This window comes from Grampus griseus, assembly GCF_964374135.1.
Source record: "Grampus griseus genome assembly, chromosome: 4".
NCBI classification, from domain to species: domain Eukaryota; kingdom Metazoa; phylum Chordata; class Mammalia; order Artiodactyla; family Delphinidae; genus Grampus; species Grampus griseus.
The window spans coordinates 83,711,206-83,855,384 of record NC_138997.1 but is presented as its reverse complement, the minus strand read 5'-3'; positions in this window follow the sequence as shown (position 1 = coordinate 83,855,384).

The following is a 144,179-nucleotide window of genomic DNA, read 5'->3' as shown; positions in this document are numbered from 1 at the left end:
GCAGTTACAGATTTTCCCTTCCATCTTAAGGTCCTAAAAGAGTTTCAAACCATCTACTTAGGCATTTATTTACTAGCTACGTAGAAAACATAATCATATATTGATTATATATATATGTATATATATATATTAAACCCAATGTACACCATACAGGCACCCAAGTTTTTAATTCAACAGCTGCAATTTTCACTAAATATATGCTATATAAATTAGAAATTTATTCTTTACCTGTAACTAATAAAAGAAAGCTATTTTAAAATATTACTTTTATATCTACAGTTAATACACTGAATAGTATACATCATTTTACTTAACCTTAAAACTTGTATTCACATGTAAAAGACAATTGTTTTGACTCCACAACTCACATACTATAGAAGTAACTTTATTTCTAGGCTTTCAATTTCTTTATTCATAGAGTGGGAAAATAAGTGATATAAATCTCATGTAGTTAATTCTATGATATATTTTTTGCACATTTAACTCCTAAAAATTAACAGTTCCCTTACAGTCAGTGTAAGAAAAAATTTTACCAGCTATCCAGATATTATATAGCCTCACTCATTGCCATTATTCAAATTTAACTCACCTTAGAAGTATTAAACTGACATTTCTATTCAAAGAAGATTTTCACATGATTGGTCCTTCCTTCCAAAAGCAAAAGGTAGAACTCATTCCCCCAGCATTCTCTGCAGTTTGGATGCAGGCATGTAACCTAGGACCCTCAATTAAGAACATCTAAGCTTCATAATTTTGGAATTGAGTGACATGAAGAAGCATGTTAGTTGAGGAAGCAAGGATGCACAGTATTGATCATTTATGTGAGGATTAACATATCTGTCTTAGCAGCAATAGCAGTAATAGAGTTTGTATCTATTCCCAGCAACAGGGTTATATGTGTCATCTCCCCCAACTCAATGGTCCAAAGCCTGGGAGCAATGGAGAGTTCAGTAGATTTGTTCAGTTTCTGTAGTTCTCATGATTGGTTTTAAGGTTCTCCTGGAGAGCCTGTTAGTTACTTAATGTTCTCAGATCAATTCTCTTTCTGCTTAAAATAGGTAGGAACCAGGAACCTTGAATAATATACTTCTTATTAGATTGTCATCTCACTTATGATTTTTGAACCATGTAATTGAATATGAATCCTCGCTTGTCTTAAAAATTATTACATGTTGTAAAGCTATTAGACACTCAGAAAATTATACGTCATATGTCACACAATGAAATAAATAGCAACAGAATGGCCAAATAGTTCAGAATACTCAATTCCCTAAGGTAGAAAAATGTTTCTTGTGAGCAACTTACAAGTCATAGAATATCACTCAAATGCTAAATATCTCTGGGTCATAAACTTCTGACTTCTTTCCCAAAGAAATTGTTAAACATCTAAGAATATTAAATTCAGCTAGTGAAAAATCTTTTTGAATAAATTTAACCAATATGAATTGAAATAATATCCTGGTATTCTTCAATCTGCCTTGAATTTTCCCAGGTACAAACTATCAAATCCAGGTTATTCTTAAAAATGTGAAGATACACACAAGAAAGTTTTTTGCAATTTTATGGTTTGCAAATGAAAGAGCTGCATGACGCAGGCTGTCTCTGAGGAGAAATACACCTGGAAGACCAAAGTCAAGAGGAGAGACAAAAATAAATCCTCTAAGATAATTGGAAGCCTCTCAATCCAACCAGAACAAACATTAAACATAATCCAGCTCCTAGCCAGGTCAATATTAAACTTCATACTAAAGTCTGTTTACCTCAGTTCCTATTACCCAGTACAACATTTTTGGTTTCAACAAAAACTTACAAGGCTTTCCGAAAGACAAGCTAAAACACAGTCTGAAGAGGAAAAGCAAGATTCAGAACCAGACTCAGCTATGACACGGAAGTTGTAATTTTTAGACAGGAAATTTAAAATATCTCTGATTCATATGTTAAGGGCTCTAATGAAAGAATTAGACCACATGCAAGAACAGATGGGTAATATAAGCAGAGAGATGGAAACTCTAGGAAGGAATCAAAAGAAAATATAAGAACTCAAAAAAATTTTTAACAGAAATAGTGCCTTTGATGGACATTCTTAAGAAGGTAAAAGAGAAAAGACAAACATGACCAATTTTAGAATTAAAATGAAAGAGAGGTCATTGCTACTGATCACATGGCAATAAAGAAAAACAAAGACCAAAATGAACAACTCTATGCCCACAGATTTGATAAACTCCTTGCTCACGAATTTGATATGGAATGGACAAGTACCTTGAAAGCCACAAACTACCAAAACTCACACAAGGAAAAATAATCATCTGAATAGGCCTATAGTTAATAAAGAAATTGAATCAATAATCAATAATATTACAAGACCATTTATTTTTCTAAAATGAAACCCAGATATCAAGAAGTTTGTCTATAAAATATCAGACAACCCTAAGGCTTTGTGAGGAAATAAAAGACAATTAGTTATTTCTATGCCTAGATTATAACATATGTATTTTTTATTTTCTGGTTGTATTATTTTTCTGAGTTATACTTCAAAATAGAATATTGGCAGTTAACTTTTAAAAAGCAATTTCTTGCAGTTTGACCATTTGGTTACTAATTAAAAAGAGGACTGAGCCACTATTTGTATGTTAAAATGTTCAAAATGAAAAGTAACGAGAGGTGATAGAAAAACAGAATCTTTTGAGTGGTGATTTATGGGTTCTTAGTGTATTAGTTTCTTATTACTACAATAACAAAATAACAAATTACTAAAAACTCTATTAGTGGTTTAAAACGACACAAATTTATGATCTTACATTTCTGGAAATCAGAAGTCCAACATTGTCTCACTGGCTAAATCAACATGCCAGCACACTGCATTCCTTTCTGTGGGCTCCAGGAGAAAATCCATGTCCGTGGTTACTCAGGTGTAGGCGGAATTCAGTTAGTTCCATGCAACTGTTCTGAGGTCTCCATTTACTTGTTTGCTGTAATCTGGGGGCTGAATCTGGCAACTAGAGGCATCTTTCTCATCCCTGCTCATGGCTCCCTACTACTGGGAACTAGCAACAGGGTATGAAATCCTTCACATGCTGCCATCTGTCTTGCCTTCTTCTTCCATTGTCGTACCTCTCCTACCCACTCTTTTTGCTTTCTCCTGAAATTTTAAGGACCCATGTGACTACTACACTGAACCCACCTGGATAATCAAGGATACTCTCCATATTTTAAGGTCAACTAATTAACAACATTAATTCCATATACAACTATGATTCCCTTTTGTCGTATAATGTTAACATATTCACAGGTTTAACATCAGGAATTAGAACATGGACATCTTTGGGGAGCCATTATTCTGCCTACCCGTTAAGCTTTCAAACAGGATATCAGGTCTTATTTCACCTTTCACAGAGACTGTTTTTGATTGGGAGAATTAAGCCAGTGAATATAAGGTAGGATAAACTCATGCTGGGAAATACACTCAAACTTAGTGGCCTTTGAAATTTAATGGTGCATACCCTCATGGAAGACTTCTGCTGTCATGTTTAAACTTATTACCTCCTTTACTTGTTTATTGAAGGAACTGTCTTGATAGTGTGTGAAGTAGGAAACAATTTAATTCTTTCCTACTTCAGCTTTTAGATGAGTGATGTTGAAACTCTTTCTCCTGTGCCTGGACGATACATCAAATAGAGCCATAGCCTTTAAAATCATATTCAAGCACTAACAATTTTATTTGTGGTATTGTAATGCCTATTCCAAGCAAATTTCAAATTTGCAATCACATTCCCATCAAGGTTTCTTTATCTTTAGAATGCAGACACATTTCTCACCTATTGTGACAAATTTTAAGGTTCAATGTTCAATTACTAACAATCTGTAATATTTCATACTTGATGCTAAGACATAGAACTTGTATAAGATAGATCGAATGTGTGTAGCAAGGTAAATACTATAAGCCTATTTAGTGTAATGATTATAAGAGCACTGGAGTCCCATAATCTGGGTCATAATCCTGGCACTTTCTTCAGAGTTCTGTGTCCTGGGGCAACTCTCTGAATATGTCTATGCCTCAATTTCCTCAACTGATGTAGCCCAAGCCATAAAGTTATTGAGTATTATTGAAGGAATACATAACAAGGCAGGGAAGAGTGCCTCAATAAAATATGCCCTAATTGCCTGTGGGATTTCTGTTGGTATGCTTGTTTTAATTTATTCACTTACATTTTTTTATATGCTCAAGTAAAGGTATAGAGGTTTGGTATTAAGTTATATACTGACGAAGGACTAATGCCAGCCTGGATATATAAAACATAGCAGAGCTACAATCTTTTACATCAATATAATTTAAAAATTAGGAAATAGACTTCTGCATAGAAGAAATTTTTTGACTACTAAATTAAAAAAATTATCATTGTAGTAAATGTTAACTTACTTTTGGTCTATAATCTTTAAAATTGCATGTAACATGGTAATATTAGTCATACTACTTTTCATTCCAACCCTTAAAATAATTAAAAACATACTAAGGCAAGTAATGAAATATTAATGGAACTAATAAACAACTATTTCCTATCCTTTCCTTTTAAAGTTACTTTAAAGAAAGTTTGTCCCAAATAAAAGGATTATACTAAAATCAGTGAGCTCAAAGAAAGAAAGAATAATGTAAAATAGTCAACATTTGTTTAATGCGCCAGTTTATTGCTCTTAGTATGAAACTTTCCTGAAAACTTCTTTTTTAACATTGAAACTAAGGGAAACATATAAAATAATAAAATATGTATATTTTATAAACTCCTTACTTCTTTCATTTAAACTTTATTTAAGCTTTTTTTGTTGTTGTTTTTAGTGGGAAGTTCAATTCTGACTAAGTAATAATAATATTACAAGCCCACCAGGCAAGGAGCCTGGGACAGGAAAGTAAGTGCAAGCTAAGCACTTTAATTTTGCAAGTAGAGGGGTGTAAAATCCTAGACTATGATAAACCAAAAATAAATGAGGGAATTGGTATGAACTTAAAGAAGTTAAGTTCTTGGCTAAACCTCCCTGGGAGTTTCAGGGTTTCGTTTATTAAATCAGTAAATCTAGGGAAATAAAACTTGGTTTTACTCAGATATTATAGAAACTAATTCTTTCTTGAAAGCTTTCAAAAACACTGATTATAAGCCTGGTGTTAAAATTCCACAAATATCTATGTGCTTCATATTTGTATTAAGACCAGCCCTTATAAGTAAACAGAATAAAGAATAGTCAGATGTATTATGAATCTAGTAGTTTCAGGGGTGACAATGAAATAAGAGGTAAAAGTTATTGAGTGCTTTATTATATATATGCAGATATTGTGAACATCACAAGCAGTTCACAAATGTCATTTTAATTTCTCACACAGTGTCTTAGAAAGATAATGTAGCTTGCCTTATATTATAAAGATCAAGGTACGATTCAAACTCACTTCCTTCTGATACCACAGTTTGTGCTCTTTAACCAGTAGTTTAGAAAGGATCCTCATCTAGATTTATCTTCTCCTCTCTGATGAAGTCACAAAAGACTTACTATGCTGTCGTTTAAGATCTTAGTGGATAATAAATATAATAAAGGCCCTGTAAAAGATATATAGATTATATAGATAGATAGGTAGTTATTAGATAGATATATAGAGAGATAGAAATAGGAATGGAAAAGATGGAGAAGCCAAGAAAAATAACAAATCTTTCATGAGCTCCTGATATGAGAAAAGCACTGTCTAGTAGTTTAATGTAAGTCATTGACTTATTCATAAAATAACTTGAGGAGTACCTCATGGTTTCCCCTTTACCAACGAGCAAACTGATCTCAACTCAAAAATAGGAAGCAAAGGTCCCGTTGTACAAATTCTAGCTTCTTAGGAAGCAAAGGTGAAATTTAATCCCAGGTTTATCTGATTCAAAAAATCTCTTTAGCATAAAAAACTTACAAATAAAACATATTGTTCTATATTCATATTTAAGAACACACAGACCAAGTAGGATTAAATTTTACTAATTATTTATATGTCAAAGATTGAGTTACCTCTAAGCTTATGCACTCTTGCATTTTCTTATCTAAACCAAAACTGCTGTTCTCCAAACAGACTTCTGCTCCCTTGTTTCCAAGAAGAATAGAAGTGGTATTTTAAACCTCTTTTTCTATGCTGGCAAAATTGGAGTTGCAACTGAATTTGGAATGTCACATGGGGCTGGGCCATGGATGGACAATATACTTCCTATGTATGACCATTAAAAATCTCCTTGGAGTAGAGCAATCTTGCCTGAGAGACTGCTTAAATATACACATCCTATATTATGTTGGCTATCCATGTGTTCAGTGGAAAATAAAAACAAAAATTTCATGTTTTACTTTGGGGAGTTATTTTTAAATTGTTTATAGAGTTGGAAATTAAACTCTCTGGGTGATCTTTTTTATTATCTTCCTAGGAAAAAAATAATTGGCTGTATCCCAGTAAATTCACTTCATTAGTTTTAATTTAAAAAAGAAGCTTTTTAAAATTCATAATGGCGTAACTTGGAATAAGAGCTCTAACTCTATTTAATTGATTATTCATTTAATAAATATTTATTTCCTGATAATCTTAAGAAATACAATGATGTTTGGATCACTTTTGTATAGCTGAAATTAAGTCATAGATGTGTACAATATTGCCTAAAGAAAATCTATGCAAAAAAAGGCTCTAGGACTATAACATTGAATGTAAGGAGATTGAGCCTGCAAAGAATTAGAAATAGTAGCTAGAGAGATATAGGGTGAAAGAGGAAAGTGCTGTCTCATGAGATTCTAGAGTCCAGAAAGTTTCATTTAAAAAAAAAAAAAAAGGGCTTCCCTGGTGGCACAGTGGTTGAGAGTCCACCTGCCGATGAAGGGGACATGCGTTCGTTCCCCAGTCCAGGAAGATCCCACATGCCGTGGAGCAGCTGGGCCCGTGAGCCATGGCCGCTGACCCTGCGCTCCACAATGGGAGAGGCCACAACAGGGAGAGGCCCACGTACCGCTAAAAAAAAAAAAAAAAAAAAAAAACAAGAGTGAGGTAAATAATAAAGGACATTGAAAAAATGTCTTTTGGATATCAAAAAAATAAAGGCTACACTTGAATAAGTGAGGATGATTTTGGTGAAGTGATGAAAGCAAATCCAGATCTCAGTGAATTGAGGAGATGGTTTTCCACAAAAGCGAGAACAAGGAAGTGTCAAAAATAGTAAGATAGAAAAGATGTGAAAGTCATTCTACACCATAACTGAGATTAATGTTTCTATTCTTAAATTAATGGAGTACATGTATTATTCTTATTAACAAATAAGATTATTCTATAACAAAAATCAAATGTAATTCATTTAGTTTTTACTTTCTTGCAAAATTTATCTATGCCAATAAAAGTATAGTACATACAAATAACTCAATTTCGTTTCTTTTTATGGCTGAGTAATATTCCATTGTATATATGTGCCACATCTACTTTATCCATTCAGCCTATGATGGACACTTAGGTTGCTTCCATGTCCTGGCTATTGTAAATAGAGCTGCAATTAACATTTTGGTACATGACTCTTTTTGAATTATGGTTTTCTCAGGGTATATGCCCAGTAGTGGGATTACTGGGTCATATGGTAGTTCTATTTGTAGTTTTTTAAGGAACCTCCATACTGTTCTCCACAGTGGCAATATCAATTTACATATCCACCAACAGTGCAAGAGTGTTCCTTTTCTCCACACCCTCTCCAGCATTTATTGTTTCTAGATTTTTTGATGATGGCCATTCTGACTGGTGTGAGATGATATCTCATTGTAGTTTTGATTTGCATTTCTCTAATGATTAATGATGTTGAGCATTCTTTCATGTGTTTGTTGGCAATCTGTATATCTTCTTTGGAGAAGTGTCTATTTAGGTCTTCTGCCCATTTTTGGATTTTTTTTTGTTATTGAGCTGCATGAGCTGCTTGTAAGTTTTGGAGATTAATCCTTTGTCAGTTGCTTCATTTGCAAATATTTTCTTCCATTCTGAGGGTTGTCTTTTGGTCTTGTTTATGGTTTCCTTTGCTGTGCAAAAGCTTTTAAGTTTCATTAGGTCCCATTTGTTTTTGTTTTTATTTCCATTTCTCTAGGAGGTGGGTCAAAAAGGATCTTGCTGTGATTTATGTCATAGAGTGTTCTCCTTATGTTTTTCTCTAAGAGTTTGATAGTTTCTGGCCTTACATTTAGGTTTTTAATCCATTCTGAGTTTATTTTTGTGTACGGTGTTAGGGAGTGTTCTAATTTCATACTTTTACATGTACCTGTCCTGTTTTCCCAGCACCACTTATTGAAGAGGCTGTCTTTTCTCCACTGTATATTCTTGCCTCCTTTATCAAAGATAAGGTGACCATATGTGCGTGGGCTTATCTCTGGGCTATCCTGTTCCATTGATCTATATTTCTGTTTTTGTGCCAGTACCATACTGTCTTGATTGCTGTAGCTTTGTAGTATAGTCTGAAGTCAGGGAGTCTGATTCCTCCAGCTCCATTTTTCGTTCTCAAGATTGCTTTGGCTATTCAGGGTCTTTTGTGTTTCCATACAAATTGTGAATTTTTTTGTTCTAGTTCTGTGAAAAAATGCCACTGTATTTTTAGTAGTTTGATAGGGATTGCATTGAATCTGTAGATTGCTTAGGGTAGTAGAGTCATTTTCACAATGTTGATTCTTCCAATCCAAGAACATGGTATATCTCTCCATCTATTAGTATCATCTTTAATGTCTTTCATCACTGTCTTATAATTTGCTGCATACAGGTCTTCTGTCTCCTTAGGTAGGTTTATTCCTAGCTATTTTATTCTTTTTCTTGCAATGGTAAATGGGAGTGTTTTCCTAATTTCACTTTCAGATTTTTCATCATTATTTGTAGTGAGGTGGATGGACCTAGAGTCTGTCATACAGAGTGAAGTAAGTGAAAAAAAGAAAAACAAATACCGTATGCTAACACATATATATGGAATCTAAGAAAAAAAAAAAGGTAATGAAAAACCTAGGGGTAAGATGGGAATAAAGACACAGAACTACTAGAGAATGGACTTGAGGATATGGGGAGGGGGAAGGGTAAGCTGTGACCAAGTGAGAGAGTGGCATGGACATATATACACTACCAAATGTAAAATAGATAGCTAGTGGGAAGAAGCCACACAGCACAGGGAGATCAGCTCGGTGGTTTGACCACCTAGAGGGGTGGGATAAGGAGGGTGGTAGGGAGGGAGATGCAAGAGGGAAGAGATGTGGGAACATATGTATATGTATAACTGATTCACTTTGTTATAAAGCAGAAACTAACACACCATTGTAAAGCAATTATACTCCAATAAAGATGTTTAAAAAGAAAAGTATAGTACATACAAATAAGTAAATAAGGAAACGTAATATATACAATTTTCCAAACAAATGAGATTGTTTCCAAAAAAAACTTCTATTTGCTAATAGAATTCACTGATGCAGGAGACTCTTGAGTCAAATACCATGTCTGAATTTTGAAAAAGCCCTGTATAACTTTATGACCAATTATGCTACCTGTAGCTATCTAGATAAACTAAAGATAATTAAGTCTTCATGCTTCAGGATCTAAACTGAGAGCCAGCATGACTCTATTGCAATTGAATTCATTAGTTAAATGCTCTATTACTCAATTATCACATAAAATTATCAAAAAGATCAAATATGGGTAGGCCTAGGGACAAAAATATCCATTGAGACATTTTTGGTACCTTTTCAATGTGTTATCTGAAGACAAAGCATCCGTACGCTAAATTTCTATTTGAATTGATTTTTACTCTCCAAGCAAGAAGAATAAATATTGCATAAAATAATTCTCAATAGTGCAGGAAACCAAATTATACATTTTGCCTAAAACTGTCTATTGAGGTTAACAGAAATGGCAGTATTGTTTCAGAAAAGCAACTATTAAAGCTAGATAAAAGGAGCTGAAGAGGCATGAACAGTGGCTAAATCTATTTTCTTTTTCAAGTAAGATTTAATTACTCAGTTCACACTTCTTCAACAGCACATACTAAGTTATAAGAAGTTCACAATTGCCCTTCCTCAATGAAAGCTATCAGAGATGAAAATAATGCAGTGAAAAAAAATGTTATAAATGCATGTAAATACTCCTACAACTATTGAACATGGGGGAGATTTAGAAGTAAAGTTATATAATTTTCAATAGTAAATTACTTAATAATCTGTTAAGTAATACAGATTTCTTGTATATAGGTTTTAAGTTGGTAGATCATCTATTAGTTCTGTGATATAAAAAAAACTATATATTATAAAAATCTGCATATTAGGTCTTTATTTGTTTGAGAAATCCTACCAACACTATATATTGTCAGTCTATCCTCACTTCATTGTAGTCTAACCATCTGTAGATGATCCACATTTAAAATATTGTAAATCTTCATCCTATTAGGTTTTTCCTAAAGCAATTGTTTAATCCAAAGAAATAATAAAAGTATACCATTCTGTACAGTGTAAACTATAAAAATATTTCCATGGTAAAAATGATCCTCTGTTTATTATTAATAAATTATATATACTTATTTATAAAATACATAATTATACATATAATCTTTACATGCACTATCTAATTTAATTTTTCTCAATCTTGTGAAACAGAGACTATAATTATCTCAGGATGAGAAAGACACATATATATATCTTGAATCTTTCATCCTGAACTCTAAAAGTAAATTACCTTTCTGTTTTATTCATGCTTTCTGTGTCTACTTCTTTGACAAGAAGAATATGAATATATATTTTTGGTTCCTGTTCGACTAAGTATGTTGAGGTCAAGTGTACAAGTTGTGTACTGAAGAAAGCATAGCCTGATATTAAGTAAACAGGATAAAATTTCCCTTTAAAGATGTGTTTTACTTTGAACTTGATTTAGTATTTTTGTATGTCTTTATACAACAATTTAAAATTGTCTCCATTTTCTACTTATATGTATACTTATTTCAAACTAAGTTATCTTTATTGAGAGAAACAGATATAGACCCGTGATGCTGCTTTTCCCTATTTGATAAGAATTCCACATGTACTACTACTATTGTCTCCATTTTCTACTTATATATATACTTACTTCAAACTAAGTTATCTTTATTGAGAGAAACAGATATAGACCCATGATGCTGCTTTTCCCTATTTGATAAGAATTCCACATGTACTACTACTAATGACCTTAATATAAAGAACTATACTGCTGATAACCATAGTGATGATAGCTAGCATGTATGGAATATCTATTCTGTGACAGAAACTATGGTAGCTCTTTACATGCATTATCTCATTTAATTTTTCTAAAACCTATGAGACAGACTCTATAATTTTCTCCACTTTAGAGAGAAGGAAACTGAACTTTAGGGAGGCTTAGTTATTTTCCAAGTTGATATATATATCAAGTTCAAAACTCTGATTTGAATTCAGATCTGTGTTTTAGTAAAATGAATGTGCTTAATTACTCTTATATCAGGATATAAGAGCATTTTAAATTTGAATTCATTCTCCATTTAAAAACTCTTAGCACGACAAAATCCATTAGCCCCATTAGAAATGTAAGCTGTCAGAACCAACTTCACTTTTGTATTAGAATGTTTAGTGATGAGGTCATTGGTGTGACGTGTGTGTGTGTGTGTGTGTGTGTGTGTGTGTGTTCTAGCATTCTTGATTAATATGCTGGTACCTTTGCAGAACTTTGTTCACACAATTTTGCTCAACAAAATCAATATTTGCAGCCATACAAACTAATTAACCATCAAATGTCTATTCATTTGCTAAGCGATGAACAGATGCAAATGACATTTTTATCTAAGAGAATACACATCAGCAAGCATGTTTTTGTGATAGGCATGTGAAAGGTGAAAAATGAGACTCCGTAATGCTTGAAGATGGTCTCACCCTCCACCTGGAGAAGTACTTTCACCTGCTCTGTATTTGAAAAACAAGGGCTCAAACCTAGATTTATAAGAAAGTGCCATAACTTTAAGTAGAGTAATGGCCTACACAGTCTTTGAATACGAAAAACTGAAAAGTAATTTTACTATACATTAAAAGAAACCTGTCTCCTTCAATACCCTGAAACTGGTATTGGTAGTAGAGAAAGAAAAATTTTAAAACAGAGACTTGTTAATTAATCTATGCAAGATGATGAATCCTAAAAATCTGGAAGAATATTAATCCATGAATCAGTTCTTAAGTCTTCTCCAACTGAAAAGAGATCTACGCTGGCCATGTTATAATTCAGTAAACCAAATATGGTTTAGCTGTCGCAATGCCATCATACAAGAAGAAAATTCAGTCTGTCATTATTGCAACTGGCTCCTTGCTTCTACCCTTAACCCTCCCTCTAATAATCCATTCTTAGCTCAGCAGTTATGGTGATCCTTTTTCAAAATGCGACTTAGCCAATGGCATTTCTCTATTCAAATGCCTCCAATGGCTGCCCATTTTCTTCAGAGTAAAAGCCAGAGAATTTATAATGTTTAATAGGACCTAAGTTAGTTGTACTTCTTCCAGACTAATCTCTTGTGCACTATTTTCTAGCAACAGTTGCTTCCCTCAATGTTCCTTAAAAATGTCAAGCATTCTTCCACCTCAGGGACTCACAATGGCTCTTTCTCTACCTAAAATATTTTCCCTTAACACATGCATATCTTCCCCTCTTGCATCCTCTCCTTCAAGTCTTTGCTCAAATGACACTTTCTTAGTGAGGATCCTTTGACTGATCTATTGAAAACTTTAATGCCCATTACTCAAAATCTTCTCTTAGTTTGTCTGATTTTTTTCTAAAGTACTTACGATTATCTTATATCATTTAATTTTTTGTCTGTCAACTACTATCAGAATGCAAATTTAACAAGAAAAGATTTTGTTCACTGAAATAAATATATACTTAAATCAGTGCCTGGCACATAGGAAGCTTAATAATATTTGTGTAATAAATGAAGAATGATTGATTGACTGATTGATTGAATTAGTAACCTTTAGTACATTCAACTTGCTAAAGTTGATCGATAGATGTAGATTAGGCAGAATGTCCTAATCAAGGAAATATTTAAGGAAAATGAAGTATGATCCAAATGCTGGAATTTTCAGGGGCTCCCCATTTCTCTCTACATCAGATTTTATTCTTAATATCATAAGAAAGCCAGACTATAATATCCCTTAGTCCAACAAATGCAGGTAGCCTATCAGAGCCAATTTCAATTATGTGTTACAAAGATTAAGATAATGAAATTTTAAAATATTATTATATGAGATGATTGTAGATGTGGTTAAAACTAAGAAGGAAACAGAAAATGAAATGATGGAAAGTACAGACAAGCACAGTAGACTGTTATGAAATTTATTACACATACCTTAGACTGCCTGCTATTGCCACACAGGTCACTGATATTCTTTTCATTGATTTTTCTTTTTAAATCCTTTTTTCTCTGTTCCTCAAATTAGATAATTTCTATTGATCTGTCTTCAAATTTACTGATCCTTTTTCTGCAATCACCAAAATACTATTAGGGTCATCCAGTAATTTTTTTAAAATTTAAGACACTATTTTTTTTCTTCTTTCCATTTTTTAAAAATTGAAGTATAGTTGATGTACAATGTTATATACGTTACAGGTGTACAATATAGTGATTCACAACTTTTAAAGGTTATATATAGTTACTATAAAATATAGCCCCTGTGTTGTACAATATATCTTTGTAGCTTTAAAAAAAATTTTTTTTATTGGGGTATAGTTGATTTACAATATTGTATTAGTTTCAGGTGTACAGCAAAGTGAATCTGTTATTCTTATACATATATCCACTCTTTTTTAGATCCTTTTCCCATATAGGACATTATAGAGTATTGAGTAGAGCTCCCTGTGCTATACACTAGGTCCTTATTAGTTATCTATTTTATATATACTAGTGTGTATATGTCAATCCCAATCTTCCAGTTTATCTCTCTCACCCTTACCCCTAAGACACTGTAATTTTCAATTTTAGAATTTCAATTTAATTTTTTTTCTTGTAGTTTCTATTTTTCTAGTAAGACTTCCCATCTAGTTACTTATTATAGCTGTCTTTTTCTTTAAATTTTTGAGCTTTTATAATAGCTGTTTTAAAGTGCCAGTCTGCTAATTCCAACATGAGTCACCTTGGGGTCTGTTCCTATTGACTGCTTTTTTCTTAACTATATACCACATTTTCTTGTCCTACACATGCCTAGTGACTTTTCATTTATTGAGGACATTTTCCCTGGTTCTATTATGTTCTCTAAAGATGCTTGCTTATTGTTGTAGCAGGCAGACAAATTAGTACATGATCATCAAGAATCTGTGGAGGCTTGATTTTAATATTGGACAGTGCAGATTTGTGTAAAGCATGAGTTGTTTATCAAACTCATCAAACTCAGCAGAACTCAAACGGCAAACTGTTTCTATTGCAATAGGCATCAGCTAAAATATATGCCCAACTCTTTTAGCTTTCTGGTGTCATTTTTAGCAGGAATCCCAAACATATGAAGTTTAGAGTCAGGCAAATATTTGAGGGAAATCTACTCACAGATTTTAGGTCTCCCTCCTTTCCTGGACACCCACTCACCCCCAACCAATGTTCATTTACTCTGACAGCCCTAAACGCTCTCCTTGGACATCTTAAGTCAATAAAACTGTACCTTTCTGCTTATATTTCATGCGGCCTCACGTCACACTGACAGGGGTGTGACTTTAGGGAAATGTAATATAATTGTGAACGTCACCCAGTGAGTGTGGTTTTCTTCTTTCAAAGGTTGACTCTCTTTTAATATCTGCTTGCTATTGCCATTCCTCAGGGTCTTTGAAGAGTTTCTTTATATTTTGTACAGTGTTTGCAATTGTTATTTCCATGAGTATTAGAACCAACACCAGCTATTTTGTCATTTCTAGAATGCTCTTGCTAGTTTGTTAAAATAAATCATGCCTAGTTGATTTATCATAAATTATGTTCATTGTCTCAGGTAGAAATCTTAGAATATTGAAGACAGTTGTTTATCTAGTCATAGATATGAGTAGACGTTTACCTGTATGGTAACCAATTCCTATATTAAAGGGAAGATTTACAATGAATTTTTCTTATTTATTAATTGCCTAATGAACTACTCTATGTCATATGCTGTACTTTATGTTGGGTATACACTGGTATTCAAAACAATTATGGGACAAAACTTTATATTTCATCATCTTTTGTTCTCTACATTTATGATAGGTCATTCAACAATTGATTATAGTTTATCTTTTGAAAACCAATGGATTAATAAGCTACATGTTGTTAAAAAACAAAATTCATCTGAGTAAATTTGAAAATCTAATTGGCTTTATTCAGCAATCAATGAATCAGGCAGCATCCTTTCTAGCAACTTGGGTGCTCTGAGGGCTTATACACAGTGGAGGGTTTTGTAGGGAGAAGGGTGGGGCAAGGGAGCTATTAGCAAAAGAAAAGAAAGGATTATTTTTAGGCCAGGACACCCTCTTTTCCCTGGAAAGAGAACAGCAAATGTTTTATAGTGCAGATTGCCTCTTCTTCCTAGAGGTGGGCTGGTGGTGGGGGGAGAATAGAGAGGGCCCACGTGACTTATTACCTCATTGGTACTGACCAGAAAATTTCTGGATGATTAAGATTACATTTCTGAGGAAGGTTGAAACTATAGTTAGGTTAGGTATTAAATCTAGGTTTTGTATCATGGACTTTAGCACCATTTGGGGCCTGTGGTTTTTCTCTTTAATGATGTTTTATGCTACTAGTATTTAATCAAAATTATGTTTTTATTATTTAAATTAATGATTTCATTGTTTATTTCTTATCAGGAAGGATTTAAACGAGGGTTGCATCTGAGAAGCACAAAGATATAGAGTATGCCAAAAATATATAAATGATATTAGAGTCAGCTAAAGATTTTAATTAAAATAGGGAGAGATTTGCATATAGATTTTTTTTATCACCCAGTAGTTTTCCACAAAGAAGAACAAATGTACTAGAAAGTGATTTCTCCAATCATATGTTAATCATTTTGCATGTAACTTTTTATTCATTGGTGGTATGGGAATGTAATGGCATGAAACTCAGAATTGGATTTCAGAATATCTAGAACCAAAAACCCAAAGGAGCAGAAGGAAATTCACCTTAATAGCATGCAGCTATATATAGCATCTGGATATTATTGTTGTAAATACTATATATGTTTACAAATATGCCTATATAAAAGATACATTCTTTTTGATAATTTTAAATGTTTAAAAGGCTGTGATGAACACAATCCAAAAGCCCTGCTACTGTACTCTGAGTGGGGAAAGTCCTGTAGTAAGGGGCAATTAACTTTCTCTAAAGTATGCTTCAGAAGAACAATTTCCTTTTGATGTTTCAAGTGCACAGAAACCTTCCTACACACAAATGCAGGAATCTCATTTGTAATGGCCAAATATCCATTTAAAAATGAAAAAGCTAATCATGAAAGTCTGGCCATTTATCAATTCCCTGATTAATTTACTGAACTCTATACCACTCTCTTCAATATATTTTAGGGCAAAAGTTTTACAGCTGGGTTTCCTGAATGGCCTATTTTACTTGCCAAAGGAAGTAAACATGGGAGGTATTTTGTCTCCTTGAAAAGGTTATGAAACTATTTTGTAAAAACTTTCCCTTGGGGGCTTTCCAAAAACAACTGAGCCAGTTCTATGTCAAAACACAATGAACACAACGTATAAGAAAACCAGACTTTTCGAACCAGCAGCTGGACTACCTGCAGCTCTCCTTAACAATTGGGCCAATTCTGCCTGGGAACAGAATGAACACGAGATATCAAAAGATCAAAATTGTTTGAACCAGCAGCTGTTCTACCTGCAGCAGTTAATCTTTCCTGGCAATCTGTTAGAGACACGATTCCTCAGGATAACAGGACTAGGAAATTTTTGCTGACTCTGCACCTCTGGGACATGCTCAGTAACAGTTCTTCCAGCAAGCGTTTGGAATGTGTCAGCTGTACACTTACACAGCATAGAAACATAGCACCTTTTATTTCAATTTCGATGTAAAGAAGTGAATATTAATGGTCATTCTCACTCAAGGAATACAAACCCATTTATTGTTTACATCTTAATTTCACCAACAGGATATTTGAGATATTTTAAAGTGTGCTAGCAGTAATATTAACTAAACTAAAACTGATATTTAAAATAATGCATGCAACAATGTGGTCTATAATTTATTTAAAAATCAAAGGCTATATATAGAAAGACACATGGGTAAGCTCAGTGTGTCAGCCACTGTTCTAAGTGACATACAAATATTATTTCAACTAATCAAACACTAGAAGTGAGAACCGTAAAGATCAAGGACCTGAGACACTGAGAAGTTATGTAATTTATCCATGACTACATAATTCACAACCAACAGAGCTGGGATTCAAACACATGCCATCTGAACACAGGGGGCATGTTCTTGATAACAATACCATGTTGCAGGGAGATGAACATTCACTGGAAACATTTCCTTCAAAGAAATATAAACAACTATGCCTGAATACTTGGAATTTTATTTTGTTTAAAATGTATAATCTAGATCTTTACATATTAACTATGGTATTGAATTTATTTCTGTATTATATTGTGTCAAATATAAAAACCATTTACAGTATGTTTAAAATATTAACAATTTGGAACCATTCTCAAACCATATTAAGTGCTCAAGAAGTTGATCACAATTAATGTACAATTAAAAAGGACAATTTGACTATTACTGTTCTCCATTTTTCAGATTCAAGCTGTTATGATGTGTGCATAATAGGTACAGGCAATCTAGTAATAGTCTAAATTGTTTAATTTGTGAAATAATTTTTTTTTATTGGGGTATAGTTGTTTTACAGTGTTGTGTCCATTTCTACTGTACAGAGAAGTGGAGTTCCTTGTGCTATACAGCAGGTTCTTATTAGTTATCTATTTTATACATATCAGTGTATATATGTCAATCCCAATCTCCCAGTTCATCCCACTCCCACCTTTGTGTCCATATGCTTGTTCTCTACAACTATGTCTCTATTTCTGCCTTGCAAACCAGTTCATCTGAACCATTCTTCTAGATTCCACATATATGCATTAATATACAATATTTGTTTTCCTCTTTCTGACTTACTTCACTCTGTATAACAGTCTCTAGGTCCATCCACATCTCTACAAATGACCCAATTTCATTCCTTTTTATGGCTGAGTAATTAATATTCATTGCATGTATGTACCCATCTTCTTTATCCATTCATCTGTCGATGGACATTTAGGTTGCTTCCATGTCCTGGCTATTGTAAATAGTGCTGCAGTGAACATTGGGGTGCATGTATCTTTTTGAATTATGGTTTTCTCTGGGTATATGCCCAGTAGTGGATTGCTGGGTCATATGGTAATTCTATTTTTAGTTATTTAAGGAACCTCCATACTAATCTCCATAGTGGCTGTATCAATTTACATTCCCACCAACAGTGCAAGAGGGTTCCCTTTTCTCCACACCCTGTCCAGCATTTATTGTTTGTAGATTTTCTGATGATGCCCATTGTAACCAGTGTGAGGTGATACTTTATTTTAGTTTTGATTTGCATTCCTCTAATAGTTAGTGATGATAAGCAGGCTTTCATATGCCTCTTGGTCATCTGCATGTCTTCTTTGGATAAATGTCTATTTAGGTCTTCTGCCCATTTTTGGATTGGGTTATTTGTTTTTTTGATATTCAGCTGCATGAGCTATTTATATATTTTGGAGATTAAGCCTTTGTCACTTTCTTCGTTTGCAAATATTTTCTCCCATTGTCTTTTCATCTTGTTTAGAGTTTCCTTTGGTATGCAAAAGCTTTTAAGTTTCATTAGGTCCCATTTGTTTATTTTTGTTTTATTTCCATTACTTTAAGAGGTGGGTCATAAAAGATCTTGCTGTGATTTATGTTTATGTCAAAGAGTGTTCTTCCTATGTTTCCTATAAGAGTTTTATAGTGTCTGGTCTTACATTTAGGTTTTTAATCCATTTTGAGTTTATTTTTGTGTATGCTGTTAGGGAGTGTTCTAATTTCATTCTTTTACATGTAGCTGTCCAGTTTTCCCAGCACCACTTATTGAAGAGGCTGTCTTTTCTCCATTGTATATCCTTGCCTCCTTTATCATATATTAGTTGACCATAGGTGTGTGGGTTTATCTCTGGGCCTTCCATCCTGTTCCATTGATCCATATATCTGTTTTTGTGCCATTACCATATTGTCATGATCACTGAGCTTTGTAATATAGCCTGAAGTGAGGGAGTCTGATTCCTCTGGCTCCGTTTTTTTTCTCAAGATTGCTTTGGCTGTTCAGGGTCTTTTTTTTCTCCATGCAAATTTTAACACTTTTTTCTTCTAGTTCTGTAAACAATGCTATTGGTAATTTCATAGGGATTGCATTGAATCTGTAGCTTGCTTTGGGTAGTATAGTGATTTTCGCAATATTGACTCTTCCAATCCAAGAACATGGTATATCTCTCCATGTGTTTGTGTCATCTTTGATTTCTTTCATCAGTGTCTTATAGTTTTCTGAGTACAGGTCTTTTACCTCCTTAGGTAGGTTTACTCCTAGATATTTTATTCTTTTGTTGCAATGGTGAATGGGATTGTTTCCTTAATTTCTCTTTCTGATCTTCTGTTGTTAGTGTATAGGAATGAAAGAGATTTCTGTGCACTAATTTTATATCCTGCAACTTTACCAAATCCATTGATTAGCTCTAGTAGTTTTCTGGTGGCATCTTTAGGATTCTCTATGTATAGTATTATGTCATCTGCAAACAGTGACACTTTTACTTCTTCTTTTCCAATTTGTATTCCTTTTATGTCTGTTTCTTCTCTGATTGCTGTGGCTAGGACTTCTAAAACTATGTTGAATAAGAGTGGTGAGAGTGGACATCCTTGTCTTGTTCCTGATCTTAAAGAAAATGCTTTCTATTTTTCACCATTGAGTATGATGCTTGCTGTGGGTTGGTCATGTATGGCCTTTATTATGTTGAGGTAGGTTCCCTCTATGCCCACTTTCTGGAGAGTTTTTATCACAAATGGGTGTGGAATTTGGTCAAAAGCTTTTTCTGCATCTATTGAGATGATCATATGATTTTTATTCTTCAATTTGTTAATATGGTGTATCACAATGATTGATTTGTGTATATTGAAGAATCTTTGCATCCCTGTGATAAATCCCACTTGATCATAGTGTATGATCCTTTTAATGTGTTGTTGGATTCTGTTTGCTAGTATATTCTTGAGAATTTTTGCATCCATATTCATCAGTGATATTGGTCTGTAATTTTCTTTTTTTGTAGTATCTTTGTCTGGTTTTGTATCAGGGTGATAGTGGTGTCGTAGAATGAGCTTGGGCATGTTCCTTCCTCAGCAATTTCTTAGAAGAGTTTGAGAAGGATGGGTATTAGCTCATCTGTAAATGTTTGATAGAATTCACCTGTGAAGCCATCTGGTCCTGGACTTTTGTTTGTTGGAAGGTTTTTAATCACAGTTTCAAATTCATTACTTGTGATTGGTCTGTTCATATTTTCTATTTCTTCCTGATTCAGTCTTAGAAGGTTATACCTTTCTAAGAATTTGTCCATTTCTTCCAGGTTGTCCATTTTATTGGCATATAGTTGCTTATAATAGTCTCTTATAATGCTTTGTATTTCTGCGGTGCCCATTGTAACTTCTCCTTTTTCATTTCTAATTTTATTGACTTGAATCCTCTCCCTCTTTTTCTCAATGAGTCTCAATAATGGGTTATCAATTTTGTTTATCTTCTCAAAGAACCAGCTTTTAGTTTTATTGATATTTGCTATTGTTTTCTTTATTTCTATTTCATTTATTTCTGCTCCAATCTTTATGATTTCTTTCCTTCTGCTAACTTTGGGTTTTGTTGTTCTTCTTTCTCTAGTTCCTTTAGGTGTAAGGTTAGATTGTTTATTTGAGATTTTTGTTGTTTCCTGAGGTAGGATTATATTGCTATCAACTTCCCTCTTAGAACTGCTTTTCCTCCATCTCATAGGTTTTAGATTGTCGTGGTTTTGTTGTCATATGTCTCTAGGTATTTTTTGATTTCCTCTTTGATTTCTTCAGTGATTTCTTGGTTATTTAGTAACGTGTTGTTTAGTCTCCATGTGTTTTTTTTTTTATGTTTTTTTCCCTGGAATTGATTTCTAATCTCATAACATTGTGGTCGGAAAAGATGCTTGATAAGATTTCAGTTATCTTAAATCTACCATGGCTTGATTTGTGACCCAAGATGTGATCTATCCTGGAGAATGTTCCATGTGCACTTGAGAAGAAAGTGTAATCTGCTGTTTTCAGGGAATGTCCTGTAAATATCAATTAAATCAATTTGGTCTATTGAGTCATTTAAAGCTTGTGTTTCCTTATTAATTTTCTGTCTGGATGGTCTGTCCATTGGTGTAAGTGAGGTTTTAAAGTCCCCCACTATTATTGTGTTATTGTCGATTTTCTCTTTTATAGCTGCTAGCATTTGCCTTATATATTGAGGTGCTCCTATGTTGGGTGTATAAATATTTACAATTGCTATATCTTCTTCTTGGATTGATCCCTTGATCATAATGTAGTGTCCTTCCTGGTCTCTTGTAACATTCTTTATTTTAACGTCTATTTTATCTGACATGAGTATTGCTATTCCAGCTTTCTTTTGATTTCCATTTGCATGGAATATCTTTTTCCATCCCCTCACTTTCAGTCTGTATGTGTCCCTAGTTCAGAAGTGGGTCTCTTGTAGACAGCATATATATGGGTCTTGTTTTTGTATTCATTCAGCCAGTCTGTGTCTTTTGGTTGGAGCGTTTAATCCATTTACATTTAAGGTCATTATTGATATGTATATACTTATTACTATTTTTTTAAATTTTGGTGTTTGTGTTTGTAGGTCCTTTTCTTCTCTAGTGTTTCCCACTCAGAGAAGTTCCCTTAGCATTTGTTGTAAAGCTGGTTTGGTGGTGCTGAATTCTCTTAGTTTTGCTTGTTTTTAAAGCTTTCAATTTCTCCATCGAATCTGAATGAGATCCTTGCTGGGTAGAATATTCTTGGTTGTAGGTGCTTCCCTTTCATCACTTTAAATGTATCATACCACTCCCTTCTGGCTTGCAGAGTTTCTGCTGAGAAATCAGCTGTTAATCTTATGTGAGTTCCCTTGCATGTTATTTGTCATTTTTCCCTTGTTGCTTTTAATAACTTTTCTTTGTCTTTAATTTTTGTCAATTTGATTACTATGTGTCTTGGCCTGTTTCTCCTTGGGTTTCGCCTGCCTAGGACTCTCTGCCCTTCCTGGACTTGGGTGGCTATTTCCTTTCCCATGTTAGGGAAGTTTTCGACTATAATCTCTTCAAATGTTTTCTTGGGTCCTTTCACTCTCTCTTATCCTCCTGGAACCCCTATAATGCAAATGTTGGTGCATTTAATGTTGCCCCAGAAGTCTCTTAGGCTGTCTTCATTTCTTTTCATTCTTTTATCTTTATTCTGTTCCATGGACGTGATTTCCACCATTCTGTCTTCCAGGTCACTTATCCACTTTTCTGCCTCAGTTTTTCTGCTATTGATTCCTTCTAGCATATTTTTCATTTCAGTTACTGTACTGTTCATCTCTGTTTGTTTCTTCTTTAATTCTTCTAGGTCTTTGTTGAACATTTCTTGCGTCTTCTTGATCTTTGCCTCCATTCTTTTTCCGAGGTTCTGGATAATCTTCACTATCGTTATTCTGAATTCTTTTTCTGGAACGTTGCCTAACAACTCCACTTCATTTAGTTGTTTTTCTCAGGTTTTATGTTGTTCCTTCAACTGTGACATAGCCCTCTGCCTTTTCATTTTGTCTATCTTCCTGTGATTGTGGGTTTTTTTCCACAGGTGGCAGAATTGTAGTCCTTCTTGCTTTTGCCATCTGCCCTCTTGAATTACAATTTTTTAATCAACTCATTTTACCACAGTCAGATTCTATGTAGCACTTTGTGTAGAAATATATGAGAGTAATATTTTTTATTGTTTATTGTTTATTATTGACCCACTCACTAAAAGTGACCTAATGGAACCCATCTATTTCCGTACATTCTAAAGATCTCAGACTCTAAGGACAAAGCTGGGTTTGAACTTGAGCTTTGGCAGAATTCAGCTGTGTAACCCAGGACATGAAGCTACTGCTCTTGAATTCTAATTTGGATTATGGGGATAATGATAATATTCATCTCATACAATTATATATGAGTATATATTAAACGTCATAATATACAAAAATACCTTTGTGTCAGGGACAAACACAACATATTCAGCCACTAGTGTGACCAACCACCCCAATTTGGCCAAGTTCACCCTAGTTTTGCCAGTGAAATCCCTCAGTCCCAAACCAGGACAGTTGGTCACCCTACACCAGTCACACAAATATACCTTACATATATGTATCTTCATACTTTTGGGAACACAACTAAATTTTTTAAACTATAGATAGGAAGATAGATAAATAGACAGACAATTTAGCAATATACTGTGCCTTAATTATGTAAAATTTAGCTGCCCTAGAAGTTCAACAGAATAATTTCAAAGATCATGGAGAAAAAAGACTCTTAAAGAGCAAAGCAGGTGCCTCAAATTTCATGAGCACAGTTCTTTGGTTTACTCATATAAGAAGCAATCAGTCTCAAATTCTACAATTATCCCCCAAACAATTCTATCATCAAGTCTTGTTATTGGCTCTGCAGACTAATGGCAGAATAGAAGAAAAATCATAGGATGAAGAAAAAAGGCTGCTGTGGACAGTCACACTCAAGATTGAATGTCTGGGTCCTCCTAAATGGCAGTATTCTTCTAACAATAGTACAGAAAGTTCAAGGCTCTCATAGAAATTATCACAATTGAGGATGAAACAGTAGGTGGACTTCATTCACACAGTTCAAATTATGAGCTGGAAACTGAGAAGAATACAGAAATACAAGCAAATCCAGTACCATTTATTGACGGAACAAGGATAGGAAAGACAGGCTGTCTGTCTTGCCTCAAGGCACAGCAAAAGAAAGTGCAGAGAGTTTACAACATGGAGTATTATATTGACCTTTTCCTGTAGTGTTATTACAGAGGATGTATTTATTTATCTAACAAGCTTTTACTGAGTGCCTGTCATATTCTAGGAATACAATATTGAACGAGAGAGATGACGTCCCTATTCATTCTACACGAAAAGGACAAAAATATTTATGAACAAAATAATATTGAATAGTGAAAAGTGCTATAGAAGAAATAAGGTAATTCGATAAAGAAAGACTCAGAGGGCACTCAGGGTGGGTCCCTCTAGAGACATGTCCCTTGAGTTGAGATCTGAATGATGAGAAGCAAGACAGACAATTTTGTAATATACGGTACATATACGAGATGGAAATAGCCCAAAGAGCTTCCCAGTCCAGAGAAAGGCAAGGCCTAGGTTTGGCCTGTGGAAGAGGAGAAGAGAAGAGACCACTGTGTAGTGGAGTAGTCTCTTGGGGGTGTAGTGTTGAGAGTGACAGAAGTCTGAGATGAGTTTTGGTCAAGCAGATGGAGATAAGACCTTGTAGATTATGAGGCCACGATAAGGTTGCTCTATGAAGTCAGGGGAGGGTGTTAAGCAGAGGATTAACTGGATCTGATCTACAAATGTATTAGTTTCCTAGAGCTACTGCAATAAAGTACCACAAACTGCGTACCTTAAAATGACAGAAATTTATTATCTCACAGTTTTAGAGGTTAGAGGTCCGAATCAAGGTGTTGGCCACGAAGCACTCACTCCAAAGCCTTTAATGGAGGATGGTTCCTTGCTTCTTCCAAACATTTCTGGATATCCTCAGACATTTCTCGGCTTATGACAGTACAACTCCAATCTCTGCTTCAATCTTCTCATGACGTTCTCCCTCTGTGTCATCTTCACAGGGCCAGCTGCTATAAGAACACCAGTCATCTTGACTGATTATATCTGCAATGACCCTATGTCCAAATAAGGTCACATTCTGAGGTACTGGAGGTTAGGACTTTGACATATCATTTTGGGAGGACACAATTTAACCTATAATGACATAGATAAGAGATCACTTCTGCCCCTCTATGGCAAAAGGAGTTTAAAGGGGCGAGAGTGATAGGGGACCAGTTAGGAAGTCATTGCCATAGTTCAGTTAAGGGTAAATTTGTGTCTTGCTCTAAGTTATTAGCAGTGAAGATTGATAGATGATATTGTTGGCAGTTGGGGGGTGGGAATGGACCAGACTTGCTTGTGCATTAAATGTGAAGAATGAGCAAAGAAAGCATCATTTATAATTTTATAAATTTTATAAATTTATAAAAAAATTTATAAATTTATAAAATTTTATAAATTTTATAAAGCATCATTATATATTTTGGCATTTTTAATGTTAACAACAAAAGAGATGAATGGTGGTTTAACCAAAATGGGAAATATTGGCAAAATAACAAAGAAGAAATCTGGGAAGTGTGTGTGTGTGTGTGTGTGTGTGTGTGTGTGTGTGTGTGTGTGTGTGTGTGTGTGTGTGTGTGTGTGTGTGTGTGTGTGTTAATATGTTAAGTCTGATACATATTAGATCCTCAAGTGAAAGTACTTGATATAACAGTCTGAAGCTCAAGAAGGAGTTATATAAATGGGTGTTTCAGTTACATATTAATGTAATAATACATTAATGTAATACAATTAATTAATATTAATCCAGGTAATAGCCTGGATGAGAAACCACAAAGGACGCTACGGCTGAGCCTGGAGGTATCTCAGCAATCTAAAAAGAGGGTTTATATAGAATTATTTCTGAGTCAGGTCAAGATAAATGAAGTTCTTCAGCAATATAGCTGTTAAAGAGAGATAAAAAGATGAAATCTAAGTAGAATGGAGGTTCCAGGGTTCTATGAAATAATGCTACGTAGTGGTGGTATTAGTGGTAGAGTGTGTGTGCATGTGTGTGTGTGTTGGGGAAGTTGTCTTGAAGATTCTTTCCAATATAAAGGTCTTTTCTACAGAGACATGAATACACACTTGGTATTAAATGCTAGGAATAAGTAAAAGTCTGTGTAAGGGGCTATTTATCTCTATGGGTAATTGGGGTGGCAGAAGTTAAAGAAACTCTCCTGTAATACATTTACTCTGTTTATTGGGAGGGGGGTTCCTCTGGGGAAAATCACATGACATAGTCTAATCTCCTCATAAATACACTAATAAATGACCTTCCTGGTTGTAGACGAATGATATTTGCTAAGAGAAAGATTGTTACCTACGTAATTCTCTTGTTTTTGGTAAATAAACTCAGAGTTTATGGATTTATGGAAAATTACACATAGGCTGATGCATAAAATGGAAAGGTTTCATAAATTAAATGATCCAAGATGTGTCAGGTAATATTTCACATTCTTCACTTAGAGACTCAACCATTCTGTGCCAGAGTGCATATCTAATGTAGCAAAGGAAGGATCTGGGGAGACAACCTCGATATGCCTGTCCTCTCCTTGTGTTTCTTGTGCCTTTTGATAGCTTGCATATTTGAAGTTATTAGTAATACCAGTTACTGTATAATATTTCTGATTCTTGTGAATCTTATTTGCCAAATTTATCTTTTTTGTTAGGTAAGTAATTACTCTCATTCCAATCCTCTCCTGCCTCCTACAAGACAGTTCCCTTAGAGTTTCCTTCACAGAGGCTAAGAAACTGTGGAGTAGAAATGATCCTAGGGACACTGAGCTGTGTGTCACAGGGCCCCCTAACTTTTAAGTTATGGATGCTGTGGCTTGGGGTCAGAAAACAAGGGTTACAAAATAATTAGTTTGAATATTTGAGATCATATGTCTTAAAGAAAAGTTTCAATTCTATTTCTACACTATTTTATACTATTTATTAGTGTAGAAAATCTGTAATACATATTGGAAGGAGTCCAAGGTAGAAATTACTAATACTGTCAACCTCTTGGTGTTTAAGAAGTAAAACTGAGTTATTAGAAAAATTTAAATGTTTTACATTATTCATTCTCTGGAGGTCCCAGATAGTTCAGATTTCATTGTCCATACATTGAAGACAACTGCTAAGAGACAGCACTTTATATCAATTATTTGAAAATTAGTATCTGAAATACTTGATATAGAGAGGTGGTATTTTCAAGTCACAAGCATTGATTTGAACTAGTATTTTTATTTATTTCAAAAGTTCTTCCCTTTTTTCCTTTCTTTAACTTTTCCCATCCCCCACCTGCCATTTCGACCATGTAGAGCTATTTGGGAAAATTGGTCTCAGCAGAACACCAGAGAACACAAGCATCAAATATCGCCTTTGGACTATGTAATTAAAAAAAAAATCTTGTTTTATCGATAACTCAAATATTATTTTAAGCATTTAGTCCATGTAATAATAACAAAATAAATGCTCACTTCAGTGTTTTCAAAATCATTCCAGACCTCACCCTCGGCTATTCTTCTCCTTGGGGTGAATAAACTTGAGGGTCTGTATTTGGTGACCCACTGAAATCTGCAGAGGTCTGATATGTTCTAAAACTGCATGAATCCTGGCTTTTTCCTCCTCTTCTCTGCCATCTTCCACAAAGGGTAAAGCCCATCTTATCTCTGCTGGCACAGGACAAATCGGTTATTGCTTCTGTGGCCTCTTATCACTTCTGAAAGATTTCTGGAGGCTTGCCTCTAACTTGACAAATGGATGTGCCCTCTCCAGCCACAGGGCAAGCTGCTGCTCTTCCAGTCCATTCTACAGAAAGTGCTTTAGGGCTCTCTCTCAATGCCCCTGGCACTGAGCAAAGCCAGTTCTCTTCTACTATTGCTCCGTGTTGGCAAAGGACACCTCTGTTGAGCTACTCTCTACTGGGGTTCTGTGAAAGGATTAGGACAGAAGTCATCTCTACACATTCATTTCCTAAAATATACACTCTAGATCAAAGTCCCTTCCCAGATATTTCCAACACTATTAAATTCTATTATTTCTTCTGATGACACTTCCAGCCCAGTCAAAAAATCTTCCAGCCTGGTCACAAAACCAAGTCTAAGATAGAAAATCTAACCTGTAAATCAGGAAATGTTTCTCCAAAATCTACTCTTTGTTTTTAAATAACTTTGACATTTAGCATGTAAATATACTCTAGGAGATAAAAAATCTTTTTTTCAAATTATTATGATTTTTAGAAATTTTGAAACACTATTTTAGAATTCAAGAGGTGATAATTCACTCCTTTATGCTCTGGTGTTCCACTGAGGCCACATTTCCTAAACAGTTTCAGGAAGTAGAAATGGCAAATGAGGGGGTGGTTACAATTAAGGAAGGAAAAAAAGGGGAAAGAATTATTGGAATGAGTAGTTATATTAGTTTAAATGAAGCTTATTTCCCTGCTGCAGGGTCAATCCTGGGAAAAGAGCAATGGTGGCATCATTTTTGAGTCTACAAATCCCTACATAAAAACAAGTAGAGGAAATAGTAGAATTTTAAAAAAAGAAAAAAAAAAGCAACTCATGAACCACTCTTAAAACTAAACCAGGTGAAAATGTATCTTTATGAACTCAAAAATACAAGTCACAGTAAAAAACACCTGCATGGTATCAGCTTCTGTGCAGGAGAAAGCAAGGGTAGCAACAAGGTATCTGATGGACCTGAGAAACAAGAGCTTCAAAATAATTAGCAGGTACTCAGTAGAGACCCTGGTGAGACAACGTCAGAACAGCAGCTGAAATGGAGAGATGCTGTGCCTAATCCAGAAGGGTGAGTGCAAAGGGTCCATGGGAAGACCTGTAAAGGATTAGAGTAGCCATCTATAAACTCTTGAACCTGAACATACAGAACTTCTTTCCAGGATAGGCCCCACATTGAGGAGAAAGTGCTAAGAGTTGAACTCAAAATTTAGTAGAAGACTGATATTAGAAAGTAAAAATCCACATAAAAGTGAAGGAGATGATAGAGCCAGGAAATCTTAAAAATCAAGTTACCATGTATTTGTTCACTACACAAGCTTAAGAGGAATGTCTCTGAAGGTAGAAAAAGTACCTGAACCACACTTTCTTCTAAAAGTTTAGGAAAACCAATTCAAATATAATTCAATAATAGAAAAGTATCAGCACAGGGAATTATAGCTATTATAATAAATTGTAATGTGGTATAAACTATAAAAATACTGAATCACTATGCTGTACACCTGAAACTAATATAATATTATAAATCAACTATACTTCAATTTCAAAAAAGATTATTATAGATTGAATTATTTCCCCTTAAATTTCATAGGTGAAGTACTGAGTTGGCCAAAAAGTGCCTTCAGTTTTTAAGTAAAAATAAAAAACACATTTTTCATTTTCTCCAGGAACTTAATTGAATAACATATTCACCCTTTTGTTCCACTACCTTCTGCCATTTTTCAGGCAGCTTCATAATTCCATCTTCCCAAAACTTTCAGTCTTTTTAAGCAAAGAACTGTTCCAGGTACATTTTATAGTCTTCCAGGGAATTGAAATTTTTTCCATTAAGAGAATTTTGTAAAGACCTAAATAAATGGAAATCTGAAGGTGCAGTGTCTAGTGAATACGGTGGATGAATCAGAACTTCCCAGCCAAGCTGTAGCAGTTTTTTGCCTGGTCATCTGAGAAACATGCAGTCTTGCATTATCCTGATGGAAGATTATGCGTTTTCTGTTGACAAATTCTGGATGCTTTTTGTTGAGTGCTGCTTTCAGTTGGTCTAATTGGGAGCAGTACTTGTTGGAAATAATCATTTGGTTTTCTGGAAGGAGCTCATGATAGAGGACTCCCTTCCAGTCCCACCATATACACAACATCACCTTCTTTAGATGAAGACCGGCCTTTGGTGTGGTTGGTGTTGGTTCATTTTTCTTGCCCCACAATCTCTTCTGTTCCACATTATTGTACAGTATTCACTTTTCATTGCCCGTCACAATTTGTTTTAAAAACGGACATTTTCATTACATTTAAGTAGAGAATCATGTGTGGAAATATGGTCAAGAGGGTTTTTTCGCTTAACTTATGTGGAACCCAAACATCAAAGCGATTCACATAACCAAGCTGGTGCAAATGATTTTCACTGCTTCATTTGGATATTTTGAGTATGTCAGCTATCTCCCATGTGGTGTAATGTTGATCGTTCTCAGTTAATGTCTTGATTTGATCGCTATCAACTTCAACTGCTCTACCCAACCATGGAGCATTGTCCAGAGAGAAATCTCCAGCACAAAACTTGGCAAACTACTTTTGACACGTTCAGTCAGTCACAGCACTTTCTCCATATGCTGCACAAATCTTTTTTTGCATTTCGGTTGTGTTCTTACCTTTCTTGAAATAATAAAGCATAGCATGCCAAAAATGTTGCTTTTTTTCTTCCATCTTCAACATTAAAATGGCTACACAAAAATTCACCAATTTTGATGTCTTTTTTAAATGCACTCTGATATGACAGCTGTCACATATAATCTAACAAAATTGTTTTGAATGAAGTTAAAGACAACTAAGTGATACTATAGCCATCTTATGGAAAAAAACGATGAATGTTTTATCCATTATGTCATTTAGGACAAGAGTTCTCAGAATGGAAAAAAAATAAACGTAGATTTAAAACAAAATGTTAAATTTTAAAAGCTAGGCCTAAATTTAAATTGGAAGTATCAGTATGATCAGGCTGGGAAACAATGACAAACTCGGAAGCTTAATAGGAATCTCTAGAGCTGAGATTGTAGTTTGAAATTCCATTACCCATGAAGAGAAACCAGCACCCCTTGAAGAAATGCTGATCCAAGTCTGGGGCAGAAAATGTATATGATAACCGGGAATATCTTAATCATACCAAATACTGAGGAGGCTATCAAAGTGAAGTAGGGTCATATCAGTCAACTAGGGTAATGTCAAACAAAACAGCAACAATAACAAACCAAAGGTGCCAACTCAAAGAATCTTCCACTAACTTAAAATTATAAGCTTCAAATAGAGCAATAATTCCCATTGTTTGAAACTCATTACATTCATTTGAATTTATGAGTTGAAAATCAATTTAAAAAAAAAGCTTATTGGTCCACTTTGGAGGATGACAGGGAATCCATTCATTATTCTGAAAACCAGTAAACATGAGGAAATTGCAAATACTTAGCCCATTGTACCTATACTAACTGTGCCACTGAATAACCAAATACTAGATGATGTAACGTGTTTATCTCTTTATAAAAAGTATTTTAACTAATAAATAAGAAAAAGGTGATTGATTTGTATCACCATTTTTGCAAACACCTAATGAACTGTTGGATATACCAGGCGTTGAATACCAACAGCATCTCTAAGACAATTAGATATTGTGTACCTTCTACTACTGCAAGAAGACACTTCTGTCTATAGTCTTGACAAAGGGATCAAACAAGACTCTGGTTAAGCCTCTGGATCCAGCTACCCATATGCAGTCAGCAATACCAAAACAGCAATACCGTTGGAACACCAACAGATAAAATATAAGAAAATCAAAGTAGTGAAGAGGGTACTTATAAAAAAATGTCAAAATATACCACCACTTTAAAAAAAATAGGCAAGACTATTATGTCTAGGAATGTATTTTTAGTGATAAAACTGTAAAAAAATTGTAAGAAAGGATTTACCATAAAAGTCAGGATAATGGCTGCTTTTGAGGGAAAAGGAATTTGAAATTGGGATGGGACACATGATGAACTTCTAGCGTGGGTGGCAAAGTTACATTTCTTGACCTAGGTGTAAAACTATATGGGGGTTAGTCTTACAATAACTCATTAAGCAATTCATTTGTTTATGATGATTTATGTATATATGAGTTTTATTTTACAATAAAAATGATTTAAAAATATATATTTTTAGGGTACACAGATTTTATATTGAAAATTTGTACTGTATACCCAATTTCGTTGGGCAGGTTATCTCCATTATGGCCATGACTCTGTTATTTGAAATCATTAACTATGGGAATTGGATGGGAATTAGGAAGAAAGAAAAGAGGTGAAGAAAAGAGCATAGCAGGTATAATACACCAAGCCTGAGTGCCAAGTTGGCTCTTCACATTAGGGAAGAGTAGAAACCCACTATGTGAGTGAGCAGGCTGACTGATGAAGGAGGATTTCTCTGATAATAATATGAAGGATAGTGGAAGTGGAGAAGGATCCTTTTTTTCTTAGCTATTTAAAGCTATTAAAAGTTATCAAAAGTTCCTAAATAAATCTACCAAGTTATAACTTTATAACTCTAGAGCCAAAACTAGTTTGGGAGGAGGGAGTAGAGACATGGAACTTCCAGATAGCAATAAATATACATAGACCCCTATGCCGAACTGCACCGTGAATAACTCTAATGCATCTTCTTTTTTTTTTTTTTTCTTTTTTTTGCGGTACGCGGGTCTCTCACTGCTGTGGCTTCTCCCGTTGCGGAGCGCAGGCTCAGCGGCCATGGCTCACGGGTCCAGCCACTCCGCGGCACGTGGGATCTTCCCGGACCAGGGCACGAACCCGTGTCCCCTGCATCGGCAGGCGGACTCTCAACCACTGCGCCACCAGGGAAGCCCTCTAATGCATCTTAGTAAGCTTCACCAAATAGGATGACATCTGCTCACCTTCCCTTTTACTTGGTAAGGTAACTAATGAGTCTAACTCTCTTACAGTTCATTAGGATCCCAGAAAATTTTCTCTCTGCTGAACATCCCACCTATTCTCTCTACCAGTTAGTGGTAACAGAAAAATTGCTCTAACCTTCGGGTCTTCTTTGGGAGGAAAGGAAAAAGGAAGAATAAGTGAGGAAACCACATATATTCACAAAAAAAAACCTAAATAAATGAGTGGATATATGAACGAATGAAAATCATACTTAGGGAAAGACATTACTTATTATAACTTAATAATGTAATTAGTACTTATTTTGTTCCCAAATGGAACTGCAGAAGAGCTGACTAAGCTTGGATTCCTGTCGCTTGAACACATGCTCTGGAGGCATCTGGTGCCACAAGGACTAAATCTGGCTCTGCAGGGATTCACTGCATATGAGGAAAGATCCTTCGGTAAGAGGCAGGTTTCTCAGACCTAAGCAATTCCGTAATAACAGTCAGTAGAAACACTGCTGCACACAACCCAGGAATGCCTTCTCATTAAAGAAAGAAGTTTTGTTTGTTTTTTTTAGTTTAGTTTTTTTTGTTTAGTTTTTTTTCTTTTAATGTTTTGTTTAGTTTTTTTTGTTTAGTTTTTTTTCTTTTAATGTTCAGACTTTACACACAATTCATTATTGACGGGGTAGTGGAGTATAATTGGATATAATGGATAGGCAAGTAAGACATGGAATATGAGTGCAGTCACCCTAAATTTCTGAAATTCGTGAGAAGTCAGCAAATTCTCAAATGTCTCAGTTTTTACTCTGAAAGAGTATATATATGGATTGTTGCCCCCTAAGAATGTATAGTAACCAGGTCAGTTTAGGTTCATAGGTGATGAATTTCTGACAGCTGGCAAAGGCCAACTAGCATTCCAATAAGGTAAATACAAATGTTTCTCCACCTTCACTCAGTACCAGTTGTTTTATACTATGGTGGGTGTGTGTATGTGTTTACAAAACTACAACTAGATTTCTGGGAACAGAACTGTTAATTAAACTTGAGATAATTAGCCTGAGGGCTTAGAATATATATTTTCCTAATTTGGAAAACATAAGCTCAGTGCTGGTATATTCTTGCCCATCTTCTTAACTTGTTCAATTCTTTCAAAATAAAGCTAACGAAGAATCTGATGTTAAATTAATACAACTTCTGAGACCCAGAAATTACCACAGCCATTCCAATAAAAGCTCAGCTTCTAAAAAATCCAAACCCCACACTGGCATTGAGAACCCTCCTACTGACTTTGTCCAAAATGAAAAAAAAAAGAATAGTGGGGAGGATAGATTTTGGAAAAATATGTAGCAATGATTTTGGATTTTAGACTTTTAAGTTTAAAATAATAAAATTTGACTTTAAAATTTCTTTCTTTCTGACTGTTTCTGAATTTAATTCTTTCAAGAGAATTTAAACCTTTAATGTTCAATTTATCTTTGGAATTCGAAAATACAATAAGGTTTTATTAAAATTGGGGGCATCTCAATGTGACTGACATTTTATTATTGGAGTAGCTAGTGTTTAAATAATAGAATTCTCTTATGATTTTATTTCCTCTTATTACAGAATCTCTAACAGTTTTTATTAAACAATGTGGCTGAGCAAAATTTGTAATAGGAAACTGAATGCTAAATGAATTTTTGGGCTTGTGAACAGAATGACCCCGAAAGAAACTTACTAAAGAAAAATCTGACCCATATCAGAGACTTCTGAGAGTATAAGCTTAAACTACTCTGCTGACGAAGGGTCCAAGGAAGAGAACCAAAGGAGCAGTCATTGGTACTTAGAGAATTGTCTCATGAGGTTAGAGACTTTTATCATCCTGATAGGTAGTAACCATAACTACTATACTGGTCAGTCACTGACTTGTGATTATATCCAGTAGGTTAAGAGGGGAAAAAAGAGCTGGGAATGACTCTTGCCCCCCTCTTTCCCCTTAACCTTCCTAAGAAGTGGCATGGCTCAGGAACTGGGAGATAAGGTAAATTGATGCTCAGTATCTACTGTTCACTCCTCCTAATGGGCCTTCCTCTAATGCAGAGACTTGGGTTAAATACCACCTTTCCTAGATACCTTTATCTTCATCAGTAATAAAGTTAACAGTTTACTCTTTCACTACTGGTTCCTGTAATACCCAATTGCTTCATAACCTGAAAGATATGAATACTATTTTCTGGACTTCATCACAACCCATTACATTAAAAAATGGAAAACACGGATTTTAGAAAATTGGGAAAACATAGGGAAGCAGACTTTGCTTTTTATTTTGAATTACTTAGTTTTTTCTCACTAATTAATAGAATACCTTAAAATTTTACAGACAGTAATCTTTTGTCTGGCAAATATTAACTAAATTTCATCAAACTAGTATCCCCACTACTCCCGTCCATCCTTTATATCATTGAAAGTGATCTTTCTAAAATTTAATTATATTAATCCTCTGCCTGAATTCCTTCCTTTTAGGTCGGATAAAGTTGAAATTCATTACTCAAATAAGGTTCCCATTTGTCTGGCCATTGCTAACCATTTCAAACCTACATCTTACTTCAGTTCCCCCGGTTACTCTGTCATCACCCTTGCACCCTTGCACTGCTTAAACCCTTTCTCCACACGATGTATCAGCAATGTGAATATGATCACTTCCATGTCCTGCTCAACACCCTGTAAAATCCTCTCATCATCTAGCACATAAAATGCAAGCGCATCAAAATAGCTTTCAAGGTCATCCATGATCTGACTACTGCTTAGCTCCGCAGCCCCATTTTCTGTCATGACTGACTTCACACTTCATGCTCAAACAGTGTGAAACTGTATAGAGTCCCCAGAGATACAATATAATCCCTAACCTCTGTGTCTTTGCTCATACAGGGTTTTGTTTTTGAAATGTCATCCCTTTCTTTTTTATGGCTTTCTGCTAGTTTTTAAGACTTTAACCCAGATGTCCCTCCCTCCCAAACTCTAAGAGAAGTGAGAAGGCACTTACTGCATGCTGCTGAATATTCTGTGCACACATCTATGATAGCACTTTCCACATCATTTATAATTATCTGACTGTCTGTATTTCCCCCCCCTAGATTTAAGCTCCTTGAGGGCAATTACTTAATTGTATGATTACTTCCCTAATGCCTGAAGAGTAGAAGGAACTCAGTAATTATATATTCGATTGAACAGTGAATAAATGAAATCATATTTTTTATGGCTGGTAGTCACAGAGAATTACTGAAAAATCCTTAAATATGTCTTGCAATTTCATAGACTCAAAGTGTACATTAAATGTAGCATTTTTGGAAGACAATATATTTCATATTTAACACATAAAAACACCTTTCTCAGCAAATTCCACTTTTAGAGAAAAATTCTAAAAATATAATAATATAGTAATATACTATTATAACATAAATATTTATATCATACCCTAAAGTATCCTATAGATATTTGTATCATACCCCAGAAAGATAGTTCTTTGCAATGTTTGTGATGGCAAGAAAATTATAAACCACTATGCTGGTTAATTTTATGTGTCAACTTGACTAGACTATGGTACCCAGTTTTTGGTCAAACCTCAGTCTAGATGTTGCTGTGAAGGTATTTTTTAGATGTAATTAACATTTAAATCAGTAGACTTCGAACAAGTAGATTACCCTAAATAATGTGGGTGGGTCTCACATTCAGCTGAAGGCCTTAAGAGAAAAGGCCTGGAAAAAGAAGAAATTATGTTCCAAACTACCATCACCGAAGACTGCACTGAAATATCACCTCCTCCGTGGGTCTTCAGCCTGAAGAACTGCCCTGCAGCTTTCAGATGTACCAGCCCCCACAAGCACATGAAGAAATTTCTTAAAATAAATAAAGTGCTTTCCTTTCCTTTCTCTCTATCTCTCTGTCTTTGTATCACTCTCTCAATAGATAGATAGATAGATGGATGATAGAGATATGGAAATACACATAGATATAGATACATAGATATGTAAACATACACACACCCTATTGGTTTTGTTTCTCTGGAGAAACCCTACTAATAAAGCCACCTAAAAGAAAATAAACAAATAAATGTTTGGATAAATTATCATATATGCATACACCATCAATATCTTTGCTCCCCTCTCTCTTGTTGATATACTTGCTTGATTAAAGCAATAACCTAGTTAAAGCCAAGAGTAAACATATTGCAGGCCAGTATCTCCAGAACTGAAAGCATCTAAGGACAAAAAAACAAAAAACCAAAATAAAACAGTGCTGACTACTCTCACTTTAATGTCAGTATCAAAAACATCAAGTGGTCCTTAATAGTGCCTGGAAAAATCATATTTCCCTTGCTCATTCTTCCACTTTTCTAAATGACTATTCCATACCTTTTCCTTTCTCTTTATTTCTCCAGTAGTGCCATTCTCTTATTATTAGCTCCGACCTTAGTTCAAATTTTACAAAGAACATATTGAGTCAGAGGAGATTTTACAAAACCTCCCACCCACACATCCATACACATCCACACATCTGTGGATCTGCAACAACAATAAATACTGATGATCATGTAGGAAAGTTTGCAGTTCTAAACCAGATACTGACAATTGCCTAAAGTATTATTTACATATTCTAAAATATATTATTTGATATTGAATGAGTAAATATCTGTAAACTGCTTAGAAGTATGTGTACATGTAGTAAGTCCTATATGTTTATTACCTACTGAATATTCCACTTCCATTTCATGAACACACCTAAAGGAGAATTCATGAATTTCCCCTATATATCTTATTTCTCACTTTGTTAAATCCATTACATTCTTCCACTTCTTTAAATCAAAATCCCAAATTCATTTTGTACTTCTCTCTCTCCTGCTTATATCTGTTCATGCAACAAAACTTTATACCTTTTCTTTTGCATTAATTCATGCTGTCTTTATACCTTTCTGTAATAAAACAATTCACTGGGCTGCAATGACTCCACTTTTAAAGTTTCTCCATAATGTATACTGTGGCAATATTATTCTTCCCAAAATATTTTTTGTCTTCCTACTTGCCTGTTTAATAACTCAAAATGGATTACTGTAGTCTACTGAATAAGTTCCAATCATTTCGTCTTGACATCATCAGTACATGATTAAACATAGATACTCATTTCTTTTCCTCCTTCCACTCCCCCATATAAACCACCTAAGATTAACCATACAGGTATTCTGAAAATTTTGAAAACACATCATTATTCATAGACTATCTTATTTTCATCAATCTTGTTATTACATAGATTTATATTAGACAAAAATGTGTCATGTTCTAGATTTAAGCTGCTCAAAGACTATATAATATTTCCACATATGTGACATTACATTTTGCAGATGATAATAAATACCTTGTTTTTCTGAACCCTAGTGTGAGAATCTAATGTCTAAAAAAGTTATGAAGTGTCCTTTTTAGATTCTCACAATAAAAATTTAAAGTGGGAAGGGCTCTGTGGAAGGGTATGGTAAAATTCTTATCATTTGTGAGAGCCAGACATGTTATTAGGATGGGGAGAAAGAACTAGGACAACATTTCAGAGTCTGTAAAAGAAACAGAAACATGATAACACTTTTTGAAAGTTACAATAATTTAACTAAATTGATATTGAAATATAAGTCAAGTTTTAAATTTTTTTTAGTAGGACATTATAGTCATATCAAAATTTTTAAAAATTAAAATAAAAATAGAACCAAAGTGTTTTAGGTAGAGTTAGAGAGAGGCTGCCTATAATCCCAAATTGGAGAAACAGTAAGACTCTAGCAAACAACGTGATTCAGTATTAAGGACACTACCACTCAGATTCCTCCGTGTGTATATGTCAGCCCCTCTTCCCTCTCAAAGCCTACATTAATATGACCTAGTCTAATTAATCACACTAAGACATAAGGTATTGTGTTTATTTCCCATGAAAAAATAAGCCATTAGAATAACTCCCTGAATGATTTGTACTTTAACTACAAAATGTAACACTGAAGTACTTTGTCTTTCACAAACATTTTTTATTTACATTCTGATACATATAAATTCTCTTGAGTGCTAATAATAAGGGATCTATGGTATAATTAGCTTGAAAATGCCTATGATATATCTTATGAATATTTTGACCATCTTATTTACATTTAAAATGAATGTGTTTGTCAATTACTGAGGAATATCAGAATGCTCCTAAATACTAATTTTATGCATTAGATTTGTTTACGGAGTCAAGTACATAAAACATAAAGGTATATTTGTTTTCTGTTAAAAAATGAATTATAAAGTTAAAATATTATCCTGGCTATAAAAGTATAGAACATACCACATTTGGGACTTTCCTGGTAGTGCAGTGGTTAAGAATCCGCCTGCCAATGCAGGGGACATGGGTTCAAGCCCTGGTCCAGGAAGATCCCACATGCCGCAGAGCAACTAAGCCCATGCACCACAACTACTGAGCCTGCGCTCTAGAGCCCCTGAGCCACAACTACTGAGGCCACGTGCCACAACTACTGAAGCCCATGCGCCTAGAGCCCATGCTCTGCAACAAGAGAAGCCACCGCAATGAAAAGCCTGCGTACCACAACGAAGAGTGGCCCCCGCTGTCTGCAACTAGAGAAAGCCCGTGGGCAGCAATGAACACCTAACGCAGCCAAAAATAAATAAATTAATTAATTTTAAAAAAGAGAAAAAAAGAGAACATACCACATTCACACACACAGACTTCTTGAAGTAGAGTCACTCATTTAGGATTTGCACAAGTTAGGGTGTGTGAAACAAACTTTACAGAAACATAGTCCATTGAATTTTAAGTATCATTTCTGGCAATTATGTATGCTTCCTGTTATATTCCCTAGCTATATTTATATACATTATAGAAGAACTAATTAAAGACTTTTATGTTAAGACTTAATTGATATAGTTCTTAGATAACCTTAAGTTAATCTTTCCATTTTCCTATTATCATTTTCCTCATTTTAGAACTATCTTATTTACCAATTTAAGACTGAGATGTTACCTTTGTAGATTTTCCCACAGAGTCTTCTGTATTTCCTCCCATCATTTTCATCCCTGTATTAGTCAGATCAGGCTGCCATAATAATATACCAGAGATTGGGTGGATTAAACAGCAGAAATTAATTTTCTTACAGTTATGGAGGCTAGAAGTCCAAGATCAAAGTGCCAGCAGTGTTGCTTTCTGGTGAGATCTCTCTTTCCAGACTTGCAGACAGCCACCTTCTCCCTGTGACTTTTCCTCTGTGCCTCTGGAAAGAGAGATCTTTGGTGTCTCTTCCTGTAAGTGCACCAGTCCTATAAGACTAGAGCCCCAAACCTTAAGGTTTAATTTAATCTTATTTACCTCATTAAAGTCCCTATCTCAAAATACAGTCACATTGGGAGTTAATGCTTTATTGGTTGAATTTTGGAGGCACACATTTCAGTCCATAAAAATCCCCAGTGCTAATTTGTTTTGCATTTTCATTACTCTTTGTCTCAAAGTTTCATAGAGCTTCAATCTAATGTTTTTAGATTAAAAAATCATATCAAAGTATATAAAAAAATAATAAACCACATTGCCCTAAGTTCAGTAGGTATTTGGAGTATATCTACTTCCAAGAGTAAAAGACAAAACTTATGAAGTTTCTTTATGCTTTACAACTTCAATAAATGTTATCAAATCAGTGATATCAACCTGTTCATAAAGGTTTCCTAAAATATCATAAAAGTGATGGTTCTTCCTCATCAAATTATATCCTGAAATTCTGAAATAACTCTCGCACTATATTTCCTGTTTCCTAACGATAGATAGTCCAAGCAAATATTTAGTGCACATAAAATATACTGACTCAATGGAAAGAAAATATTTATTCACAGATTTGTGTTTGACAGTCCTCAAGGAACTGAGAAAATTAAATTTTGTATTTTAACTTGTCATGTAAAGGATTTCAAAACCTTTGGACAAAATGTGATATGTACACACATATATTTGTGAAATATATGTACATATACACACACAAAAAATAAATGTATTCCAAGTAATTATATGACCTTGGAGAAAGTTTAAAATTTGCTATAAGTAAATTTTCTCATTTACAAAAATTAATTTGTATCACATTTGCGATTTTATAGTGATTTACTTGATCTTTGGTCATCTTGCCTTTTTTAAGACTTGCAAATGATTTCCATAGATTAAGACTTTTTGCTTGTATCTCTAGTACTTTTGAAGGTATAGAGAATATCTTATCCAATCAATTGTTAATTCACAGTATTCCAAGGTATTCTTTAAAATATATGTATCTATTTTTCAGGGTTGGGAATAAATAGGATCTTTTGAGTACTCTTCATTTAATATGAGGAACTTAACAAGGGTTGTTTCCTCAGACCAATTCACTTATCCTCCCACGCACATCTTGATCAATTTAAAAAATTTCATCCAATAATTTTTGTCTGCTTTTTTATTGTTAATCTAAAATCTGATTAATTTTATCATATAATTAATTATTTATTTATTTAAAAAAACATCTTTATTGGAGTATAATTGCTTCACAATACCGTGTTAGTTTCTGTTGCACAACATAGCGAATCAGCCATATGCATACACATGTCCCCATATACCCTCCCTCTTTAGCCTCCCTCCCATCCTCCATATCCCACTCCTCTAGGTCATCGCAAAGCACTGCAACAATGTCCCTGTGCTATGCTGCTGCTTCCCACCAGCCAACTATTTTACATTCGGTAGTGTATATACATCGATGCTACTCTCACTTTGCCCCAGCTTCAACCCCCCACCCCATGTTATCAAGCCCATTCTCTATGTCTACCTCTTTATTCCTGCCCTGAAACTAGGTTCATCAGTACCTTTTTTTTTTTTTAAGATTCCATATATATGCGTTAGCATACAGTATTTGTTTTTCTCTTGCTGACTTATTTCACTCTGTATGACAGACTCTAGGTCCATCCACCTCACTACAAATAACTCAATTTCATTTCTTTTTATGGCGGAGTAATATTCCGTTGTATATATGTGCCACATCTTCTTTATCCATTCATCTGTCAGTGGACATGAGGGTTGGTTCCATGTCCTGGCTATTGCAAATAGTGCTGCAAAGAACATTGTGGTACATGTCTCTTTTTGAATTATGGTTTTCTCAGGGTATATGCCCAGTAGTGGGATTGCTGGGTCATATGGTAGTTCTATTTTCAGTTTTTTAAGGAACCTCCATACTGTTTTCCATAGTGGTTTTATCAATTTACATTTCCACCAACAGTGTAGGAGGGTTCCCTTTTCACCACACCTTTTCCAACATTTATTGTTTCTAGCTTTTTTGATAATGGCCATTCTGACCAGCGTGAGGTGATACCTCATTGTAGTTTTGGTTTGCATTTCTCTAATGATTAGTGATGTGGAGCATCTCTTCATGTGCCTCTTGGCCATCTGTATGTCTTCTTCAGTGAAATGTCTGCTTAGGTCTTCCACCCATTTTTTAACTGGATTGTTTGTTTTTTTGATATTGAGCTCCATGAGCTGTTTGTATATTTTGGAGATTAATCCTTTGTCTGCTGTTTCATTTTCAAATATTTTTTCCCATTCTGAGTGTGTCTTTTTGTCTTGTTTATGGTTTCCTTTGCTGTGCATAAGCTTTTAAGTTTAAGTAAGTCCCATTTGTTTACTTTTGTTTTTATTTGTTACTCGATGAAGTGGGTCAAAAAAGATCTTTCTGTGGTTTATGTCAAGAATGATTTTCCTATGTTTTCCTCTAAGAGTTTTATAGTGTCTGGTCTTACATTTAAGTCTTTAATCCATTTGGAGTTTATTTTTCTGTAGGGTGTTAGGTAATGTTCTAATTTCATTCTTTTACATGTAGCTGTCCAGTTTTCCCAGCACCACTTATTGAAGAGGCTGTCTATTCTTCATTTTATGTTCTTCCCTCCTTTGTCATAAATTAGGTGCCAGTATGTGTGTCGGTTTATCTCTGGGCATTCTATCCTGTACCATTGATCTGTATTTCTGTTTTTGTTCCAGTACGATACTGTCTTGATTACTGTAGCTTTGTGGTATAGTTTGAAGTCAGGGAGCCTGATTCCTCAAAGTCTGTTTTTCTTTCTCAAGGTTGCTTTGGCTATTCGGGGTCTTTTGTGTTTCCATGCAAATTGTAAGACTTTTTGTTCTAATTCTGTGAAGAATGCCATTGATAGTTTGATAGGGATTGCATTGAATCTGTAGATTGCTTTGGGCAGTATAGTCATTTAGCATTTTAGCATTGCTGTGCTTTGTTTCAAATAAGCTTTATTTTTTAAAACAATTTTATCTTGATTTTTTAATTATGTATGTGCAAAATGTATGTGCATATCAAACCATCACATTGTACACTTTAAATATATACAATTATATATATATTTATATAAATATATACAATTATATTTGTCATTTATTCCTCAGTGAAGTTGGGGGAGGGAAGGAAAGTAGATTATAAACATTGGTCCATCCAAATAAATTTCTTTTAAAGAAATGTTCTTACAATTAATATAATTTAGTATTTATATTGCTATATAACAAATTACTATAAATTTATCAGCATAAAACAACACAAATTTATTATGTCATTGTTTCTTTGGGTCAGGAATCTGAGCACAGCTTAAGTGTGTCCTCCACTCAGGGTCTCACAGGGTACAATCAAGGTTTACATTCTCATCTGGAGTCTTGGCTGGGGGAGAATCCAATTCAAGGCTCATTCATATTGTTGGCAGAATTCATTTCCTTACAGTTGTGTGAGTAAGGATCCTGCCTGTTTGATGACTGTCGCCTGGAGCTTGCTTCAGGTCCTAGAGGCTTCCCACAGTTCCTAGAGGCTGCCCGCTGTTTCTAGAACGTGCCCATAGTTCCTTGCCACATGGGCTTTCCCTACATGGCCTCTTATTTCACCAAGCCTGCACAGAGAGTCTGATTTGAGTTGTAATTATATTTGCAAAAGTTCTTCACCTTTCCTGCACTCTATTGTCTAAAAGCAACTCAGAGGTCTTACCACACTCAGGGGGAAGAGATTATACCGGGCATGAACACCCAGGGACAGGTAGCATGGGGCCCTCTCTAAAGTCTGCCTACTGCACCAAGTGATAATAATAATTGTGTTTTGTGTGGTTAGGATCATCGACTTTGGGGTAGAACAGACTTGGGTAAGAGTCCTGGCTCTGTTGATTGTTAGCTTTGTGAAGTTGACGTCACTTCACTTCTATAAATGTCAATTCCTTCATACATAAAGTATGAATAATAAGATCTACTTCATGAGGATGACTACATGAGAGGATAATTCTGCAGCACTTACTATCATACCTACTACTTAGAAGTATTTTGAACTTTTTATTATTGCTATAATTATTAAATATGTGCTTTATGAGTAATCACAATTTATTTTTAGAATAAATAGAATAAACAGGTTTATACTAGCTGTTTAATGCTATCTATTCTTACTAAGATCCTAGTTCTAAGCCCAAACCTATAGAAGGGAATTTGATTATATTAATACTAGTCCTATAAACAAATTATTACAATGGAACATGCGAGAATTCTTGTGTACTTTTTCAGCTTTTGGGTTATTTTAAAATTAGCTCCAAAGTAGATGATTCTGTCTGTCAACACATTTGTTTTCCTACAAAGTTCTCCAGGCACTGTTTGAGGTTTTCCTAATGTTTTGTCTTTTTTCCTCAAATACGTTTCCTTCTTTCCACTTGGCTTCAGATTTCTACTCTATCTGGCAGCAGCTTAAATATTTAAAAAGCTTAAGCTACAGACTTTCTTTCAAAAGTACCATAAAATTGAAAAGTGAAACTGAAAGTGTAGTGATAACATCAAGAACAAATATGTTGACTTGGTGAATTCTGAAGAGCACAAAGAAATTTTAGAAAACTGTGGTTTTCCTGTCCCTGTTCCCAAATTATAACAGGCCTATTTCTTCTCATAACACTTCACAATTCTATTTTTAAATGATACAAAAAACTCAATGGCGATAATTTCAGAAGCTACCAATTCTACTTGATTATAAAATTCAACTAGAAATTCAGAATTCACATCCTTTCCCTCCAAGGGTCCAGAGTAAGGAAGTGAAGGGAGAAGGGGAACTGTCATTTACTGAGAGTCAGCTGTGGATGAGCCACTTGCTTTAACTTTTGTAAATGCTGCCCTTTAATGCCTTCACTTAATGAAATATAGTAGTTGTAGGGAAAGGGGGAAGTTCTAAAACATGATCAATTTCACAAGTTTGTAATCATAAAGTTTTAATCTTAAATTGATATTTGTCTAAAAACTTTAATATTTTCCACTGCCTATCAAATCTAACCACAATTTAAAAAAATATTTTATTGTCGATAAGGTGGACTTTGACACATACACATACACATGCACAAATACACGATACAAGCACATGCACACACCACACCCGTAAGGAAATTTTGAAGTGTTTTGTCAAAAAAAAGAAAGGAGAGGAGAGATATTGGCTGTAAGTTAGAAAGTCTGAGGAAAACAAAAAAAATTACAATAGGTACCTTGAAGAGCTTTTTTTAAATATGACTGTGAAGTTTGTTCGATTGTCCTGGAGGAACACAAACGTGTGGTGCACAGATCTTCCAACCTAGTAGATGGGCAGGTCTAACACTGAAGTTCAGTGTTAAAACACTGTTGTAATACACCTAATTTACATTCTTTAGTATCAGCTTTATTGGTAATAAATATTCTACTTTGATTTTATCTGCCATAACCTTTTTTTTTCTTAACAGATTTTGAACTTAAGTGAAGTAAACAGAGATACCAATCACTGATTTTCCTCAGACCCAAACAGAATGATGAGTTTAGGATGATGAGTTTTTAATATTAATTAATATTAAGTCTAATCAGTTATCTGTGATATATTGCATTTTGCCTTTTATGCTTATTTGTGTGCTTCTGCTTGTTATAAAACTGCAGTTTCCTGTGTGCAGTGATCATTGCTCTCCTATCATCATTGTGCCTTCCCCTTGGAAAGGAAATAAATAAGCCTACTAAGCTGGAATACTACTCTGCCTTTATAAGCAAATATTACTGTTGTTGAATATTTGTTATGGTCAGCAAGCCTATCAGAGGTCACAACATAATTGACAACTGACACACATTTTTAAAACTACATTATTATGAACTCTTTGTTCTGATTTTTTGTAGGTTTTTCGTAGGTTCAAAAAGAAGCCACAACCATTGGGACAAATAATTAAAGCCAACTTAAACACATATTTATAAATAATAATACCTTAATATTTGTAGAACAGAATATAATTTTGGAAGTTTTCCAATACTTTTTCAAATTCTAGCCTCTCAACTTCTTGGAGATATATGAATATATTATTAAAAACTTTGTTGGCCAATCTATAGAATTTTATACCATTATATCTTCAGTATTTGACCTAGATAGATTGCACTTGTTACTTTATTTTATTATATAATTTTTTACAGGGAAAAACTCATTTAATAGGTTAGTGAAATAAATATATTGCCAAAACCTGATTTTTGCTGTGCTCTAAACCAATGTAATTACTCAAGTGAATCCATCAAGTGTATATCATAAAAATGAGTGGTGCCTTTGAATATAATACAAATGTAGTAGCTTGCCATTTCCAGCTCTCTTGAACTAATGAGGCATCTCACAAAACTGATCGAGTCTCAAGAGACCTGTGAAGAGGGTCAGGATCTCTGTGATCATTGTTTGGCAAAGAAAAAGCTTTAGGGGTTTGTACTTTTTTATCAACTACACTTTAGATCTGCTTAGTTTCTTTACTCTCAGATGTTCTCTCCTCTCTGAAGCTTCTTATGTTTTTCCTGGAGAAATAAATGAGACCTAAGGGGTGAGTCTCAGCAATTATATCTCCATGACCCTATTTTCCCAGGCAGTGTTGATCTCACAGCAGTTCCATTTTTCTCATTTTTCCCACAGATGTATCTTACACCAACACCTTTCCTTAGGAGACAAACTGTAAATTGCTGTAAGCACAGATTTTAAGAAACTGAGAACTCTTAAAGTCTGAAATTAGCTGTTATTTTCAAGTATAATTAATTTTATGTTAAAAGCTAAAGGGGATTATTTATAAAATACTTGATAAAATGTGTGTAGAACTATTCAAATGCATGTTATCCTTTTGCTCATGTTCCAAAGATGTATAACATCTGAACAGCTTAGCAAAACACAACTTTTTAAAAGAGAAATCAGTGAACAGATCTTCTCCCCTTAACCCTTGCTTTCTTTCCTACCATAAAAAATCTTGGAAAATTACAGAGTCTCAAAGATCCCTTCCTCTTCCTTTGTTTTCTATTTTTTCTCAGGTGAAGCAGCAGAGTTGAACTAAGGAACAGAGTTTATGCTTTCTCTCCCCAATGTCCATGTAGGACATCCTCTTAATCCCTCTTAGAGCTTCAGAGTCCTAGTGTTTTTCTATATGAAGGTAACATAACTGGACACCATATATGAAAAAATTCTCACTATAAGGATATTTTTGAAATTCATTTCAGTTTTTTTCATTGTCAGTAATGTTTTCTTTACCACATGCCCCCTTCTTCAGAACCACCCCAATGCCCTATTCCCTTTACAGCAAAACATCCTGAAAATTTGTTCTACTGTTGCTGTTTCTAATTCCTCACATCATTTTCCCTGTGCACTACCCTAATTAGGTTTCAACTGCCCTCATAAGATGAAACTGTTCTTGTTAAGGACTGCTGCAACATCCACACTGCAATCCAATGTCATTTTTATGCACTGTCACACTCAGAGTTGCAACAGGAAGCAGATTACATAATACAATTAGCGTAATTCAAGGAAGGTTGAATACAGGGTTTATTTACAAAATGTAGGAAGACTCTAGAAATACCACAGAGATAAAATAGCACCCAAGGTCGACTAACAGCAGAGCTGTAATTGGCCCTAATCTTGGAATGATGATGGAAGAATGCATTTGCTAATCAGGAAGAAAAAAGTCATGAAGAGGGGGCCCCCTGGAGAGGAGCTATGTCTTCCAGTAGAGGAACATAGCCAGAACAAAGCAAGCCTCCAAGAAATGAGGTAAGGAATAAACATCCTGACTTTACTCTCTTCGCCCTCTCCAGATGTCATGCTGGAGATCCCAGTTAACTGAGTTGACAGAATTCACAGATCAAGGAAACTCTTGATTATTCTGCACATCTCAGCCTTTTGGGACAGAACGCAGGCACATGAAGGACAGAGAGTGGATCTGGAAGGTTAAAGAGAAAACATACTTATATCCACTGCCTCGTCTTACTCTACCTCTCAGGAGTGTTCTGCACAGTTGACCACTCCCTATTTCCTAAACGCCTTCTTCACTTGTCTTCCATGCCGACACATCCTTCTCGGTTTCCTCTTAAGTAACAACCACTTTTCTTCTCCATCTCCTCTTCAACTCAAATTTTAAGTGTTGTATTATTCCAAGGTAAATCTTAGGCCTTCTCTTTCCACATAACCTTATTTTATGAGAGCTTTAAGTACTAAAATTACTGGTACCTTGTAGTTTATAACTCCAACATGGAACTTTTCATTAGGATTCAAACTAATATAATAAACCTACTTCTTGACATCTGCGCTGGCTAGATGTTTAAGAGGAAACCTCAGATTTAATATTAAAAAAATAGAACAATCCCCCTCTTCTTCTCCCACCCCTACCTAAATTGTTATTTTCTTAATCTTACTCATCTCTCTAAATAGAGTCACCATCCACCTACTTGTTCAAACCAAAAATGTAGAATCATTCTTATTTTCTTATATTTCCTTAAGTATTGCAACCAATCCACTTGTAAGTCCTATAGGCCCTACCACAAAAAGATGTTCCTTGGATATCCTTTTCTCTCTATACATCACCATTTTTCATGTAGATTTCAGCAATAGCTTCATAACAGATCTTTTTGCTTGCTCTCTTTACCCTGCTACAGTTTCTGCATGGAATTCCAAACAAGCCCAGAGTGATCTTTGAAAAATATAAATCAGATAATGTCACATCTCTGCTTAGAATCTTCCAAAACTTTCTCTTTGCAAATGCACTCAAATTTAAATGTTTCATCATGGTAAAAACTTCTACATGACTTTCTGCCGACTGAGCTCTTTGACCTAATCTACTCTTCTCTCAGTGGTTCTTTATTCTCTTGTTTCATGGGCCTTCAAACTATTTTTTAGCAAGAGATTTTGCCCTCACTGTTTCCTCACTTGAATGATCTGGCCTGTCATCCCTGCAGGTCTCACTCTATTATTCTTTCATTCATGTCTCTGCTCAAATGTACCTCCTCATTAAGACCTATTCTGACCACCCAACCTAAGTTATCACCCAAATCATATTGTTTTATTGTATGTCTAACATTTATCACCTTTCTTATCTCTCTACTTTTTGCTTTTTTCTGTTTTTCCTCACTAAAATATGTTGCATGAGATCCGTGATCTTATCTCACTTGTTCACAACTCTAACCCGAGCATCTAGAACAAAGTGTGGCTCATGGTAGATGTTGATTTTGCTTGATGTAGAATGAATGAATTTAGTTTCAGTGTTCAATTATAGTCTGAAGGAAAGGAGAAAACGAGTGGTACTTTGAAAAAGAAAACCATAGGACTTAGGAGTATTTTCTTCCAAACAGGAAATAACAATTAAATGATCTGAAGGAGAGTTAGAAGGAAGAGGACAGGAAGTGAGAAATATGTCCTAGATCCCTGTCTGGGCAGAAACTCTGAAGCCAGCAGAAGCTAGAAATAACCAGATACAATTGGGGATTGTTTATCAGTTACAGGGACAAAAAATTGGAAATTTTCATACATTTTAGAAACATGCAGAGTCCTTTGTTGCATCCCAGATGTCATGAGGCAAAGGAGGAATTCCCAGTAGGGCAAATGAGGACTATTAAATGTGACACATGATAGATCTTACAGCACTGAATCCAAATAATGTCAAAAATCATACAAGGTGAGCTCATTAAGAACTGGAGCCAACAGAAAGGAAACCATGAATTTGATTAGTTACAGACTTCAGTAGTGGATGTCAGTACCTTGCCCAAAAGAAGATAGGGATTAGTCATCATTAGATGCTCAAAGGCAGGAGAAGACAAGTCCCTCCTTATCAGAGTAAGGCACTGACACAACCACATAACCTTGAGACTCCTTTTACCTACTGCCACAAGAATCCCTGATTCTTAGCAGCAAAGAACATTCTACTTTCTTAGGTGCAGTAATCCTGGGTTCAGTTTTTCAACCAAATTTATCAGACATAGTAAATTCTTCCTGCAATAAATTTACTTAGCTTTAAAAAATTAAACAAGTAACTACATAGATTATAAGAATGGCATATAAACAAGTCCAGCATCTGAACATCTTGAAATCATTCTATCCTTGAGATGTGCATGGTCACAGTGATGATGGTTAGGTGTGTTCAACCTCAGCTTAGGGAATTTATCATATCTAGGCTTCTTTCAGCTTTTACTCCTAATTAGTAGATTCAGGAATACATGGATAGCTCTCATTCTCTGGTTTAGGTGCATCCCATCAATACCACTTAGTCATTACTTATTAGCCAATATTGCTATTGAAGTACAGATGTTTGCTCTAGTACTCAGCTGTTGGCCAGATTCTCATTTACCTTGTATCCTGTATCCTCCTGTACTTTTCTTAAGTCAATATTACAAGATATATTTGACCAGAGGTCTTTTGGCATTTCAGAAGGTAGATGAAAGAAAAAAGAATCATCTGTTGACCCCCCTACTTCCCCAAGTTCACCCAATCGTTATCATCTCTATCAGTCAATGAGTTAGAAAAAAGTAAAATATGTTTATTGTGATCATATATGCTTACTTTTTAAAATATTTGGTTACCAGTTAAATTATTCTCCCATCTCCCCTTTATCCCACTTATACATTTTATAGGTATTAGTAGAGGCATACCACACTCCAAAACTACATTCATATTTTCTTATACTTTTCTTTACTCTGTATCACTAAAAGTCACAGTCTTGTTTTTTTAAAAAATCACTTTTATCGTTTCCTGAATGACAGGAAGGATTAGGATAACATAATTTCCTCAATATATATATTCTTATAAAATAATAAACTTACACGCACATGTGTACAAGCTTAAAGTTACAATAAAAAAAGAAGTGATCAGACGATATGTCTAAAATCAGCACTAAAAAAAAATAACTCTTACACCAGAGGCTGCAAACAAGTGAGATGAGTTCTGAGAGCCAGGTAATTGGAGATGAAATTTTAATTTTCTTTATTATTTTGAAAAATCATTATACACGGTTAAAGTGTACACTATGAAAATATGTATGAATTCTTTGCATTCTTTGGAAAAGTAGTAATGTAATTGTGAATCAAATTGTAAATTAAATGAGGAATGGCCATATACTTCCTAAGAAAAAAACTGGTTAGGAACACATCATCTACTCATATTTATTCATAGTCATGTATAAACCTCAAAGAAGGAAGGAAAAAAGGAAAGAAGAAAGAAAAGCAAGAAAATCACCTATGGGATAACTTCCTTTATCACCCAATTCAGAATACCAATGGATCAACAGGTATAAAATGTACCCTCTCCGTTTATAGACCAAATGTGTCTGTTCCTCCAAAATTCACATGTTGAAGCTTTACCCCCAATGTGATATTTGCAGGTAACACCTTGAGGGGGTTTATAGGATTAGAGGATGGCACAAGGGTGAAGCCTCCATGACAAGATTACTGGTGAGATTTCTTCTTATAAAAAGAAGAAAAGAGACCAGAGCTCTCTTTTTCTGCTCACACACAAAGAAGAGATCACGTGAGCACAAAGTGAGATGGTGGCTATCTACAAGTCAAGAGGCCTCAGTGTGAAACCTGCCTTGCCGTCACTTTGATCTCCGACTTCCCAGCTTCCAGAACTGTGAGAAAGGAATTTCTATCTTTTAAGCCACCCAGTCCATGGTATACTCTTACGGCACCCTGCGCTGACTCAGCCACCCCCTGAGATGACTGTGTGGTGAGTTGCAATGGTTGCAGGTTATGAACCTGAGCAAGGTTTTGTTTTATCTCTTTAAAACTTGAGGCTGCTTCCCTGTGTGAAAGTAGATGGGATGGAAGATGAGATAATAATAATAATGTTTTCTATAAATAATTTTTATTATACATACTATATAATAAATCACAAAATACAAGTGTCTGGAACGTCATGGACTCGTCCTTTACCTCCCACTAAACTTTCTCCTTGAAAATGCTAAACCAATTTTCCCATTACTTTTTTTTTAATTGTTTTTTCTGAAATAATTATGGCTCATTTCATTTCCTTGGTATATCCATACCATTGCCTAACCACTCAGCTAATCGTTACAATAAATATTTTCAGGGTTTCCCTGGTGGCACAGTGGTTGAGAGTCCACCTGCCAATGCAGGGGACACAGGTTCGTGCCCCGGTCCAGGAGGATCCCACATGCCACAGAGCGGCTAGGCCTGTGAGCCATGGCCGCTGGGCCTTTGCGTCCGGAGCCTGTGCTCCACAATGGGAGAGGCCGCAACAGTGAGAGGCCAGTGTACCGCAAAAAAAAAAAAAAAAAAAATTCACCTCAAGTCAGAATAGAAAAGAAGTTTATAGAGATACTCATTTTAAAAGTGTGATTTTCATTCTCAAAAGATTAAGCAAAATCTTTCCCTGATATCTATAAACACATTAGCATTTATCAACCAAATTCGTAGAGAGGCACTATAAGTATGAGATCAGCTAGAAAGGTGAGGTGTGAAATTGGGGATATGAGGTTTGTTTCTGGGGTTTGCCGCTTTCTTGAGTGTGAATATGTCTGCCCCTAATTTGGGCAGAGTTGCTTGAAAAACCAAAAATTGCTCTGGTGACTATTTTAATGTATCATAAGCCCCCCAAATGACGTTCCAAACAGAAATGCATTTTTACATTTCTGCTGTAGCATTTTTCCTGAGTTTTCTGACGTGCTTTGTTATTCCCACTATCTCTGATGTGTTATATCTTATTATTAAGAATTATTTCACTTTTACTATTATATTATAGTAGTACTTATTTGCCTATACAAATATCTCAATATCTAGGCACATTTTATTCTTTAGAAAGGTTATCATCATCATGCAAACAATAAATTTCATTCTAGCCCTAACATCAGCTTTATTCCATGAACGCATAGTTTCTTTACTCCTCTAAAGAGGACAATATGTCATGAATAATGAAGTGTAATTCCCATTTGGGTCATAGTTTCAGATATAAAGAGATGTGAAGAGACAAAAAGTGAGACTAAAAATGGGAAGTCCTTGTGTATCTTTTCATCTTCTAGCCTGTCAAAAACATGGAAGTTTGTACTGAACACAATGTCTATAATTATAGTGCGGGTTGCCAAGAAGAGTTACTGTGTCTGTTAAAAAGAAAATTACAGCTACTTTGCAATTCAAATCTGTGTTCAGTTACCTTGTGAAATCCAAATGAATGCTAATCTGACCTTATGTTTCCAAAAGGCACTATACTTTTTCATACTTTTTTAAAAAACTGTATTACTGAGGATGACAAACACTCTCACATCTTCAAAACGATTACACATAAAACAAGCACTTCAACTACCACACCCTGGACACACTAAGGAATTTCAGCAACCATAAAATTCATCTCTGAAGCACTTAACATTTTCATATGCCTCAGGTACGCCTGCTTACTCTACAGTTCAAACTCGGATTTATGTACCAGTGAGGGTCTAGACAGGAAACAGATGGCACACTCAAACTGGGTAATTCAAGATAGTTTAATAAGGTGGCCTTCACAAGGGTGAATTGGGAAAACTACCAAGGGACAATACAGTTTCCTGGGCTGGCAAGAGCTGGAGCCTTACTACCTCTAGGTCTAAATGGGCAAGAATAAGAAGAGGTTATCAGAACAAAAACGGTGAGAGTTGTTTGGAGGGGGTCACCTCCAAACCGGGGTGGGGCCTTCAATAAAGAGACACACTTAATTCCCTGTGACCTCGTAGAGAGAGAATCAAGACTATACATACTCTCACTTCCCTCACTTTTGACTCCTCCTCTTCAACTGATGCCCCACTTAGATCAAATCCACTAGGAAGCCAAAGGGCAAAGGTGCAGACTGACACAGTCTATAGATGCCAGGTTTCTGTGGCACAGAGTAGAATTGAGGATAAAGAATGGAACTAGAGGAGGAAAAGTAAAATACTCAGAGCAATACATAGTCAATTTAAAACAACTTTCAATTAATGATTGCAAAACCAAATTTTCTATAGTATCATAATTCCAACTTTTGTAAAGAGTTAATTTCCAAATTGCCCTGAATCATTTATGAGATATTTTTCTATGCTGTTTAAAAATATAATTTGCAAATGTTGCCTCATCTAATACGCCAAACAGCTGAAAGGCAGGTCTTTTTAGCACACAGTGGCTCAGAGAATTGAAACATGTTGCTCTAAGCCACATAACCAAGAAAGGAATAAAAAATGAATGAAACGGTGAATGCTATAAAATGAATGTTTGTCATATTTCTCCTACCACATACCAGACAATGCTTTAAGAATATTAAATGTATGAACCTATTTATTCCAGGCAACATTATATGAATTACACCTTATTATTATTATTCTGCCTATTTCATAGATTAGTAAACTTCATCAGAGAGCAAGTATCCTGTCCAAGGTCACACTACTGGGGTCAGGATGCATCCTTAAGCATTTGGTGTTAAATCTGTTCATCAGATCAAGATTTTCATCAGGATTATATTTGCTGAGAGACTTAAGCAAGAAGTAAACATCACAGAAATAAATATTGTGCTTGGATTCAAATGTTGGCTGTAAAATAAGTAGAAAATAGATGTCAGTGTGATGTGAATGGAATCTTTCTAACTTGAATGTATATTAAATTTTATATATCCTTTCAAGGGATCATTTAGAGATAATGTCAATAATATAGAGTTTTGTCACAAGATTATGATCTCCCACTGTTACATAACCATGAACATGAAGCCAAGTTGTTTATTTTCAATGCAGGAAAAATCAATCCAAGAATTATGTTCTATAACAGTGATTTTAGTTCTATTATACAAAATGATGCATGTTGATTTAATAATTTTGCCTGATGGATGCTTGAGAGGCAAAATGACAGATGTTCCCTGCACCATTGTGAGCCAGAGTCTTCTGTCAGGCTTAAAAAATATAACTGTTGTATGTTTTGCCTAATCAGAAACAGTCATCCATAAAAGTGATGAGGTTGTACCCCTGTTATAATCTGCACCTTTATGAATGAGATGATTTATGACCTGTTAGTTAAGGGTGCTGTGGTTTTTAACTTTAATCAGGGAATAGTGGTCAACCATGCAGCTATAAAGTCTAAGAGAGGAGTATATATATATATATAGTACTTAAAAATTTGAACTGACAGCAAAACAACTACAGAAAGGTCTATTGCACTTGGTAATGATCATGATTCAACTTTCATTTTAACTCCACATGGAACTGTAGTAATTGTTTACTTGGGTACCAAATAGAAAACCTTTCAAAGTTTCACTTAGCCTAGAGTGTATACAAAAACACCTAACTCCCAGAAAGGCATAATAATACATATCTGTGAGAATATATTAAATGAACCCTTATATTTTAATATTTGTGATTGTTTTCAAAGTGTTTTCTGTATACTTATTCATTATTCATTTCATGCTTACAACCACCTGGAGAGTTAGACAGCTCTATACTAGTTAGCTGAGTAAATTGAGGAATGAAAAGAGAAAAATCAATAAGAGTTAGGTGTTCTGATTCTTACTCCATGTGATTGCATCCAATTATACCACAAAACCTTTCTTTCTTGAAAAATTATCTGCTTTTTAATAATATGTAGCTTGCCATAGTTTACACTTTTCTAAACAACAAAGACCTATGTAATCAAAGAGACTGATTTTAAATGCATTTCAAACTTAAGGTACAAAACTCATTTATTTAGTCACTGCAGGTCATTTTCAAATACTTGGATAGCAATATTTTATAAAACTAAATACATTCTTGATTAGGTAGTTAAGAATTAATAATCAAGTTACAAAACTTTTGTTTATAAAGTGAGTTTTAAAATATCACTCTTAGATTTGAGGTTAATAGCATCAGGGCTTAAGCAACGCCCAATAGTGATATGCCTCTTCCCCACAGAACTTCTAAATGACTGAGAAATTGAAAAAAAGAATGGGCCTACCTCAATTTACCCTCAGAATTCCCACAAAGATTTCCATAACTGCATTCACCAAATAGGAGTGTTCTTAAATGTCCAGTTATCTAGGACCCAATTTCTAGTCTATACAACAAAGTTGTTGGCCAAAGCCCAAACATTAAGCTGGAAGTGCAAATCTAATTCTTCCTTCAGTACCAGATTCACTGTCCTCAGATAGCACTGATGCAGCTGATGTTGTAGAATATGGTTTATATATTTAAGAGAGTTGTACTCCTGACACCAAATCTCAGAATTAGATAGATGCACTCATCCAATTTTATAGCAATACAAGAAAGGACAGGCCATGCCAGATGGGAATTATCCCTTTTACATCATAGAGTTGGGTGAACAGAGGAAAATGGGTACAGAGGATTCACTGCAAGACAAAAGAAAGGGAAAAACTAGCCTACAAATGGCTTTGTTTCTCCTGCCACACTCACTTAAAACAGAATTCATGTCACCTCCTTTTAGGCAGAATAAGTAAAGAGGGCATAAAGAGTCAGAATGTTTATGCTATTGAAGTACCCTTGGAAGGAAGAAAATATGTTTTTACATTATCCATCACTATTCTAGCCATCTACACTTTTGTTAATATTTTCTCTGCCAGAAAGCTGTTACTCATACTTCTTCAACCTAGCACAGGAAATATGATTTGCTGCATAAAAAAACATTTCAAACCTTAGTGGCTTAAATCAAAAATTATTTGCTATTTCTTACTATTCTCAAAGTTGACTGGGCAAATCCAATCCCCAAAGAATTAGGTGAGGTCACCCAAGCTGGACAGGCTTGGCTGAAAGTTCTAAGGAGACCGCTTTCACGTATCTGGAGCCTTAGTGCCAGTGGCTGACTAAGGTGCCGCTATTCTCCTCCACTTGGTCTCTTTCTAACAGCATGTGCCTTAGCCTCTGGGGCCTTTCAACACAATCTCTCTTTCCAGAAGAAGGCCTGATTTTTCTTTACAACTAGATTGAAAGAGCAAGAGTAGAAGCTTACAGGTCTTTTAAGGGCTGAACCCAAAGCTACTTGCAAGATGTCACTTCTGTCACATTCTACTGATAAATGCAAGTCACAAGAAAGGGAAATACACTCTACCTATCCGTGGAAGATATGCAAAGAGAAGGCATAAATTATTGACCACCAATACGCAGACTAGTTATTGTAAACCCCAAAGGAATTTCCCCATGATCACAAGTGACACCTAATGCACTTTCCTTCCCAGCCCTAAGATATCTATTCTTACAAGCAATACATTGCCTCTGATTTTTCTGCATCCAGGCTTCCCTTCCCTGACTCCTTTGCTTTATCCAGTATTCTAAATTAATTCTATTTGCTCTCTGGAGCTGGAAAGTGGATGCCAGACCACTCTTTGAGAGCAATTCTTTATCTCCTTTCCCTCATCCATTGAGATGGATACGGCACTCCGTCTTAAATTTTGACAGCTTCAGCCGAAACTAACTTACTCAACAGATTCTTTTAGAGAAACAAAAAATATTTTATTTAAACCTACCATATAATCTTTTAAGGTAATAATTACAAATGAATAAGTTTTGTGTTTTTAGGAACAAATTTATTGGGAACTAGATTGAAAGTCTACAATTTAAATATTTTTCAGTTCTTAAGATGGTGCTGTGATCACTGTTACCTCCTTAGGATATACAGTTCATTTCTGAATTATTTTATTAACAGATTCAAGTTGGCAGTCATTAAGTAAACATAGTTCTGGTGCTTAGAACTTAGTCAAGACTAACTTGAAAGCAATCCCACTGTGTGCCACCCAGAGGGACAGGCTTCAGGAAAAGGTTGACATCCATACTGTATGTGTGTGACAGGTATTATTTTAAAATCTGTCTTCATAACTTTGAAGTTCACAATTATTTTAAACAAAATTAAGAGAGATCAGCCCCAAAACAGCAGTGCCCCTGGAGGCAAAACAACAAAAACAGTGAAGAAAACCACAAACAAATATTGAAGGCTCCTATAGTCACATTTTCTTTGATTATAGAATTAATAATAGACTGTGTGGTGAATCTGATACACAGCTTGACAGTAATGCTGCTCTTGCTGCTTCCAGTAAAGTCAAGAATCCAGCATGTTCTAACGGGAAGGAAATGAAGTGATTAATTTTGAGTTCTGCTGCCTGGTCCTCTGATACCTGTCCCAGATTCTTGGGGCTAAATCATTTCTTTTCTGTCTTTAAGTATTTTAAATAGCTGTCTCTAATCTCAAACTTGGAACTCCATATCACTGTTCTCCTTGTCAACATCAGTGACCTATACAAAGCAAACACTCAAGAGATCGTATCCTCTGTTTTATTACTCTCTGTATTAGTTTACTGGGGCTGCCAAACAACAAAGTACCACAAACTGGGGGGCTAAAACAATAGAAATTTATTGTTTCACAATTCTGGAGACTAGAAGGCTGAAATCAAGGTGTCGGCAGGGTTGTTTCCTTCTGAAAGCTGTAAGGAAAAACTAGGTCCAAGACTATCTCCTAGTTTTTGGCAGTCTATGATGTTCCTTAGCTTATAGAATGCATTGTTTCTCCCTGTGTCTTCACACTGTCTTCTCTCTATGCATATCTATCTCTGTGTTTCAATTTTCCCTTTTCATAAGTATACCCAGTCACATTGGATCAGGGCCCACCCTAATGACCCCATCTTAACTTGATCATCTGCAAAAACCTCACTTCCAAACAAGTTCATATTCATGTACTAAGGGTTAGGACTTCAACATCTTTGGTGGAGACACAATTCAACCCATAACCATCATGAGTTTGGAGAAAGTCCAAACTCCTAGGTGTAGCAGAAGAGAGCTGCTATAATCTGCTCTCTGCTTTTCCCTTTAGGCTCATCTTTAGCATACTCCACATCTCAATATACACTCCAGATTATTGAACAGGTAACACTGTAATTTCCCTGGTTATACATCACATCCTATGCCAATGTCTTTAGTTTTTTGGCTGTTTACAGGCCAGTAAAAAAAAAAAAAAAAAAAAATGGTTTCCATGTGTCACCCTAACTGTGATCTCTCCAAGTCTCTGTATTGAAATAGCCTATTTAATTTTTGAACTGGACACAATATTCTCCTTGGCAGTCTTTCCACTTGACTTGAAACTCTCCTGATATTTCCCACTAATAACCCACACACTCACATCCTGTTTTGTATGCTTGTTCTAAGTGAGATCATTTTGTACATGTGCCTGAACCTCTGGCCCATGAGAAGTAAGAATTTTTAGTTAAGAATTTTAGAAAAGATCTTGATCTAAGCTGTAAGATAGAAGGCTCAGGAACTCGCAGCTGCCAGAGATTTTCCTCTACAGAGCAGGAGTGGGAAGACTGTAGTCCATGAGCCTATTTGTGCATGTGCTGTGAACTAGAATGGTGTGTGTGTTTGAATTGTTGAAAATCTAAGAACATTGTTGAAAATCAAAAGAAAAAACTACTTCATGTCAAGTAAAAATTATATGAAATTAGAATGGCAGTGTCCATAAATAAAGTTTCATTAGAACACAGCTACATTTATTTGTTTATTTAGTTTCCATGGTTGCTTTCATGCTACAGCAGACTTGAGTAGTTGCAACAGAGACTTTATGGTCCACAAAGCATCAAATATTGCCGATTTAGCTTTCACAGAAATTGTTTGGTGACCCCTTATGTAAAGTAGTAAGACAAACTGGAGAGAGAGAGAATGAGTAAGAGAGAAGGAAGAGCCAGTGAGAAGACCGAGTGAGAGAGAAGGAGAAATGGAGACAAACAAAGCATATATGCAGAGAAAAGTCGAGACATTGAGCTCTGACAGTGTCTAATTCCTATTATTCCTGAGGTTCAACAATATTTTTAATCTTGAATTCCATGAGAAATACCAAATGAAATATAAAAACTGAATTTGTTGATGCTAATTAAAAGTGCCCCTAAAATACATTTGTCTTTCTCCTATAGTTAACTGTAATTTCCTTGAGGTTAGGGACTAACTCATTTAACATATTAGCTAAGTATATTATTTGTCACTAAATAAGCATTCATTGTATGAATAGATACAGAAACAAATATATACTGATAATATTGAACTAAAAGTGGGGATAGGGGTGGGGGAGCCAAAGAGAATGAGACCTCTGCCCCATCCCTAAAAGCACCACTCTCTCAAAATGTACTGTGAAGTGTTCTAGAAGATCACTTAAATGGATCTCTAAATCAACTAGAGCCCTCAACAAACAAACAAAAACAATACAGACAGTAGCTGTCATTGTTGACAAAGTGCAGTGAGTTCCTGGCAATCGAATTGGTGCTGTGATAAGTCCCAGTGGCAGTCTGGTTTTTGCTGTGTCTTTATATGAGGTCTAAGTCTGCCTCAGGCTGTATTTTCTATGACCTCTAAGTCATTACTCATCTACCTACTTCCTATGTTATACTCTCTGTGACTCTGAAGACTGTTATAAATATCCTGACCAAGAGAACGTATAGTATTGCCATCATCATTACAAGTTTGTGAATTCTGAACATGAGGTTGCTGCTATTGACAGTTCCTTTTCTGGGAAAGAACTACAAACTGACCAAGAGTCAAATTATCTCCACTGGCAACAAAAGTTAGGTTTTGAAACCTGGCTTATGCTGTAGCTGTATAAATTTGAGAAAGCTATATAACTCCACTTAGCCTTAAATAATAATACTAAAGTCATAGAATTGATTGTCAATTCAGATAAAACAGCACAGTTCCTGGCACATAGCAATTAAAATTTGACAAATACAGAAGAGTAAAGAGAGTCAGAGTCCTTCAAATTGTTCATCACAAATGTTTCTGAATAGGTTATCACCATATTGCATTATTTTAATCAAAATATGAGTATAAAAGCCATGATGAGGTTAGCATAGTTTTGTTTCTGCATGATTTCTTTTGTCTTTCTAGATCCAGCACTCAAAAAGAGGAATTCAATAATCAGGTAAAAGTGTGATGTTGCAAAATAAGAAATGAAGAGAGTAAAATGTGCCATGAGGAATAGTTTGAGACATTCAAGATAAGTAGCCTATTGAAGAGAAGTGGGTCATGATAGGTCATTTCGAATAACATCAAACAATGTCTTTACATGGCCCTAGGTGGTAGGACAAATAGGTGGAAGTCCAAGATGATAAATCTGAGGTCAATGTATAATATTCAGTGTCATCAGTTGATTGAATATATTCCCTCAGTAGGTAACGAGATCCCTGACAATTTGGGTGTAAATAACCACTTGACCAAGCCATGAGAAGGGATTCAATCAAACATCAGAGAGCTGATTGGACTATTTGGCCTTTAAATTCCATTTTGGCCCTGAAATTTGATGCCTCTATAAAAATCTATATGATTACAAGTTTGCTCTAAGTAGATCATTTTCTAAAGAGGTAGAGACAGAGATAGAGAAAGAGGCAGCCATAAACATAAGTCTCCCATTTATCCCCAAGTATATATGGTTCTCTTTGGTAACCAAGTGTATTTGGTAACAATAATCAGAGACTTCATCAAATGACCACACAAAATCAAATATTTAAATTCAATTCTCTTCTCCAGCAAATTCTGGGAAACTCATGAGGAATTCTGGCATGTTCTACAGTTCAATCCTACTGATCTCTTGTTAACTCATTAGTTTGTCCTCACAGCACAATGCTGCTGCCCCGGAAGTCTGGGGAGCATTTTGTCATCTCAGAACTAGTTTCTTGTCAGTGCTCTTCCTCTTCTTATAGTATTTTATCAAAATTTGAGCTGGACCCCCATATCCTAAACAGGGTAAAGATAATAGTCAATAGTTCATTTCCCAAATGTGGCTTATTTGTGCACTAAGTTCCACTCAAATGGACCTTGGCACTGCCTGCCGTTTCTCTTATACATCTACATCAGTCTCGGGGAAAGATCTGCCCCCTGAGCTGTCTGGCCCATTTCTACTGCCCATTTCCTGTAAACAACTCTTACTTGAACTATAAACACAAACACACTCTGACACAAGCACACAGAACACAATCACATGGAAGGGAGTTCTCCTCCAATTATGCAAGGGCAAAGGTACTTCTAGTAATGACATAACTCTGTTTACATTAAAAATGAAACTTTTAGCACTTAGAACCTCTTTACAGTTCTTCAAAAACATGTGGAACTTTAGCCTAGCCTAGGCCTTTCTCAAAATACACAAATTCTACTGCAAACATTTTCACTTTTAAAAATAGAAAATTTGTAGTAACTTTTAAATGGCTTTTTTCCAACCACCAAAAAATACTGAAAACCCATCAGTTATAGATATAAATCTTTTTTATGACTGTTTTTAATTTCATTTTGGCCCCAAATGTCATTAAAATTGTGTCTGTGACTAAAAATGAAAATGCAGTTGTTACTGTATAAATATAAATTCAGAACACATGCTGTCTACAAGTTCAAAGTCAATGCGACTGAAGCCAATGACTTGTCACATTCAGAGTTAAGATAAAAGTTCATGCAGCACCACATAAATTTCTCAGCAATTTTTCAGTCATTTACTTTCTCACAGTAGCTTTGTGCCTTGTGCTCTTTTCTCCCCATGTACCACCTGTCTCCTCTGCTTCATCTCACCTTCATGCTTTCAACATTTTAAGCTACTATGACAAGAGTTAAAGATCATGGAAGCCATAAAATCTGGCTTGAAACCTTAGCTGACGTTATGTTCTTTGAAGGTCCCCATAAGTAAAAAGTCTTCTAAGACCTTGATGAAGAAATCATTGAAAGACAACCTTCCTGAATCTTTTACAACTTGGAAAAGCAAAGAATAAACTTTTCTTTCTATGAAACAGCTGAAAATTAAAGTTTAAATCCACAAAATGTCCCATCCATTAGGGATCATTACATTAAACTCTGAACGTTTGGAAACTGCTTGCCCTAACAAGAGAAAATAATATCTTTTAAACATTAGCAGGTTATTATAAATGCTTTATAATTGTATTTATGATGCACTGTCATGTCCTTACATCTTAAAACAACAACAATGAAATCTGATTAAGCATACGGAAAGCTAGCTAGTCTGAAATGCTACCAATTTTTATATATTCACTAGTATATACCACACTGTAGATTTTAATTTTATATAAAAAATGTGGTCTAATTATTTATTTATTTATTTAACCTCACTGCCCAGCTTGTGGGATCTTAGTTCCCTGACCAGGGACCAAACCTGTGCTTCCTGCAGTGGAAGCATGGAGTCCTAACCACTGGACTGCCAGGGAAGTCCCTGGTCTAATTTAAAAGTCAGGGAATTCATAGAAGATGTGGCACAACTGGCACCATGTTTTTGCAACATGAAGAGAAAAGAAAATAATCAAATTCACTAAAATAATTTACCTAGCTCCATGAAAATAAATGACCAGTTTAATAAATTTTAAACATCTAAATTTGGCATATCTACCAAATTTAAACATAATATAGATGCAGAGTATTGAAAAATATTCTTGTATGTTACTTTATGTACTTAAGTCATTAAAATGTATCTCTACCCAAATATGACTAGTTTACTAAAGGTGACACTTTCCACTGTTTCTCTAAATAATCTTTGCTTCTTGTCTTCCATAATTCAGCTAATGGACTGAACCATTTTCAAAGAGTTAAGTTCAATATCTAAATTGTCTTTTAATATTCCTGTTTCTCATTTGTATGCATTAAACCAATCAACAAATACTGAGTGTCAAGCAATCATGTTGAAGAAATCAATAAGACAGATGACATTCTTCTTATGGATTTTTTTTTTTAGGTCTAGTATGGAGGATAATATCATCTAAATAATATGTGTGATAAACATTTTTAAAAATGAAGAATGCTATGTGACCAACATATGTGCTATATGAAAAGTCAGGCCTTTCCAAAGATATATCACTTAAGCTGAGACCTAAAGCATAAGAATAGGTGAGTTATGTAAGGACATAAAGGACAAGATTCCAATTATATGGAACAACCAACATGAAAGCATTAAAATTAGAAGAGTATGATGAGCTCAAAAGAAGAAAAAAAAGTCTTTTTGGCTAGAGTGTGGAGAGCAAGGCAAGAAGTGGAAATATACGATTCTAAAGAGAAAGTAGGGAACACGTTTACAAAAGGCCTTGAAGACACTGTGGGATGATGGCTTATTGTGATTACAAGACTATCCTCCCTTCTTCCATGCAGGCAGAACTCCAATTTCATTAAAATATGCACCCTCGATGAGTCTAAGATAGCTAATCCCCTTCCCGATCTAAGAGATAAATCTTATTTGGAATAAACTAACCATGCAATTCTCTTTTCTCTTTCCCGCAATTAGGATTAGGCATAATATTAAACCCTGGCCAATTGAACACGAAGGAAAACCTATTTGGGGAGTTGTTATGGATGGAACTCCCTGCCTTGAAATTCATTTGTTGAAGTCCTAACCTCCAATGGGACTGTATTTGGAGATAGGACCATTACATCAGTAATTAAATGAGGTCATAGGGTGGGGCTGTAATCCAATAGAACTGATGTTTTTATAGGAAGAAGAAGAGACACCAGGGAAGTGTGTGCAGAAAGAAAAGGCCACATGAGGAAGCGACAAGGAGATGGCCATCTGCAAACCAAGGAGAAGGACCTCAGGAGAAACTAAATATGCTGACACCGTGATTTCAGACTTCCAGCGTCCAGAACTGTGAGAAATAAATATCCTTTAAGTCATCCAATCTGTGGTATTTTGTTGTGGCAGCTCTGGAGGACTAACCCTAGAGTCAGGAAAAGGATTACACTGTACCCGTATGTCTATGTCTTCACGTGGCATTCTTCTCTATGTGTGCGTATGTGTCTCTTCTCATCTTTTTATAAGGATGCTAGTTATATTGGGTCAGGACCCACACTAATTCAGTATGACTTCATCTTATCTTGCTTACATCTACAAAGACTCATTTTCCAAATGAAGTCACATTCACAAGTCCCAAGGGTTAAGACTTTAACATATATATTTATGGAATGCAATTCATCCCATAAAATCTACATATAGAGACTGGCAGAACAGAAGGGTGGATCACAGCCTAGAAGATATGGTGGCTTTTTGGAATCGGAAGTTTTTGTGGATTTCTTCCTTTTACAATAATAAACTTCAGCTGCACTTAGATTTGATTTTACCTGAGGCTAAAACAGTCTAATGATGTTAAGGATGTGGGAAATTATTCTCAGAGCATTGTGAAATTACCAAAAGATTTTAAGCAAAGGAGTAGCATAATCAGATATTTATTTTGTAAAAACTGCAAAGTCCATTTGCCCCCAAGTCCTCTAGAAGTTCTTTCTATAGACCTTCTAATTTATAGTTGCCCCTTATTGACTTCCTGATTACTTCACTTACACATAAAATGCCAGTTTTAACAGAACTCTTTACCTTCCCACTACAATCTAGTCAGAATACCAAAATAACCTTCCTAAAATAACACTTAATAATCCACCTTTCCAATCAGAAGGCTTCCATAGCTCCCCATTGCCTTAAAGTTCTCAGTCCTCTTAAATCCTGACCTCAAACTACACTTCCAAAATTAAGTCCAAAAAGAAGTGGGCTTTGTGTTAAAATAAATATTACAGATCATCACTGAGCAGTGGTTTAAACCTGTGTAATTTGAGAAAACTGTGAGAGGAGGTATTAATAATAAGTTATTAGAATAAATTCAGAACAACAACTGTTTAAAACTTAAGCATATCACACATATCTGGTTATTCCTTTCCCAAACTGATTAATAAAGAACAGCAAAAGGGAGAAATGTGTTTTCCAATTCCTGAATTATTATTTTTCATGCAAAAATTGTTGCATGTTACAATTGGCTAAGAACTAAAATTAATTGCCACCCAACATCATCAAGGAAGTTATTGTTTTAGAAGCCATCTTGTGCAGACACCACGTTAAGCATTTTCTACACATTATCTTATTTAAGCATAACAGTAAGTATATAAGACAGGTTACCATTCCCCACATTATGAATTAAGAAGTTTGAATTTGGAGTGAATGATTAAGTAACTTGATCATGCAACTCTAAAATGCCAGAAATGGTGTTCATCTAAGTTTTTAATCATTAGGTTGTAATCCTATGGGTTTTCTTCTTCACCAAGATGACCTTTTCTTAACAAAACCATGTCACTCTTGGTGCCCTCAGTTTCCTCTGATAGTCCAGTGCTAGGAACTGGATTGATTATAAAAATTGCAACTGTTATGGCAGGAATGGTGCATGTGTATGTATGTACGTATTGTGGCTTTGGATAAATAATTTTGCTATTAATATGTTTTAACACTTGATATTCAAATAAATTCAGCAAACATATTTTGTCCTAGGAAGGAGGGAAGAAGAGGACAGTAGAGGAAGGACAGGTGAGATTAAGAGAAGATGATGAGAAAGTTGTTTCTAGTTAATATTTATGAGATATCAGTACTGATAACAAAGATATAAGGAATATTATGGTATAGATATGTATGTCTTGCCCTCTTTGAAGACAGCATCTAAAGTGCAGTATTGTTCAACAAGCATTCCAAAATGTTAGAACTTTAAGATTTGAATTTGAAAACGAAAATTGGAATAATTGAGAAGAAATTTTGTCCCTTCCTGTTTTCAAGTCACTCCCTCTTCCATTAACTAATTAATTTATAAAAAATAAAAGGCTCTCTTTCAAAAATAACAGGGATTTAATTTCCTTGGTTTAATATACTTTTTAGGAAAGTGTGTTTTCAAGGAAGAACAAACAAACAGGCAAAGAACCATTCTAATTTACCTTGAGTCTATGCTGTACTGACTTTTGGAGAGGAAATTATAATCCTGCTATAAATGCTGTACTGAAAGTCGTAGTTTCACAGGGGCTGTAATATAGGAAAGCAACCTGAAGCAAGTGAAGAACTATTTTCTTCCCATCCACGCACTTGATCACAAAGGGCAAATAACATCACAGCTTTTTGTTGTTTTGCTAAGAAGGCAATTTGTCAGTTAAAGGCTAGGTTGAATCCCTAAACATCAAACCATTGAAAATAATCACAAGCAAGGGGTAATGGTTGCAAAGAACATTATAATAAACTCAGAGAAAACTAGAAAAAAAGGTTCTGTCTTCTATGTATACCAAGATGACTAAATTATAAAGTCAATATAGGTTTATAAAGCCTGAAAAATTTTTTCATTAGCTTTTATTGAAGTACTATATAATAAGAGTTTCTCAATGATCCAGGTAGTGCGGATTTCAGATGAGTTACTAATCTGGTACTGTGTGTGTATGGGATAGACATGTAAGGTGTGAATAAACTAGAGCCATGTGCTGAGTTGGCAAACAGTGATAGGGAATTGGTGCTAGTGTTTTGACCATAAGAACACTAACTCCTGGGGTTCCTGCATGCTCTCTCTCTCTTTTTATATTTTGCAAAGCTACATTAATGCCATCAACCCCATAAAATTCAGTAACTTATACATATATCCTGTTTAAATAATAAGCATTATGTAAGCCATTTTTAGAATATACATATATACACATTATTGAATGCCATTAAAATTGCTTAATAGACTTATAACTCATATATAACTATATCACCTCTCAGATTTTCAGAGGGTAACAGTGCGTTTTGAGCAAGGAAGCAAAGGGAAATCAGAGGAAACAAGAACATTCCTTTTGGATAAGGCTTTTCCACACCTTATTGTGCCTAAAAGTCAGGATCAGAGAAATATAACAATCAATGTAGTGCCATGCTTATCAAAATCATCCTAGTTCTATCCATTTTACTTTTCAAGGACTGACCTTTATATCTTTTTCTCCTATTGATAAAATCCCAGTTCTTCTTGCAATAGAAAGGAAAGTTGGGGTCCCCATTTCATATCTATTTGTCCCTATAAACCAGCATACATATAACTTTCTCATGGAGTAGAAAAGAGCCCTGATCTCTCTGGAATACACTGAGTCAGTGATGTTAATACATGAATCAGGAAATGTTGATCTATACCAAGAATGCTGCCGTCACTTCAAGTCTTCTGGGTTGGCTTATGTAATTGGTAGTAATATTTCTTTTCAATCTATTCCATTGGCCTTTCTCATTACACTAAATATACCTTTGTATACCATGTAATTAAACATAGAAGGGTCTGTTTATTTTGATAAAAAGGAAAACAAATGAAACAGTAGCAATTCTTTATCCCCCTAAAATCTCACATCTTGGCCCAAGATAAGAAGTTATCATGATATGAGTGTAATTTTTCAGAGTGGGTATGACTTGATATGACTGATGACAGAAAAAACTAATGACCACCTTGGACTAGAACTCAGCTTTGCTAGCTCTCCTGTTCTCCTGCTTTTTTGTTTTGTCTTTAACTTGTCCTTGTGAAAGAAGTATGGGCTGTTGAAGAAGTCACAAGGGATCAAGTGAATAATCTTCTTAATGACATTAGAAATGATGGGCTTATTTTCACTGGCTTATTTACTCCTAAGTCTCAGTCAAAGGAGTGAGAGCCTAAATTGGTTTAAATGCTCAATTCTTCGTAACAAGCTAAGTTTAGATGTCAAGATATATTGTGATGGTAATGATAGTTGTACAACAATGCAAATGTTCTTAATGCCACTGAACTGTACACTTAAAATGGTTAAAATGGTGACTTTTATGTTAAATATATTTTAAAACAATAAATATCTATATTATTGTGAACTAGTTACGCTATTTCAAGTGGTCTTTGATCTATGGCACATTTTTAATCTAAGATATAATCACTTTGGAAACATTGATCAGGCAACTATTACTTTTGGTGCTACTTCCTAAGAGGAGAAAAACACAACAGTGTTGGAAAAGAAAAATTCCAGAATTTAAATTGATATTTAAATATCAATTGCCTGCTTGACAATTTTTATCTTTCTAAGTAATATCATCTCAAATAGACCCTCAGTATAAATTCTACATGTACCTGGTATACTAGTGTCCTAGTACTGCTCCAACAAAGTACCACAAACTAGGTGCCTTCAACAACAGAAATTTATTGGCTCATAGTTCTGGCATCAAGGTGTTGGTAGGGTTGTTTTTTTCCAGTGTTGTGCTGGTGTGTTGTGCTGGTGTGTTGTGTGTGTGTTGCTGCATGCTGCACTCCTACATTCTGGTGGTTTGCTGGCCATCTCTGGCATTCCTTGGCTTGTAGATATATCATTACAGTTTCTGATAGACTTAACCAAATATATCAAAATTGTATTAGATACAAATGAAGTTAACACTCCAATTATAAGACAGAAAATTTTCAGACTAGTGAATAAAAAAGTTACATACTATTTAAGAAAGATGCCCTTTAAATACAAAGAGACAGATAGTTCAAAAGTAAAGGTATACAACATTGTATCATGCATATACTAAGTATGAGTAAACCGGTATGGCTATATTAATTGCAGGCAAAGTAAAATCAAAGAGTATTACTAAAAATGAAGAGGGACATTGCACAATTAAAAAAGGATTAATTGATCAAGGAAACATAAAAATCCTAAATGTGCATGTACATAGTAACAGAGCTTCTAAATACATAAACCAAAACTTACAAATAAAGAAGAAATCAACAAACCCACAGCCAGATCTGGAAATCTCTCAGTCATTGATTAAACAACTAAATGGATAAATCAATAGGGATACTGAAGGTCTGAAATGACACTGTATATCCACTTGAACTATTGATATTTATAAAGCATTCTACAAACAGTTGCAGAATATACATTCTTTTCCAGTACACCCGGAACATAACCCATAATAAATCACATCCTGGGCCATAAAATAAGTCTCAAAATTCTCAAAACTTTGAAATCTTACAGAATATGTCCTCTCAACCAATATGGAATTCAATTAAAAATCAATAATTTTGATACCTCAAAAATCTCCAAATTCTTCAAAATTAATCAACACACTGCTAAATAGCCAAATTGTCAAGTAAGAAATCACAAGCCAAAAATAAATTTTTGAACTGAACTTTAATGTCTTTTCCAAATTTTTGAGAGGCTACTAAAACAGCACTTATAGGAAAATGTATAGCTTAAATGCTTACATTCAAAAAGCAAGAAGGATTAAAATCAATGGCCTGAGTGTCTAATTTATGTGGCTAATAAAAGAGCAAATTAAGCCAAAAATTAGTAAAAGAAAATTAAAAGATGAAAACAAAAGTCAATAAATACAAAACAAACAAACAGTCAAGAAAATTACCAAGGCCTGAATTTGCTTATTTGAAATAATTAATAAAATTGATAAGCCCCTAGCAAGTCTGAATATGAAATAAAATACAAATTTATCAATAACAGGGTAAAAGAGGTGAGATAACTAAATCAAGTCATTGAAATGGTAATAAAATATTATGAACAGCATTATGAAACTCTTTTAGCTAATGAATTTAACAACTAAGATGAAATAGACAAATTCTGTAAAAAACTAAACTTACATATCAGAATAGTTCACTATCTATTAAAAACCTGAAATTGTAATAAAAAAATCTTCCCATAAAGAATAATTCAAGCTTAGATGACTTCACTGGTAACTTCTCACTTGTGCATCTTATCAAATTTGATAGAATGCACAAATCTTACACAGTCTTTTTCCAAAAGTAAGGTACAGGAAATATTCTCAACTTTTTTTTTGCAGAGACCAGAATTACCCTGATAATAAAACCAGACAAATACATCATAAGGAGAGACAATTTTAAGCCAATGACCACATGAACAAAGAGGCGAAAAATTCTACGTGTATTAGCAAATAGATTCTAGTAATATATAAAAAGAAAATAGGGATTTCTCTGGTGGCGCAGTGGTTAGGAGTCCGCCTGCCAATGCAGGGGACACAGATTTGAAACCTGGTCTGGGAGGATCCCACATGCTGAGGAGCAACTAAGCCTGTGGGTCGCAACTACTGAGCCTGAACTCTAAAGCTGGCAAGCCACAACTACTGAGCCTGCACGCCACAACTACTGAAGTCCACACGCCCAGAACCCGTGCTCCGCAACAAAGAGTAGCCCCTGCTGGCTGCAACTAGAGAAAGCCCATGCGCAGCAACGAAGACCCAACACAGCCCAAAATAAAAATAAATAAATAAATTTATTTTTAAAAAATGAGAAAAAGAAAATAAATCATGGTCATGTGGGTTTTATTCTAGGATGGCAAGTTGGTTTACTCCTTTACAATCAAGTAATATAATTCACCAATTTAGCAGAATAAAGAAGAAAATTAGCATATGATCATGTCGATAGGTACAGAAAAAAAGTTAACAAATTCAACCTTAAATCATGATAAAATGACAAAATCTCAGCAAACTAGGGCTGGAAAGGGGCTTCCTCGATCTGCTAAAGGCATCTGAAAAACCTATAGCTCACATCACACATAACGATGAAGTATTTAATACTTTCCTTATAAAATTGGGGGAAAGGCAAAGATGTGTATTCTCACACTTCTGTTTGATTCGTTCTTTCTGCAACCATTCCCATGCTCCTCCGTGTCATTTCCATTCAACCTCATGATAGCAAATAAAGAGTCCTGACCCAGTTGTCATTTCCACATCTACAAACAAGCTTCTAAATTTTTTATCTTTGCTAAGAACTTGAGATATGGCAAGAGTACATTGTTACAAGTTGATCTACGTGGTTCTGAAAGTACTTGTGCTTCCTACTTCAATATAATATTTACCAAATCAGTCAAAAACTAGATGACAAAACGATAGTCTGTAAAAGTGACTTAAGTTTTCCTGAAAGCACATAAGTAAAAATATGAGGCTTCAAGAAGAATAGATGAGGTGCAGACTAAGTCTCTTAGGAGTCTGGTATTAGTCTGAGAACAGTTACTGAATTTTCTGGGCCTCTGTTTCTCCGTTAGGTACATGGCATGAATAAAACTGTTTCAATAAGAAACAAATTAAGATGATGTATAAGAAAGCAAATTTTAAACTATACAGTGATTTTCTCAAATAAAATATAATACTAGAAAAAAGAACAGACTGGTGGTTGCCGAGGGGGAGGAGGTTGAGGGAGAGTTGGAGTGGGAGGTTGGGGTGAGCAGATGTAAGCATTTATATACAGAATGGATAAACAACAAGGTCTTACACAGGGAACTATATTCAATAACCCATGATAAATCATAATGGAAAAGAATCTAAAACAAAAATGTATATATGTATAACTGAATCACTTTGCTGTACAGCAGTAATTAACACAACATTGTAAATCAACTATACTTCAATTAATATATATATATAATATTCAATATTAGAAAGAAATACAGCATATATTCTCTTTGGTCAGTAAACAAGGGAAGGAAATTAACATTTATTAAAGATTATAATGTGTCAGACATTATGCTAGTTATTTTAAATTTGTTGCTTTCTTAAATCTGAAAAACAACCCTAAGATATTGCTTTGATATTTCAAATGAAAAACTGGAGGCTTAGAGTAATTAATAAGTTCCTCTACATTATATCATAATATCATTATGAATAGATTCAGTGATACAGGTATTATATGCCAACGCCACTAAAATGATTATAATATCTACAACATAATAAGCACTCAAAAGATATGAGCTTTATCACTCTTAACATGATAATAATAATAATAGCAATAAAGATTCTTTTAAACAGAGAAACTAAAATTCTTGAGACAAAGAGGAGGCATTGAAAGTTCTACTTTATGTTTTAGAAAGTGACTACGTAGATTGTAAAGTGACTGTAGATTCTACAGAATCTATTTCTGCCCCATTGGAAGTGCCATGCTCTTTCCACTACACCTTGCACATGAGTCAAAGACCTTTCAGAAATCATTTGTAATAAGGGGCACTTTACATACATTTGACAGCTGCATTGATGGCTTTTTTTCTTTTTCTTTTTCATTTTCACAGTAATTTGCAAGGGCACAAGGACAAGTTGCAAACAAAATCTTTGGAAAAGTGACACTGAAAGACTTAGGAAACATAAGAAAAAATAATTTATTGAAATTCCATGAATATTAATAAATGGAAAAATAATGAGCTACTATTAAGAGACAAAACCAAGACACTCAGCTGTACTCTTTTTTGAAATTAGCTCCATAGGCCTTGCTTTGCCAGAATTAGCTCCAGAATTCTCTAGGGACTACCTTGTCCCGGAATCAAACATCACAGTCAAGCATGCCTTAAAGGAGATGCTTGTTTGTGCTCAGAATAAAATGAAATGTAATGCTAGCAATATAAAGTTTGTCAAAGACAACATTTCAATTTTTAACCATTAGCATTAATGACAAAACTATTTTCCCAATACATAACTATGTTGAGCAACACTTTATTCTTTAAATATCTGAAAAGGATAGAAATTGAAAGATATTGAAAAAGAGCTACTTTTACCCTGGAAATGTGACATCCCAAGTGTCGAGAGAAATCATATTTTTACAGCTTAGTTAAGACTCACTGGAAACCAAGATTCGGAAGATATCTTGATAGATCTTTAAGATTTTAGGAAGGGTAGGTGGTACTGCCATAATAAGAGTTTAAATTAAGAACCTATGTTTGGCATGTATCAAGCAGAAACAAGCTAAAAATGTCCAGGCTCATTTCCAAAAGAATTCAAGAAGGAGTTCTGGCAGGCCAACTGGATTTATAAGGTGGTAAATTAAAAAATAATAAAACATTGATCAGAATAAGTCTGATTGCAAAGTCTATGGCCATTACTTTGCAATTAGTGTCACTTACTGAAACAGTGCTTTCACAGTGATTCAGCCCTTAGTCACATTTTCCAGAGCATTTTCTTCCACAAGTTTTGAAAATTATTGCTGAAATAGTCACTTAATATTAAATCATTCTGTCAATTAGTGATTGTGGGAGCCAACTCTCGCTTCTGTTCTACACTTTTAAGTACCCAGACAGTACAAAATGTAACTTCTTTCACGAAGTCATGATATTTTACAGCAGCCCAAAGCTTAGAGAAAGAGAGCTTCCTCTCAAATATGCGTTTCTATCATATCCCGTCCATTAGAAGCAAATCTCAGAGCCCTTCATTCTGATATCTAATCTGACTTTGCCCATCCTCAGCATTATTAGTAAGCCCAGCTTTACTGCTGTACTTTCTTTCAACTTTTGCTCTTTTTCCTTGCCAACTGCTTATGGAAGTGACAGTTTTATTATTAAATAAAGGTAATATTAAAAAGTTAAGCCCTTCTAAATGGCATTTGCATGTCAAAAGATGATTCTGGTTACTGTGGTTCCATGGGGAGTAGACACAGGGAACTGCTACGTAAGGTTTTGCAGGATGGGCCCTGCCAAAGCTGAGAGGATAAAAATAGTCTGAAGTCCACTGCAGGTTCACATGCAAAGCTGAGTCTTCTGGCTCAGAGAAGAGTCATCCAGAAAGATGGGTTCCCTTATTCTTATTCACACAAGCAGTTTGGGGAAAGGGAGCTTTTATTACATTGTTTGATGTTGTGTACAAAAATGAACTGACATCGTGCAGGTAGCTTGTCATGTTTTGTGTTCCAATAAAAAGTGCTTAAAATCTCCACCCTGGTAACAGTAAATGGAAGAACACCAAGGCTACAGAGGGGAAGCAACCACAGAATGCTTAAAGAGATAGACAGCCTGTGTAAAACACAAGCACAGCCAGAGCTGAAAAATATACAGGAGAGAATAAGAGCCTCTCAATGAGGCACCAGTCAATAAAGACTCATGCTTAAAAACCATACGGGCTTCAGGGCTCCCAAGGAGGTATGGAGGCTGCCTAAATCCGAATCTCTTCACATATTCCCCCAAAACCATACAGATGGAAGATCCAAGAGCAAATCACACTATTCTCAAAAATAACTTGGGGATGGAGAATACTACAAACTTAAGTGTATATGTAAGTCAAGAAATAAACATTCAAATCTTGCAGAGCCATCTCCAGACTCAATACCTAAGCAGAGCCAGGTAGAGGCAGCAGGGAAAAGAGGGAACTACCAAAGGCCAGTGGTGGCAGAAAACACATAAAGTCACCACCCCTTTCACAAAAGAGAAGTGCCTGCCTGATGTAGTGGAAATGCCCAAAACATGGCTGCAACATAGTGAGTCAGAATAGGGCTTCTAAGGAATTGAAAGAAGGGGCATGAATATTTGCATGACAAGAGTAAGAGTCTCCTGAAGATACTATTTGCTGGTGGGAATGGAGAAGGCATGTTTATTGGAGACTTGTTGAAGGAAAGAAGACACATGGTGGAAATCAGGGTATTACAAAAAAAAAGGAGCTATCTCAAAAGCAGAATCATATCTTCTCCCAAAACAAGGTCTCAACCTACTAACATCCCACTACATTGTCTCCCCAAATAGGCTACTTATGAACTACGTGACTGTGTGAACTATAAAAATCTCTCACCATAAATAAACAGAAACACTGCTACTGCTAGAGGATAATGCAAAAAGTTTAAAATAAGCCAAAAAAGGCAAGCAATATTCATACAAAGCTGTCATAGAAAATACGAATCAAAACACTGAAATACACAAAAACACTCACAGAAACAAAATGCGAGCAGAGAAAAAATTTAGTATAGTACTCACATTTGAAAAACATTTGAAGCAAGCACTTGCAGATATAAAGGAGTAACTCTGATCAGAAATTCAGAAACTCAGAAAAAAAATTAGACAAAAGCAGAAACATGTAAAAGATCAGGTGAGCTTAGGAAAGAAATTTTAAAACAGACAAAATATCACATAAATGAAGATGAAATAGCAAGATAAAAATGGACATATATTTACCTGAAAATATGATAAGGGATATTTAGAAGGAATTGAAGGGGTTCAGGGCAGGCCATTCCCAAATATGCCCCTTTGGCATATTGATTATTTTGAATTAAAATTACTTAAGAAACAGCTGGCACAAGAAGGACACTCTGACCCTCCTTTGTCCCCCCAAAATAATAAATTTCCATATGAAATGTACCCTCGCTGCACCTGGAGGGTAGAAGGCATCCTTATTACCAGAGATAGGGAATTCACAATTTTGTTACTTTTTTCAGTGATGAGCCACTCACGCCCAAACCCTCTTGTCAATTCTTCACAAATACTATTCCTTTGTTTAAAATGTATGAAAACTGCCTGCTTTGGTCACTTTTTTGGATCTCATATTTTTATGAGCTCCCATATGTACCAAATTTATTTTTTCCAGTTAATATGTCTTATGCCAATTTAATTATTAGTCCAGCCAAAGAACTTAGAAGGGAAGAAGGAAAAAATTGCCTCTTTACTACATTTTTGATGCCCAATGTGGGACATTTCACTGGCTGGACACTGCTGCTCTGGGACTACCACAGGGGAGAGATCCATGGACCTCTGATAAGAGCTGGCAGAAGGTAAGAATTCTTATCACTTCCATCTCTTGGATCTCTGCCTGCAGGATCTGGTGGAAACAGAGTGGGGAAAGTCTTTTCTTTTTCGAAATTTAGATTGACAGGAGAAAATATTTGGGTGAACTCATGCCTTGGGTATAGCAACTCTAATAAAGATTTGTTATGAGTACTCTTGTTTTCTATGGATCTCATTCCTCCCAGAGATGGTCATTGTTTTCTTTTGTCTCTGTGTTTTGTGTCATAAGGAGGAAAAGTATAGTGTAAAAGGCAGGCATAGGTCTGCTGTTCAAGCTGGCTCACAGACTGGCAAGTTCATGGTTCTCACCAGACTGACATCTGTTTAGACAAAGTTTGCTGTGGGTCCTCTGTATAAAAACTGGATGAAGCTTTCCCTTTGTCTTGCTCTACATCCTGAGAGCTTGGCTTTAGGACAAATGACCTTCCCTCTGGCCTTTACCACCTGGAAGGTGCATGTACTGCCGTGTATCTGATGGACAGTTGAATAGACAGATTCTGAGACACCATCACAAGCAGCATGCTGTTTGTCTGGTCATGTCAGCTTTCAGGGATATTTGTCAGAAGGGACCTTTTTCATCTCAACCTTCGTTGTCTGGCTAGTACTGGAAAAGTCCCATTGTAGTAGCACCTGCCTGGTATCACAGATTATTGGGTCTATAACTGGAGGACCCTCATATTCCCGTGAGAACATGAAGACATTGGTTCTGCTACACCATTCTCACTGCCCATAATGGCAATGGCTCTGCTTTCTAACTTTGCTAACTCTGGAAATGAACTCCTGGATCATGGGGGCTGCATCTTCTGTACCCACTTCAAAGACACCGCTTGTGTTTATGGTAAAGATTTATTCTAAGCCTGGGAATTTACCTCCAGGTCTTTCCATAAAAAAGCCTTATTGGATTAAATCGCTATTGGAATAAATATATGAATAGGGATTCCACTCATCAATGGCCAACTGATGGATAGGTTGCATTGGAAAAACTTCTGTATTTGAAAAATTTTTTACAGAGCTCTCATCCTGAACTGTTATCTTATTGTTATCTCTGGGAAGAGGACACAAACATTATAATGCCTAGCCTTAGGAATTCCCTTCACAAGACAAAAGGACAGAAATTAGATTTGGAGCAGAAATTAAACACCACATCTAGCATTAATTCCCCTTCTCCATCTTTTTATGCACCACTCTGTTTCTGACCCTCCAGAAGATCCTTTGGATCTCTGGATCCTGGCTCTAAATTCCCCTTCTCAAAAAAAAAAAAAAAAAAAGACACTGGAAGAATAATTATCCTGCAGTTAAGGGAAAAGAGACATCTAAAAAATAATTCGCATAGGTCCCAGCACCCCAAGAGGGTATGTTTTTCTCCTCTGATGGGACAATTCTCCATCAATTGATGAGGTCCGCCAATCCTCAGTTACACTCTAGAGCCCACCATTAAACTTAAAATACAGGATAAAGAACTGGAATTTTAAATTGACACTGGTACAATTCTCTACCATCCATTCAGAGGATTTATCTCTACCTGTCACCTCTGATTCTATTCAAGGTTGGAGTTTTCAGACAACCTATTTCATTGCCCATATCTCAGCCCATCCTAACATCCTCAGGTCCTCTTAATACTCATCAAACCTTTCTAAAGCCAACTAAAGAATGTGGCTTGCCATCCATCTCTACGAGGATTAAGTTATTAGCCACTGCAGTCGCTGACCTCCAACACACCCTGAACGGAATTCAGGGTGGAGATCAGGAATGAAGCACTCTGTGTTCTGGGAAAAAAAAAAAAAAAATCAAACGGACAGAACAGGGCTTCAGATGGGTATTTTCAGGAGAAAATTTTATGAACCCAATTTCTTGCATCTTCTCACACCTAGAAAATCACTAAAATCATTAATGGAGACACCTGCCTCTTGTAGTCGACTAGCAACAACTTTCTACTGAGATGTGTGCTTGATTTCATGTACTCTCTTTGCCAAAATCATTAACTACACTGACCTCCTCCCCACCTCTCCAGAACAGTTTCTCAGAGCTGTATGAGAGGCTGTCTCCCAAGCTATGGTCCTCAGTAAGACACTGAATAAATTAGACCCACAGCTTTAATGTTGTGTTTGTTTGTTTTCAGTAGACACTAGTTTACAGCTCCTTACCAGGAAAATTTTTGGTAGAGATTTGTTATATAAATGTAATGCCACTATAAATGAGAAAAGTGTTTTTGTTTCCTTGCCCTCAGACCAAACCCTAAGTTTCCTACTTTCCTTACTGGAAACTCCTCTTGATCTAAATTGTTCTGAAAAGGATGCATCTTTAAAGATATTTGTCTCTGGGCCACACATGCAAATGGAATTGGATTGTTACTAAGTGCAGAGCCCATGTGCATTACTCAAAAAAAAAAAACAAAAAACAAATAAACTATTTCCATCAGTAACCCAGTACCCCCTCTCCAGAGATACAGAGTAAGGACATGAACCTATAATAGACTCTCCCTTACAGCAGGGTGTATTTGTCTTTACTTCCTCACCCTGTAACACTCCAATCTTGCCAATGAAGAAAAAAGGTAAATTTGACTCAGATGGGAACAAAATCTATTGATTTGTGCAAGACCTAAGAGCCATAAACTCTTTTGTAATTCCTCACCATCACGTAGTCCCTAATCCAGACACTATTCTTACCTCAATTCCTGCTGATGCAGCCTGCTTTACAGTGACTGACCTCTGCTCAGCTTGCTTTTCAATCCCAATGCATCTTGACTCTCTTCACATTTACATGGAGAGGGAGACAGTTAATGTGGACTCATCTGCCTTAGGGATATTACAAGTCTCCTTCAATATTCTCCCAGATCCTTTTATCTGACTTACATTCTGTAGCCTTTCCCCAAGGCTCCACTCTTATTCAGTATGTTAACGACCGTTTGCTCTGGAACCAAACTAAGCAGGCTGCCCTTATATACTCCTTCACTCTCCTAAAGGCACTAGCTGAACAAGACCATAAAGTCTCCCGATCCAAACTTCAATGGGTACAAACAACTCTTATAAACTTAGGACAGGAGATATTTCAGGGCATTCAAAACTCACCCCAAAGGGCTTTCCTGGTGGCGCAGTGTTTGGGAGTCCGCCTACAGATGCAGGGGACACGGGTTCGTGCCCCGGTCTGGGAGGATCCCACATGCCGTGGAGTGGCTGGGCCCGTGAGCCATGGCCGCTGAGCCTGCGCGTCCGGAGCCTGTGCTCCGCAACGGAAGAGGCCACAACAGTGAGAGGCCCGCGTACAGCAAAAAAAAAAAAAAAAAAAAAAAAACTCACCCCAAAATGCATTGAGTCAATTTTGTGCATTCCTATCCCCAAAATGAAAAAAGTTACATAAATTTCTCAGGGCAACTAGCTGCTGCCACCAGTTGCTAACTTTGCTGCCCTTGCTAGACCTCTGTATGCCCTCCTCCCATACACTACTCCAGAGCTCATTTCCTGACCTTCAAAGGCATTAATCTCCTTTGAAGCTTTAAAATTAACATTCCACTCCCCCCCAGCTCTCAGCTTACCTAATTTTGACAAACCTTTTCATCTATACTGCCACACAAATAATGGAATTGCTGCAGGTATTCTAGGACAAGCTTTTGCCTCTCAAATACACCCCCATGCTTGTGTCCAACTGCCACCTAAATTAACAAAGTCAGTACTCTTACATTAGACTCCCACATTTGCCTTTATGTTCCCCATGCTACATCTGCCCTCTCACAAGTTCATGAGACAACACCTGTCTGCATGGTTACAGATCACCTATGAACATGCAGAATGAAAGGAAAAAGCACACATAAAAGTTGTGAGTTAGGTTTTATCGGGGGAAATTACTGAGAACTATAGCCTGGGAGACAGCTTCTCAGGTAGCTCTGACCAACTGATCCAAAGAGGTAAGGAAGGAGCCAGGATACACATGATTTTTTTGCTAGAAAAGCGTATGTAATCAAACATAAAAAGATCACTGGTAATCACAAAAAACAGACATCTCAAGTTAATGATTTTAGTGCTTCTCTATGTATGGGAAGATGCAAGAATCTGGAGTCATTGAAATTTACATATGAAATTTCACAGAAATTTCATCTTAACTATCCAGGGGCAAAGCACAGAATGAGTCCTATTTTTCTTCATCCTGAATTCCCCTCAAGGTACACTGTTTGTGAGCAGCTACAGTGGCTAATGGCTTGAACTGGAATGGTGGGCAACATTCCTTATTTTACAAACAGGACTGTTTAACCTTTCCATCATCTTATGTCATAGTAACACTTTGAACCCAGCTCTTTACTACCCCTTGCCGATGATGGAGAGCCCTACTTTATTCAACAGAAATGCTCTCAAAGCCACAAAAGAACCTCCTAGACACTTCTTTAGGCTTACTTCTATTTTGTAATGGTTCCTGTAAACACCATTAATAACATGTTGTGCCAGCTTTTCCCCACATGAACCACTTGAAACATACTCTGCCCAATGTAAAATCAGCCCAGGCTGCTGAATTCATAGCTCTTCCTAGGGCTTACACATTAACAAAAGGGAAAATTGTCACTATTTACACTGACTCCAGATGTGCTTTTAGAGTCTGCCATATTGTTGGCACAATTTAAAAATCATGTGGATTCTTAACCTCTGCTGGCACTCCTATTGCTAAAGTGCATATAATTGCTGCTCTATTACAAGCTAATTATCTCCCTTCTAAAATTGCCATTGTTCACTGTTCAGCCCATAGTAAGGAAATGCAGTACCTTTAAGAAACGATAGGGCTAACAAGGCTGCTAAAGATGAAGCCCCAAATGGACACCCCTGTCCTTTCTCTAACTGATTTTAAACCTACCTTCTTCCTTAACTATCAGGAAAATGCCCCATAATCTGAAAAAGACAAAAGGATACTAAAAGATGCCAGTTATCAAGTGGATTTTTTTTTCATTTTTTAAGGGAAGAATTTCATTTTAACAACCGTGTAAGTGTAGCAGCTTTTCAAAAGTAGCAATCTCCCCTTATGCCCATGCCATTTTGTCTTTTCATTCAAAGGTTTTGGAAAAGTAATAGAGAAAAAATGGTAATAAGGAGAAATTAATTCCATTAGCTTCTGTGGTAGTTCTTTTTCTATGGCAGTTTGGCTAGGTTATAGTACCCAGTGATTTAATCAAGTGCCAATCTAGGTGCTGCTGTGAAGGTATTTTTTTTTTTTGAAAAAGCCTTATTTTTTTAATAAATAGGTTTATTCTATTTTTTTACACAGCAGGTTCTTATTAGTCATCAATTTTATGCACATCAGTGTATACATGTCAATCCCAATCGCCCAATTCATCCCACCGCCACCTCCACACACCACACTTTCCCCCCGTTGCGTCCATACGTTTGTTCTCTACATCTGTGTCTCAATTTCCACTCTGCAAACTGGTTCACCTGTACCACTTTTCTAGGTTACACATATATGCGTTAATATACGATATTTGTTATTCTCTTTCTGACTTACTTCACTCTGTATGACAGTCTCTAGATCCATCCACGTCTCAACAAATGACCCAATTTCGTTCCTTTATATGGCTGAGTAATATTCCATTGTATATATGTACCACATCTTCTTTATCCATTCATCTGTCGATGGGCATTTAGGTAGCTTCCATGACCTGGCTATTGTAAATAGTGCTGCAATGAACATTGGGGTGCCTGTGTCTTTTAGAATTGTGGTTTTCTCTGGGTATATGCCCAGTAGTGGGATTGCTGGATCATACGGTAATTCAATTTTTTGTTTTCTAAGGAACCTCCATACTGTTCTCCATAGTGGCTGTATCGATTTACATTCCCACCAACAGTGCAAGAGGGTTCCCTTTTCTCCACACCCTTTCCAGAATTTATTGTTTCTGGATTTTCTGATGAACCCCATTCTAACTGGTGTGAGGTGATACCTCACTGTAGTTTTGATTTGCATTTCTCTGATAATTAGTGATGTTGAGCAGCTTTTCATGTGTTTGTTGGCAATCTGTATATCTTCTTTGGAGAAATGTCTATTTAGGTCTTCTGCCCATTTTTGGATTGGGTTCTTTGTACTTTTAATATTGAGCTGCATGTGCTGTTTATATATTTTGGATATTAATCTTTTGTCCATTGATTCTTTTGCAAATATTTTCTCCCATTCTGAGGGTTGTCTTTTCATCTTGTTTATGATTTCCTTTGCTGTGCAAAAGCTTTGCAGTTTCATTAGGTCCCATTTGTTTATTTTTATTTCCATTCCTCTAGGAGGTGGATCAGAAAAGATCTTGCTGTGATTTCTGTGATTTATGTCAAAGAGTGTTTTTCCTATGTTTTCCTCTAAGAGTTTTATAGTGTCTGGTCATACATTTAGGTCTCTAATCCACTTTGAGTTGACTTTTGTGTATGGTGTTAGGGAGTGTTCTAATTTCATTCTTTTACATGTAGCTGTCCAGTTTTCCCAGCACCACTTATTGAGGAGGCTGTCTTTTCTCCATTGTATATCCTTGCCTTCTTTGTCATATATTAGCTGACCATAGGTGCATGGGTTTACCTCTGGGCTTTCTATCTTGTTCCATTGATCTATGTTTCTGTTTTGGTGCCAGTACCATATTGTCTTGATTACTCTAGCTTTGTAGTAGAATCTGAAGTTAGGGAGTCTGATTCCTCCAGCTCCGTTTTTTTTCCCTCAAGACTGCTTTAGCTATTTGGGGTCGTTTGTGTCTCCATACAAATTTTAATATTTTTTGTTCTAGTTTTGTAAAAAATGCCACGGGTAATTTGATAGGGATTTCATTGAATCTGTAGATTGCTTTGGATAGTATAGTCATATTCACAATATTGATTCTGCCAAACCAAGAACATGGTATATCTCTCCATCTGTTGGTATCATCTATAATTTCTTTCATCAGTGTCTTATAGTTTTCTGCATACAGGTATTTTGTCTCCCTAGGTAGGTCTATTCCTAGATATTTTATTCTTTTTGTTGCAATGGTAAAGGGGAATGTTTCCTTAATTTCTCTTTCAGATTTTTTCATCATTAGTGTATAGGAATGCAAGAGATTTCTGTGTATTAATTTTGTATCCTGCAACTTTACCAAATTCATGGATTAGCTCTAGTAGTTTTCTGGTGGCATCTTTAGGATTCTCTATGTATAGTATCATGTCATCTGCAAACAGTGACAGTTTTACTTCTTCTTTTCCAATTTTTATTCCTTTTATTTCTTTTTCTTCTCTGATTGCTGAGGCTAGGACTTCCAAAACTATGTTGAATAAGAGCGGTGAGAGTGGACATCCTTGTCTTGTTCCTGATCTTAGAGGAAATGCTTTCAGTTTTTCACCATTGAGAATGATGTTTGCTGTGGGTTTGTGGTATATGGCCTTTATTATGTTGAGATAGGTTCCCTCTATGCCTACTTTCTGGAGAGTTTTTATCATAAATTGGTGTTGAATTTTTTCAAAAGCTTTTTCTGCATCTATTGAGATGATCATAGGGTTTTTCTTCTTCCATTTGTTAATATGGTGTATCACACTGATTTGCATATATTGAAGAATCCTTGCATCCCTGGGATAAATCCCACTTGATCATGGTGTATGATCCTTTTAACGTGTTGGTGGATTCTGTTTGCTAGTATTTTGTTAAGGATTTTTGCATCTATATTCATCAGTGATATTGGTCTGTAATTTTGGTTTTTTGTGGTATCTTTGTCTGGTTTTGGTATCAGGGTGATGGTGGCCTCATAGAATGAGTTTGGGAGTGTTCCTTTGCAATTTTTTGGAAGAGTTTGCGAAGGATGGGTGTTAGCTCTTCTCTAAATATTTGATAGAATTCACCTGTGAAGCCATCTGGTCCTGGACTTTTGTTTGTTGGAAGAATTTTAATCACAGTTTCAATTTCATTACTTGTGATTGGTCTGTTCATATCTTCTATTTCTTCCTGGTTCAGTCTTGGAAGGTTATACCTTTCTAAGAATTTGTCCATTTCTTCCAGGTTGTCCATTTTATTGGCATAGAGTTGCTTGTAGTAGTCTCATAGGATACTTTGTATTTCTACGGTGTCTGGTGTAACTTCTTTTTCATTTTTAATTTTATTGATTTGAGTCCTCTCCCTCTTTTTCTTGATGAGTCTGGCTAATGGTTTATCAATTTTGTTTATCTTCTCAAAGAACCAGCTTTTAGTTTTATTGATCTTTGCTATTGTTTTCTTTGTTTCTATTTCATTTATTTTTGCTCTGATCTTTATGATTTCTTTCCTTCTGCTAACTTTGGGTTTTGTTTGTTCTTCTTACTCTAGTTCCTTTAGGTGTAAGGTTACATTATTTATTTGAGATTTTTCTTGTTTCTTGAGGTAGGCTTGTATAGCTATAAACTTCCCTCTTAGAACTGCTTTTGCTGCATCCCACAGGATTTGTGTTGCTGTATTTTCATTGTCATTTGTGTCTAGGTATTTTTTGATTTCCTCTTTGATTTCTTCAGTGATATCTTGGTAATTTAGTAACATAGTGTTTAGCCTCCACGTGTTCGTGCTTTTTACGATTTTTTCCCCTGTAATTCATTTCTAATCTCATAGTGTTGTAGTCAGAAAAGATGCTTGATATGATTTCAATTTTCGTAAATTTACTGAGGCTCGATTTGTGATCCAAGATGTGATCTCTCCTGGAGAATGTTCTGTGCGCACTTGAGAAGCAAGTGTAATCTGCTGTTTTTGGATGGAACGTCCTATAAATATCAATTAAATCTATCTGGTCTATTGTGTCATTTAAAGCTTCTGTTTCCTTATTTATTTTCATTTTGGATGATCTGTCCATTAGTTTAAGTGAGGTGTTAAACTCCCCCACTATTATTGTGTTACTGTCAATTTCCTTTTTAGAGCTGTTAGCAGTTGCCTTATGTATTGAGGTGCTGCTATGTTGGGTGCATATATATTTATAATTGTTATATCTTCTTTTTGGACTGATCCCTTGATCATTAATGTAGTGTCCTTCCGTGTCTCTTGTAACATTCTTTTTAAGTCTATTTTTTCTGGTATGAGTATTGCTACTCCAGCTTTCTTTTGATTTCCATTTGCATGGAATATCTTTTTCCATCTCCTCACTTTCAGTCTGTATGTGTCCCTAGGTCTGAAGTGGGTCTCTTGTAGACAGCATATAGATGGGTCTTCTTTTTGTATCCATTCAGAAAGCCTGTGTCTTTTGGTTGGAGCATTTAATCCATTCACGTTTAAGGTAATTATCGATATGTATGTTCCTATGATCATTTTCTTAATTGTTTTGGGTTTGTTTTTGTAGGTCCTTTTCTTCTCTTGTGTTTCCCACTTAGAGAAGTTCCTTTAGCACTTGTTGTAGAGCTGGTTTGGTGGTGCTGAATTCTCTTAGCTTTTGCTTGTCTGTAAAGCTTTTGATTTCTCCATCAAATCTGAATGAGATCCTTGCCAGGTAGAGCAATCTTGGTTGTAGGTTCTTCCCTTTCATCACTTTAAGTATATCATGTCACTCCCTTCTGGCTTGTAGAGGTTCTGCTGAGAAATCAGCTGTAACCTTATGGGAGTTCCCTTGTATGTTATTTGTCGTTTTTCCCTTGTTGCTTTCAATAATTTTTCTTTGTCTTTAATTTTTGCCAATTTGATTACTATGTGTCTTTGCGTGTTTCTCCTTGGGTTTATCCTGTATGGGACTTGCTGTGCTTCTTGGACTTGGGTGGCTATTTCCTTTCCCATGTTAGGGAATTTTTGACTATAATCTCTTCAAATAGTTTCTCGGGTCCTTTCTCTCTTCTCCTTCTGGGACCCCTATAACGCGAATGTTGTTGCATTCAATGTTGTCCCAAAGGTCTCTTAGGCTGTCTTCTTTTCTTTTCATTCTTTTTTCTTTATTCTGTTCTGCAGCAGTGAATTCCACCATTCTGTCTTCCAGGTCACTTATCTATTCTTCTGCCTCAGTTATTCTGTTATTGATTCCTTCTAGTGCAGTTTTCCTTTCAGTTATTGTATTATTCATCTCTGTTTGTTTGTTCTTTAATTCTTCTAGGTCTTTGTTAAACATTTCTTGCATCTTCTCGATCTTTGCCTCCATTCTTTTTCTGAGGTCCTGGGTCATCTTCACTATCATTATTCTGAATTCTTTTTCTGGAATGTTGCCTACCTCCACTTCATTTAGTTGTTTTTCTGGGGTTTTATCTTGTTCCTTCATCTGGTACATAGCCCTCTGCCTTTTCATCTTGTCTATCTTTCTGTGAATGTGGTTTTTGTTCCACAGGCTGCAGGATTGTAGTTCTTCTTGCTTCTGCTGTCTGCCCTCTGGTGGATGAGGCTATCTAAGAGGATTGTGCAGGTTTTTTATGGGAGGGACTGGTGGTGGGTAGAGCTGGGTGTTGCTCTGGCTGGCAGAGCTCAGTGAAACTTTAATCTGCTTGATTGCTTATGGGTGGGGCTGGGTTCCCTCCCCATTGGTTGTTTGGCCTGAGGCAACCCAACTCTGGAGCCTACCTGGGCTCCTTGGTGTGGCTAATGGCAGATTCTGGGAGGGCTCATGCCAAGGAGTATTTCCCAGAACTTCTGCTGCCTGTGTCCTTGTCCCCATGGTGAGCCACAGCCCCCCCTGCCTCTGCAGCAGACCCTCCAACACTAGCAGGTAGGTATGGTTCAGTCTCCCCTGGGTTCAATGCTCCTTCCCCTGGGTCCCGATGTGCACACTACTTTGTGTGTGCCCTCCAAGAGTAGAGTCTCTTTTTCCCCCAGTCCTGTCGAAGTCCTGCAATCAAATCCCACTAGCCTTCAAAGTCTGATTCTCTAGGAATTCCTCCTCCTGTTGACAGACCCCCAGGTTGGGAAGCCTGACGTGGGGCTCAGAACCTTCACTCCAGTGGGTGGACTTCTGTGGTATAAGCATTCTGCAGTCTGTGAGTCACCCAGCCAGCAGTAATGGGATTTGATTTTGCTGTGATTGCATCCCTCCTACTATCTCATTGTGGCTTCTCCTTTGTCTTTCGACATGGGGTATCTTTTTTGGTGAGTTCCAGTGTCTTCCTGTCGATGATTGTCCAGTAGCTATTTGTGATTCTGGTGTTCTCACAAGAGGGAGTGAGAGCACGTCCTTCTACTCCACCATCTTTGTTCCAATCTCCTATCAAGCGGATTATACATTGGTCCAAAGAGACTACCTGTAGCCTTCTTTTATTTTGACCTTTAGGCTTGCACTTATTTCCTATTAAAGGGGACATGAGTGCAGGTGGGGAAAATTAAGGAACTAAAAGACCATTGGTTCTACTCTGATATCCACAAAATTTCTGAACAAATTATTTCCCAGGGCACCAGTTGTAAATCTCACCAAATTTGTGGAAGAAATCAATATACACCTTGAAGTCCTGCAAAGCCCACACTGAACCTTGCCACACTCCAAATGGATTTTTTCAGACTTACCTCCAGCTTTAGGCTATTCTTACTGTCAGGGTATTGTCTGCAGGTTTAGTGGATGGACTGAATGATATCCAACTAGATGCTGATACCACAACAGGGGTAGAGAAATTAATAACTGAGAACATTCTGTATTTTCCTATTTCTTTATGGATTGAATCTGACCAAGGAACTCATTTTACAACAGAGATACACTTGCTTACAAAAACTCAGGAGTACTCATTAAAATTTCATACCCATACCATCCTCTATTATCAGGGCAAGTGGAATGTAAAAATGTAGACATGGAAGACATTCCCTACAAATGACCTTAAAATAGGGATTTCCAGAACCAATGCTCAGGCTCCAGAAGCAGAAAGCATCATGAAGTAGACAACTTTTCCCAAGAGCACAGATCAAGAAACTTCTCTCACCTGTACCAACCCCCCTTTTTAAGAATCCCTACACACACCACACACACACCAAAAACCAACAAACAGAAAAACCCCTTTTTATTAAATATTTCTTTTCTTTCACATTTATTAACCTTTATTAAAAGGCTGATTGGAGATTGCTTGTTTCATCTGTCCTACTCCCCTTCTCAGTTTTGATTATAGGCTTTCTTTCAACCTGTGTCTTGCTTACTTTTTCAGCAGGTCAGGCAAAAACCAAACACTCTCTTGTGCCAGTTTAACAAACCTTGGCCACGTTCACTAATCAATCTGACTGTTGGTTGTGTCAAACTCTAGATAGTATGAAAGAACCTGAACTAGTTTTCATTCCTGCCAGTGTTAGCACCTGCTGGACTAAGTATTGAAGAGAGATAAACAACAGACATGGTATCCACGACTAGAGGAACATCACTCTGACTCTTCTGGTGACTGATTAGGTCCAGGAAAATTTCTATAGAAGCTCAAGGGCTGTCCGTTGCCCAGATAAAGACAATAAGTGCAAACTTTTCCCTTTGTATTAAAAACAGGTATACTACTGGACCTTTCCTGGGTGACATACCAGTAAACTATTGCAATGAAACCCTGCGGTTTGCTTCCATAGATGGCATCTTCAAAACTGTCAAAGAAAGTAAAAGTGACTCTAGTACTAACTACGCTGGCACAGATGCTTGCCAAATCACCAAATATTTTGAATAGTTCATTGGCCACTCTTGTACGACTGGGATATCTCAGCTGCTCCTCTGATTAGACTGCTCAATACTTCAAACTATATATGGGTGGACCAAAAATCTGGACTAACTTATGTGACAAAACTAAGCTCTGTAGCTGTCAAAGCCAGACTGCAAGCTTTCTATATCACATATTTCAAAACCTGTTCTGCTCTTACAAATTGACAGAGTACTTGGAAAGTGGAAATAAATGGCTGCTAACATTACTAGTAGCAAAGGTAATGAATGCCCCAGATCTGAGAAATTACAGACTTCACTCTGACCTTGACTTTGAATCACCTTGGATTTTTTATCTTACATGGTGACAAGGTATACAAAGGGTTCCCATCTAAATGGTTGGGACAGTATGGATTTGGATACCTGGCTCCTTCCGTCACCAGATACTCTACCTTAAATGCCAGCCAAATGACAAACTTGGGCTCCTTTGTTTGTAAAGTCACGCCGTACAAACATGTTGGACAAGAAATCATAGAAAATCTGTTTGTAAACACAATTCTAAGTTCTTTTCAACGTTGAGGACCTTATTCCCAAACTTTACAATTTATAAATTGTAAAGGGCAATCTTAAATCTTTTCATGGCGATAGAACAAGAGTTCAATACCACTACGTGAACTTTGGAACTAATCCAGCTTAGCTTCTGTTGTACTCCAAAATCATCATGCCCTAGAGACCCTGACTGCCCAGCAAAGAGGAATTTGTGTAATCACTGGGGGAAAAATGCTGCTTATATATAAATCAAAGAGGACAAATAGTGTTTAACTTATATCTATTAAAAGAAAGGATCAACAATTCCCATCACATAAATGAAGCACAGCCATTTTACTGGACTCATCTATTCCCAGGATTGGGAGACTGGTTTAATAAGTTATAGGGGAATGTTCTTTGATTTATTCTTTTCTGTTTGTTCATTCTCATTCTAATCTAGATTCTTTTCTCCCTTTGCAGATCTCTTGCCATTCAACTGCTAACCTGATTCTCCTCTGTACAGCCATCAGCTCAGTTTTTAATATGTGAAACTTCCAGAGAAATTTCAGAGGAAGGAATTGATAGGATTTAGGGCAGGCCATCTCAAAATATGCCACTCTGGCATATTGATTATTTTGAATTAAAGTTACTTAAGAAACAACTGGTATGAGAAGGACACTCTGTCCTTCGTCCCCCTGAAAACAGGAAATAAATTCCCATGTGAAGGGTGCCCTCCCTGTGCTTGGAGGGTAGAATGCATCCTTACCATAGAGATAGAGAATTCATGCCAAGAAGGCTGTGTAAACAAATTTCGTTTCTTCTCCAGTGATTGGCACCACAAGACCAAAACCCTTTGTCAATTCTTCACAAATAGTTATTTCTTTGTTGAAAAGGTATAAATGCTTTCTGCTTAGGTCACTTTTTTAGTCCCATATTTCTATGATTTCCCATATGTGCAAAATTAAATTTGTGGGCTTTTTTCTCCTGTTAATCCGTCTTTTGTCAATTTAGTTATTAGGCCAAAGAACTGAGAAGGGATGAAGGTAAAAATTTTCTCTAACAAAATAAAAATGGTCAAAAGAAATCAAATAAAGATAGAATTTTAAAAGCTCAAAAAGAAAGGGATATATAGAAGACAGGCCAAAAACTGTCTGAAGAGCTGTAAACTGAAAAGCCTGAAAAAGAAAGACAAACTAGGAAAAAGAGCTAGTAATAAACTGGAACCTAAGAAAACTCTAGAGAGTTTGATTCAAGATATATTCTCATTGATAATTAGTCCATGAACACTTCACTTTTATTTACTTATTTAGTTAGTTATTAATTGATTGTTTTTAATACTGCAATAGACAACCTTGGCCCTCCACCTAAAAGAAAATCTAAGATCTTGACAAACCACATTCAACTATGTGGTTTCCCTCCTCCTATCAATAAAACCTCCTGTCCCTCCCTAAATCAATAAAAAATCATCCTGAGCTCCACATTCATCATTGCATAATCAATCTCAAATTACATTTATATGCATTACTAAAAAAGATTTGTATATAATATAGAATACATATATGGAACTATTAAATATATATGCACATATATATATCTTAATTGTTTTTAGCTTTATAAAAATGTACTGATGTTCTACATGATCATTTGAATGTACTTTTTCAGTTAATATTTTATTACTAAGATTCATCCATATTATGTGTCATTTTGGTACATTCATTTTAACAATTTTATAATAATATTTATTCTGTGATCATATCATTATTTATCTACTATCCTTCCCATGAACATTTGTACTGTTGTTGTTGATATTTTTTTCAAAATGTTTGCTATATTAAATGTGGCTACAATGAAACTAGCTAAATAGATTTGCGAATTCTTTGCTGAATTAAATTTTTTAAAGAGCAAGAATGCAAACTATAATTCCTTTAGTATCAAACCAGATGTTCGAAGAGAATAATCAACATATTTCTAAAAGTATCATATTGCTGCTGTACACCTGAAACTAACAGAACCCTGTAGATCACTATACTTCAATTAAAAATAAATAACTAAAATATGAACCCACAGAAAAATTTTTAAATTTAGTGATTAAAAAAACAACCTAACACTTCACTGTCAAAAAAAAAGAAAAGAAAATAGTGCAGCAATGGGGCAGGGTCCTGGTTCCACCTCACGGGATATAAATAACAATGTGATACATAACAATCTGAGTTCTACAGGAACTAAGGCCTCCATCCAGGCAGAGGATGATAATTTCAGTGAACACAAGCACGTGAGCCCCAGACTGGTTGGAATCAGATGGCTGATGATTAAGATTCCTGGAATACCACCCTGTTACCCCACCACCAACCAACCAGAGGAAGGTCACACACCCTGCAGACCTGCCCCCACATTTTGCCTATAGAAACTCTTCCCTGAAACCCACTGGAGAGTTAAGACTTTTTTGAGCATGAGCCACCAGTTCTCCTTGCCTGGCGCTTGCAGTAAACCTTTTTCTACCCCAAACTCTGACATTTTGGTTTATTTGACCTCACTGTGCATCAGGCACATGAACTTGGGTTCTACAACAATGTATCTTTTCAAACAGAAATATAGCTATTTTTATAACACTATTAGGTCCTTGCTTGTTAGTAGTTAACAAGCTTAAAATTAAGGTTAAAATATAAAATGTTCATTTGAAATTGATATTTGTTTTATTGCCAGAGAGCTCTGTACAATTTACTTCATTATTGGCTATTAAGAAAACTCTTGGGCTTCCCTGGTTGCTCAGTGGTTAAGGGTCTGCCTGCCAATGCAGGGGACATGGGTTTGAGCTCTGGTCTGGGAAGATTCCACATGCCACAGAGCAGCTAAAGCTGTGTGCTTAGAGCCTTGTGCTCCACAACAAGAGATGCCACTGCAATGAGAAGCCCATGCACTGCAAGGAAGAGTAGCTCCCACTTGCTGCCACTAGAGAAAAGCCTGCACGCAGCAACAAAGACCCAACACAGCCAAAAATGAATGAATAAAATAAATAATTAAAGAAAAAGAAAGCTCTCTAATTCTTGGCTATAATTATTTGTATGCACTTTTTTACATACAGAAACACACACTCCTTCCACTTTTGAGAAATCTAGAACACACTCATATATTCTAATTTTTTCTATAAAATAAAGATGCTATCATAGTAATCTCAAACTGAAAGTTAGACTACTGTATTTTTTCCAGAACATTTTTTGCATGCACAAATCACTTTATATAGATCTTCGAAAAAGCTTATTTATTCTTATAAAAATCTTACAGTCTAAATCACATTCATTGTTTCCAAAGTTAAAAACTTATATTATAGACTAAGAGAAATGCATGTGTAAATTATCTATCAGTTTCTACTCATATAAAATTTAAAATAACACTTTGCAAAAGAACATAAATTTGGAAGAGGCAATGTTGTTCTTCACCTATAGTAAGTATAATAGAATGATTTAAAATATGAAAAACAATTATCTAAAGAGTAAAATGAATTACAAATAAAATGGTATGAAAACTAGAGATGAGATACATACAGATTACATGGGAAGAAAATACTAAAATCCAGTAGAATTAGGAAAAGCTATCATAATTTCCTATAATGAAATACATCTATTAAATAGCAATTACTGTTTTGGTTTTAACAATATGATTGCCTTAAATGTATGTTCAATGTCCCTAGTGTCACACCATTATACATCTTATACAGAGATGTAAAATGGTAAAAATTCTATAATAAATATTTTTGAATATTCAAAACAAACTTTAAAATGTTTAGGTTATTAAATAATCTACATACTTTTTGATTTAAAAAAACCACTGAATTGTTAAGAATGATAGGCTAGTCAAACACAGAGTGTTTTCAAGGAGATTGAGCCAAATCCCACATATATCAGGAGCAGAATTGACAGGATGAGTCATTCATGGCTAATTCCTCATCTTTATCATTTATTCCTGCCCCCACAAAATTCAATTTAATCTATCCCTCTTCAACACTGGCTCCATGCCACACATTGTGGTTGACTGGCATGAAAAAAAAATGGTACTTTCTGATCCTGTTCAGAGAAGATCAACGTTATCATGTTTGTAAATTATTTTAAAATAACTTCTATATAGAAGGTGTGATATTGTGTAGGTGTTGGGTAGTTTAAGCTGTACTCCAGGGACAGTCAGTTTCTAATCAGTAAGTCACACTCCAAGGGTGGTCTTCTATCATTTAATCAGAGAGGCCACTCTAGAGTCAGTCTCTACAACTTCAGTTCTTATCTTGAACAATGCCAGAAATGGTAATTAGCAAAATAAGCATTAGAAATGGGTTTTCATGAGTGAAATTAGTATCTTGTGTATGAGCAGAATGGATGTTTCAAAAGACTCTTCTTGGTGAAATATATATATATTTATATTTTTAAGTGGGTGGATTAAATATGTCAGAGATTTTCCTAACCAAATGTAAAACTTTTATCCGATTCTTCATCCTATACCTAGAGCAGCAGACTTATATACCTAATAATCTATAACAGCAGATGCTCTGTTCCATCATTTGTTCTGAAGATTCTTCACTGATTTAGAATCAATCTAGTTTTTTAGATGATTAGACAAATGTTGTGTTAGGATATTACTGCATTTGCTTAAGAGGACCCTTTTATGCAAGGTAGAATTACAGCACCAAAAAGACTAAAAGATAAATTTCTTTGAGCTCACAGAACAGGCTGTGTCACTGTTTAGTGCCTACTTGCTAAGAAGTGTACATCTGTGCAATTGAATTTGGTTTAGGACTTTCATCACAATCTGGTAGTGAACTTTCTAAAGAATAGCTAACTGTCACCTATCACTGATTATAGACTTCTACCATCACAAACTGTCAAATGACAAAACTAAAATGATTTAGTGAGAAGTTTTATGTTCTTTATTCAAGGGAAAACAATCCATGAATTGGAGGAGTACAGTGCCTCACAAGCAGTGGAGCACTCTTTATAAGGAATTTTGGGCAAAAGCGAGTTTTAAAGAGCATTAGAGGCAACATGAAAATAGGCGATGGTTGGCTAGAAGGTCTGGGATGTCCTTATAGGAATAGCAGGTTTTATTTTCTGGGGTAAGGTGAGCTAGCTAAAGCTGAGTTGGAGGATTGTGATTGATATACAGTTAGAATTCCTTGACAGGCATTTCAGTAAGTTCAGTCTGACTTAAGTTTAAGGCTGACCTAGATTTGTGATGTGGGCTGGACCAAGGTGCTGTCCTCCATTTTGTGGATCCTGATATATGAATTAACTTTATCACTACCTAACAAGCAAACAAACAAACAAAAAAGAAAACAACAAAAACAACAACAAAATCCAAAAAACTTTAGTAGTTGTGCTTTAACTAACAAGTTTCAACTAATTCTCAATAAAAAGTAATGTAGAAACATGGAGCTGTGTCAAACTTGCTCTTGGTTTTTCAATAGATATATCTAGATAAAATAAAAATCACCTTGAAATTGACATCACAGAAGCAAATGGCCATTTGGTCAATATCTAAAATATAGTGTCTGTTTAATGCTGTGATCTCACAAATTCACTGCTAATAATTATTTGACGCAAAGGTAATAAGCAAATGGACACAACAATAGTGTCCATAGGCATTTAATTCTTCATCCATTCATTCCACTAGAAACTCTTTTCCACCAGTTTCATTTTACCAAGGAAATGAATTTATATAAAGAATTTCTTTTTCCCTTAATCTTTACATGCATGGCAAGAAACAGAATAGGTCAACTCTTACAGTATCAGAGGATTTTTCTGCCTAAATATTTGTTGATTTACTTCCAGTTTTTGGAGAAAAGTGTGGCTACTCAAATACCTGGTATTCAGTCACATTTATGGTCTATATTTCTTAGTTTACAAGGAACAACTAGATTTGGATGCCAACTTAATTTATTCAACCAGAGGGGTAAGAAGTAAGGTTGTTCAAGATCGGAACTTTCCCAGGGTGAGAAGCAAACATTTCTTCACTTGTAAACTTGTTTGATTTTCTCTTCAAAAGGAGCATATAATTATTATGAGAAGAACCAGAAAAGCTTAAAAATAGAGTAATTAGCTAATGCATTTAGGATAACACAGTAAAAGGGCAATTAAAATCCAGCATTTGTTGAATAAATAGTGACCTGCAAAAGGTGCCAAAAATATACTAAATATAAGATGGAAAAATCAAGCATATTTTATTTGTACGAATAAGAGAATGATGATTTATAGAAAACAAATGAAGAAAAAAATTATTTAAAACAGTAATTTTACCTTTTCTCCATATAACTAGAGTAATCTGCAATTTAAAAATAAAGATATTGCTTTAAATACTAGAAACAAAAATAATAATTATTAAACATAGATTTTCATTTTTAAGCTGAAACTTTTAGAGTTAATGCCACCAGCTAGTGAAAGGCTTCTCAAAAGATCTAAAGCTTTGCACAAAGATAAAAGAATACTCAGAAGAAAGCATATCAAATGAACTCCATGGCAGTTATCATATGGAATTAAGATAATTATCCTGTAAACTCATTAAACATTTCTAATTATTTTGACAAATTCTGAGAGTGTTAGACTGATATCAAAAGACTAGGGGATGTGGAGAAATCTTCATAAATAGAAATGATTGATTAATTAAAAGTGGTGAAACAAAAATAGAAGTGATATGCCTATAATGAGAAAATGAGGAAACGTCAGATCATTTAGAAGGTAAAAATGGTGCTTAAAAAAACACATTCCTACAGTATTAGGTATGCATTTAGCATGAAGAAAATGTATGAGAAACACTAACATTGCCATTACAATGGATACATTACCAATTTATGATTGAATGTATCTCAATTATTTCTTTTAATTTTCACATCAAGACTATGAAACTCCTCATTACAAAATGATCTTCGCAATGAGTCTAGTTACCATCTGTCTCCATACAAAATTATTACATTATTAATTATATTCCCTAAGCTATACATTACATCCCAGTGACATTTATTTTATAACTGGAGGTTTGTACCTCTTAATCTTTTTAACCTACTTCACTCATTCCCCCAGCCTCCCCTCTGGCAACCACTAGTTTGTTCTCTGTATACATGATTCTGTTTCTGTTTTGTTATGACTGTTCATTTGTTTTTAGATTCCACAAATAAGTAAAATCATGCAGTGTTTTTCTTTCTCTGTCTGATTTATTTCACTTAGCATAATACCCTATAGGTCCATCCATGTTTTTGCAAATGGCAAGATTTCATTCATTTTTATGGCTAATATTCCTGTGTGTGTGTGTGTGTGTGTGTGTGTGTGTGTGTGTATTGCTCACATCTTCTTTATGTATTCAGCTATCAATGGGCACTTACCTGCTTCCATATCTTAGCTATCATAAATAATATTGCAATGAACATGAGGTGTTATGTCTTATTGAATTAGTGTTTTTGTTTTCTTTATAAAAATACATAGATGGAATAGCTGGATCTTATGGTGGTTTGACTTTTAATTTTTTAAGGAACTTCCATACTCTTTTCCATAGTGGCTCTACCAATTTATTATTATTATATTCCCACCAACACTATACTAGGGTTCTCTTTCTCCACACCCTGGCCAACACTTCTTATTTGATGTCCTTTTGACAAAAGTCATTCTGACAGGTGTGAAGTGATATCTCATGGTGGTTTTGATTTGCATTTCCCTGATGATTAGTGATGCTGAGCATCTTTTCAGGGTTTGTATGTCTTCTTTGGAAAAATGTCTATTCAAGTCCTCTGCCTATTGCTTAATCAGGTTTGTTTTATTAAAATGTTGAGTTGTATGACTTCTTTGTATATTTATGATATTAACCCTTCATCAGATATATCAGTTGCAAATATCTCTCCCATTCAGTAGGCAGACTTTTTTGCTGTTGATAGTTTCCTTTGCTGTGCAAAAGCTTTTTAGTTTGACGTAGTTCCATTTGTTTATTTTTGCTTTTATTTCCCTTGCCTGAGGAGACAGATCCAAAAAAAATATTGCCAAGACCAATGTCAAAGAGCATACTGCCTATGTTTCTACAATTTTTTCCTAGGAGTTTTATGGCTTCAGATCTTACACTTAAATATTTAATTCATTTTATTTTCTTTTGTACATGGCATGAGAAAGTAGTCCAGTGTGATTCTTTTTGATGTAGCTGTCTGGTTTTCCCAACATCATTTACTGAAGATGCTGTATTTTCCCCATTTTATTTTCTAGCCTCCTTTGTCATAGATTAATTGACTGTTTAAGCATGAGTTTATTTCTGGGCTCTCTCTCTCTGTTCCATTGATCTAGTGTCTGTTTTTCTGCCAGTACCATATTGCTTTGATTACTGTAGCTTTGTAGTATAATTTGAAATCAGGGAGCATTATACCCCCAGCCTTGTTCTTTCTTAAGATTGATTGGTTATTCATCTTTTGTGTTTCCATACAAATTTTAGAATTATTAGTTCTTGTTCTGTGAAAACTGTCATTGGTATTTTGAGAGGAATTGCATTGAATCTGTATATTGCCTTGGGAAGTATGGTCATTTTAACAATATAAATTATTTCAATTCATGAGCATGGTGTATCTTTCCATTTGTGGGCAGAGCCAGGTCCTGGGATGTCTGGCAGCCAGGCCCCAGAATGCTTTTTATTACCTTGGGAGTCACAATTACAGCTTCTAGGGTTTCCACAGACAGACTATGAGGCACATAAACAACATACATATATGGGCATCAGACAGGTTTGCTTCAAATGGGAAAATCTAAACAGATCCTCTTTAGAGAGGAAGGAGTGGTGTGTGGTTCTGGAGAAAATTGAGATTGTGTGATAACCCCATGTTTAACTTTGTCATATAGATATTCATTCTGCTTAGACAGAGGGTCATTCCTTCAATCCTATGTGACCCAGAAGGAAGTCATTAGACCGATTTGCTTCAATGTTGGGTACTCAGCTAGAAAACATTCCACTGAAGCTTGACTGATGATGTAGCAGTAAAGGAGCCATAGTAATTCTTTTTACTGAATTCATTATTACTTCTAGCAAGTTTGCTGCATTTTTAAAGTCCCCATGGAAATGTTTTGAGAGCTGAGTTCTAAGGTGAGGGGCATGCAAATATAGACAACAGAGCCTAAAACTGATGCAAATGCAAGGTCTCTTTCATTTTCTCTAAAGAATTTGTAGCAATAAATCCACTAGCTTAAAGCAAAAGAAAGTATAAATAAGACTTTTCTCAAGGCCCATGATTTGACCTCTTAGTATTTATATTTGGAAACTGGGGATAATTGTGACTTCCTATAAGGGTCAAAAGAAATTCTTTATCAAAAACCTTTGCCAATCTAATCATAGAAATAATTCATACACACCTCTGTGTGTTTGTGTTTTCAACTGTGTAAATGTAGATATATGTCTCTGTGTGTGTGTTTTTGTATATACTAGTTTAGTACTGACATATTTAGAGAAATGAATAAAATCCAATGTGACCAAAACACATCATGCACTTCAGAAAAGAATGTAATGAACATATTTTCACTGGATGTCCAAAAATATTATTTTGAAATCATTTTGGTTGAGATTATATATTTAAAATTTTCATAATATATATTTTTAGCTTATCTTTTCCAAATAACTTAAGAAATTTGGAGAACATCTAGAACAGAGAAATTTAAATAATTAAAGAAGTCAACACAATGTCTTAAGTGAAAAAATTAGAGGAGCTAAATTTATATAACTTAGCAAGAAAAAAAATTTATAAATATTTGAAAGGTGTGAAGAGGAAGAAGTAAAAGTAATTATTTGGCATAGCTCACAGGAATATGATATAATAAAACAGAATAATATCAAAAAGGAATTCCTTATGTTACCTGAAAATACTATAATTTCATTAAAAAACCATAATTTCCATTTTAGTTGCTTTTATTCCATTAATATAATTAATGAAATCTTACATTAACCTATAAGACAGTGTGCAGTTGTCAATGCCAATTATAGTAACAACCATAATAGTTAATATAATCTGCAAGCACTGTTCTAACTCATTTAATTTTTACATAAATTCTGTGCCATAGACAGTTATTATTTTTACATATGAGGAAAGTGAGGTAAAGAGAAGTAAACGAGAATGATAAAGCCTAATCATTTGTATTCTTGTATTATTAAATAGATATATAGATATCTAATATTAATAATCTAATAAGTCACATCAAGTATAAATTGTCATGCAATAAGTGATAGCTGTTTTGGCTACTATAATAATGTAACAAAGTAATTAAAATGCACAATTATTTCAAAATATATATTTTTATTTAATAAATTTGTTTGTAATTATATTATGTGTATATATTCATACGTATTCATATATTTTTATAGCTCACACCAGAGAATACATGATAATCAGAAGCACCCAACTATTATTTATTCTTTTAAGTATCCTTACAAATTGGTATCTATGGATTAAGTCATTGGTTATAACATTCAACAATAATTTATTACTATACATAGTAATAAATTATTCATGGTAAGACCATTCTAGGCCCTGGGGATATAGCCAAGAACAAGGAAAGTAAGGTCACAGTTCTCATCAAACATACCTCTAGTGAGGAAGGAAAATATAATAAGCAAACACACTGCATTAATCAGTGTTCTTCACAGAAACCAATAAGATAGATAGATGATAAATTAGATGGATAGATGATAGATAGTTAGATTAGATATATAGACAGATTAAACAGATAGATTAAATAAATAGATGGATGGATAGATAGGTAGATAGATAAAGAGATTTATTGTAAGGAACTGGCTCATGCAATTATGGAGGCCGTCAAGTCCAAGATATGCAGGGTGGGCTGGCAGCCTAGAGACTCAGGAGGAGCCAGTGCTTCAGTTCCAGGTCAAAGACCATCAGGCTAAAGAACTAGGAAGAGCTGATATTTCAGTTCAAGTCTAAAAGACATCCACTGGAGAATTCCTCTTGCTGGGGTAGGGAAATGTCAGCCTTTTAAAAAAAAGCTGATTGGACAAGGCCCACCCACATTATGGAAGATAAACTGCTTTACTCAAAGTCCTCCAATTTAAATGTTAATCCTTCAAAAACACCCTCACAGAAATACCCAGAATAATATTTAACCAAATATCTTGTCATCCCATGGCCCAGCCAAGTTGACACATAAAATTAACCATCACACATTACAATAACATGATGGAGAGTTGTGGGATTTGAATGGTCAGGAAGTCCTCTCTTGGGAGGTTATGTTCAAGATGAGATCTGGATGACAAGAAGTAAACACCCAGGATACAGTCTATGGAAATGAAGACAGCTCTACGAAGGAAACAAAATGAGTCAAAGAACAAAACAAAGTCCTGTGTGATCAGAGCACTGGGGACAAGGAGGACAAGGAATGGTACCACATATAGGATGTGAGAAAGTTATGCAGGCTGTGGTCTGCAACTTAAGTTTAATGTTGAGTGGGATGGAAAGCTTCTGCATGGTTTCAAGTGATGCACAGACAATCAATCCATGAAATCAGCATTGGCCGCAGCAGAATTCTCCCACACAAGCTATTAGTATTGTTTGAAATGATGTTCCTCTACATATGATCAGTAACTAGCAGCCCACAGACATTTACTGAGTACCTAATATATGCCAATGACTATTTAATCATCAGGGAATCAAAGAAAAATGAGACATCGTCCCTACTCTCAGTACAGGCATGAAGAAATAATTTTACTTTATATTTATTCCCTATACAGAAATTCTCTTGTGGTACAAAAGCTTCTGGAAGATGCATAGGATTACTAATTCTTGAGAGCTGTGACGACAAAACCAAAGATAGAATTATTAACAGCTCAAACATATTCTTTGCATTTATTGATGAGAATTGGAGTGCATTGTGTAAGGCAATGAATTTTATTTTCAGAATACCTATGAATATCTGAATAGGACAACAGAACATTTTCTCTACCAGAGTAATTTAAATTAAAACACACCCATAATGAACTAAGCTAAAACACAACAACAGACTGAAACCTTAAGTAACAAATTCTGGCTTTAAATCAAACTGAAGCTTGCTCTCAATTAAAAAAAAAAAGTCTCAGTTTAATGAATGTTATATTAATGAGAGACTCAAGTGGTTTAAAAGCCTATTTTAGAGACATTGTCCTCTATAAAAATAATCTATCCAAATTATAAATAAATAAGTAAATTATAGATATGAGCATTTTACTGACTTCAATAAAGTACTATAAATGCTTCTTTTTTATTTGTGATTGCCATATCCGCACTTTCCTATTTCTGTGTATTACATATCTAAATTCCAAATCATCACAGGAGCAGGGCTTTAGCTTCACATTCATAACATCTCCTGAATATTCATATAAATTGCCTCTAAAAATACTCTCATTAAAAAACACCTGAGTAATAGTCCTTATAAAGCACTTTAAAAATATGAACCTTTGTGTAAATGTTAAGTAGCATTTTTATTAGTGTTAAACATTAAACAATAGCAGAGGGAGTAATAATTTTAGATTAATGGCACGGCCAAGGAAGAAAAATATTTTCATAAGGAACATCAAAAGACAGTAAAAGGAGATTCAAGGAAGCAAATCTGCATGATGATATGGCACAGAAAAAAGAGTATCAAAGAACACACCAGCCTGTATTGCAAGAATCTAGTCTGGTATAAAACTATAATGCCAATAGTAATGATTAGAGTAGTGAGGGTCAAGAGGAAAGGCACTTAAGCTATTTGAGAATGGAGCCCAATAAAGAGTAACCTGCAGTTAGATTGTTAGTCACCAGTTTTGATAATGCTAGGCCAGTATTTGAGATTTCTTCTAGGAGACAAGGAAGCATGCAGCAATTTGTCTCACTTTATCATCTTGTAGTAAGAAATAACCTTGGAATTTTCTAATTAAAATGGATTAAGTTTCCCACTCTGCCATCCTGATACAACTATCAAAAATGCCTATTTTTTTGATAGTTATTTATACTGAGAGTGATTTCTGGCAGCTCTCACTTTGTGCCTGGACAACGACCCATTGGTGATGGCCAACTCTTTTATCAATTCCAATCTGAGGAAGATCTTCCACTTGCCACTGTTATGGTGCTAAAATATAACACTGGAGTCAGGACATCTGGCTGCTGCTGCACTTCTGGTCTGGATTGGACCTAATGCAGTAGACTCTGTTCAGGTCATTCAAAGAGTGAAGAAGAAGGATAGGTCATCCCTCACTGCCATGCATGACCATTGTCTGTGCTCTCAAAATTAGTGCCTTTTAAAAATCAAGAACATGGCCATATCATCAGAGCCCAAGTTCATCCTAGGGAAACTTATTCAGGTCAAGTTGAGGTATCCTCCAGCTCATGGACTCAGAGCCACCATCATCTTTTCACAATGCAGCTCTGCACAGGAGGTAACGATTAAAAAACATCTATGTTGCTTTATAAAAACTTCAGGATATAAATTTTAGTTAGTTTAAATTTTGTTAGGCCAAGTGTAAAGTTAAAATTCTAAGGCTAACCACACACACACAACAAATGCACACAAAACCAACGAAAGTTGGATGCATCACATTCAATCCAGAAAATAAAAATAAATTTGAACTTAAAATATTTCCAAAAATCCAATGAAATTAAGATAAAGCAAAATCTGTAATAATAATAGTAATAAAAAGAATAATAAATGTAAAATGGTCAACCCAATCAGATTTTAAAAACAAACCAAATACAAATGTGTGAAAAAGCACTGCAAGATTATCAAGCTGAACAAAAACCAAAATTTAGTTGAATAGTGTTTAGAAAAGACATAAGAAAGCAAAGCAATTGGAAGCAAAAGAAAGAGAAAGTTAAAGCAAATAATAAATTTTTAAAAAACCCTGAATTTATAGACCTGTTGATAAAATGAACTAAAGATAGATAGATAGATAGATATATATATATATATATATATATATATATATATGAAGAAAAGATTAAGAAGGTCAGGGAACAAAAAGAGTTTACTAGCAATTGAAATCATAAGAACTAAGAGAAAGTACCACAATTTATAAAACAAAACATTAAAAGATTATTGTAATAGACAAATCCCAGCAAATTTGACCAATGAAGTCTTGTATATACCCTAATTAGAATTAACAAGTGTTCAGCAAGTTAAATGAAAAAGATGAACCAACAAAATTCAACTGCATTCCTAACACATTAGCAAGAAATAATTAGTCAGTAAAATATTCTTAGATATATCAACCAAAAATATGAAGTTGATAATGTTAGTAGCTGCTTGATAATTGTGTATTAGATTTAATCAAATATCTATAAATCACTTAAAATCCTGATAGCCCCTTGTAGCTTTCTATCACTAATATAGGTGAGGAGATAAAGAATTATATCTTAATAGTGAAATAACTTTTTACTAGTTATTAAAACTGTAATCATAGGGAGAAGAATGCCAACATGACCTACTTTTGGTTGTCCATCTTATGAAATATAAGAAGTGACCCTCATTTCCACTCCCAGACTCTGCTGAATTTTCTTTTACTGCTACTGTCTATATTCTACAAAGTATACCCTCAAAACTAAAATCAATTTTTCCTATTTAACTCCCTAGTCAAGAGCCTGCACTCAGTTACTTTTGTTGATTTTTTTGGTATATTTTCTAGCTAATATATAAATATACCACTCCTTTAGTGTGAATGTTCATGACTGACAGAGCTAAAACAATTGTTAAGAGATGTTCTCTAGCTCATTGGAGAGAAGTGCTCCTGATGTTAGTTTTCTATGCTGCATAACAAATTCCCACAAATTTAATGGCTTAAAATAACACACATTTACACCCTCAGTTCCTGAGGGTAGGAATTCTGAGCATGGTTTAACTGAGTTCCCTGCAAGGCTGCAAGCAAAGGTGATGGTCAGGAGTGGTACTTATCTGAAGGCTCAGCTGGGGATGGGTCAGGTTGTTGGCAAAGTTCACTACCTTGAGGCTGGAGAATTCATGGTAATTTGCTTCTTTGAAGCCAGCAATGGAGGCACAGATTCTAGAGTGAGTCTGTTAGCTAGACAGAGTTTTCTTTGACATAAAATAATTATGAAAGTGACATACCATCACCTTTCTCATATCCCATCACTTAGAAGCGAGTCACAGACCCTCTCCACCATGTTTCAGGGAGGGAATTACAGAAAACTGTGGATATTAGGAGTTAATGATCATGAAGGACATCTTAAAATCTGTCCACCACAGTATTTTTTAAGTTCTGTGCTTTTAGAGTAATCTTTCATACATGGTAAATGTTGTGCTAAAGGTCTTCATCACATATACTATTTTCAATAAATATAGCAATTGTAAGATACCACTATTGAGGTAGGGCTGTTGTCATACTTCATTTAATGTAATTTTGCACAACATAGTGAGGTAAGAAGTAGCAGCAGCAACCTAACTATTTTATGCCTGAGGCAATAGAAGTGCTGAGCAATTATCTACACTCAAGATCACATAATCTGTAATTAACAGAGCTGGAATCTCAACACTAGTTTTCTAATAGTAATTCCAGTGCTCCAATTTACCACTTTGCTTTACTGGGAAATGCACTGTCAAAGATTGGCTTCCTCAAACTCATCAAAATAGATTTAACTCCAGGAAACAAAGAAAACCATTTACTGCCTCCAAAGTTTAATATCTTTTTAACACTTAATGTTTGGAGGAAACTAATGATGCTTTATTCCAGCCATACAGAGAAAAGAGTATAATTTTCTTCTTAGCATTTTGATGTACTGGCTTTTTCTATTCCACATACTCCCACCCTACTCCTGGCTTGTCTTAGTGAGCTGTGTTATATCTCTCTCTCTCACAAGAAGCTGAATGAATTGTCTTCCCCAATAAATGCCATGAAAAAAATCTCTGTGTCCATGGCTGACTCATAACTTAATGATCCAGTTCTCCTCTTTCCACTGTATAATTATGATATTTAAGGGATAGACAGCTTTTCTTTTGAAGATTTAAATTTACTAAACAAATATGCTTTAAGCCACTTTATACAGGATTCTTCACACACATACACACACACACACACACACACACACATATCACAAATAATGATCTCTGTGCACTTAACTACATTTTACTCTACATGAAGAAGTATATGAATTTTTTATTTGATATTCAGAGTCAGTCATTTAGCTTTTAATTTTCCTAGGGTATTTCTAGTATTTATCTGTGTTTGTTTAATATGTCCTGGTTCAAATGTTTGTCAGATTATCTTGTGTTGCTTTCAAGAGCTTTACTGGAGCAAAGCACAGGACAGAGATTTATTTTGGATAGCATGAAGTGTGGAGGAGTTGAGCTTATGGGAAAAGCAGCAGACTTTACTGAAACATTTTGGTACACTTGAGGATGTGAACAGAGCCAATAGAGGCAGTGTGAGTAGTAAATGTGTCAATAGGAGAATAGGGAAAGGGAGAACAAAATACAAAGATTTTACTAAAATTGCACTCTTCCCACTTAAAAATTTTGCTCAAGACAATTAAAAAGTAATATATTTAGAAAATATGGTTCTGAAAACTGTTGCAAAGTTTGATAAAGTTTAAGAATTCCAAAAAGTCCATGGGATTTAGAGTGGAGGGCTGTATTTGAGGTTATTCGCTTTGCTCAAAGTAATCATAATTCACACCCAGCTGCAAAAAACACAAATTAAATTTATTTCTTACTTGGACAAGAAAGAATGGCCAGCAAATATAGTTTTCTTGCTAAACAAAGAAGCAGGGCTGTTACAGCATTGCGAAGAAGTGTGGACTTTATGTTAAATGTAAATGGAGTACCATTTTGATCAGATATAAACAAAGGGGAAAAATTCTGAGCACAGGGTTAGCATCAAGTTTACCTTCAATAGCCTGTTTCTTTGGAAGTTACAGCATTAAGATAAATGTGCAAAGTTGGGTCTGCTATGTTTGCTGTGAAAACCATGAGCTCCAGAAGTAAACCTGGACTGCAGATGCAGAGAGCTAGAACAAAACTAAATATGAGTGGGAAGACAACATGACCTACAAAGCTCAGATCCTCTAGGTCAGCGTGGAATTCTCCACTCTTGGATTTGAAAAGATCAATACTCTTAAGTTGAAATTTTAGGGAAAAAAATTATCTTGCAACTAACATTTCCTGTATTACAAACTAAATGGGGTTGCAGAGAGTCAAGGAGGATAAATAAGGAGAAAAACTATTAAAGGAAAAAAATTAACATCTAAAATCTACCAGAAAGGAAAAAAAAGTGTGTGTGTTTATTTTTTTGATGAAGAAATGAGTTTCAAGTCGACATTACATACCAAAGAGCCACTCTAAGACAAGAAATCTTCTGTAGTTTGATGATATATCCAAGAATTGATCATGTAAAAATTGCAAAAGTTCTGAATGAAATGTGAAAGAATTGTAGGTGACAATAAAAAAGATTTTAGCATTTCATCTGGCTTCCAAAACATATATCAATTTTTACAAATAGTCCATAACCAAATGATGTAAAAGTCTAAATTAATTAAAAAGAACAAACAGGATCTTTGATGTCAGATATTCTTTATCACTAGAAAACATAAACATTGAAAATAGAAAGACCTATCATATTCTTGACAGAAAGACAAGTGATAATCCTCCTAAAATTAATATAGAATTTTAGTATGATTGTAATTGAGTCTCAATATTTATGGTGGAAAAGGAAATGGGAAATTGCATAAAATCAACATAAAGTAAAGGTGAACAAAATAAAAGTTTAAATATAGACAAGAACATTATAAAAATAAAATAATCATAAGTACTTTGCCTTACCAATTGTTAAAATATACTATAAAGTTACTGTAATCAAGAGTATGAGGTTGTAACTGATTCACTTTGCTGTACAGCAGAAACTAACACAACATTGTAAATCAACTATACTCCAAAGAAAATTAATTAAAAAAAGTATGAGATTATTATAGAAATAATCAACTAAATTAGTAGAACAGAGTAGAAAATCCAGAAATAGAAGCAAATATTTTTGTGAATTCATTTTATTAAAAAGTTTGAACTTCAATTCAGTGAGACAAATGAATGTTAATTTAATAAATAGTGTTACTAAAACTGGCTATCTAGAATAAAATAATGTTGGCTATTACTACAAAATAAATTATAAACTCCAATATTAAATGAATAAAATAAATAAATAAAAGATTTGTATGTGGTTAGGCCAAAACAAGCTAAGGATAAGCATATCTGTTCTATGTCAGAAAAAAATCAGAAAGAAATATATTGGGCTATGAAATTAATTATGTGGCCTGCTATAATATATCATAGACGATATCAAATGCATCTGAGAGAATGGGGAAAATAAGACAAATAAGATAAATTATCTATAATATAGTACATTGGTTATAAACTGATGACTAAAGGTCAAAAAACTAATGAAAATGGGTACATGACTGAGTGAACATCACAAAAGAGCCAAGCCAACGACCAATGAATAACTGAAATCAGGTTCAAACTCAATAGCCAATACGGAAAACAACATTTAACAAAAATAATCTATTAATCACCTGTCAGATTAATAAAAACTAAAAAGAGTAATAATAACTACTGATGTTTGAAATGAAATAGAAGCTAATATTTCATAGAAAGTTTTTGTTAATAAATTTAGTCTTTTTGGAAAGCAAACTGGCAACATGCATTTCAATTAAAAATGTCATGTCTCTTCCACAGAATTGCAAGCACATGGACCTTAGGATATTTGCTGCAGAAGCTTTCTTGTAACATCTTTTGTATAGTTACAAAACATTAGAAGCTAAGCATATCCCATCAATTTTGGAATGGTTGAACAAATTGAGGTTCAGCAACATCATTAAATGAAATTGGTTATCTTTGTATCCATTGATTTAAAGATGCATGGCTGAAGGCAGAAAGCAAGGAAGCAGTGCATATAACGTGACCTCACATAGAATAAAATGACCAAAATTTTCTATGGTCTGTATGATAGGAGATGAGAGAAAGCTACGAAAATATTTATAAAGATTGTTATATTAGAGAGGAGTTCGGGAGAAAGTTCAAAGAAAAGAAAATCTTTAAAATCTACAAAATTGATTATATTCATAAAATAGATGATAATATGATGTGATATATATGTGTATCCATAGAAAACATATGAAATGTGAATTTTAAAATATTATTGGTGTTTATATCAGAGTGGTAGAATATGTTTTGGATTATGTATTTAATTATTATTTTTTATATTATTTAAATGCTTCACTGTGAGGATGACAAGGGGAAAAAGAAATGGTAATTATATAAAAACAAATAGAATTTTTATAACCCACAGATGTAGTTCAGAAAAATATATAGACTCTATACATAAGGATACCAAGTCTTATGAGGTACTTAACCTTTAATGCAGCATTTCCTCCTACAAGTAGAAACACTTTCAAATGCCATGTCTTTATTTTTCACACAAACTGTTTGCCTTTTGGGTTTTCATCTCCTGTTACTGGCAGGGAGGAAGCCTGTCTTTTTCAGGGCTGCAGGTTAGTTACCAGATCAGCAGGAAAGTTGCCTGTAGCTGTATACGTTTTCATAGATTTTTTTTGGTCTTACACCTCAGTCTACACCTCTGAGACCAAACACCCACGGATGAGAGAGTTTTCTATTTTTCATGAATTATTAATTACCTTTTCAGAAAAGTCTGACAGCTCCCAAAATGATACGCACTCACAGAGACACATAATTTTTTTTTCCTTTTATGTTCAGAATTAAAGTCCTTGAAGGCTAAAGTTAAAATCTTGTCCTAAACTAGCAATTACAAAAAATAAACGATATAACTTTTAAACTAATAATATATAACCCAAGTACTGACACATTCATTTTCTGTGTTATTTTCTTTTGTCTCATGGGGATACTAATATTTCATGAGATATGGGCAGCTGACATACCTAAATATATAGATAGTACAAAATAAATTATTTTGCTTTATTGTAAAAAATAAGTTCTTTCTAATCTATTGAATTGAGACCAAAAATAACATTTTAGTGTTTTGTCTTGCTTCAATATTAGATTATTCTCAGTTTAGATGTTTGTTTTCTTTAAGCATAGGAGAGTTTTTTTTTTCTCTTGACAAGTCAGACTCCAGAATACAAAGCAACTTTTAATTTATCTTAAGCTGAGTATTATTATCCTGATTTAGTATCAAAGTAATTAATGGTAACAACTGTGCATAATATCCAGCTAATAAATGTTATTCCTTGTAAGCCACAGAGGAGTAAAATCTAACATGTTCCAAGGTTAAAGGAGACAGAGAAATGAAGACCAATATGGAAAAATTTACTACTGCACTTGTAAGAAGTGACATGGATATGACTCCTGTCTCTCCTCCTTTATCTCAAATACAAAGTAATTGCTGGTGCTTTGCATCTTTTTTTTTTTTTCAATTCTGTAAACCTCCCTTTTATAGAAAATATAAATATAATCAAGGAGGATAAGCATCTGTGTCACAAATAGTTTGGGCTGCTTACTGAGGATCTTGTTTTCCTATTTAAAAATATATAAATTATAAAGACATTGCAACCCTGTTGATTATTTAAAGCATAGGAGTACTATATTGAAAAAACTTCTTAGCTTCCTGCTGTATAAGCCTGAATTATAATTGCCAAAATCGAACTCCAATTTGATTCAAACTTTATATGTTTTAAGCCATTTTAAAATATAACTGAGAGTCTTTTGCATAAATGTCACTAAAGTGGTTCTCTCTGTCTCTCCCTAACACAGACTTAAACACATGCACACACTTACCCCTGTGGTTCCCAGCAAACTCACCCCTCAAATTTTTGAGGCTATTTAAAACTCTGTCGAAGTTGGAACAGTCTGATCTGAATTACTCCTTATGGTTCCTAAAGCCCAAACAAGCCTTCAGAGTTTACTTCAGGTTTCCTAGAATGTCCTCAGTCACACAACCTCCAAACCAGAGATAATCGTTCCTTCTTTTTCACTCCATTCTGTATGACTTGGCACATACCACTTTGCTATATGTCTTGCAAACTTTTGCTTACATTGAGCTTATCCTGTGAAAAAGGTTTCCCAGATTAATTATCTATGTATCTCTAGTATCTAAATCCAAGAACACCTTCCATGCAGAAGCCAGTCAATTAACATTTGCTGCATTTAGTTGAAGTCTACTATCTGAATTCACAGGGAAAAAAAGAACAATAACAAAGGCTTTCAGTCCTCGTCTTTCCCTCATTAATAAAATTTCCAAATACGTGGAATATGTACTTCCCAATATTTCTTTAAAAATGGTATCTAGTGCTCTCTTCTCTTAGTGATTTGTCTATTAACACATGGAATAATTTAGATGAAATTAAACTGTTTGCCTTGTTGAGCATCATTTACCAGGTGTAGCTTTAAGCAAGATGAACACTTTTCCAAAGGAACTACTTTAAAAAATTCTCTAGAGTAAATCAAGAAGAGTGCCTTAGTCCTTTATGTGACAGAATGACAGATTCACTGAGTACATCACTGTTTTTTTAGTGGGAAATTATTTCAGTTTCCCAGTCATCTAGGTTCTAAAGCTAAAGATACTTGCACTGAAATTACTTTACAAAAATGCCAGACTTTCCTTGTGATTTTTGGCACAATGGTTAGCACTGCCTGCCATGCATACATTGAATATATAACTTAAGAGGTCTTAAACTGTAGTGACTTCTCTGAACTTTTGAAACAATTTTTCTATTTGTACTTGCAACCCCTCTCCCCCCAAAAAAAGTTTAATAAAGAACAATCTGCCCTTAATAATAGACACGCTGAACTTAGTACTCATTTCAGGGTAATACATTTACCCAATGAATATTTAATGAGAATCTATTACGTGCCAGGCACCATATTACATGGCAATACAGATTCAAACAGGATTTTATCTGCAACCTCATGGAGCTTAGGCACAAGGAGGAGGGGACAGACCATAAACCAGAGCATAGAGCTGTGTAATATATTTTGAGATAAAAATCAGTGCTTTGGAGCACTGATTAGTGAGTGGCTGGTGGGGAGTAGCATTTTCAATAAGTTTGCTCAGGGAATTCTCTGAAGTTGGGGTATTTCAGGAGAGAATGGAATTTAAAATTCAGACACAGGAGGAGAAGCCAGCTGAGGAGATTAGGATACAGAAACTTGTGATGTAGGAGGGAAATAAGGAAATCAAAAGTTACTTGGTGAAAGTATATAAATGTTGTTTTTTTAAGACTTTTAATTATCTGAGTCCTTAATTTTAACTATTAACAAATAGCCAAGAATCACCAGATATTTGATGAAAGTCTCCAATTAAGAGAGAAATACTAAACTAAACAGAAAAAGGGAGAAAATAAAAGCACATCCAGATAATACCAGAAGTCCTCAGAAAAATCAGTTGGTGTTCTCACAGTTTAGATATTGCATCTAAATGATATATACAAGCATTTCAGAACTATTTGATTTATAAACTATGAGCATGTATTACATTAACAAAGATGATAAACTAACTAAGAAATTCCTTTTGTATAATATACCAATAATCAGGTAGTCTTGACTTGTTACACTTTTTATGACAAATTGTGACAGAAAGATGAGAAAACAGTAAGAAATAAAACAAAATGGTTCTGAATAATTTTTTTGATAAAGGGATTTCTCTGAGTTATAAACTAATGTACTATAACTCCAAGTACCAGTAAAAGCAACATACATTGACATAAAAATAATAAAGTCAGAGGTAAAGTGGGTTTCCTGAGGGTCAGCCTAATCCCATGTTTCTGCTTTCTTTGAACTGCTGTTGCCTTGAATGTGCCTTCCTCTCTGTGATCCCTTCTTCTACGGGCTGTTTTCTTCATGTGAAAAATGATGGAAACATTTTCTGTGTTGACACTTATTATTTACAGAATCCAGAGGAAAAGAGTTTTGGAAACTCTCTCATAAGAATTTAAAAGTATGGAATAACTTTCCCCAAATCTCCAGCAAATCTCTAATAATGACTCAGTTGCTCAATGGGTGAGGAGCTCACTACTAAACTAATCTCTTGGAAGGGAACTGGAATTACCCTTAGCTCACTCACCACCTGGAGCTGCGGGTAGACTCAGGTTTCCCTGAGTCACAAGGCTGCATGGAGAGAGGTCCTCCTAGGAATAAAGGAAGTGGGGATGAACACTGAAAAGTCAACCTGGGCTGTCCATTACAGCCTGTCCACTACCCTGAGACATTCTTTATGTACAAAGAATTTCAAGTATATGCTACTACAGTCCTAGCACAAAGTGGTTACTTAAAAAGTACCAGCTCAATAATCAAATGGATAAATGGCAGGCATGATAGGAAAGCTACATCTAAGAATTGGTAAAAATGATATTAGAAGAAAACAACATTCTAAAAATTTATACCTGAATGTAAGTTCAGTCTACCACACCGACATGTTTGCGCTTGTAGAGACCTTATTGCATTCTGTAGGATGGAATCCTTAATCCTCCCGGTGGCCTATTCTGCATAGTGGGAGAGACTACAGAATGGGAGAATTTCTGCTGGTATCATTTAGTCTGACTTTTTTAGATAGCTATATTAGTATTCCAAGTTAATGTGAGGTTTTATAAAGCTAGTAAACACCCTCTTAAATGCCTCTCTAATGCTCAGAAGTGGCAATTTTAAATCAAATAAGTTTTTTTTCTTTTTGTCTTTCTTTCCCTAAGTCGAGTTTTCTACATTACAAGACAGAATTAATAAGAAGTTGACTTTCATTCAGATGGCTGTGTGAAATTCCTTTGTGCTGTATTTTTACTTCTAGTGTTTATATGACATTTAAAGCACCTTTGCTTTGTTGATAGACACTGAACACCAGTAATTATACTACATGAGCTAATAAGGCAACTAGAGCATGTTTACCCTGCCCATCAGTTTTTTGTTCAGCCGAATATCTCAAAACCAGTTAACGAGGAAGATCAGTGTGAAATGCTTGCTTAATTGTGTATACAGTATTCTCTAAAGCTAACCAATGACTTTAATTAACAAATTGAGGTTAGCATTGTTCAGTTCACTCTCTTTTGCAGCCTTCTGCAACTGCTTTCCCCAAAGCTAGGCTTTCTCTTGTAGAGAAGCTTCATTGGGTTTACAATAAGCAGACAGAATTGTCAAACCATGGAAGAAATTATGAAGATTTGGGTTTAACCTAAACCTGAGTAGTGCCACAAAGAACAAAACAATTTTAGCATGTTATTTTTCTTTTCAGGGTGCTTTAAGAATGTGTGAATAGGAAAATGGAACTTTATGTCTTCATACCATGGATGGGGGATGTACTAGATTGTAAACAAAATGCTAGGTATTGTACATAACTAGCATCCAGTGACAGGAATGTACTCTGCAAACCTTAAATAAGCTATGTCATTATTTTGCACATTATCTCCATAACTTAAAATACACTTTGAACATAGTTTAGATATTTCCAGTGGTTGAAACCTATCATTAAAAAAAGAAGGGATGGCAGTAATACCCTTTAATCTGAGTAGACTTTTGGGAGGGAAGTTGAAAAGATAAATTCAGATTTGTTTTTTACTTTTCCTGTAAAACCTAACTTTTAAGACTAACTAAAGACAGAGGGCAGTGGTAAAGAAAAAGAGGAAAAAAAGTTAAATCTCCTGGTTCTGGGAAAATTGGGCAGCTACATGTAAAAGAATGAAATTAGAACATTTTCTCATACTATATATAGATATAAGCTCAAAATGGATTAAAGACCTAAATATAACACTGGAAACCGTAGAACTCCTAGAAGAGAACATAGGCAGAACACTCTTTGACATAAATTGTAGCAATATATTTTTGAATCTGTCCCTAAGGCAAAAGAAATAAAAGAAAAAATAAACAAATGGGACCTACTTTTGTACAGCAAAGGCAACCACCCAAGAAACAAAAAGACAACCTACTGAATGGGAGAAAATATTTGCAAATGATATTCCAGATAAAGGATTAATATCCAAAGTATATAAACAGCTCATACAACTCAACAGCAAAAAAAACCCCAAACAACTCGATTAAAAAATGGGCAGAAGACCCGACTGGATATTTTTCCAAAGAAAACATATAGATAGCTAGCAGACACATGAAAAGGTCAACGTCAATAATTATTATTGAAATGCAAATGAGATATCACAATGAGATATCACCTCACATCTGTTAGAATGGCTAACATCAAAAAGTCTACAAATAAAAATTGTTGGCGAGGATGTGAAGAAAAGGGAACCCAAGTACACTGTTGGTGGGAATGTAAATTGGTGCAGCCACTGTGGAAAAAAGTATGGACGTTCCTCAAAAAACTAAAAATAGAACTATCATGTGACTCAGAAATTCCACTCCTTGGCATATATTTTTAAAAAAACAGAACACTAACTTGAAAAGATACATGGAATCTCATTGTTCATAGCAGCATTATTTACAATAGCCAAGAAGATATGGAAGCAACCTAAGTGCCCATCAACAGATGGAGGTGCCATCTGCATGGAACTTCTCCCCAAGCAGAGCTGGAGCAGTGCCTACTCAGTAGAGTCAGTGATCATGCAGATCAGTGCCACACTGGTGAAGGGAAAAGCACGTGTGCAGTTTGGAGTCAACAAATCTCAATACAGCCTGACAAGAGCACAGCAGTCCTACATGTCCTCGGTGCAGATCCACGATTAAAACAGCTGGTACACTCCCCCGAAAGGAAGACGGCTAACCCTGGAGTGCCATCCCCTTCTTCCTTCCCTAGGCAACACTGGATAAATTACCTTTGAGCTGTATTTGCATCTCACACTGCCTCTGTGGTTCCCTCCCTCATTTTTCCTGGATAGCTCTGTGTATTGCAGGACAATGATGGCTATTCTAAATGCTAAGGAAAAAAAACGAACAGAACTGTTTCAAGTACTCAAGACTGACCTACAGACCAAACAACCATGTGGCTGGAACCCTTGTTAGCAGGCATTCTTACAAAAGAAACTTCTGAGCCTCCTTATATTACTAGAAACTCAGCTGTGTTCCAGACTAGAGCCTCCTTACCTATGCTATGGATTTTTACTTTCTTTTCTCTTATTTCACGTACACTGCTTTTTTTGGTTACAGTGTATGATGGATGTGTATAAAAAAATGTATCTTTGAGAAAACAATTACAGTCTGCTAATTTGAAAAAATATATATATACACAACATTCTATATATATATACATATATACATACATAATGAAATATTACACAGCTATAAAAAGAATGAAATTCTGCCATTCACAACAATGTGGATGGACCTAGAGAGATTATTATGCTTACTGAAATTAGTCAGACAGAGAAGGACAAATACTGTATGTCAGCAGTCCCCAACCTTTTTGGCACCAGGGACAGGTTTTGTGGAAGACAATTTTTTCATGGACCAGAGTGGTGGGGGGATGGTTTCAGGATGATTCAAGTGCATTACGTTTATTTTGCACTTTATTTCTATTGTTATTACATTGTAACATATAATGAAATAATTATACAACTCACCATAATGCAGAATCAGTGGGAGCCCTGAGCTTGTTTCACTTGCCACTCCCTGATAGGGTTTTAATATTGAGTCTGCAAGCAATTGATTTATTATGGTCTCTGTGCAGTCAAACCTCTCTGCTAATGATAATCTGTATTTGCAGCCACTCCCCAGTGCTAGCATCACTGCCTCAGCTCCACCTCAGGTCACCAGGCATTAGATTCTCATAAGGAGCGCGCAACCCATATCCCTCACATGCGCAGTTCACAGTAGGGTTCGCGCTCCTATGAGACTAATGCTGCCGCTGATCTGACAGGAGGAGGAGCTCAGGCAGTAATGTGAGTGATGGGGAGCGGCTGTAAATACAGATGAAGCTTCACTCGCTCACCCGTCGCTCACCTCCTGCTGTGCGGCCCAGGGGTGGGGTGGGGTGGGTTGGGCATCATTGCTGTATGTTATCACTTATGTGTGGAATCTCAAAAATAAAACAAATGAATGTATATAACAAAACAGAAACAGGCTCATAAATCTAGAAAACAAACTAGTGGTTACCAGTGGGGAGGAGGGGAGGAGAAGCAAGATAAGGGTACGGGATTAAGAGATACAAACTACTATGTAAAAAGAAATAAGATACAAAGATGTAATGTATAGCACAGGGAAAAGAGCCAATACTTTATAATTTTAAATGGAGTAAAATCTATAAAAAATATTGAATCACTATGCTGTACACCTGAAACTAGTATAATACAGTAAATCAATTATACTTTAATTAAAACAAAAAATGATGAATAAAGTCAGAGGATCTAATGTTAAAAAAGTTAAATCTTACTAAAATCAAACTACATGAAGTTATTTTTAAAAATTAAAAACCTTCTGTACAGAATTAGTCTTTCATATTCACAACTAAGCATGTTGTATTCTCTTCACAATATGTTTTATAAACCCAGAGAGGGCTATTCAACTTCCACTACAAGCTCCTTCCAACTCTGGTTATAATGAAGAGAAATTGTGATGCATTGAATGCACTCTAGAGAAAGAGATTAAAATATTCCACTATCATCACTGTACTATCCGAACAAACCCAGTTTCGTTTTTATTACTTCTTCCAATGTGCCAGGAAGGCTTAACAAAACAGTATAATTAAATTATCCTGAAATTCTTTCATTTATTTGCAGAGAAACAAAATATTCTGTAGAAAGTAGTATGCAGGATACAACAAAAGGGATACATCACATTCCTATTTGTCTCTTATGAGAAAAGAAGGGGAGAGTTTTTCCTAAAATTTTATCTCTATTGTTTTACATATTTTCTGGCATTTTGAAACAGGAAGTTAAAAATAATAATCTTTGTGTTAAATCTAGAATGTCTATATTCTTACAATTATGTGGTATTCATTAAAATTCTATTTTAGTTGTTTTTATTCTCTATCTCAAAAAACCCTTGTTTATTGCACTTAATACCTCTATAAACTAGTTGGCTGACAAGTGACAATGTAGGGGATGATTTTACTTACTATTTACAACTGACCTTCCCTACCTGCTTCCCAATAAGGGAGAGTATGGTTTTTGGAGTCAAACAGACACTGGCTTGAATTCAATTTCTTCTTGTTAACTATATTATTTTATGTGAGTTACTCTTCCAAGCTTCAATTTCCTCATATCCTTAGGATAATAATAATAAAAAGTTTCACCTCAGAGTTTTGTTTCTTGAGATGGTGATTCTTAGAGCAGTGTTTATTTTATTGTATACACAAACCAAATATTACCTATCATTTTGTTTTTATTGCTTTCATCATCACTGTTACTGATTCAAAATGAATACTGAAGTCACACTCCCTTTCACAGCAGAATTCTAAATCACAAGAAATAAATGCAAAATGAATGATAACTAAAAACCTGAGATGTGTAGCTGTATAGATGTGTTTCTTAATCCTATGGGCTTAACATAAACAAATGTCTGCGAGGCAGAATAGTCTCATATTGTCAATCTTGGACTATTGTATTAAAAAGTACCATATATAAAAAGAGTTCAAAATCCATGGGTTTGTTCTAGTTCTTTCCTCCATGATAAAATAAACTTCAGATCTCAGAACTAGTCTTACTAGCTCTTTTATAAAATTTTATTTTAATTACTAAATCTCTAGAACAGCAGATCTTTTTTTATGGATTAGCTCCAAGAGATCTATGAGCTCACTGAAATGCATGCAAATATTGTCAAGTATAGCTTCTTACATTGTCTCCTAGAGATGCACTTGTCTTTATCTCGTTCTTTCTTCAAGTTTTTCACTAGAGCCAGAGCAATTTTTAAAAATGAAAACAGCATTGGTTCAATAATACCACCAGTACATCTGATTGAGTAAATAATGTTAATATTCTCTTAATTTTTAGGATAAATATCAAAATTCTTAACTTGAAGGCTCTAAATTGTTTGAATTTTATCTACCAAAGTAGTCACATTTGTCCTTTTTCACTTTCTAAAATATTCCTCTCCCTGTCACAGGACCTTAATACATGCTGGTCTTTCTGCCAAGATGCTGGCTCCTCTGATCCCCAACACACTCTAGTTCATTCTTCGGATCTCAGGAAATATTTTCCTATCTTCCTTGATCAGGGTAGACACTCCTATCATACCCTCTCATAGGACCATGTAGCGCCCATGTAATTTTTTTTTTTTTTTTTTTTTTTCAGTACGCGGGCCTCTCACTGTTGTGCCCTCTCCCGTTGCGGAGCACAGGCTCCAGACGCGCAGGCTCACGGGCCCAGCGGCTCCGCGGCATGTGGGATCTTCCCGGACCGGGGCACGAACCCGTGTCCCCTGCATCGGCAGGCGGACTCTCAACCACTGCGCCATCAGGGAAGCCCCCATGTAATTTTTATAACAGTTCAGTTTTAAATTTACTTATGTACTAATCCCATTAATTTCTACCTCCTACTCCATACTATAAACTCCTTTTTGGAAAGTATTTGGTCTACATCTGTTCGCCATTGAATTATCACCATTTAGCACAATGCCTGCCAAAATAGATACTTGTTAAATGAGTGCATGAATAAATAAAGGAATGAAAAAGTTAAAAACATATTTATATCTCCAATGCTTATCATATTGTATTGTCATCTTAAAGGCAGAAGATTTTCCTTATTAATCTTTGAGGTCTCAGTTGTCTCACCTAATGTCTAATACACAAAAATCAATCAAGAAATCTGTTGAATAAAAGCACAAATGAAGTCTAGCACAGTGCTGACCACAGAGTATTCTTTTAATAAATGATAACTAATACTGATACTACTCTCATTATTACCTATGACTTTGTGTTAAACTATCATTCAAAAGTAAAAACATTCCATTCTATATACATAAGCATACCTGAACATTTTGAAATGCCATAGTTTATTGTTTGCTTTAAATAAGAATTTTAAAATATTTTGTCAAGATTTTTAAAAATTGAGATTATAATGAGATTATAATCTTAGCATTTGATAATATTTTTCTCCCTTTTAAACCAAGCCTAATATGTTTATTAATTTAATTAACTGAATCAAAAATATAATTATGTTAATATTTATTTACCTAGTTTGATAAAGATAAAGAAATAATTTTCAAAAGGGCTTGCAAAGGCCTCTCCTTCTTGAAGACTAAAGAGATCCATGTCTTTTTTAGTCTTTTATATCAAAAATATATGTATTACAATTTATCTTAGGTATAAACTTCAAACTTGATGTTAAATTTCCCACAATGCATAATTATTAGCAAAGAATAAATCAGAAAACTCACAGAACTATATAATGCTATAATACTTTTAAGAAACCCACAGTAGTTTAGTTGCTGAATTAAAAGAAAATCATCTTGAGAGTCAGGTAAAATATATAGACTTACTAATTTGCTCAAAAGACTTATGATTAGAAGCAAAATCTAAATGGGGGACAATAAGCAACTTTGGTGTTATGCAATGATGCATATGAAAAATTGACTTAGAATACTTCAGGGAAAAATAACACTTTAGCAACTGATGCAATTAAAATCTACTTATTTTACAAAATCTCATTTCTTATTGTTTTGCTTGATCAACTTTCTGCCTACCTTTTTCCCCTTAAGAAACAAAATGCTCAGTTTTGACATGACACCCAATTTAACAATTTAACACCAACATTAATAAAGGAAAATAATAATTTCCTCTAAATATTATTTCATCTTTGAGTGAATTCCTGTGTTGAGCAATTTCTATAGTTTTGTAAGAGTTCCAATAGCTTAGCTCGTGACTGTTCTAATCCTGAGCTCTTTTTAGATTTTTACATGAATAATCAGAAGACCAGATTCTTTCACTTCTTCCCATTGCTAATTGTGGATTGATATTTGAGAAAATGATAAAACATGATAAAGCTGAAATGAGAATATTTCAGAATTAAAATAAAGCATTTTTTCTTTTAGTAACATGAAAAAGGAAAGAAATACAAAACTAGTTTATTGCCTTGATGCAAATTTTGTATTTATGTTCAGATATCCTTAATTCAGTCCAAACTTTCATACTGGATTCCAGAAACAAAATTAAATACCAATCTTTAATAAAACAGCAAAGAAGAATAAAATGACTTCAAGAGGGATCCATCCACTCATTGAGCTTTCTCTATTTTGAAGCATGTTGAACTTATGACAATATTCTACAACTTTTATCTAACTAAGCCTTTTAAAAGTATAAATGCATTGACTAGTAATCAACTTTCAATTCTATGGGAGCAAAAGCAAATTCTTCACAAAGTTTCACTTCCAACCTTAAACTTAAATTATACAGAGCTAATGCAAGATTATACTCAAGTACGCTTATTGCTAATGTATGTTATGAGTTCTGTTGTCCCAGTTAACCCCATGCTTTATACTCAGTCTGTGATTCTGGGACTGGGACTGCTTTCTCCTCTGGCTTCTGTAAGTCTCTACCAGTATTAGGTACTAGGAAAGTACTGAAAAAATTAAGGAAAAAGAAGGGACACATTCCTTCCTGTTTGCTTCCTGTTCCTGTTTTTGCTTCTTGCTGCTCTTACCACAGCAACAAATTTTCACCCTAACAATTCCATTTTAGTAACAGCAATTGATTTCAGTTTGCACTTTCCAAACACTTTCAGGACCAACCTCATCACACCTCCTCAGAGATGTCAGCTTCACAGAGTGAGCAGTGGTTCCTCCTTGGACATCTGAGTTTCATCCACCTGACTTTCAGGCTCTGCAGATTCCCTACTCCATCTCCAATGTTTTAATAATTTCAACCTTTCAAATGCCCCAGCCTTAGGATGGAATCACCTTCCAGTAGCTACTATCTCAGAGGTATTATTATACCCTTTCTGCCTTTCCAATCCTCCAATGACTAGTATCACATCTTTATATTACTCCTGATCAAAACCAAAATCAGAAAAAAACAACAATGAAAACTGCTGTAGCTCTATCTCCAGACTGGACCCTGAATGATACATATGTCCTAATTACAGATTAACAAATGATCCTTTTGCCTACATGTATTTGTTTATGAAATCAGTGTGTAAATTCTTATGAATTTTTCAGCTGAACTTTAATCCCTAAAGGCCACTGATAAAGAAACCAGAGTTGCATTTAAACACTATGCTTTTTTAGAAAAAAAATGGGCCAGCATTACTAACTCAGTGAAAAGTGGTTTCCAATACCTTCTCAGTCATCATCAACAGGTTTGCAGAAAGGACTGCCTTCTCTTACATATTCAAGCAGTCTAAACCAGCAATACCCAAGACTTTCACCTCAAATTCTTTACTCCACTACATGCACTTATCTCTCTTCCCATTAAATATGCTCCCATATGCACGATGGACACATTGGCAACAAACCTCAGGATTTCAAACATAGAGAGGTGAGTTTCCCAAAAAATTCTTCTCCTTTTTCCAACCTAATGTCACAGGGAAGAGATCCATCCTGCACAGAGGCTAACCTACTTTTTTTCCCCAACACCAAAATCTGTCAGTCTGTGCCCACAGCCGTACTTTTTTAACAGAAACTAAGGCAGATGCCACATAAGCAAAACCATAGAACCACTCTGAAGCCAAAAAGGACCAAGAGGGCGACAGTCAACTGCCCTGAACTGGCTCCAGCCTGACCAGGACGGCAGTGCCTGCACAGACGAGACAGAAAGTTGCCTTTGCTTCTAGGATCTCCGCCCAACCAGAGGACTGCACTTTGTTAGGCTGGATTAGTGCCGCATGCAAAGGAGACCAGAGGACTGCGCATGCTCCGCATGCTCCGTCTCTTTCTGGAACTCGCCTCTCCTTTCCCGACTTCTGACTGCATACTCATCTCTTACCCCTTAAAAGTTTCCCGCTTCCCCTCACCATCCCCCCACCCCACCCCACCCCTGGAGAAGGGGTCTTTAGAGCAGGAGCTCTCCCTTCCCTAGGACTAGGTTGAGAAACTCTCTCCTGTGCTTCCATACTATCAAGCATATACTCCTATACGTTACTTTTCTGCTCTCTGAACTGTTTGGTCAACTTCCTGAAAATACAAAGTTTTGTTAATGCAACTCCTACTGATAACAATACAATTACTACAACTGAAGCCAAGCTTCCTACATGTTTTCAACAAATGTAGGATGACTAAATGAATGAATGAAGTCATGACTAATCCTCTTGTATTACATAACAAACACCATGTCTATACGTTTCTATGATCTGAACTTTAGTGTTATTAGCACCTCCAAAATATTGATATAATCTCAGTAACCTGATTTCTTATTGCATACCCTTGTATTTGTGTCACACTCGACAACTGCTGAATCTTATTTACTAATGTAAAGTATTTCTAGCAAACTTTGGAGTCATTAACATGATTAACTTGTGTTTGATTTAATTTAGTGTTAAGTATATTCTATTGTTTTCTACTTCTTTGGAAAATTGGTAATCCCCATGTATAGTATATGTGATAATTTCTTATTAATTAAAAATCTGTTTAACAAGGACAGCAAATTCCCTCTCTACAACAGAAAACACAGAATTTACTCTACAGTTAACTCCCTGTCAAAATTCTTAAAGCTAATTTTATCTCAGGTTCTTTTCTGAGAAGCTTTGGCTCTATCTATGGCTGTAGAAACCATTTGGTACAAATCTCCCTTGATTTCTATATTTATGATGTCATTTTCCAACATAAAACTAAACTATATTTTGCATTACTGTAAATATATTTTACTATATTTTTCAACTTACCTCTTGCTGTTGGTTCAAAACCTTAAGAACTTCCATGGTGAAATCTGAAACAGGCCCCTGCACTGGTCCTGTCCAAAGAAAGGAGCAGGGCTTCCCTGGTGGCACAGTGGTTGAGAGTCTGCCTGCTAATGCAGGGGACACGGGTTTGTGCCCCGGTCCGGGAAGATCCCACATGCCGCGGAGCGGCTGGGCCCCGTGAGCCATGGCCGCTGAGCCTGCGCGTCCGGAGCCTGTGCTCCGCAGCGGGAGAGGCCACAACAGTGAGAGGCCCGCAGACCACAAAAAAAAAAAAAAAGAAGAAGAAAGGAGCAGGTCACTCCAGCTGCGTAGTGGAGTTTTGGGGTTTTTTGCTATGTTTGTTTTTTTATTATTTATTTAATTTATTTTTGGCTGCATTGGGTCTTCATTGCTGTGCACAGGCTTTCTCTAGTTGCGACAAGCGGGGTTTACTCTTCGTTGTAGTGTGCGTGCTTCTCATTGCAGTGGCTTCTCTTGTTGCGGAGCACAGGCTCTAGGCGCGCGGCCTTCAGTAGTTGTGGCACACAGGCTCAGTAGTTGTGGCTCACAGGCTTAGTTGCTCCACAGCATGTGGGATCTTCCCAGACCAGGGCTCAAACCCATATCCCCTGCATTGGCAGGCGGATTCTTAACCACTGCGCCACCGGGGAAGCCCTTGGAGTTTTAATAAGCAAGGGAAGTGACATCTCAGGCTTGTCTTGGGCAGCTATGGCAGCATGAGTAGATCTCCGAACCCACCCACAAGAATCTTAAAAGTTTAAATAGAGGTCTTAAGTGGGTTCAGTCACATATACTCCAGATGGTCTCAATAACACATTATTATCTCAGGGCTTTGTCCTTGAGGCAGCTTCTATTGCAGAGAAAGCAAATAGAATGCACGTTCCAAGGACAGGGGAGGGGTGAGAAGCCTTAGACTGCCCAGGTTCAGCTCACAGGTCAACCTGCGGTCACGTCCTCTCAATGACCTCCAACGCCTGCATATGTTTTAAATGACTGGTTATCTTTTTTTTTTTTACTAGTCATCTTCCTAGAATATGTATTTTCTTAAAGTGGAAAGCTGAGGACCCTGATCTATGCTGTGACATATATATATCATGAGAAAGTAAAAATTGCTAGAGAGGTTAGTTAAGTCAAGCCCTTAACTTTGGAGATAGTTCATTCTTGCCTCAGTATGAGGGTGCAATAACTTCCACTTATTACCAGTGTTGCTGAGAGTATAAAACAAGACGATTCATATACATGTGCTTAGAAAATGACCATATAAACTTAAGTCTGAATATTCAGACTTTTCAGAAATACTAATATGCTGTCTCCATTACCTCTCAGCCCTATGTACCAATTTCTCTATGGTTTCTGTCTGTTCTGTGTTCTCTAGCTAACTCTGATCATGATCAAATTTTGTTATCTGAATAGGTTCCTAAATGACATTGAGATTACTATGGGACCCTCTTTTTACAGATATAAACAGAATTGAAAATTCTTCCCACGGCCATTCAATTGATCTGCTACAATTTCTCTATCTTTAATAAATTCTCTCTTGATACCCCATCTCAGGTTCCTTTTATTAACAGTAATATACCTCAACACCTCAGGAGTTTTTGATATTTGCTGGATCTCATGACTGTCTTCCTGGGTTTTTTTTTTTTTGGAACCAATTCTATTGAGACTTCTAAGCTGCATTCCATTGAACCTGTGTCTGTCAAAGTCACCAATGATCACTGTATATCTAAATCCGACGGATAATTATTATTGGTCATTTAGTCATCCTTGAATTTCTTCACTAAGCTCTCAGGACAACCTCCTTATTTCCTATCTGCAGTCCACTGTGCCAGATTCTACTTAAATCTTCAACTTGTAAACACCATGAGGGCCCCCAGAGATTAGTCCTTGAACCTCCTCTTTTCTATCTACACTACTTTTTTGGTGGCTCATCCAGCCTCTTTGTTCTATATACCAGTGATATGTGGACAACTACTAAATATATATATCCAGCCAGAATTTTGTGGGCTCATGTAACCAACTATCTAGTCTACATTTCCACTCAGATTAATAATTGAGTTTCAAAAGTATCACCTTCAACATAGAACTCCTGATATTGCCTCTTCTACACTTCTTAGATGATGGCAGCTATATTTTTCCAGTTTTCCAGGTCAAAAATCTTGGATTCATCTTAGACCATCCTATTTCTCAAACTTCTGGATACCACCCTTGTTAGTTCTAGCCTCAAAATAAAATCAGCATCAAGCCACTTCTCATCACCTCTGTAGTTTACACCCTCATCCAAGCCATCATTATCTCAATAAGATCTGATTCATTTTTCTACTTGCAAACTCATCCTCCTTTAATCTATCCTCAACAACAGCAGTGAGGGGAATTTTTCCAAAATGTAGGTCATATACCCATCACTAGCCTACACAAAACCCTTAAACAGCTTTATATTCAGAGTGAAAGACAGTATCCAAATACCGATAAGCAAAGCCCTATATGATCTGACCCCCCTACTATTTCTCTAAGAGCTCATTTCTTACCACTCTTCAATTGCTCATTCTGTTCCAATCACACCCTCCTTGCTATTCCTCTAATACGGTAAGTTCACTTCTGCCTCAGGACACTCACACTTGCCCTGAGTTGTGTCTGGAATCCTCTTCTAGATTACACTTCCATTTCTCATGCTTCTTTTCTGAAATGTCACCTTAGGAATGAAACCTTCCTATTCACCTGTTAAAAATGGTCACTTAACCAAGGCCTCCGTATCTATCAATACTCCTGTTTTCTTTTCATAACACTTATCACTCATCATGTTCTATTTCTTTGAATACTCCTTGTCTTCCCAGATTAAAAGCTCTGTGTGACTGAGGCCATGCTCTCTTTCATTAGCTAGTGTAGTCTCAGCTTCCCAGAGGCACTCAATATATATTTATAGCACATAATAGGAACTCAATAAATATTTGTTGAATATCTAAAGTGGGATCAAGAAAATAAAAACTTTAAAATATACCTAAAATACTGGAAATTGGTCTATTTGCCATGATACTAGTTAATTTTCCCCTGTAAATAGGAACATAGTCTGTATTATAAATTACCCTGATACTATGGACACAGGTTAAGATATTAAGAGGACTGGATATCTAGAAGAGAAAAAAAAAATACTGAGGCAGACTTTCTTTGGAGGGTGTACTGGGCTAACTGCTTCTTATCATGCAAGGCATTTTTAAAAGTTTCACCAATAGATACTTCAGAGAATTCACAAAGGGGGAAATAAATGTTAAATACACAGGTTAAGGACTTTGACTAAGGACTGAAGTCTCATTCAGAAGAGAGAGAGGCGTGCATACTTGGAAAAAAGGGCTTTCAAATTAAGAAGAGCTCCTTGGTTAGGAGGTGTGTATGTAAACTGAGAAAAAAAAATTGTTTTCCACAGAACCTGCTACTATGTACATACTTACTAAATATTTGCTATACTCATTATCCATTTAATTATAGTGATAAAATTCCATAACAAGATCCTGGTATGTAATAATAGTAAACTGAAGAACATTGATCTTTAAAGGGGAAAGAGTAATAATATAAAATTGGCTCTATTTATTTAGCCAGAAGAATATTTTCTGAAATTTCAAGCCTGTGTGACTGAGCTCATTGCTTCCGTATTTTCAAAATACCTAAGATCATGTACACATCAAGCTGTGAGTAAGGACATCATGAGGCAGCAATTTGAACATAATAATAAGAGCTGAATTTGTAGCCCTTCAAAATATAGAAATTAGTTCAATTCAAAAATGCACAGCTCTACAATGGATACATGAATCATTTACTTTTATCTTATAATTTTTATCATGAAAAATTTCATTTAAAATGTTCTTAAAATTCTAAACTGGTTTAAAACGTTGACCAATTAAATCACGTGAAACTCATTATAAGGGAGATTATATAATAATAATGCCACTTGACTGCCGAAAACTGTAAAGTTCTTGGCACAAGCAACACTGTGCAATCTTCCCATCCTATGAGAATTAACCAAATTCTACAATAGCTTCTATTGGCCCAAGGCCATGTTCCTTGGATGATCACAGCCTGCCATCCCTGTTAAGATGTCTACTTGAGAAAGCTCAACACTGCTGTAATGGTTAATTTTGGCTAATTTTATGTGTCATCTTGACTGGGCCATGGAGTGCCCAAATATTTAGTTAAGCATTATTCTGGGTGTGTCTGTGGGAGTGTTTTTGGATGAGATTCACATCTGAGCCAACAGACTGAACAAAGAAGATTGCTTTCCCTAATGTGGGTGGCCCTCATCCAATAAACTGAATAGAACAATAAGGCTCACCCTCCATGGAAAAGAGGGAATTCTTCCTGCCTGACTGCCTTGAGCTGTAACATCAGTTCTTTCCTGACTTTGACTCAAACTGAAATGTTGGTTCTTCTTGGGTCTTGAGCCTGCTGGCTTTCAGGCGGGAACTTATACTATCAATTCTCCTGATTCTCAGGCCTTTGGATTCAAACTGGAACCACATCTGGGTCTCCTGGTTCTCCAGCATGCAGACTGCAGACCTTGGTCCTTCTCAGCCTCTGTAATGGTGTGAGTCAATTTCTTAGAATAAATCATGTGTGTGTAGCCTTTTTGAGTGTATCACTGGAGAGCACTGACTATTATAACTGACAAAAGAATTTACTCTTTATTCCAGCCAAAATCTGACTATAGGCCCCTGACCTTCCTTTTTTTTTAGAGCAGTTACCTTAGCAAACTTGTATTATAAATCCTTTCTCTGCCCCTTCAAGATGTAAATCTTCTACCATGCAGAAATGTCTCCTTCAGAACCTGGGAAACAGCTCTTTGAAATGAGAACATCCAGAGAGATAGCTCTCCTGTCCCTCAGTTCCTGTGGGAGGGTAGGAGCCTAACTTTGGTGGGTGCTTATCCAATTTACAAAACTAACTCATGTCCTAAAATTATTAAAAGTTTGTTTCTCCTCCAGATAAGTGTTAATTAACAAGCCCTGATGGCCTAGTCACATTAACTGGCCTAGTCATTAGCTCCCTTAATGCCCTTCAGTACATTTCTTTTAGCGTAACCAGCATTTTAAAAGCCTCCTATCTTTTGTTTTGGTGGAGTTGAGCACATTGTATACTGAAATCTCTCTCTTCCCTAATGCAGTAGTCGGAATAAAATCTGCCTTGTAATTTCTTTTTAATTAATTTATTTAAAAATTTTCGGCCGCGTTGGGTCTTCGCTGCTGCGCACAGGCTTTCTCTAGTTGCAGTGAGCAGGGGCTACTTTTCATTGCGGTGTGCGTGCTTCTCATTGCGGTGGCTTGCACGGGCTCTAGGCGCGCAGGATTTAGTAGTTGTGGCACGCCGGCTCAGCAGCTGTGGCTCATGGGCTCTAGAGTGCAGGCTCAGTAGTTGCTCCGTGGCATGTGGGATCTCCCCGGACCAAGGCTCGAACCCGTGTCTCCTGCATTGGTAGGCGGATTCTTAACCACTGCGCCACGAGGGAAGTCCCACTGCCTTGTAATTTTTAACCAGTGTCTGGTGAATAATTTCTCTTTGACACTACTTTGTCACTTTGTAGAATAGAAACTGACTTTGGAAATGTAGTTAGAAACATAAAAGGTAATACAAACTGATTTAAGCTTTTTTTTTTTCCTGCTTGTTGACCCTGAAGCCCCACACTTTTATTTTTAATGGTCTCCACAATTTATGTAGGTGGTCCTGGTGTAGTAGTAAAAATAGTAATAGTAGTAGTAGTGGCAGCGAAAGCTAGCATTTATTAAGCAATTGCTCTGGGCCAGGCTCTGGTTTAAGTGTCCTGTGTGCATCAATTTATTTAACCTCATAACAGTGATAAGATATTATACTAATACAAAACCCTTTTTACAGTTGAAAAATTTAGGCAACAGAGAAATTCAGTACTCCAAGTATTAGAACTGACATAGGGAAATGATAGTGAAAAATAAAATGGAAAGAATTCATGAAAGAGACAGAGGGGAAAGAGGATCAAAAGGAAATAATGAAGCCTTAGATTCAAGAAAAGATTCTACATCAAGTTTGCTTTCCTATTTTTGTTTTGTTTTTGTTTTGCTTTGTTTTTGATCTAGAGAATTAGGTACATTGTGGAATGTTAACTGAGATGGTCTTGAGGGATAAGATAATAAGTGTAGTTAAATTGAGTTTATATGAAGATATCTAACAGGTAATTAGAAATATGGGTCAGTTGCTCAAGAGAAAAGTGGAAGCTGAGGAAAGAAATTTGGAAGAACCCAGTAAGATAATATTTGATAGGAATGTATGAGAATGACATATAGGGAAGACAGCCAAAGGAAAGACTTAACCAAGGCCTTTTTCAAGACCTGGATGAAGAGGAGGCAGAAGTGGGGTCTGAGAAATGTTCTTTCTTCCAGAGGCTTGCAGTGTCATTTAACTCCAGAGAGGAGCAAGGTTAAGTAAGCAAATTTTCAAGAGTTCTAAATGTTGCAGAGTTCAAGGAGGGATGAGGAATTACCTAGAACAAAATATTGAAGTTAAGAATACACATTGGTGTCTGTCAAGAGAGCAATTTCATTGTAGTAAGAGGCAAGAGCCAGATTGCAAATGTTTACAAAAGGAATTTTTGGTAAGAAAGTGATGGTTGTTCGTTCTTTTCAGATGTTGGAATTGAGAGGAGGAACGAATAGAATTGTGGAAAATATAGAGCCAAGGAAATGAGTCTTAAGATCAGAGAGGTTTGCCTGTTTAAAAGATAAAGGGACAGAAAGAGTTGATGAGGAGAGAAAGTCAGAAAGCATTAATTATGGTAAACTGTTTCTTGCACTCTCCTTATCGCAATTTTTGATCCCTTTTTCATTGTATTAATGTATTAAGTATGTTGAGTTTTGCCACTTTCAAGCAGGTAAGCTTTAGCAATAAACTTTGTCTCTCTGTATCTCATTTTCCATCTATAAAATTGAAAAACAGGGCTTCCCTGCTGGCGCAGTGGTTGAGAGTCCACCTGCCGATGCAGGGGACACGGGTTCATGCTCCAGTCCGGGAAGATCCCACATGCCATGGAGCGGCTGGGCCCGTGAGCCATGGCCACTGAGCCTGCGCGTCCGGAGCCTGTGCTCCGCAACGGGAGAAGCCACAACGGTGAGAGGCCTGCATACCGCAAAAAAAAAAAAAAAATTAGAATAACAACAATAGTCTTTGTCTGCCCTAACTTATGGGTTTACTCACTCAGAGAGTCCAAACTAGAAGTATTTGCAAAACAGATTATGAAATGTACAAGTAAAGATTAAAAACTAAAATATAATTATATAGAAAGCTTAAAATTTTGTTATTTTTATTGCTTGTTTCCTGCTCCTTGGAAGAATTCCAAGGAGAGCCATGAGAGTTCCCTTCGCTACTCCCATAAAAGGATCTGCCTGAAACTCAGCCTCAACTGTTTCTAGCTATAGATCCAAGTTTGCTGATTTTCTATTCAACTGTGTCTACATCCTAAAACCATAATGGAGGAAAATAAGCAAAAATGCCAGTGAAATAGCAGTGGATCATTTCTAATGAAAAGAACTTACTCATCATTGTTCATTTATGTATAGGAACTGGCATATTTATATCTTCATTTCTGTTACTCAGGAATCCATTCTGTTTCTTAAAATTAGTGTACTCTGGTTATCATAAGATTACATGTGGCATTAATTTTCCTTCCTGCTACATCCCCTTTTTACAAGCTGTAAGCATCATAAACCTGGAAGATTTTATTGGAAAGTCAAGGTGGCAGAGTTATGGAAATGACTCCGAAATGATACTTCCCTGACGCAACAATGTTGATTTACTTGTAATGCTAAACACACTCCACTAAGTCATACACAGCTCTTGGGAGAGGGGTGACTAATTAGCTCAGTGACTTACGACCCACATGCTCTGCTGATTCCGATACATTAAAACATTTTATTAGCCTGCAAGGTCAGGAAATCTTACTGCATGGGTACTGTTTCTAAAAATTTAATAGCAATAGCCTGATGTTAGTTCCTTTGCATCTACAGATTGGAAATAAATCTTCAAAGATGGATAAACTCATACACTTATTTCTCAGAACTCCTTTTCATACTCAGGTCTCAACAAATATTGAAATGTTTAAAAGGGAATAATCATTGGCAAGGTCAGATCATGATTATTCATGCACTGACAAATTCAATTGTCTAAAAATTTAGAATTACTTATTGTATTATACTCATTATACATTTCAAGATGAGATAAAGACTCGAAGTTCACAGTTGTGTGTGAAGTGCCCTCTTTTGGCATTTCCTACCAGTAGGGCATCTTCAGCAAATATTTCTGAAGAATGACATGTCTCAGGTTGTCCAATGTGTAGCTGTCAGTGGTAGAGGGGCAAGCAGAACCAAAGTGAATATGCTAATAGGGCTCCTGTAATCACATGACATTAGCCTATATTCAATCTTTAGCAGATAGAACACACACAAATTGAAAACTTAATTTCCAACATCACCATCAGTAATCATTAGTTAAGCAAAGAAATATTACATTAAATTATACAACTATGGTCCATGCTGATTTGGGAGAATTATGTTCATCTCTTAGTTTCCTAGTATTGGGTAAATCCTATAGTCAGCGCACTGTCTTCTTTGCATACAAAAGATGGCAACATTTGTTTCTAGACAGATAATTTCCTTTTCTGCTAATCATTTAAAGTACTCCATACATTTGATTAGTGTCTTTACAGCAAAAAGGTACTGAAGCAAAAATGTTCTGGGGGAAAAAAAGGAGGTAAAAATCAAAAATAAATCAATAGGGCAAAGAATGAGTTGAGTAGCTTATTTTTGTATGCAGAAATAATAAATTGATCAACCTGAAGCAGAAAATATTTAAGGTTCACATGTTTTGGAAACTTTCAATAAGTATCATATTATCCCAAATAACTACACGTTATAAAAACATGCAATGAGTGTTATTTTTTCTTTTTGTTTTGGACTCAGTCATCAACTGTGTCCATATCCTAAAATATTCAAATGTGCCCACATACTAAAACTATAAGGTAAAAGAGAAGCAAAAATGCCAGTGAAGTAGATTTGCATCAAATCTAATAAAAATGACTTACCATTATTCATTTAGTTATACAAACTGACATATTTGCATCATCTTGGGTAGAAAAGAGCACAAGAACGGGTATGGACTATTTGGGTATCATAGATATAAGTTCAAATTTAGGTTCTGCTACAAACCTTACTGTGTAACCTTAAGAATATATCATACTCTATCTCAGCATCAATTTTTTGAGTTGTAAAATGATGACATCAAGTCAAACGATTGCTAAGAGTTCACATAGCTCAAAAGTGCCATGCTCTGTGCCCAGTATCATGCACCCACAATCTCAGCACATATGCAAATGAAATGTGGATGAATTTAAGCTTTCCACATGTCTGGGGAAAAAGTACTTTTAAACACAGTTGCCATCTGAGTTAAAAATCAGAAAATCAATAAACATCTCATTCAAGACAAAAAACATGTTCAAGCATTCTTGCCATAGTTAAGACAAGGCATCTTGTGACTTTGAACTTTACTTTCTAGTTAGAAGCAAGTTGCCCTTCTTCTTTAGAGATGGCAGGTGTATTTTACCTAACAAATCATCTGGTCAGTAAAAAATCACTTTCTCGATTTCATATAAGAATTTCATTTGGAAAGCAAGAGCTCTGTTCCACTTAGTGTAATATCTATACTACATCTCTATTAAGCCCTAGAGTCTTATTAATCCCAATCCTTTTCATGTGTATTTTACTTACTGAGCTAAAGTTGTGTAGCACATAGACTGTTAATATCCATTATACCTTCTTAAACCTTAGCTAAATTTCTGGAAGCCACTACAAGGAGTTATTTTTAAGCATGTTTGAAAGGGGAGGGCTTCCCTGGTGGCGCAGTGGTTAAGAGTCTGCCTGCCAGTGCAGGGGACATGGGTTCGAGCCCTGGTCTGGGAAGATCCCACATGCCGCGGAGCAACGAAGCCCGTCTGCCACAACTGCTGAGCCTGAGCTCTAGAGCCCACGTGCCACAACTGCTGAGGACCGCGTGCCTAGAGCCCATGTTCCGCAACAAGAGAAGCCACCACAATGAGAAGCCTGTGCACCGCAACAAAGAGTAGCCCTCGCTCGCTGCAACTAGAGAAAGCCCGCGTGCAGCAACGAAGACACAACACAGCCAAAAATAAATAAATAAAATAAATTTTAAAAAAAGAAAGGAAAAAACAATCTTCCATTGAGCTAGACAGATTTATGAAGACTGAGGAAGTCATGAAACACACAATCATCATGTGAGTAAAACAACATTAAGGATAACAAAATGAAAGTATTTATATTAGAATATTTTTTCATTAGTATTCCAGTGAACTAGAAAGAGATTGCAAACAATTATCTGGACAAAAATGAAGGTCACTTTTTACATGAGTAATTTATAGAATAAATGCATTTTCAGATGAAATGGAGGCACACAATGTTGGTGTCAGCTGTATCCCCACAAAAAAACTCATCCCCTATTTAGATGCCCTTGAAGCAGGCTCCTTGGGCATCGGTTTGCAGGAGGGACCATGATGTTTTCACCAAAAGAGAAAAGAGGTTCAGAATCTGCACATTTTATCCAAAAACAAATGATCAGCAGAGAGATTGGTGTAAAGATTAACCTCTGGCCTAAGGCCCTATGCATCCCCAGGAACTCAGCTCAAATTCCGGTACAAGATAAAAGAACAAACTGGTGTCTTTCTCTATGTTGCCAAAATATGCTTTTTAAAATGTGTAATACAAGAAGAGGAGAATAATATTCAACTGTTCACTTCAGAGCAGTTAATTTTAGGTTATTTTGAACAGCATACAAAAATGTATAAGTGGACAGAGTGTTGGAAATAAATGTGACAATCTCCCTGAGATGTTCTGAAATTGGTTAGGAACAAATTAGAGTTTCTGGATTTCCACTGATTTGCAATTACAAATGGAGACAGAGATGGTCACTTATTATCAATAATGTAAACTTGTTTCTGTCCAGGCTGGTTGGGACTGGTGAAACATTGGTTATACTTGGAAGGAAAAAAAAAAAGGAGATATAACCTGTACATCCAATTTTTCCTGTTGTCCTCTAGGAAAGATGCCCCCAAATGTGGTTTAAAATGAATTTCTATTGTTTATTTCAACAGAAATCAGTAAGCCCTGAGTTATTTTCCGATGTGGAAAGTGATGGGATTACTCTCATGTAATAAAGAATGCTTTTAGAGAAGGAACATATATATATATATATATATATATATATATATATGTATATGTATATTCCTTTGAAGGTGTTATGCTTTCTGGTCTCTGTGCAGAATATGTAGCGTAACTGCTTCAGTTTCTTGAGCCACAAAATGAGACCTACAGAGATCAAATACTTCTGAAACATTATTCAACTTTTATGCTATAGCCTGTATAAGTTCATGTTCATAGGCTGTGAAGGGGAAATATAAACAAGAAAGTAGTGATGAGTCACATGAATCTGTAATCCTTTGGCCTATTTCAAGCTTCAATTCTGAATTTAAATCACCTTTGAAAATAGGAAATATTAAGTAAGTACAGAAGTGCTACATTAAATACTTAGTCAAAAAGTAAATAAAACTCATCCAGGTAGGTAAAAATATACAAGTTCAGAACTAAAAACTAATCATGAATCTAGATTTCCAAGGCCTTAATGTCTTTTCTGGTAGTGACCCACACTTCTTCAATCCCTAAACAAATTAATAGACAAGAGCTGAAGAAAATTACTACATTTCTTATTGCTCTTCTGTTTGGCTAAGTAGTTAATACTGTAAGAGTGTAATAATATGCTGTAATATTTAAAAGTACTTTTTCTACTCTTAGAACATTTGGAGTTCTATACTCATTTAGCAACGACAAATAAAAAACTTAATACTTGTTCTTGAAGGCAGAATTGCAAGTAGTTTGAAGAATGGTCTAACCTAAAATTTCTGGTGCCTATTATTTATGAATTTGTTTATTCACTAACTCAGTAATTATTTGTGAGCTCTATGAAGTGTCCTGTACAGCACCTTGGACACAAATATGTAAAAAGTATTGCACCTATGCCTCCAATGAGCTCAGAGTCTAGTCTGTTAGCCAACGACTTGTACAAAGAAGAAAAACAGTATCTATGAAGAAAAGTAATGGCACAAAAGAGGGAGGTGTTTCTCCAGGTACAAAAAGAGGGAGGTGTGCTGGATCCCTACACCAAATCAAATAGGCTTTGCTCAGCCACCTGGTATAACTGTGGTCAGTTCTACTCAGTATTTGAAGAAGACATGTGTCCAGTGCAATGCCAGGTTACTACTAAGAAGTTTTGCCTATCTCTCAAGCTCCCCTATGGAACTCTTGATTCTGGTGAAGTTTTGAACCACAGGGAGCTGCAAGGATAATTTCTGCCTACACTAGGCAGACCTATGAGAAGTAAAGTACATATTCACTACTCCATGACCAAGAAAAGACAATCAAAAGATCAGCAACATAACTCCTATTTCTATTTTCAAATCTCACTTGAACGCATATAATGTAATTGATGAAACCAAATGTACATTCAGAATTTTAGCTGCTAATGTAGATGATTTTAGTTTTTCAGCATATGCAGTAAAAGGAGAATGGAATGGACACTTAGATAGCGATTACCCAGCATCCACTAGAGAAAACAAATCCTAAAAGAAAATGCTATGGAAAATTCAGAGCTGTTACCCTCTTCTTTCTTCACACATAAAGCACTTCTTTGACTCTTTCAAAACATGGTCAACTTCTTCTCTTGTCTCTGACAGATCCCTATCAGTAGCCTTCCTCCACAGGGGTAGTGTGTATTGGGGGTGGGGGTGGGATGTGGAGTCAGAGAAAGAGAAAGACTCCCACTGGTCTCCCACTGGTGGTGTGCTTTTCAGCCTTTCCTTTAAATCTCTGAAACTTTTCTTTAAAGTTTGAAGGACTTAAAAATCTCATTACCTCTCCCTTTCCAATCCCATTGTTTAATATGTGTAGTATGCTTTCTGAGGATGAGGGATTGTCATCAATCCATTTATGTAGAAAGAAGTCATTTTGTATTTTCAAATGGCCCCTTGCCATTCTACCATTAAACATAATTGTTCTCCCCACAACTGTTCAGAATAAAAACTCTCAGTAAACTAAGAATCAAGGGAAATTTCTTCAACTTGATAAAGCATATTTACAAAAAGCCCACAGAAAATATCATGCTTAATGATGAGAACCTTGAAGCTTTTCCACTCCTTTTCAGCATTGTATTGGAAGTGCTTGCGAATGCCATAAGGCAAGAAAAGGAAAGAAAAGTTATACATATTTGAAAGGAAGATACAAAAGATACAAAAATGTGTGTGTTCACAGATGGCATGATCATCTATGTAGAAAATCTGAAAGAGTTGAAAAAGAACTTATGAAACCAATAAGCAATTATAGCGAGATTGCAGGATACAATGTTGACATGAAAAAGTTAATTGCCTTTCTATATAGGAATAATGAACAAGTGGAATTTGAAATTAAAAACACAATATAATTTACATTAGTACCCCCAAAATGAAATATGTAGGTATAAAAATAACAAAATATGTATAAGATTTATGTGAGGAAAACTAGAAAACTGATTTTAAAAAAAAGCAAATGGAGAGATTATCTATGTTTATGGATGGGAAGGTTTAATATTGTCAATATGTCAGTTTCTATCCAACGTGCTCTGTAACACGTTTAAATCCAAATCAAAATCCCAGCAAATTATTTTATTGATATTGACAAACTGCTTCTAAAGTTTATATGGAGAGGCATAAGACCCAGTATAGCCAACACATTATTGAAGAATAAAGTTGGAGGACTGATAGTACCTGATATCAAGACATAGTCTAAAGTGTGGTATTCACAAAAGAACAGATAAATGGATCAATAGAATAGAATAGAGAGCCCAGAAGTAGACTCACACAAATACAGTCAACTGATCCTTGACAAAGGAGCAAAGACAGCACAATGCAGTAAAGATAGTCTCTTCAACAAATGATACAGGAACAACTTGACATCTACATGCAAAAAGTGAATCTAAACACAGACTTTACACCCTTCACAAAAATTAACTCAAAATAGATCATAGAACTAAATGTAAAAGACAAAATCTATAAACCTCCTAGAAGATAATACAGGAGAAAACCTATATTACTTTGGGTATGTTGATGCCTTTTTAGATATAACACCAAAGACACAATCCATGAAAGAAATAATTGATAAGCTTGACTTCATTAAAACTAAAAAAATTCTGTGCTGAAAAAAAAAAATGTCAAGAGAACTAAAAGACAAGCCACAGACTGGAAGAAAATATTTGCAAAAGACACATCTGATAAAGGCCTGTTATCCAAAATATATAAAGAACTCTTAAAATTCAACTACACAAAACAAAAAGCTCAATTTAAAAATGAACCAAGAGGGACTTCCCAGGTGGTCCAGTGGTTAAGACTCTGCGCTTCCAATGCAGGGGGCAGGGATTCGATCCCTGGTCAGGGAACTAAGATCCCACATGCCGTGTGGTGCAGCAAAAAACAATAATAATAAATAAAAGTGAGCCAAGAACCTTAAAAATAACTCACTAAAGAAGATTTACAGATGTCAAATAAGCATATGAAAGGATGTTCCACATCATATGTCATCAGGGAAATGCAAATTAAAACAAGGAGATTCCACATCACACCTATTAGAAAGGCCGAAAACTGGAACACTGACAACACCAAAAACTGGTGAGAATGTAGAACAATAGTAACTCTCATGCCTTGCTGGTGGGAATGCAAAATGGTATAGCCACTTTATGAGACAGTTTAGTGGTTTCTTACATAACTAAACATACTCCTACTATAGCATCCAGCAACCACACTCCTTGTTATTTACCCAAAGGAGTTGAAAAGTTTGTCCACACCAAAACCTGCACACATGTTTACTGCACTTTTACTCATAATTGACAAAACTTGTAAGCAACCAAGATGTCCCTGAGTAGGTGACTGGATAAATAAACTTTGGTACATCCAGAGAATGGAATATTATTCAGCAGTAAGAAGTGACCTATCAAGACATGAAGAAATGGAGGAAATTTAAATGCATATTACTAAGTGGAAGAAGCCAATCTGAAAATGCTGTATACTGTACAATTCTGACTATATGACACTCTGGAAAAGACAAAACTATGGGGACAATAAAAAAGTCAGCAGTTGATAGGGATGAAGGAGATGGGGAGAGACAAATAAGTAGAGCACAGAGGCTTTTTAGGGCAGTGGAAATATTCTGTATGATGCCATAATAATGAGTATACATCATTATACAATTGTCCAAACCCATAGAATGTACAAGAGTGAACCCTAAGGACTTTGGGTGAATATGATATGTCAATATAGGTTCATCTATGGTTACGCATCTGCTGTTGGTGGAGGAGACTATGTATGTGTGGGGGCAGAAAGAATATGAAATATCTTTGTACCTTCCTCTCAATTTTGTTGTGAACATAAACTGCTCTAAAAAAATACAGTCTTAAAAAAGAAGTTGCTTCTTTCAAAGTACAAGACTGCCTCTGCGAAGAGGGATCCAGTCTGCTTAAACCAAGGAAAACGAGAGAATGTTGACTGAGTGGGCTCATGAGGTTAGGCACTTCTAGTAAAAGGTGTTAACTACTGGTCAAATGAATGGATACTGAAATATAAGTTTGTATTATAATGAGGGAGTAGGAATTTCTTTATACTTTTTAGTACTTAACATATGTATCCTTGACTAGTTATTCTTCAGCTCCCAAAACAGTGCCCAACATATGATTAGCACTTAATGAAAATGAGTTAAATAAAACAATGTCTATGTGAATGACTATTGACATCAGGAATTCATTTGTCCTACTTGTGGGTGGAGTAGAAATGAGATCTTGCCTTTGGTGATTAAGCATGGAATACTAAACTCTTCTTGGAGTATTTTGACCAGTTCTCTCTTTCAGTGTCTCCCAGCGTCGGCCACTCTGAAGTTAAGGCGCACAGAGATAACTCGTTCAAATAGGGTAAATATTACTAAGAAACAAAAACAAAATAAAATAAACAAACAAAAAAACCCTAAAAAACTACTTGCTAAGATGTGAAAAATGATAATTGGAAATAGGTGATGTTTAAAAGTTGAAGTTCTTACTAATTAATTATAACAGTCTAAGATCTACAGAAAATGAATTAAGCTAGCTTCAAGAAATGACTAAACTACATCAATTTCTATCTCGTAATAGGGCTTCCCTGGTGGCGCAGCGGTTAAGAATCCGCCTGCCAATGCAAGGGATACGGGTTCGAGCCCTGGTCTGGGAAGATCCCACATGCCGCAGAACAACTAAGCCCGTGCGCCACAACTACTGAGCCTGCGCTCTAGAGCCCGCGCCACAACTACTGAAGCCCACAGGCCTAGAGTCCATGCTCCACAACAAGAGAAGCCACCACAATGAGAAGCCCACTCATTGCAACAAAGAGTAGCCCCTGCTCGCCACAACTAGACAAAGTCCGCGCACAGCAACAAAACAGCTAAAAATAAATAAGTAAAATAAATTTATAAAAAAAGAACATTATATCTCATAATCTGTAGCAATGGAGGAGTGATACAAATTTAGAAGTAAAAATCAATCAAAGGAATACATCCCTCTATAAAACTGAAAAATATGGATTACTTTGATTGTCTAAAAGCAAAATGGACAAAACACTATAAAACAAACTACAGAAAATGTTCTATCAGCCTAACTGAAATCAGTCTAATTTTTCTGATTATCTTTCAGTTTTCCTCTAGTTGATTCAGTCATTAATATATTCTATCTTTGTTTATGTTGGGTACTGCTGACATCATTTTTTACGGTAAATTTTTTTTAATGAGCATAATAAACAAACAATCCATTCTAATATCATTTTTCAAATCCATTAGAAATAATCAGAAAACTAGAAGCAGAAGTCAAATCTTACTAATAGAAAATGCACAGGAAGAAAAATCAGTATCTTCTATGAAGAATTTTATAAATAAACCAACCATGAAATGAAAACAATAATGAAGCTGACAATTAAAAGAAGTAGCAGATAACATGTCTGGTTATAAAACACCAAAATAAAATGTATTTTTGTTATATTATATTTCAGGGTTTCCCTACAAAAGAGAAAATCAAAGTGAATGAAATTTAAAAATCTGAATTCCATTATGTCTTTGATTTTATAAAAGATTTTGTATCAATGCAATGAGAACATAGTATCTCCTTTAAATTTTTTCACTTGATAGAAACATATTCAGGACTTTGCTTGCCTCAAAAGAAATAAGTCACCAAAGTTATTTAAACTTATCTTACAGTTTAAGACCTCTAGGTACACAGTGCTAGAATTCTTAACCTGGATTTTACATGCCATGTATGGGTTTCCAGAAGCCTATGAGATCCCGAAATTAGTTGGAATGATTCATGTGCATATGCATATGTGCATATTTTAAGAGAAAAGATAAGAATTTCATTGATTATTAAATATGTCTGTATTAGGGTTCTCCAGAGAAACAGAGCCAATAGGATATATATAAATATGAAGAATTGACTCATATGATTATGAAGACTGAGAAATTTCACAATCTGCCATCTGCAAGCTGAAGACTCAGGAAAGTTAGTGGTGTAGCTTAGTCCAAGTCCAAATGCCTAATGACTAGCAGGCTGATGGCCCCAATCCAATGACAGGAGAAGAATTATGTCCTAGCTCAAACAGGCAGAGAGAAAGAATTCAACCTTTCTCTGCCTTTTTGTTTTATTCAAGCATTAAGCAGATGGGACGATGTCCACTAACACTGGGGAGGGCAATCTGCATTATCAGACACCAATCCAAAGGCTAATCTCTTCCAGAAACACCTTCACAGACACACCCAGAAATATGCTTTACCAGCTATGTGGGCATCTCTTGGCCCAATCAAGTTGACACAGAAAATTATTTGTCACATTGAAATACCTATGAGTGCAAAACTACTAAGAATCATTGAAAACTCATTCAAGTATACTTACTTCACTAAAGATTGAGTTACTTAACCTGTCTTCTTTGAGCAAAACTCTGGCAGTAAATCTAATTTCTTTTGGATTCTATTTTATTTACTTTTGCAGCCTAAATGTTGGTTTTGTCCTTAGTCAATTTTGGTTTTGTCTCTTCTAATTATACATGTTCTTCCTCACAATTTCAGCTACATCCTTGGCTTTAGCTACCATGTTTATGCTGTTGAATTCTATTTCAATCTCTGATCACTTTCCTGAGCGATAAGAACCAAAGCGTAACTTTTCATATATACTCACTAGGCATTTCTAAATGAATCAATTGACATTCACCCCCTGAAATTCTATTGTAACTTCTTAATTCCCTATATCGGTATCATCATTCATCCAATTTCTCAAGGTCAGCGCTAAATCATGCTATATTGAAACTTTAACTTCTTATTTTATTGTACACATTCTTTTAATATTGCTGAATAAATGACTCTTGACTCTTCCCTCTCTTCACGTTGTCAATATCTAACTTTAAGCTCTTGTCAAGACTTACATAAGCAATTGCAACTTTTTCCTGAGTCTTCTCTCTCTACTGTTTGTCTTCTAATGTCATCAGAATAAACTACACAAAAAGCAAATGTTCTCATTAAACATTGTTTGCTGGTGTTTTCAACTCCTAGTACTTACCACACTATACTACGTTTCTAAAAAGTTTGCATTCCTGCTTACATCATTAGATAGCAATGCTCAATGTCTCACTCACCTTTCTACAGACTCTGCTGACCTGGTCCAATGCACAGTTAATGAACTAATAATACAAATAATTATATGTACAACTTTTGTACAAAATATGTATAATAATATAGAAATAATAATGGAGAGACAGGCAATCTTTCTACCAAAATGTGTGCTTCTCCTTTCATATTTTTAGTTGTTGCTGGGAAAGAACTTCCCACCTGTGGACTAAATTTGCCAGTTCCTTAATAATGTACATGACTGGTTCTCAACAGTGAAATTTTAGAAGAAGTGATATATCGCTTTGAGGCCAGGGCTTTTAACAACTTGGTATATTCTACTCTCCCATTTGCCTTTCACTAACTGAATGTAGAGAGTTCCAAGGCTTTGGTGGAAGGAGAAACCAACAGATGAAAAAAGCCTGAGTCCCCAAAGTATGACCTGGAGGCAAGCTACCCACTTGCCAAAAGGACCCTCACTGGGAAACATGAGTGAGAATAAATTTCTATCGTATTAAGACATATTTGCTTAGGTGTTATAGTTGCTAATTACCCCCAATTAATATAAGTAGGTAGAAAAGTATTTTGAAATTAATGTTCATAATGTACCTGCATATTACATATTTGCATAAATGGATGAAGGCAGCAAAAAAGAAAAGCATTCCTCTCTTGCATTTCCCCAAATGTGGTTACAGTATAGTGATAATTATATGTCACTTCTTTCAAATATAGAGGGAAAAAGAACATTGTAGGGCGTCCCTGGTGGCGCAGTGGTTAAGAATCTGCCTGCCAATGTGGAGCACACAGGTTCAAGCCCTGGTCTGGGAAGATCCCACATGCCGCCGAGCAACTAAGCCCATGTGCCACAACTACTGAGCCTGCACTCTAGAGCCCACGAGCCACAACTACTGAGCCTGCGTGCCACAACTACTGAAGCCTGCATGCCTAGAGCCCGTGCTCCACAACAAGAGAAGCCACCACAATGAGAAGTCCACACACCACAAAAGAGTAGTCCCCACTCACCGCAACTAGAGAAAGCCCACACCCAGCAACAAAGACTCACTGCAGCCAAAAGTAAATAAATAAAATAAACTTATTTGAAAAGAAATTGTAAAATATTAATTGGGAACACATCACAAAATTCGCATCTTTATAAAATTTCTTCATTTTAATATTTTTTTCACTTTAGCACACAATTGAAAGTACTGTTTCGCTCAAGAAATAAAAAAGAACAATAACAAGTAATTAAAGAGAATCTAGAATATGTTGGTAACTAATTAGGGCAATGAAAGCATTTGGATGAAGGCCCAGTTAAAACTATCCAAGTAAAATACAATAAGCTATTTGAGTAACCATGTTATACACATTGCTTCTTCATAGAAATCTGTGTATCTTGGGATTATTTTGCCCAATTTATGTGTCAATGTTTTTTCCCATTTTTTCATAGTCCGTGAATTTATTTCAGTAAAATCAAATTAAGTGGGAAAAGAAAATTTAATCAAGAAGCTTCCTCTTCAGCACTCTATCCTTCCCAGTTTTTTTAATATATATTTGAGGTGGTGATGAATGTGAAATATACAGCTCTGTTTGGGATTGAATTCTATGTAAAAATATTCATTGGATCTTTTTGAATATAATACAATACATGGTCAGAGTCCAGTGATTACTCATTTTTGTTGACCTTACTACTGCGGAAGTCTGAAGTCCACTTGGTTCTTGCTACTCAAAGTGTGGCCCATGGACCAACTGCATCAACATCATCTAAAGCTTATTGGAGATGCTGAATCTCAAGTCCCTCCCAGTTGCTTTGTATGCATGTTAAAATTTGAAAAGCACTGCTTTTGGTAACAAAGAGGAAATAAAGAATCGGTTGACAAGAGTTCCAAAGGGATTGCACTTCTCTGAAAAAAAGTAATTTTATTCCAGTTTAAATGTTTCCTTAAATTAGGATTGTTGAGAATAATGTAATCTAGGCTAAATAATTTGTCTCTTTAGCCTGTGAGTGCTAGCATTAAGCTTCAGAGAATAGGTATAATTTTCCTATACAGACTTTATATCAATTAAGATGTTTTCAGCTGAAAACAATGGGAAAATTCACCTCCACTATTCTTAAGTAGAAAGGAAACCCTGGGAGTACAGTTTAGGGCAGGCCTCAGAGATGACTCAGTCCCACAGCTCTGGCTTCCTTTGCTGGCAGTTCTTCTTGCATTTCATTATCTGATTGGGATAGCACACGGCCCTTCCAAAATCAATCCCTGCTGTCCCAGGAATTTGATTCATTCTTTGGCTTAGACCAGAGTTCCTGAAACAATGACTGTCAAGGGATAAAAGTAACTTGATTGGCCTATTGTCTTGGATCAAGCCCTCCAACTGCTTCTCAGGTTGCTAATCAATAAGCGGGGGAGGGATGAGTGTTGAGAAGCCAATCACAATGTTCACCAAATTCTACATTTCTTTTATTATTAGACTTTCATAATTGTGCCTCTCTCTTCTCATTTCTTTCTTTCTTTTTTTTTTTAAATTGAAGTACAGTTGATTTACAATGT